Source organism: Ranitomeya variabilis, chromosome 1 (genome assembly GCF_051348905.1).
Source record: "Ranitomeya variabilis isolate aRanVar5 chromosome 1, aRanVar5.hap1, whole genome shotgun sequence".
NCBI classification, from domain to species: Eukaryota; Metazoa; Chordata; class Amphibia; order Anura; family Dendrobatidae; genus Ranitomeya; species Ranitomeya variabilis.
The window spans coordinates 588,545,213-588,689,391 of NC_135232.1; the positions used below are offsets into that span (position 1 = coordinate 588,545,213).

At 44.9% G+C, this 144,179-nt stretch overlaps 1 protein-coding gene and 1 pseudogene across 2 annotated transcripts; one reads left to right on the top strand and one right to left on the bottom strand.

Annotated features, from left to right (window-relative positions):
* Positions 1-6,701: 6,701 nt before the first annotated feature.
* LOC143769492 (uncharacterized) lies at positions 6,702-93,377 on the bottom strand. 2 transcript variants are annotated; one of them, XM_077258119.1, is made up of 8 exons: positions 93,258-93,377; positions 28,915-29,235; positions 28,503-28,823; positions 27,961-28,071; positions 20,947-21,036; positions 14,963-15,022; positions 9,088-9,110; positions 6,702-8,491 (listed from the first exon to the last, which is right to left on the bottom strand). In XM_077258119.1, the coding sequence occupies exons 1-8, from the start codon at positions 93,304-93,306 to the stop codon at positions 8,438-8,440; spliced, it is 1,029 nt and encodes a 342-aa protein (XP_077114234.1). In that variant the 5' UTR covers positions 93,307-93,377; the 3' UTR covers positions 6,702-8,437. The 2 variants fall into 2 exon arrangements, with proteins under 2 accessions (XP_077114234.1, XP_077114241.1); XM_077258126.1 differs by lacking the exons at positions 14,963-15,022; positions 20,947-21,036 and having other exon boundaries at positions 8,197-8,491.
* Positions 93,378-111,555: 18,178 nt separating this feature from the next.
* Positions 111,556-131,994, top strand: LOC143797773 (fibrinogen C domain-containing protein 1-like; annotated as a pseudogene).
* Positions 131,995-144,179: the final 12,185 nt, after the last annotated feature.

Here is a 144,179-nt window from a genome sequence, read left to right on the forward strand (position 1 = left end):
AGTACAACATGCAGGATTTGAACTTAGTGTACAGCAGACAGGACTTGCACTGGTATGCGACCTTACACAACATAGACTCAAACAGGAAGGTTGCTCAGGCACCTCCCCAGTGGGGAGGAAGTAATATATACATAGTGTTTAATAGCCATTGGCTGGGGAGGAAATAGTAAGTGCACGTGCTGGTCCTTTAAGAGGGCTGGAGCCCACGCATGCAAGACCTAACAACATGGCTAGAGGAACAGCTCGAAGCATTCCGAACATGGGAAAGGAAAGAACTGTCTGCAGCATGGGTGAGTGAAGAGACACGCCGCCGACCCTGCCTGTCAGAGCAGGAATCCTGCGTGGTGTTAACAAAGATAGATAAATAGATAGATAGATAGATAGATAGATAGATAGATAGATAGATAGATAGATAGATAGATAGATAGATGTAAAAAATGAAGGCAGCACTCCATGTAGTTCAAGGTGAAAAAAGTGGACTTTATTCATATCCACATAGCAAGGCGATGTTTCGGCTCACACTGAGCCTTTCTCAAGCCAGCTGAGTGTGAGCCGAAAAGTCGCCTTGCTATGTGGGTCTGAACAAAGTCCACTTTTTTCACATTGAACTACATGGAGTGCAGCCTTCATTTTTTACTCTTATCTAGATTTGGGCAAGTATGGGATTATTGCCTAGGAGCAGGGGCGTAACTACCGCGGTCGCAGGGGTCGCAATTGCGACGGGGCCTGCAGTGCTTAGGGGCCCACCCAGTCCAGCAGACTGGGCGGGCTCCTAAGAACTCTAAGCTACAAAATGGGCCGCCGGCCCTTTAAATAATTCTTCCTTACAGGCCCTGCTGCGCGTGCACTCGCGATCACGGGTGGGACTGCACTTGACCCGCAGCAGAGCCCCTCCACTGCAGAGAGCCGCACACCACTACTATAGCTGCCACTGCTCTGTGCGCACAGGACCTGTGATGAGGTCACAGGAGGGGAGGAGTTGGAGTCACATGATCAAGGGCTTCCGTGTAGTGCAGGACAGTAGTGCAGTGCTGTTTGTCATCATGCTGGAGGAGGGTAAGCTTTTGTGTGAGGTCAGGAGGGGTTTGGGTGGATGTAGCAGAGCAGTGTGTGTATGAGGTGTACGGAGCGGAGCCGGGTGTGTATGAGGTGTACGGAGCAGAGCTGGGTGTGCATGAGGTGTACGGAGCGGAGCCGGGTGTGTATGAGGTGTACGGAGCAGAGCTGGGTGTGCATGAGGTGTACGGAGCAGAGCCGGGTGTGTATGAGGTGTACGGAGCGGAGCCGGGTGTGTATGAGGTGTACGGAGCAGAGCCGGGTGTGCATGAGGTGTACGGAGCGGAGCCGGGTGTGTATGAGGTGTACGGAGCAGAGCCGGGTGTGTATGAGGTGTACGGAGCAGAGCCGGGTGTGCATGAGGTGTACGGAGCAGAGCCGGGTGTGTATGAGGTGTACGGAGCGGAGCCGGGTGTGTATGAGGTGTACGGAGCAGAGCCGGGTGTGTATGAGGTGTACGGAGCAGAGCCGGGTGTGCATGAGGTGTACGGAGCGGAGCCGGGTGTGCATGAGGTGTACGGAGCGGAGCCGGGTGTGTACGAGGTGTACGGAGCGGAGCCGTGTGTGTACGAGGTGTACGGAGCAGAGCCGTGTGTGTACGAGGTGTACGGAGCGGAGCCGTGTGTGTACGAGGTGTACGGAGCGGAGCCGGGGGTGTACGGAGCGGAGCCGGGTGTGTACGAGGTGTACGGAGCGGAGCCGTGTGTGTACGAGGTGTACGGAGCGGAGCCGTGTGTGTACGAGGTGTACGGAGCGGAGCCGTGTGTGTACGAGGTGTACGGAGCGGAGCCGTGTGTGTACGAGGTGTACGGAGCGGAGCCGTGTGTGTACGAGGTGTACGGAGCGGAGTCGGGGGTGTACGGAGCGGAGTCGGGTGTGTACGAGGTGTCGCATCTCTGCTTCAGGAAAATGGCCGCCGCATTCTCCATCTAGGCACGCGCGGCATCCTGCGGCCATTTTCCTGAAGCCGCGGCCAGCAGAGCGCCGCTTCTGCGCACGCGCGGCCAAAGGAAGATGGCCGCCCCCACCGATCACCAATGAAATGTCGCACATCACGCTATTTTCACTCCCCTGTGCAGTGGATTCGGGACCTTGGGCATGCGCACACCACTACGCCACCAACGGAAAACTAAGCAAGATCTGGGGGAAGACACCACGCCCATCTGACCAGACCAGCCTGATTGACAGGCGAAAACGACTACTTTGGTAACGTATTTCGGCAGCATAGGTGGGGAATCGGGGTCCACAAAATACACTATTGCAATGCACAGCTCAGGCCCTATTTAACAGTATTTTTATCTCATACGGAAAAAACGGGGTGACAGGTTCCCTTTAAGAGAAAGCCAAAATAACCCCGGGACAGAAGGCGAGAGCAGGGGGGAGGTGCGGGACAGAGCCGCTTTAGGCTAGTTTCACACTAGCGTTAACTGCAATACGCCGCAAATGCGTCATTTTGCCGAAAATACGCATCCAGCAAAAGTTCTTGCTGGATACGTTTTTTCGTCATAGACTAACATTAGCGACGCATTTGCGACGCATTGCCAAACGTCGCGTCCGTTTTGCGACGCTTGGGCGTGTGGTAGTGGACCGTCGGGAGAAAAAAACCTTACATGTAACGTTTTTTGCTCCCGACGGTCCACTTTTTCCGACCGCGCATGCGCGGCCGGAACTCCGCCCCCACCTCCCCGCACTTCCCCGCACCTCACAATGGGGCAGCGGATGCGTGGGAAAAATGCATCCGCTGCCCCCGTTGTGCGGCGGAGACCACACTAGCGTCGGGAACGTCGGCCCGACGCACAGTGACGGGTTGTTCCCGACGCTAGTGTGAAACTAGCCTTAGTCAGGAGAAGCTGAGGAGCTGCAGCCGGTTTACATCAGCCACCCCTGTACCAGAGAGGAGATTGTGAGTTGTGTATATGAGCTGGTATCTCTGGTGTGTGTGTGTGTGTGTGGTATCTGTAGTGTGTGTGTGATAACTGTAGTATGTGTGTGATATCTGTAGTATGATGTGTGTGTGTGTGTGATATCTGTAGTGTGTGTATGTGTGTGTGTGTGTGTGTGTGTGTGTGTGATATCTGTAGTGTGTGTATGTGTGTGTGTGTGTGTGTGTGTGTGATATCTGTAGTGTGTGTGTGTGTGTTATCTGTAGTGTGTGTGTGTGTGTGTGTGATATCTGTAGTATGATGTGTGTGTGTGTGATATCTGTAGTATGTCTGTGTGTGTGTGTGATATCTGTAGTGTGTGTGTGTGATAACTGTAGTATGTGTGTGATATCTGTAATATGATGTGTGTGTGATATCTGTAGTATGATGTGTGTGTGTGATATCTGTAGTGTGTGTGTGATATCTGTAGTATGTGTGTGTGTGAGGCAGCGGCGTAACTACTACGGTCACAGCTGCAAGCGGCTCTGGCAGGTCAGGGGGCCGTGAGTCCCCTTGAGCCTGTCTCCCTTATGCTTGTGTCCCCATGTGCCAGTCTCCCTTGCCCATTAGTCCCTGTGTGTCCCCATGTGCCTGTCTCCCTTGTCCCCTTATGCTTGTGTCCCTTGTCCCCGTGTGCCAGTCTCCCTTGCCCATTAGTCCCTGTGTGTCCCCTTGAGCCTGTCTCCCTTATGCTTGTGTCCCCGTGTGCCAGTCTCCCTTGCCCATTAGTCCCTGTGTGTCCCCATGTGCCTGTCTCCTATGTCCCCTTGTGCTTCTGTCAGTCTCCTTTGTCCCCTTGTGCTTGTGTCAGTCTCCTTTGCCCACTAGTCCCTGTGTGTCAGTCTCCCTTTCCCACTTGTCCCTGTGTGTCCCCTTGTGCTTGTATCCCTTGTCCCCTTGTCAGTCTCTTGCTCACTAGTCCCTATGTGTCCCCTTGTGCCTGTCTCCCTTGTCCCCTTGTGCTTGTCCCTTGTCCCCGTGTGTCAGTCTCCATTGCCCACTAGTCCCCTTGTATCAGTCTCCCTTGCCCACTATTCCCCGTGTGTCAGTCTCCCTTGCCCACTAGTCCGTGTCCCCGTGTGCCAGTCTCTCTTGTCCACTAGTCCCCGTGTGCCCTTTGTGTCAGTCTCCCTTGCCCACTTGTGTCAGTCTCCCTTGCCCACTAGACCCCTTGTATCCTTCTCCCCTGCCTCCTAGCCCCCATGTGTCCCCTAGTGCCTGTCTTCCTTGCCCCCTTGTTCCCTCTCCTCTGCCCCCTCGTCACCATTTGCTCGTGTCTTTGTCACTGCCCCTGTATGGAGGGGCTGCATTATACTATGAGGGGGGGGCTGCATTGTATTCTATGGGGCTTACATTGAATTTTATGGCGGGGGGGGCCCCATTTGGAAGTTCGCACCGGGGCCCATAACTTTGTAGTTACGCCACTGCCTAGGAGGCCTCGCACCCACCAGTAAGCATTGTGCTGTTCCATTTTTTTCTGAAAATAGATAGATCATAGATAGATAATAGATATATAGATAGATGATAGATAGATGATAGATATATAATAGATAGATATAGATAATAAATAGATTGGTAATAGATAGATAAAATATAGATAGATAATATATAGATAATAGATAGATAATAGAAAGATAAAAGATAGGTAGATAGATAATAGATATATACTGTATATAGATAGATAATACATAGATAATAGACAGATAATAGAAAATAGATAGATAGATAGATATATAGATAGATAATAGATAGGTGATACATACAGTAGACAGACTGACTAAGGATGTGCGTAGAGATTCTAAATGAGCCAAATTAATTTTGAATTTCCCAAAATTTACAGCAACCGTTTTGCTGAATTCATATGGACTGGGAAGGGAGTAAAAGCAATAAAATATCATATTCGCATAGCTGCAACAACTGCCCATTGGCTTCCTAAGACGTCTACTCCGCCACCAGTTTCCTCTTCATGTTACGCCTGTGCTGGATGGAACTCAGCACACATAATGACATAATGATGTCAGAATGTACTGTATGACGAGGCCTTGCCTTAGAAAAGTGAAGAGGAGATCGGCGGTAGAGTGAATGCCTTAGGAAACCACCGAAGTATTGGTGAGGAGCTGCAGTGGCAGAAACAGGTGAAAAGCTAGGTAAGTATGACATTTTATTGTTTTGAAGCCACTCATCTCCCGTCAGCTTATTATGCTTTGGCATTGGAAGCGTCACAGTATAATAAGTGGCGCATTCAGGATTCACTCGATTAGCATTGAATGAGACTTTGAATTTTGCCAGATTCACTCTTGTCTAGTAGACACATATAGGGTTATTTATCTCAAATGCATGCAGTTGGCTAATAATCATGTTTTCTGTTTAGTTTCACAAAAATTCCATGAATCTGTCAGTAATGCGTAATTGAGACGAACTTTGATGTGGTCATAAATCAGCAGAGAGTAACTCAGAAGCAGAAAGTTAAGAGTCTCAAACTCTGCAGTTTGATGAGCTCTGCAGCCTGCTATGTACATTGAAACACAAAGGCTTCAGAAGCCAAATGGAGCAACATTTTTTCCCAATTGATTTTTAGCCCAAAATACCATTTTTTTAAATAAAAAATGTCTCTAAACAGTGTGCAAGCCCAAACTGCAAAGTTCGGGGTTCGTATTGGACACCTAGTGTCCGGTGCTGAATTCCAAAAATAAAATTCTCCTGGAAATCTGTTTTACAGTATGGGAGAAGAGAGAGGAGAGAGAGAAAAATGGATAACAGCAGGCACGAGCTCTGATGAGTGAACTGTTTCACTTATCAAAGTTCGGCAGCTGCTGGTTGTGCACACGGAGGTGGCCTAAATAAAAGTGTGTAAAACAGCAGACATGAGCTCAGATGAGTGAACTGTTTCACTTATCACAATTCGGCGGCTGCTGGATGTGCACACGGGGGTGGCGCAAGGGGGGATGAGAAAGAAATCTGGATAACAGCAGGCACAAGCTCTGATGAGTGAACTGCGACACTTAAAGTTTGGCGGCTGCTGGATGTGCGCACTGGGGTGGCGCAAAGGGGGGTAAAAAGAGGTGGAAAGTGAAAGGGGAATGGGGGGATTGGGGTGGATGAAGAGAGATCGGGTAGGGATCAGGGATCAAAACACTTACAGTTGTAGTCTCTCTTCTTTCTTCTGTCTCGTCCTCTTTCTTCTTTTTTCAGCAGGGATTGTGGTGTCACAGGCTTCCAGCACAGCAGGGGATCCTGTATCGTGACCGCAGTGCAGGAATCCTTAACTAGTGTGAGGACGTTCTGTGCGGTCACAGAAAGGTGACAGACAGATTACAGAGCGGTCACACCGCTGCTGTGACCTGTCATTGGTGTGATCGATGATGACATCGATCACTCCAATCAGAGCTGGCCCTGGTGACACTGGTGTTTCTAGGCACTGGCCTAGGATCGGAGCTCACAGCTCCGATTTTAGGCAGGTCACCAGCCTAAGATCATTGATCGCGCCAATCTGAGCAGTTTTCGCCAATCGGTACTCGATCCTAGGCTGGGACATCACTTTTTCAGGCAATCTGATTGTCTGAAACAATGAGAGAGGCTGCAATTGGCTTTTCAGCCAATCACAGCGATCGTGAGTGCGGGTAGGCGGGGACACCACCCAGGATGCCGACACTATCTACCCACAGGTAAGATGGTGCCGGAATTTTGATGCGATCACCGCGACTTTGGTCGAAGTGTCACATTAAAGAAACAACATACTATTCCGTCCATGGTCAAATTGGCCCAGGTAACATAGACGGAATAGTACATCGGATGGCAGAAAGGGCTTAAACTACACTCAGCAAAAATGAAAGGGAATACTAAAATACCACATCCTACATATCACATGATTAAATATTCTAGTTACAAATCTTTATTTATTACACAGTGGAATGCGCTGAGAACAATAAACATAAAAATGATCAATGTAAATCAAAATGAATATCCCTTGGAGATCTGGATTTGTAATGATACTCGAAATCAAAGTGGAAAATCAGATTACAGGCTGATCCAACTTCAGTGGAAATGCCTCAAGACAAGGAAATGATGCTCAGTAGTGTGTGTGGCCTCCAAGTGCCTGTATGACCTCCTTACAATGGATAGGCATGCTTCTGATGAGGCAACGGATGTTCTACTGAGGGATTTCCTCCCAGACCTGGATTAAAGCATCTGTAAACTCCTGGACAGTCTGTGGTGCATCGTGGCATTGGTGGATGGAACGAGACATGATGTCCCAGATGTGCTCAATTGGATTCAGGTCTGGGGAACAGTCAGGTCACTCTATAGCATCAATTCCATCATCATGCAGGAACTGCTGACACAATTCAGCCACATGAGACCTAGCATTGTCATGCATCAATGCATCAGAAGGAACCCAGGGCCCACTGTATCTGCATATTTCCTTACAATCGGTCTGAGGGTCTTATCCTGGCACTTAATGTCAGTCAGGGTACCTCTGGTTAGCACATGGAGGACTGTGCAGCCCTTCAAAGAAATGCCTCCCCACACCATTATTGACCCACTGCCAAAAGGGGTCATGCTGGAGGATGTTATAGGCAGCAGAACGTTTGCCACAACATCTCAAGACTCTATCACGTCTGTCATATGTGCATTTTTTAATTAGCTGAAAAGTAAAAGTGTGTGTATATTTTCTAGTCGAATTGAATTCTTGAATAGTACAAAAACCAGTAATTGGCATAAGCGCCGACTTAGTGAAGAGGTGGGTGACTTGGCCACCATTTAACTGAATCGTAAAGGCCATCAAAAGGTTTGTAAATAAAAACTTATACTCAACACTCATCTATCTGGCCCCTCCGCCTCTCACCATCACCCATTAGGTTCTCAACACATTTTTTCTATCACTGCCGCTGTGCTTTGAATTCCCTAACCTTTTAACGCTAGGCGGTGACTTCTGGCTCTGATGAGACCTGTGACGTTTTCGTGCATGCATGCACAAGGCCACGGTGCATATCATGACATTGTGAAATCTTGTGTGCTTGTGCATAAACTTCCCAGGCTTCATCAGAGCTGGAACTTCCGGTAAGCGTCCAGAGGCTAGGGGAATCAGCATTCAGCAGGGGTTATTTTTATTGCATATTATGTTGATTATGCTCTAGAGCCTGAAGAGACCACAGATTATAATAAAGAGCATTAAATCGACAGAGAATTTATTCTCCGCTAATCAAATTTCCCAGGAAAATCAGTAAATGCAGGCAAATTTGAACTTTGCGAGATTCCCCAAGAATATTAAAATGTAACAACCAACAGGGGATGCCAAACTACCTAAAAAACGCTAAAGGGGTGACATCACAGTTGCGCATGGAGTCATGCACTTGGGGTCACCATAATAGCTTGACACGCAGCAGTGATGCAGAGATATAGTTTAATATCTTTTGTTATCAGAACCAGGTGGAAAATTTTAGTATTTTTTCTTCTTCCTTTCACACACTGGATGTCTTTGTCTTTAAGTAAGAATAGGTGACTGTTGTTTCTTCCTTTAAAATAAAATATCAAATAAGAGACAAATAGAGATCCAAAATGTACAATTATGGAATGAAGCAGCAGCGCACATGCTTGACCATCAATCCATTCATTTCTTGTGTTGCTTCCGAGTGCTGCACTCGGCTTTCTCTAGCAGCTCCACAGATATTAAATGGAGTGGCGTTTGAGTTTCTTGTATCTGAGAATTTTGGTAAATTCTACACATATTTAGTTTATGTAGAATCAATTTGCTCATCTCTAATAATTTGCATTGGGAACCCTACAGTCAAGAAATATAAAATTTTGCATCTGAATGATAAAATCTAATGCTTGCTTAAGATTCATCATTATAACTGATGCTGTTGACATAATATTTGGGCAAGTTTTTATTCCAACTGGCTTTTGAAAATATCAAAGATGCCACAGATGATCACCAAAAGATCCAAATAGTCTATAATATATGAATATCCTTTGTGCTCATATCCTATGTTCATTCACTAATAGGTCAGACTGTTGAAAGTATTACGGTATTATTGCGTAACTTTAAATAAATCTGTCAGCTATGAAGGATTGTCATGATACCACATACAAATGAGTCCACTATACTCACCACTACAATTCTTGCTGGAGGACCTAACGGAGAAAAAAATCATATCACACTTAGTAATATCTTATATTTTGTTTAGAATTTTAGTACAGTCACAAAACTGGAAACATTACCAAAGTAAGCCATGATGACTACTGTGATGTTGAGATTTGGTAGGCTTAAAGCATAGGCAGAGACTTACTGGAGAAATTAATCGACGTCAAATGACTGGTACAGTAGGTGGTCAATACCATATACAGGTCAGTAGAGTGAAGCTACATGAAAGCAGAACTTCTTTGTAATAGAATGTTATCAATTTTGCATGTGATCACATAAAGTTAAGAACAGGGATGTCATTACTAGAGTTGAGAGAGCTTTGCAAAATTTTAATTCCCTGAATTCAAGGGGAGACTGGACTTTCAGTAAATAAATTATTCATGAAAAGAAAGGGGTTAACAAATAATCTAATATTCACGTATCCTTGGCCTTTGCCATTTTTGTTCTGCTGTTGCTTCTCTTTCTTCTTCTGATCAGCTCTTCTTCCTTCTTCTCCCTCCAAACCTCCAGCAGGTGCCACCTATGACTAGACCCTAGGCAGTCACGTCTTAGACATTTGACACATGAGATGTGACCGCGTGGAGCTTAGTCAACGGTGGCACCCACCGGGACACCAAATACAGAAAAAGAAGGAAGAAGAGCTGATTTGAAGAAGGAAGAGGAGGTGATCAGAGGCTGAATTAATTGACAAAGAAGAGAAGCTTATCAGTAGAAGGAAGAGTAGCTGATTGTAAAAGGAAGAAGAGCTGATCACAAGGAGGAAAAGGATTGGCAACAGCAGGAAATTTATGAGGAGGGTGGATGAGAGTAAAATTTTTTAACCCCTTCATGGTCCTTAAAAATTCAGCAAAACAGGGACTGACTAGCTGCCCCTATTCCATGCTCTTGCAAATCAGATAGAATTTTTTTTTTTTTTTTTTTTTTTTGGGGGGGGGGCTCATGGCAAATTCATGGTGAAGTCATCATACATGATATGATAAAATATGAGACTTTCAAAATAAACCAGCTGAATGTCAGTGACCATGACAGTGAGGAAAATACGTATTTGATACACTGCCAATTTTACAAGTTTTCCCACCTACAAAGAATGGAGAGGTCTGCAATTTTTGTCGTAGGTACACTTCAACTGTGAGAGACAGAAACGTAAAAAAAATCCAGAAAATCACATTGTATGATTTTCTACATAATTCATTTGCATTTTATAACATGAAATAAGTATTTGATGCAATAGAAAAACATAACTTAATATTTGGTACAGAAACCTTTTGTCACGATAATGTAAAAATGCCATGTTCTGAGTAATTTTTATAAGGTACCATGGTGGCAGACACACGCTGTGGGCTCTCTGACCCCTCCTCTTCACACTGCCTAGAAAGCTCTTCTCCCTGGGCCTGCAGGCAACTCCCTTCCCCCTGCATGCAGCTGTAATGTGAAATCAGTGTGCTGTGAGCAGGCCTACTCACCTGCCTGCAAAAAGCACATGGCCGATGGGGCCTTCCTTTTGTTCTCTTAAGCTGGAATATAATCACGCAGCTTAGGTCTGGAAGCAGAACAAATATGTTTTTGGCCTCTACATCAGCTGGGTCATCACACAGTGCGTTTTCTAGGCACAGCGCCTAGCGGAAATGGAGAAACGAATTGCTACTTAACAAGAGCTCATAACCATGCCATGTTTGGGCTCAAATTAATGCCCAGCTCATGCCCGGAAGAATGGTAGTTCCGTGGTCACTATACAGGGTGTCATCCCTGAGCTAGGACAGCTAGGAGCTTTCGGTATGCTTCAGCCCCTCTGAGAAAAGAGGAGTGCATTTCATAACTCAGCCCACTCAGTGATGTCACAACCAAAGGGAATATCTTAACCCTGATGAGTTAGGAGTGAGTCTTTGCCCAGGAAGAGAGCTAACAGCAGCTCTGCAAGCTGCTCCGATGCATTTTGATGTTCGCCCCCTAGACACATGGTTTGCCACGATCTGAAATGATATGAGAGAACTGTAAGTGTTTTTTTCAACTTTAATCCCTTTTTATTTGTAATCATCTGTATATACGATACTTGTCTCATTTTATAATATCTTTTTACCATTCTGTAAACACTGCCTATCTTTTGGAGTAAAATATATAAAATTACTAGCTTTGTTTCTCCTTGCTCTATAATGTACTGTCACATCCTCTGAAGTGAATTACGCTACTAATTTGGGTTGGCTCCGGACCCGTTATTAATTAAGAAATCGGAGCTGGTGGCAGCGAATTTGTCCTGGTTCCTCCCTGAGTGGGAGTAGTTATATCACCCTCACTGCAGTGTGCCCATTAGCTTTGGGTTGGCTCCGGACCCGTTATTAATTAAGAAATTGGAGCTGGTGGCAGCAAATTTGTCCTGGTTCCCGCCTGAGTGGGAGTAGTTATATCACCCTCACTGCAGTGTGCCCATTAGCCAGTACAAAGTAAGGCAGCCTTTCTGGCGACTAATTATCCTACTTGCAGTACCCTGACTGACCTGAAGGTAAGGGGGCACCAGAGACCTGCAAGTTCCAGAACTGGGCAGTGGGATATAGATAAATCCCCTGCAGAAAAGAACTGGGGCAACCAAACAACCCCGGTTCATGACATATTGTTGTGAGTGGTGGGGATGATAAAGTTATCCTCCCTGTGATTCGTGACACCTTTGTTTGCAATTACAAAGGTCAGACGCTTCCTGTAGTTCTTGACCAGGTTTGCACACACTACAGCTGGGATTTTGGCCCACTCCTTCATGCAGATCTTCTCTGTTATGATCCTTAGTGGTTGAGGATCACAAATTACTCCAGCTAAGTAACAAACATAGGACAAGCTCTAGGGAGGTGGCAAACTGGACTGACCGCAGATCTGAACCTATCCAAACACACTAGAAGTAGCCGGTGAACGTGCCTAAAAATCCTAGACGTCTCGAGCCAGCCTGAGGAACTAACTACCCCTAGAGAGAAAGAAAGACCTCTCTTGCCTCCATAGAAATAATCCCCAAAGATATAGAAGCCCCCAACAGATAATAACGGTGAGGTAAGAGGAAGGCACATACACAGGGGTGAAAGCAGATTCAGCAAATGAGGCCCACTAATACTAGATAGCAGAAAATAGAAAAGGGAATCTATGCGGTCAGTAAAAAACCCTTACAAAATATCCACTCTGAGATTTCAAGAACCCCCACACCAACTAACGGTGTGGGGGGGAGAAACTCAGTCCCCTAGAGCAACCAGCAAGCGAGGAAATCACATTTTAGCGAGCTGGACTAAAAACATAATGAACACTGATAATCAAAAAATGATCAAACAAAAACTTAGCTTGTCTTGGAGAGACTGGGAGCAAGGTAGACATAAGGAATCTGAAGAGCACTGAATACATTGATAGCAGGCAAGGAACTGAGTCTCCAGGTGAGCTAAATAGGAAACCAACCAAGGATAACGAACCAGCTGATGCAGCCAACCTGCAGAAAGACAAAACTACACAGTACCGCTTGTGACCACTAGAGGGAGCCCAAAAATAGAATTCACAACACTTCTCCAGGTCTTTCAGGTTTTGGGGCTGTCGTTTCTGCTCCCTCCAAAGATTCTCTATTGGGTTTAGGTCTGGAGACTGGCTAGGCCACTCCAGGAACCTGAAATGCTTCTTATGGAGCCACTCCTTAGTTGCCCTGGCTATGTGTTTTTGGCCATTGTCATGATGGAAGACCCAGCCAGCCACCTTCAGTGCTCTTACTGAGGGAAGGAGGTTGTTGGCCAAAATCTCACGATACATGACCCCATCCATCCCCGTTTCAATATGGTGCAGCCGTCCTGTCCCTTTTGCAGAAAAGCACCCCCAAAATATGATGTTTCCCCACCGTGCTTCATGATTGGGAAGGTGTTCTTGGGGTTGTACTCATTCCTCTTCCTTCAAACGTGGCGAGTGGAGTTGATACAAAAAAGTTTTATTTTGATCTCATCTGACCACATGGCTTTCTCCCATGCCTCCTCTGAATGATCCAGATCTTCTTTGGCAAACTTAAAACGGGCCTGGACATGTGCTGGCATGAGCAGGGGGACCTTGTGTGCCCTGCAGAATTTTAATCCATGATGGTGTAGTGTGTTACTAACTGTAATGTTTGAGACTGTGGTTCCAGCTCTCTTCAGTTCTCTACATGTCCTCCCATGTAAGTTATCGGCTGATTCCTGATCTTTCTCAAAATCATCCTTACTCCATGAGGCGAGATCTTACATGGATCCCCAGACTGATTAAGATTGACAGTAATCTTGTGTTTCTTCTACTTTCTAATAATTGAACCAACAGTTGCTGCCTTCTCGCCAAGCTTCTTGCCTTTTGTCCTGTATTCCATCCCAGACTTGTGCAAGTCTACAATTTTGTACCTGGTGTCCTTAGACAGCTCTTTGGTTTTGGCCATGGTGGGGAGGTTGGAATGGGATGGGATTGATTGCGTGGACAGGTGTCTGTTATACAGGTAACATGTTCAAACAGGTGCAATTAATACAGGTAATGAGTGCAGAATAGGAGTGCTTCATAAAGAAAAACTAACAGGTCTGTGAGTATTAAAATAATTCAATATTTTATGGTTTTTATTTTTAGATTCTGTCTCTCACAGGTGAAGTGTACCTACGATAAAAATTACCTCTTCATTCTTTGTAGTTTGGAAAGCTTGCATAATCTCCACTGTACATGTGGGTACAAAAATGAAATAGACGTATGGTACATTTAGAAGAGATCAAACTATCTATTTTTGAAACTCCATATGGGTAAAATTATAGACCACATATACTTGTAAATACAGTAGGTACAAAAATAGAACTGAAAAGAACCTAACTTAATTTTCAAATTAAGAAGTTTGAGAAAAAGTGAAGCTAAATTCTCTGGTTCCTCAAATGAGAGAAGATTGTGGTAATACTAATAAGTGGATCCCTAATATTTCTGCATGAAGGGACCATGTTTGATATAGAAGAAAAATATTTGAAGTGTAAAGTGCAAAGATGAGTGAATCCTTTAAAATTTCAATTCACCAGGTTTGCTGAATTTTTATAGTATCAAAAGTACTTAAAACTGCTAATTGTCCTGAAAAGACACGAATGACACTCCTACTCCCTATGTCTATCAGTTGAATCTGTGTTATTCGCTTTCTCTCACACCCTAATGTTTTTCACTGGTGTGCTGTCAACACTATCTGTACAGTTTCTTCATCTCCCTAAGTCTATAGCTAAGCAATGAGCTGTTATATTCTCTCACTATCTAGAATTGCCAGAAAATGTCTGCTGCATGCCCTGCCTCAGCTTTTATGCAGGCTATGGATAGTTCTATCTGTTTGACTGTGCGCTACCCTTTCAATGATCTGGGAAAGCTTGCCCAGCCACACCCGAAGTCATGTGAGCCTTCTCTGGCCAATGCAATCTTCTGGAGTCTGTGAAATTTTAGTGGCCGTTTAAGGTAATTTGCACAAATTGAATAAAAAATAATTTGAAATCACTGGGTTCAGAAAATTCCTAAAAAATAGAACTTGGAGAATCTGTCCCATGTTTCTATTACTTATTGACTCGCCTTAACATGTTCCTATTAGAACGAGTCAATAAGTAATAGAAACATGGGACAGATTCTCCTATGAAGGCCTCGTTTCTTGGATTACACCTGATTAAATGAACCTGAAATAAAAAAAATAAAAAAATAAAAAAATAGAACTTGGATTAAATCAATTCATTCACCCCTAATTATGAATCGTTCTTCTCTAGAGAGATTTTTATTGCAGATTTCTTACAAAAACCAAAACTTTTACTCGTTATCTTTTCAGCTAATTAATTTGAATGTTTATCAGTCTTTGAAGACTATGACTAACCTCTTTGCAGGTGTTTCATGTCCAGGTTACAATACAATAGGTTCTCCTTACGACTAGGTACTAACAAAGAGAAGAATAAAAGAGAAGTAATTTAATTAGAAGTCAGAATAAAAAGTATTGTCTACATGAATTTGAAAAAAAAATATGGCTGACCAGATAGACCAGGTCATAAGAAGATCATAACTGACAATGAAGTATAAATAATCATGGCAGTGTAAGAACTAAATATGTTGGATTAGTTCCATACTGTAAGTTCTTGATGTAATACATACTGGAAAATTGGGTCATGTAGAGGTTTAATTCTAGGCAAACCCCACCTCCAGGATGGAGAGAACCAAGATGAGAAGGAATATATCAATTAGTGACCCCAAGTAGAAGTCCAAAAACTAAAAGGTGGCAGTTCTGGACAGTCAGGTGGTAGACTGGAAGAATGTCTTTGGCTGCCCTCAAATCATCGTATTAAAATGTTTCATTCCAAAAAAGACCATTTTCATTGATGTATCATCCCTATGTCTATTTTTGACATTCATATATCTTTTTTAGATATCAACGTTTAAAAGATTCTGAAGACAAAATGCAGTTTCCTATATTATTAATTACATTAAAAAACTGATGTAATATGGATGATCTGTAGGGAATCCATTTTTTTGGAACATTCATAAATATGAATGGGCCAGTTTCATTAAAAAAATGTGAAGATTTTTACACAGACTCTTAGTCAGCATGGAAAAAACTCACTGGAGCTCTGTTTAATAACATTGGTCTGTGTGTTGTCCATGTTGAATCCGATTTTAACATTGACAATCCACGTATATGTATATGTCTTACCCGAGCCTTTGGTTCTAATCTCGAGTGTAAGAAATCTTTAATTTTCCATAGACGCTTTCGCTTTGGTTTGCAACTGGTAGTCAACTAGCCAAATATCCAAGATCAAGACACGAAGTAGAGAATGAACTAGGAAGTCCGGTGAAACCAATCAGACAGTATCCGATCACTAATCAGAAGAAAATCCCAGACAAGACATGATAAGATAGGGGGATGGATGGAGATGACTCTTGCCACCTTAGAGCGGTACTTGTCTTTTGACTTAAGATTTCAGTGGTTGACCATGAGCTGGAAGTCCCACCAGTTTCTTTAAAAAAGACTCTTATAGTTGTGCTCATTCAGTTTTTACCATGAAGACCTTTAGATCTTTGTCAAGATGCTTTTTAGTGCGTTTGATTTTGGTAGGAGACATCTTATGGGTTAAAATGTTGAAGAGCCACAGTTGGACCATAGCAACTACAGATGAGTGAATCTGTCCAAATTCAAATGTGATTGAACCAAGAGCATAATAAACATATGTAAAGAAAAAGTTCTGCTCCTTTACCAACTAGGCCGTAACATTGCAACCTTACAACGTCTTGGCCGAGTCAACACAGGATATGTCAAAGGTGATTGATAGAAAATGGCTCAGTAAATACCACAGCAGTAACCAGAAAAAGAAGAACACACGTGAGGACTGAACGTGTATTCATTTTTTTAATTTTTTTACTCGTTTCTGGTCATATTGAATCCAGCAATATGGCATCTGGCTGGCCACTATTTTGATGGATTTACACAAATCAAGTAGCAAAATGATCCATTTTTTTTCATTTGCTATAACCTCTTAAATGTGCTATAGATTATTGGCAGTGAGGGTCCTTAGACTCCCACCGATCACTCAAATTGTGCAGAAATGCTTAGTTCAGAAGGCAGAAGTGTGTTATGATCCGGTGACTTTGGAGCCGCATTATACTTTCTCTGGAGTAGGTGGAAACTGTACTGACCGCAAACCCTGGACTAATACCGCAACTAGAAGTAGCCGTGGGGTGTGCCTAACAAACCCTAGACACCTCGACACAGCTGGAGAACTAAATACCCCTATAGATGGAAATAGGAATACTACCTTGCCTCAGAGTAGAACCCCAAAGGATAGGCAGCCCCCCACGAATATTGACTGTGAATAGGAGAGGAAAGACACACACAGGCAGAAAACAGAATTTAGCAAAAGAGGCCACTCTAGCTAAATAGGGAAAGATAGGACAGAATACTAAGCGGTCAGTATTAAAACCCTTCCAAAAATATCCACAGCAGATAATACAAAAAGTTCCACAATCTAACTAAAGACATGGAATGTATATCTGCAACTCCTGAGAATCCAACAAGACTGAGAAAATACTGACACAATCTAAGCTGGACAAAAAATGAATAGCACTGAATTATTGAGCGCACAGCATGTGTGCCACAGAAACAAAACCAGACACTTATCTTTGCTGATTTGGCAGCAAGGCAGAAGAAACCAAACAAGGACCAACACCTCCCAAAAACCATGGACAACTGGCAAGGACTAATGAATCCTGCACGCCTAAATACCCCAGTCAGAACTGCAATCAGCAGATACACCTGACCAGGACTGCAACCCAGGGACAACTGCATTACCACCTACAACCACCGGAGGGAGCCCAAAAGCAGAATTCACAACAGAAGTGTGCATGAGCGTGCACACAGTTGTGTACGGGCTCAGTAGAAAGTCCTTGGGTATGAAGACCCATGTACAGAAAAATTAGCATTTCTGCCCCTTGAACTAAGCACTTTAACCATTTCAGCAGAGGGGTCTCAGCTCCCTTATGCCACTGATCTACAGCAAATGTAAAGCAATTCTGTCTGCACTGACTAATCTGAGAGCAGCATAATGTAGGGTCAGAGAACCTGATTTCAGCAATGTTTCACTTATTAGATTATGAGCTGTAGTTTGAATTCAATGAGTATTATCATGGAAGGACTAGATGTCATGTGCCAGACAGTCCAGCTGATCGTTGTAACTCCACCCCCACCGTGGATTGGCAGCGTATTGACAGATTACACAGGAAACTGCCAATCAGTGATGGGGTGGGGTTATACACAGCTCAGCATTCTGACCACAGCTACATCTACAAGAGAGAAAATAGGGATTCAATCAAAACTGCACCAAGCAGCCCAGTAAGCGACACATCACTGGAATCAGGCTATATGCCCTGACATAACGCTGATCTCAGATTACATAACAAACATGTAAAACATGACAGCCCGTATTAAAATTTCCCTTTTTTTTTTTAGAGGAAACCTCCAAGTCACAAAACATGCCCTACTATTAAGCAAAGTGGCAGCTATGTCTTTCTGAGCCTTGTAATGCCATCACTTTCATCAATCTCCCCACAAACGCAGATGCAATTACTATTGATGAGTAATAAAAGTAACCACATAACCTTTTCTGTTCCTGTTTCAGTGATGCCTTTTACTTTGTTACTGTAATTTTGGACATTTTTGTACATTTCTCCTTTTTTTTCTCAATAGTTATATTAAAACACAGCATCATGACATTTTCATGACTTGTTTTAAACCATTTATTGCTTTATTTGTTCCCCCTAGTGAAAATAACAATTGTGCTACCTAGAAACCACCAGCAAGTAGGCTACTGGCTGCTTTCGGCTCTATTATATTACCCTCTTTTAGTAGGTTGTGGATCAAATGGGTTAATTTACACATATTAGTAGTTAATGTGAATAAAATAAACTTTGTAATATATTTTAAAAGAGAAATCTGCTACTTTCTCCACTTATTCATCTCCATCCTCCTAGCTCATCATCTGCTTTGGAGAAAACAGATAAGACGGACTGTCAGGATGGTGATGAGTCAGGTTACACAGACAATTATACATACTCTATGGAGAGGGAACGGTGAGTTAGTGTTACATATTAAATAACTTAAATACTGGTCCATTCCTGACATTACATGTGGTGAACTTCACGAGGGTGGGTGCTAATGCTATACAGTAAGTTTGAAATTCTATAAATGGACAACAGATGTAGAGTCTAGGTCATACTGTATATATTACCACATGACACTTGGGAGATAACTCTTCCCTCTTCTACCTCAGAGGTTCTACATTCTTGATTTGACATGAGCTCTGGTTCCCAGGGGCGGACATATCATTGGTGCAAAGTGCGGGCACACAGGGGCCAAAGGGGTAAAGGGGCCCATTTCAAACTCCAAAGCAGGTGCAATTTTACGAGCTCCTGGGCTTCAAAGGGCCCATATATTTTTCTGGCACAGGGGCCCTTTTCTGTCTGTGTTCGCCAGTGCTGGTTCCTATAGCATTTTGGGCCCACACACAGAGGCTGACACATGCTCTGGTTCCTATAGCATTTTGGGCCTACACACACAGAGGCTGACACATGCTCCGTTCCTATAGCTTTTTGGGCCTACACACACAGAGGCTGACACGTGCTGTGGTTCCTATAGCATTTTGGCCCTACATACACAGAGACTGACACGTGCTCCTCTTTATATAGTATTTTGGGCCTACACACACACAGGCTGACACGTGCTCCTGTTCTTATAGTATTTTGGGTCTACACACACAGAGGCTAATAAATGCTCCTGCTCCTATAGCATTTTGAGCCTACACACAGAGGATGACACGTGCTCTAGTTCCTATAGAATATTGGGCCTACACACACAGAGGCTGACACGTGCTCCGGTTCCTATAGCATTTTGAACCTACACACACAGAGGCTGACACGTGCTCCGGTTCCTATAGCATTTTGAGCCTACACACACACACAGAGGCTGACACGTGCCACTGTTCCTATAGCATTTTGGGCCTACACACAGAGGATGACAATGAGCTCTGGTTCCTATAGCATTTTGGGCCTACACACACACAGAGGCTGACACGTGCTCCGGTTCCTGTAGCATTTTGGGCCTACACACAGAGGCTGACATGTGCTCCTGTTTCTATAGAATTTTGGGCCTACGCAAAGAGGCTGACACGTGCTCCTGTTCTTGTAGCATTTTGGGCCTACACACAGAGATGGACACATGCTTCTGTTCCTATAGCATTTTGGGCCTACACAGAGGCTGACATGTACTCAGGGTCCTAAAGCATTTTGGGCAAACACACAGAGGCTGACACGTGCTGTTGTTGGTTCCAGAGCTTGGATATTCACACTTCCAGATAAAGACCTGACATGTGGTCCTATTCCTGCAGCATCTTAGACCATGACATTGACATGTACAGATGTAAACTTTCATTCAGGATCTATGGAAAGATGAGTGAACAAACTTCAACTAATCTTATGAATTAATCATGGACAAATACTTTGTAACTACTTTACATACTCTGTATTTTGCTACAATAATTCCTTTTGGTGGACAATCCAATCAACCACTAAATTTTTTTTTAAGAATTATCTTAACCATTTTTTTTGGCGTATCACAACTTGTAAGAAGTCCTGAATAAATAAATATACACGGAATATGTATATCTTACAGTTAGTAGCAGAGTGACTAAACAAAGTATTTTTCCTCATTCTACAGCTCGATTCACATATACACATTTCAATACTGCTGTGTAATGTTCTTCATGATGTTGCTGCTTGTCTCTGTGTGCTAACTAAGGAGTTCATATGTGTAACATTTTAATTAGTTATTTGCCCTTGTGTATTGAGGACATGAAGGGGGAAGAGAATGCACAAAATTAAAATGCATATAGAGAAGAATGTTGAATGGGAAGAAGAATAAGAAAGTGACTATATGACTCTAGTCAACCCAGTGCAATAATGGCTGACTATTGGTTAGAGGAACATCTCTGGTGTACAAACGTCAGAGTTGGAGGGACTCTGTGAGCACAGAATGACTGTTCAAACTTAAGTCCCGCTGATCAGTGCTCCATGGTGGGGCCACTCATTTAACTGTACCTTCCCACCTGCTTGTTTTCCTTCTATTTCAAACCTCTCCTCTACTTTGATTGACAGCACTTGCTTCATAGAGTCAGGGAATGGAGGGGATGGATGGAAAACAAGTAGGTGAGAATGTGTATATAAATGACTGGCCCGAGTGCCTGTGCTTGGTTTGAACAGTCATTATTTGCTGACAGAGTCCCATTAAGGGATAAGCTGAACAAAGAAGTTGGTTTCACATACCTGTTTGAAGTTTGGACACTACAATGGTAATAATGAATATCATCACCAGAGCAGCTGTGGTGGAGACACACAGGATTATTCTAATCCATGCTACAAGATGAAAGACAATATTATTGCATGGGCACCATCCCTGGGCAAAATATACACCCTTGGTCTCTGACTCAACACATTATATTAAAAAGGGAATCTGTCATCAAGTTTGAGAGCAGCAAGATGTAGAGCAGAGAGTCTGATTTCAGTGATGTATCACTTGCTCAGCAGCTGTCTGTAGTTTCAGTACAATCAGTGTTTTATCAGCAGGAAATTTATCACTACAGGACTAGGTGTCACGTGCCAGGTAGTCCAGCTAATCTGTGTAACCCCACCCCCACCACTGATTGGCAGTTCTTACAGTCCAGTAAGTGACACTTCACTAAAATTGAGGTTAATGCCCCTATATCAAGCTGCACTCAGACTACATTGCAAAAACGTCCTGACGGATTCCCTTTAAGTTCCATTTTTGGGCAAATTCTTTATATGTTTTCTAATATAAACATCAAAATAATGGGGATGCTTCAGCAAGACTGGAATTGGGCAGGTTGTTCTTTGTGAAGGACGAATGAATCAAGCCGCATACAAGGTTATCCTGGAAAAAACAGTTAATTCCTTCTGCTCAGGCAATGTTCCCCAACTCTGAGAACTGGTTTTTCCAGCAGGACAATGCACCATGCCACACAGCTAGGTCAATCAAGGTGTGGATGAAGGACCACCACATCAAATCCATGTCATGGCCAGCCCAATCTCCAGACCTGAACCCCATTGAAAACCACTGGAATGTAATCAAGAGGAAGATGGATTGTGAAGTACAAGCCATCAAACAAAGAAAAACTGCTTACATTTTTGTACCAGGAGTGGCGTAAGGTCACCCAAAGCAGTGTGAAAGACTGGTGGAGAGCATGCCAAGACACATGAAAGCTTTGATTAAAAATCATGGTTATTCCACAAAATATTGATTTCTGAACTCTTCCTGAGTTAAAACATTAGAATTGTTGTTTCTAAATTATTATGAACTTGTTTTTTTCATTATTTGAGGTCTGCAAGCAATGCATTTTTTGTTATTTTGACCATTTCTCATTTTCAGAAAATAAATACAAAATGTATTGCTTGGAACTTAGGAGACATGTTGTCAGTAGTGTATAGAATAAAAGAACAATTTACATTTTACTCAAAAATATACCTATAAAGAGAAAAATCAGGCAAACTGAAAACTTTGCAGTTATCTCTTAATTTTTGCCAGAGCTGTATAGTATAGAGTGTGTAGTGTCAGTGTACAGGTAGCACACTGACTCACCAGTGATGTCTCTTGGTAAAGTCCTTCATCTTCGCTTTTCATCTTCATCCAGCACAGACCACCATCACTTTTCCAGCCTGGGCTCGTCTCTGCAGGAAATAATGGTTATCTAGAGCATCGCTTGCAGAGCACATTACTTATTTTTTCCCCAACTTATACACTACACCAGATGAAGAAAAAAAGGTGACATAGTGTCACTCTGCACAGTAACAGGACCGCCCCCCCATTTAAAACAGTATCCTCAAAAAATAAAATAAATACATCACTGCAGTAATAATATACCTTAATTAACCCCTATGGTAATAATATCCCCCATACTGGCCCCCGTGTGTCTCATTCCTGGCCCCATCCTGCCCTCATGAGTATCCATTCTGCCCCCATGTGATGTCCTATCTTGCCCCATGACCCTGCCCCTTCTGCCCCATGATCCTGCCCCATCTGTCTCCATCATATCCATCCTGCCCCATGATCCTGCACCATGTGTCTCCATACTGGCCCATGATCCTGCACCATGTGTCTCCATCCTGTCCCATGATCATGCCCCATCTGTCTCTATTCTGCCCCATCTGTCTCCATCCTGCCCCATGTGTTTCCATCCTGCCCCATGTGTTTCCATCCTGCCCCATGTCATCATCCTGCACCATGTCACCATCCTGCATCATGTCACCATCCTGCACCATGTCTCCATCCTGCCCCGTGTCTCTATCCTGCCCCATTTGCCAACATCCTGCACCATGAGTCAACATCCTGCATCATCTCTATCCTGCACCATGTCTCCATCCTGCACCATGTCGCCATCCTGCACAATGTATCTCCATTAGGCACCAAGTGTCTCCATCCGGCACTAGGGTTGAGCGACTTTTATTTTTATAGGATCGGGTCGGGTTTCACGAAACCCGACTTTCTCAAAAGTCGGGTCGAGTGAAATCGGCCGATCCTATAAAAAAGTCGGGGTCGGGGTCGGCCGAAACACGAAACCCAATGCAGTGCAATGGGATACTATGGTTCCAAGGGTCTGAAGGAGAGGAAACTCTCCTTCAGGCCCTGGGATCCATATTTAAGTGTAAAATAAAGAATTAAAATAAAAAATATTGATATACTCACCCTCTGACGCGCCCTGGTAGTAATCGGCATCTTCCGTTCCTAAGAATGGCGCTTGAAAGACCTTTCGATGACGTCATGGCTTGTGATTGGTCACGGCCGCCCACGTGACCGCTCAGCGACCAATCACAAGCCGTGACGTAATTCTCAGGTCCTAAATTCCTCATTCTAGGAATTTAGGACATGAGAATTACGTCACGGCTTGTGATTGGTCGCTGAGCGGTCACGTGGGCCGCCGCGACCAATCACAAGCCGTGACGTCATCTAAGGCCCTGAACGCGCTCATTCTTAAGAAGGAAGGCTGCCGGAAAGAAGCCGAGGGTGAGTATATTCCTATTAGGTATATACTCACCCTCGGACGCGCCCTGCTTCTTTCCGGCAGCCTTCCTTCTTAAGAATGAGCGCGTTCAGGGCCTTAGATGACGTCATGGCTTGTGATTGGTCGCGGCCACCCACGTGACCGCTCAGCGACCAATCACAAGCCGTGATGTAATTCTCATGTCCTAAATTCCTAGAATGAGGAATTTAGGACCTGAGAATTACGTCACGGCTTGTGATTGGTCGCTGAGCGGTCACGTGGGCGGCCGCGACCAATCACAAGCCATGACATCATCGAAAGGTCTTTCAAGCGCCATTCTTAGGAACGGAAGATGCCGGTTACCAGCGGCGATGTCCAGGGGCCTCCGGAGAGGTGAGTATATCAATATTTTTTATTTTAATTCTTTATTTTACACTTAAATGTGGATTCCGATACCGATTTCCGATATCGCAAACATATCGGAACTCGGTATCAGAATTCCGATACCAGATTCAGAAGATCGCCGACCTCATGGCCGACCCCACACAGGGGTCGGGTCGGGTTTCATGAAACCCGACTTTGCCAAAAGTCGTCGACTTCTGAAAATGGCCGACCCGTTTCGCTCAACCCTATCCGGCACTATGTGTCTCCATCCTGCACCATGTCTTCATCCTGCCTCATGTGTCTAAATCCTGCCCCATGTCACATGGTGCAGCATCATGGGGCAGGATGGAGACTCACGGTCCAAGTGTCTCCATGCTGCTGACAAAACATATTGTGGCTTACCGCTTTCAATAAAAATAATAAAAAGAACAAACTTTCTCCTTACCTGGCCTTGCTCCAGCTACGATGTTCCCTCCTGGCATTTTAACCCCATAACCCCCATGGGTGGTTTACATGTAAATGACCGGGCCAATTTTTACAATTCTGACCACTGTCCCTTTATGAGGTTATAGCTCCGGAACGCTTGCATGGATCTCAGTGATTCTGACATTTTTTTCTTGTGACATATGGTACTTCATGATAGTGGTAAAATTTACTTAAAGCGAACCTGTCACCCCCAAAATCGATGGTGAGGTAAGCTCACCGGCATCAGGGGCTTATCTACAGCATTCTGTAATGCTGTAGATAAGCTGCCGATGTTACCTGAAAGAGGAGAAAAAGAGGTTATAATATACTCACCCAGGGGCGGTCCCGCTCCGATGGGCGTCTCAGGTCTGCTCCAGCGCCTCCTATCTTCATTCCATGACGTCCTCTTCTGGTCTCCGCGCCGCTGCTTCGGCGCAGGCGTACTTTGTCTGCCCTGTTGAGGGCAGAGCAAAGTACTGCAGTGCGCAGGCGCCGGTAAGGTCAGAGAGGCCCGGCGCCTGCACACTGCAGTACTTTGCTCTGCCCTCACCAGGGCAGACAAAGTACGCCTGCACCGAAGCCGCGGTGCTGAGACCAGAAGAGGATGTCATGGAATGAAGATGGGAGGCGCTGGAGCAGACCTGAGACACCCATTTGACCACGGACCACAGCGGGACGGCCCAGGTGAGTATATTATAACCTCTTTTTCTCCTCTTTCAGGTAAAATCGGGAGCTTATCTACAGCATTACAGAATGCTGTAGATAAGCCCCTGATGACGGTGAGCTTACCTCACCATCGATTTTGGGGGTGACAGGTTCCCTATTACTTGTGTTTATTTGTGAAAAAAATTGAAATTTGGCAAAAATTTTGAAAATTTCACAATTTTCCAGCTTTGAATTTTCATGCCCTTAAATCACAGAGATATGTCACACAAAATACTTAATAAGTAACATTTCCCACATGTCTACTTTACGTCAGCACATTTCTGGAAACAAAATTTTTGTTTTAGGAAGTTATAAGGGTTAAAAGTTGACCAGTGATTTCTCATTTTTAAAACACCATTTTTTTTTAGGGACCACATCACATTTGAAGTCACTTTGAGGGGTCTATTTGATCGAAAATACCAAAAAGTGACACCATTCTAAAAACTGCACCCCTCAAGGTGCTCAAAACCACATTCAAGAAGTTTATTAACCCTTCAGGTGCTTCAAAGGAATTTTTGGAATGTTTAAAAAAAAATGAACATTTAACTTTTTCACAAAAATTTTACTTCAGATCTAATTTGTTTTATTTTACCGAGGGTAACAGGAGAAATTGGACCCCAAAAGTTATTGTGCAATTTGTCCTGAGGATGCTGATTCCCCATATGTGGGGGGCGCATGGCAGAGCTCGGAAGGAGAGGAGCGGCGTTTGACTTTTCAATGCAAAATTGGCTGGAATTGAGAGAGGACGCCGTGTCGTGTTTGGAGAGCCCCTGATGTGCCTAAACAGTAGAAACCCCCAACAAGTGACCCCATGGTGGAAACTAGAACCCCCAAGGAACTTATCTGGATGTGTTGTGAGAACTTTGAACCCCAAAGTGTTTCACTAAAGTTTATAATGCAGAGCCATGAAAATAAAAAATATTTATTTTTCCCACAAAAATGATTTTTAGCCCCCAAATTTTTATTTTCCCAAGGGTAACAGGAGAAATTGGACTGCAAAAGTTGTTGTCCAATTTTTTTTTTACTTTTTACATTGTCCCAGGGTGGGACATAACTGTATAAAGTCAGATCACTGATCTGACACTTTGCAGAGCTCTGTGTCAGATCAGCGATCTGACAGGCAGTGTAGGAGGCTTGCCGGTGCCAGGCACTGACAAGCCACCTCCCTGCAGGAGGACCCCGTGGCCATCTTGGATCCAGGGGCCTGCAGGGAGGGAGGAGACCCTTGGGGGTCCCTGTGGGTCTCAGGGAAGCACGCAAGGAGCCCCCTCCCTGCACCATGCTTCTCTATGCCACCAGAACGCTGCGACCTTGTTTGATCGCAGTATTACGGGGGTTAAAGTGCCGAGAGAGGTCTGTGACCGCTCCTGGCACATAGTGCTGGGTGTAAGCTGTGATAATCAGCTGACACCCGGCCGTGATCAGCCGTGCTCCCCTCACTCCTCCATAAAGCTCTTCTCCAAATCTTTCAGGTTTCGGGGCTATTGCTGGGCAACATTGAGTTTCAACTCTCTCCAAAGATTGTCTATTGCGTTCAGGTCTGGATACTGGCTAGGCCACTCCAACACCTTGAAAAACTTCTTAAGGAGCCACTCCTTACTTGTACTGGCTGTGTGTTTCATGTCATAGTTATGCTGGAAGACCCAGCCATGACCCAACTTCATTGCTCTTGCTGAGGGAAGGAGGTTGTTAGCCAAAATCTCACGATACATGACCCCATCCATCCTCTCTTCAATACCGTGCAGTTCTGCCTTACCCCTTTGAAGAAACACCCCCCCAAAGTATGATGTTTCAATCACTATGCTTCATGGTTGGGATAGTGTTTTTGAGGTTGTACTCATCCTTCTTCTTCCTCCAAACATGAAGAGTGGAGTTGATACGAAAAAGTTCAATTTTGATCTCATCTGACCACAGGTCATGTGGTCATTGGTGAACTTCAAATGGGACTGGACACATGCTGTCGTGAGCAGGGGGACCTTGCTTGCCCTGCAGGATTTTAATCCATGATGGGGTAGTGTGTTACTAATGATAATGTCTGAGACTGTGGTCCCAGCTCTCATCAGGCCACTGACTAGGTCCTCTCAAGTAGATCATCCTACGTTTCTTCCATTTTCTAATAATTGTACCAACAGTTATTGCCTTCTCACCAAGCTGCTTGCCTATTGTCCTGTAGCCCACCCCAACCTTGTGCAGGTCAACAATTTTGTCCCTGGAATCCTTAGACAGCTCTTTGGTCTTGGCCATGGTGGAGAGGTTGGAGTGTAATTGATTGTGTGTATGGACAGGTGTCATTTATACAGGTAACAAGTTCAAACATGTGCAATTAATACAGGTAATGAGTGCAGAGTATGAGGACTTCTTACAGAAAAACTAACAGGTCTGTGAGAGCCAGAATTCTTGCTAGTTGGTCAAATACTTATTTCATGCAATAGAATGCAATTTAATCATGTAAAAATCATACAATGATATTTTCTGGATTTTATTTTTGGATTCTGTCTCTCACGGGTGATGTGTTCCTACCTATGATAAAAATTACAGACCTCTCCATTCTTTGTAGGTGGGAAAATGTGTAAAATTGGCAGTGTATCATATACTTATTTTCTACACTGTATAAGACTTTTAGAGATGGGAATACCCCTTTCCCCAATTGTGCACTGGGATAATCTGTCTTGTTTGTGAGAATTAGTGATCATGTCTTACTTTAGCAATCAATTCCCCTCTTAATTCTTACCGGTGGACTGTTGTCTCTCCTTGGCGGTCTTTGCTCCTGTGCTGCCTCCCACAGATGAAGTTGTGGGTGTGTTACTGAACATGGAGATTTCCTCTTCTAAATATTTGTTTTCTATAATAATATGAGTAATGAAGAAATATTAAGAAACAGTTCAATTAAATGGTTATTCATCAAAAATTAAGTTATTCCCTATTCATGGGATAGAGGACATCTTGCTGTTTGCTCTGGGTCTGACTGCTGGGACTTCAAATCATCTTGAGAATGGGGCTCAGGGTTGGGACTCCGCAGCCCCATCCTGAATGGAGAGGAGGTGCGCAAGTGCAGCCTCCATTCCATTAATTGTGTAAGGAATTGCCAAGCACAGCACTCAGTTGATTCTTCAGTCCCATACACAATGAATGGAGCGTGGGCGCCGTGTCCTGGTCTGCTGACAACTATTGATAAGAAATAACTTCATTTTTGGAGAATAATCCTTTAACAAAAATGTAGGCACCATTTTAAGCAAACTTCAGATTGGAGATTATTCACTTAATCTAACCTACCATATAACGTCAGATTGTAGAACTGAGCGCACTGCCCTGATGTTCTCCTCAGAACGCTGCCTTTATAGATTCCTCGATCTTCTCTGGTTAGTTTGGTTATAATTAATGACCCACTGGCTGTAACGTTAATTCGTCCATTATAGAGTTGACTTCTGATAGTAACAGGTTTCCCAGGTTTTGTCACGGCAAAGATATTTTTATCTGTATCGGTCATCCACGTGATGTCCTGGACCTCCATCTGTTTTATGAAGAACTTAACCTCACCTCCCACCTCACTGGATATATGTCTTGTCTCTCCGCAAATATTTTCATTGGTCAAGCCTGAAAGATGCGAATTTAAAAAAAATGCAAATGAAATAGGAAAAGATAAATACATTCTGAAGATGTCAGTTTCTCAGGAATGATAAACTACCATGTAATGTCAGATTGTAGAACTGAGCACACTGGCCTGATGTTCTCCTAAGAACGCTGCCTTTATAGGTTCCTTGGTCTTCTCTAGTTAGATTGGTTATAATTAATGAGCCATAGGCAGTAACTTTAATCCGTCCACTATAGAGCTGGCTTCTGATAGTAACAGGTTTCCCGGGTTCTGTCACCGCAAATATACTTTTATCTCTGTCGGTCATCCACGTGATGTCCTGGACATCCGTCTGTGTTATGGAGAACATCACCTCACCTCCCTCCTTACTGGACACATGTCTTGTTTCGTCACAGATTTGTTCATTGCTCAAACCTGGAACAAGAGAATTTTACAGATAGAAAATGAAAATTACTACAATTTTTCAATAAAATATAAAGCAGTGCTGAAATGAAGAGGTGATTGTATTTGGACAACGAAAACCCTGCCATGTGGGATGGCTAACCAACCATAAAAAATATAACATGTCCCACTAAAATAATAAAAATTCTACATCAGTCAAGTAGGGCATAACCATAGGGGTTGTTGAGATGGTGTTACGGAACTGCAACACAGAACTAGGATAGAAGGGGGAAAACTGACCCTGCACTGAGACTAGGCTGATACCCTATGATGGAGTGGGCGACCCATTCCTTGCGAATAAACCCACCGACGATCCTAGGTTAATCTCAAGCGAAGACTTATAGATGGGGGGAAGGAGGTCCCTAAAAGATCTAAGGACTGGGTGTACAAACAGGTCACCTCCTAATAGAAAATACAGAGAAGGCTGCAGAAACCAACAGAAACTAAGGATAGCAGAACTGGGGGTCCCAGAACTGCACAATATCAAACACAGAAAGCTATTATTATTATTATTATTATTATTATCATTATTATTTACTGTTATAGCGCCATTTATTCCATGGCGCTTTACAAGTGAGGAGGGGTATACATAATAAAAACAAGTACAATAATCTTGAACAATACAAGTCATAACTGGTACAGTAGGAGAGAGGACCCTGCCCGCGAAGGCTCACAATCTACAAGGGATGGGTGAGAATACAGTAGGTGAGGGTAGAGCTGGTCATGCAGCGGTTTGGTCGATCGGTGGTTACTGCAGGTTGTAGGCTTGTCGGAAGAGGTGGGTCTTCAGATTCTTTTTGAAGGTTTCGATGGTGGGCGAGAGTCTGATGTGTTGTGGTAGAGGGTTCCAGAGTAGGGGTGATACGCGAGAGAAATCTTGTATACGATTGTGGGAAGAGGAGATAAGAGGGGAGTAGAGAAGGCGATCTTGTGAGGATCGGAGGTTGCGTGTAGGAAAGTACCGGGAGATGAGGTCACAGATGTAAGGAGGAGACAGGTTGTGGATGGCTTTGTACGTCATGGTTAGGGTTTTGTACTGGAGTCTCTGGGCAATGGGGAGCCAGTGAAGGGATTGACAGAGGGGAGAGGCTGGAGAATAGCGGGGGGACAGGTGGATTAGTCGGGCAGCAGAGTTTAGAATAGATTGGAGGGGTGCGAGAGTGTTTGAGGGGAGGCCACAGAGCAGGAGGTTGCAGTAGTCAAGGCGAGAGATGATGAGGGCATGGACTAGGGTTTTTGCAGATTCTTGGTTGAGGAATGAACGGATTCGTGGAATATTTTTGAGTTGAAGTCGGCAGGAAGTGGAAAGGGCTTGGATATGTGGTTTGAAGGAGAGATCAGCGTCAAGGATAACCCCGAGGCAGCGAGCTTGTGGGACTGGGGAGAGTGGGCAGCCATTTACTGTAATGGATAGGTTCGTTGGGGGGGTCACGTGAGATGGGGGAAAGATGATGAATTCTGTTTTGTCCATGTTAAGTTTCAGAAATCTAGCGGAGAAGAAGGATGAAATAGTGGCCAGACATTGAGGGATTCTGGTTAGTAGGGAGGTGATATCTGGTCCAGAGATGTAGATCTGTGTGTCATCAGCATAGATGTGATACTGAAAGCCATGAGATTCTATGAGCTGTCCCAGGCCAAAGGTGTAAATGGAGAAGAGCAGGGGCCCAAGGACTGAACCTTGTGGGACTCCGACAGATAGGGGGCGAGGTGAGGAGGTGGTGTGTGAGTGGGAGACGCTGAATGTCCGGTCTGTTAGGTATGATGAGATCCAGGATAGGGCCAAGTCTGTGATGCCAAGGGATGAGAGGGTCTATAATAATAGGGAATGGTCCACTGTGTCAAAGGCAGCCGACAGGTCGAGGAGGAGGAGAACAGAGTAGTGTCGCTTGCTCTTGGCGGTTAAGAGGTCATTGGTGACCTTAGTTAGGGCAGTTTCAGTGGAATGGTGTGACCGGAAGCCAGATTGTAAGCGGTCAAAGAGGGAGCAAGAAGAGAGATGGGAGGACAGTTCAAGGTAGACGTGTTGTTCCAGTAGTTTTGAGGCATAGGGGAGAAGTGATATAGGGCGATAGCTAGATACAGAGGATGGGTCAAGAGAGGGCTTTTTGAGGATAGGTGTGATGGAGGCATGTTTAAAGCTTGAGGGGAAAACACCAGTTGTTAGTGATAGGTTGAAGAGATGGGTTAGGCTTGGGATGAAGATTGTGGTGAGGTTTGGGATGAGGTGGGATGGGAGCGGGTCAAGTGCACAGGTTGTGAGATGCGATCTTGAGAGTAGAGTGGCGAGTTGATCTTCTGTAATGGTGGAGTAGTTGGTTTTGGAGGTGGAGGGTAGGGAAGTTGGGAGGAAGGGCTCTGGGGCTTGTTGACCAAAACTGTCTCTGATGTTATCAATCTTCTGCTTGAAGAATGAGGCAAAGTCTTCAGCAGAGATAAGTGGGGAGGGAGGAGGTGCTGGGGGACGGAGGAGAGAATTGAAGGTGTTGAATAACTGTTTAGGGTTGTGAGACAGGGAGGATATGAGAGATGAGAAGTAGGTTTGTTTAGCTGTGGCGAGTGCGGCCTTGAAAGTAGTGAGGGACTGTTTGAATGCGATTAAGTGGTCGTTGGAGTGAGATCTTTTCCATCTGCGCTCAGCAGCCCTGGAAGCTCGCCTCAGTTCTTTGGTCAGGCTGGTGTGCCAGGGCTGTCTGTTGATTTTGCGAGCTTTGGTATGTGTAAGTGGGGCAGCAGATTCCAAAGCTACAGCTATTGTGGTGTTATATAGAGCGGCAGCGTCATCCGCATTGTGTATGGAACTTATGTCTGTGAGAGGGAGGAGGGATTCAGAGAATGAATGTAGGTCAAGATGTTTAAGATTTCTGCGAGGGTGTGAAAGTTTGTGGGGTGGGGACTCTAGACATGGAGTGGAGAGAGATGAGAATGTGAGAAGGTTGTGGTCAGAGAGAGGAAGAGGTGAGTTAGAGAGGTTAGATAGGGAGCAGAGGTGGGTGAAGATGAGGTCCAGTGTGTGACCATCTTTGTGAGTGGCTGCAGAAGACCATTGAGTGAGGCCGAAGGAGGAAGAGAGAGATAGAAGTTTAGTGGCCGCTGAGAGGGAAGTGTCAATGGGGATGTTGAAATCGCCCATGATGATAGTGGGGATATCTGCAGAAAGGAAATGAAGTAGCCAGGTGGTGAAGTGGTCAAAGAAGATGGTGGCTGGCCCTGGGGGGCGGTAAATGACAGCCAGTTGGAGGTTGGAGGGGGAGTAGATGCGCAAAGAGTGCACCTCAAAGGAAGGGAGGGTAACAGAGGGTGGCAGTGGGATTGGGGTGAAGGAGCAGTTATCTGACAGGAGAAAACCAACTCCTCCACCATGCTTGCTGCTGGGGCGGGGTGTGTGAGAAAAATGGAAGCCACCATGGATGGATGGATGGAAGCTAAGCTATCAAAGCACTTAGCCAGAACTCTAGCGGATTAACACTGTTTTCCAGCAAGGACTGGGAGGTAGGTGCTGGGTAATAAAGGGTGATACAATCACCTGACCTAAGACAACCCAGCACCAGGGGAAAAAGACCAGAAGCCAGAAACCACAACAAGATGGCAGATGGTCAACAACAAAACAGATTCTAACAGATGGCCTCTGTCAGGGTAACCCGACTTTTGTCTCTCAGTTCCAGTTAGGGACTTACAGCTCTCTGGCACCCTCTTACACTAAGGTCAGTCAGGGAACTGCACTTAAGGTAAGTAGTCACCAAAAAGACTGCCTTGCCACGTACTGGCTATCGGGCACTCTGTAGTGAGGGCGGTATGTGTATCACCAGTCCCAGGCCGAGAATAAACACATAAACCTCTGATCCGTCACTGCCTGGGTTCCCCAATAACACCAGGATGCTACGCTGCCAGTTCCTCGTTTGATACTAAAGGCTATATGGGATCAAGAACCAACCCACAGGTAGCGTGATTTGGTGCGGAGAACATGTCGATTGGGCTATAGAGCAAAGAGAACGAAACTAGTACATTTATAAGTTTACTCCAGAAAATATAGGCAGAGTTTACAAAAGTACAAAAGATATTACAAAAGGAAACAAAATACAGTATGTACAACAGTTAGAAATAACAGGGATTAAAATAGGAAACTTACTCTATCTCAGTCACAGGTATGACGTGTCAATAAAGGGAAGGAGAGAATCCCACAGAAAAGGTTCAGTCCACACCCTGTTGTCTGGCTGTCTCTCCAGGGTCTGAACACCTCCCCTAATGTGCTTTTCAGTTTTATGCTTTGCCCACAAACCTAGGGACTCCTCCCTCGCTAACCTCTCTGGTGGGCTGGGTTAAAGGATTTACGCCCCTTTTTAAAAATTATTAAAAACTCCTATCTTCCATATCTTTGACTGGGAAGCTCACAGGGCAATGGTAGAGGCATTATATTTTAACCTGTGAATTTACCTTTCTTTTTAAACAAAACACGACATGTCTGTGGGTTACTGGGTGGCAGAAACTATTTCCTAGTTTTCTGATGGCCATAGAGGCCGCAAGACACTGCCATGTGTATCCTCAATTCCCCTGATCCTGGAAATCTATGTTTTCTGTCTCTAGGATTATTAAATTTGACCTGGAATAGACAAAGGAAGTTTTGGAGGGAAAAAGAAAAAAGCACATTTAACTCTGCTAGGGTAATAAAAGAGACCATTTGCTTATGGGAGGGGGAATGGATAGAATTTCACAGAGGCAGACTGAGGGGGCTGCAGCCCTTTGCATGCTGGTGAAGCTTAGTCTTGCACAAAACAATAGGGCGAGGGCAACAGGCAGCTCTGTATATGTACCTAGGACAATAGAAAATACGGTAATTAATATTTTCCTGACAGCCCCTTTGCCACACTGAGATTTTTAATATTTTTTTTCAAGGAAATTTTCACCAAAAATCCTCCTCAAAAACTGCTTCAAAAACGCTCACGAAACTTATTGAATGTATTTCTTTTGGAAATTCTTTTTGCTGTTCATGTGAGTGTTTTTTTTTAAAACTTAAGATGAGTTTAAAAATGTCTGGTGGAAAAAAATAATGCTAGTCACTTTTGTGAAGATAACCTTGAAGGAAATATCTGTAAACTATGCATTGTCCAATAAAAAGCCTGCAAAGAATGCTTGAAGAACAAAATAAAGCTTACAAAATTGGTTCAGGAAAAAAAACTTTCCTCCAAGAACTCACTAAGGCTATGTGCACACAGCATTATTATTTGTCGGCACAGCTGCATTATTTTCACAGGCTAAATTGCTTAAGGTGGTCGTTTTTATTAGGTGGCTTCACCTATGGCTGCATCGTTGTTCATATGGATGCCCTGCTGGCTGTGGGTTTCACTTTATACTGTTAAGTATGCACAAACTCTAAGGCACTGTGCACTTGGAGATTTTGGAGCAGAAATTGAACGAAAACTCAAAGTTTCGGAGGCGTTTTGAAATTTGGAGGTGGAATTGGAGAGTTTCTGCTCCAAACAGTCCTCGAAAAGCTCAGTCTTCACATAGCTTAAGAGTATGTGCACACGGCATCTTTCCACCCAGAATCAGTTTGAAAAAAGAACCACAAAACCATTTAATGAAATGAATATAGTGTACACCAATGTCAAAACGACATTGCAGTGCAAATGTTCCAATTGATGGAACAATGTCCAAGCCACTAGCAAAGCCGCTTCAGGAAAATGACCACTGAAAAAACTTGGTGGGTACATTGCTGCTGCTGTAAAGTCGATATACCCTAAGAGAGATTCGGAGTATCACACCAGAATATAGTAAAATACAAAAGTTTATTATAGGTAACATAAAATGACTGTTACATACAAAATATAAGGTTTAAAGCAAAAAGCACATGGTGTCAGAAAAACACATCCATACACATAATAGTAGCAGGTATGGAAATAAGACAAGTCCAAAAAAAGTCCAAAAAATGGTGTTTCCCTATATATAATAGATGTACAAAAACAGGTAATATACCTCATTAATTTCCACTTAGAGGGAAAACACCAAAGGTAAATGAAAACATCTATATGATCAATTTGTACATACATGTCATGACTTAAGCAGGGAAATGACAACAGCCACAAAGTACAGACATAAATAAAGTAATAAGGTCTGTGGGGGCATAACCCTAGAAAGACATGACATAAATAATCAAAAAAGGAGACATCTCACCCATGGTAGCCTGTGTGTTTGATGTGCAGATAGCGGCAGCCCCAATGCGCATTTCGCGTGGGCTTCTTTTTGGGGCTGTGAATCTCTGTGTGTAAGGGTGGCTTTATATAGAGACTAGATGCCCGTAAATGAGGTGGATCAGCTGTGTCAGGGGTGGGTAACACATGGGCAATGATCGCCGGTGTCCTTAGTAACCTTATACCCATAAATAATTATGCATACTATGAAGCGGCTGTATCCAGGGCGGGTAATGATTTGGCGAATGCGCGGTAATAGCTGGCTCCCTCAATGACGCTGCCTTGGACGCTTGCAGCGGCATATTGGATTTGGGGGAAATGCCCCGTGACCTCAGAAGATCCACATGTTAGTAGCACTGCTCCTACTCACCCTCATCGCTCCGCCCCGGGTCCCAGCACGCTCGTCCTGCTTCTTCGGCGGCTGCTCCTTCTGCTCGCTCCTGCCGCTCGGCTCCTGGGTCCTGACGCACTGTTCCCTGTGCTTCTGCGGCGGGGCCTGCTCACCCTCATCGCTCCTCCCCCGGGTCCCGGTGCTCATCCTGCTTCATCGGTGGTTGCTCCTCCTCTGCTTCCTGCCTCTGGGATCCGTCTTCTGCGCAGGTGTCCTGGGCCCTCTAGAGGACGCACGCGCTGCAATCTCTCTGCTACTGGTTACCAAGATCTGGTGATCCCCAGCAACCAATCCGGGTGAGGTATCTGGTATATCAGGCTGTCTCCCCTGCATGGAGGCGCCTGATCATCATTTGCTTTTTGCTTGTGTCTCTGGCCTCATAGCTCTCAGTGTCTGGCATCTTGTGCTTTTCACTTTGCGCAGTACTATCCTGTGTCTGTGCTCTCTTCTGACTCATTGTAGCGTTTCCCATTGTCCATTCCCCTAATTCCTCTCTCTCTCTTTCTCTCTCTCTGCAGATCCGCCTTCGTCTCTGCTCCTCTGTAGTCCAGTACCTTTGTTCGTGTTCCTCCCGTATCTGGTGGTCCGGTCGTTCTGTTCCAGTATTTCCATCCCTTGTATGTTCTTGGTTTTTGCCTCGTTCCCTTCTCTCCTTCCTCCTTCTGAGCCATCCCTCTCGGTATTAGATACTGTGGACTGGTGACCTCTGGGCATGCTCCTGATGGTCCCTGTATAGGGGTCGGTCTCACTAGGTCAGCTCGCCCAGGGGTAGGTCTTTTCCACTCTCCAGAGGGTCCACTCTGGCTCCACCTCTTGGTAGTGTCACAGTACGATCAGGCCATGGACCCCACTGGTACCTCATTTTCTGCCCAGAAGGAATTGGTGCACTTGCGTGATAACCAACAGCGCATTATGTCCTTTATGAAGACATGGAGTCTCGTCTGACTTTGTTACAGGCAGCCGACCCAGTTAATGCTACTCAACTAGCAGGTCTTCAGCAAGAGCTCTCCCAGCAGTGTGATACACAGGCTCGCATGCTGATCTATATGGCTTCTATTGATGACCGCCTATTTAACTTGCAGTCTGTCTCAGCGGTCTCCGCTCAGGTAGTCTCACAAGACTCCAACTCTGCTTCTTTGCCCCATCCACCACCTTGCCTTGGCATACCTCCTAGGTTTAGCGGGGATCTCAAACTCTGTAGGGGGTTCCTGAACCAGTGCCGTCTCCACTTTGAGCTTCTTCCCCAACAATACCCTACCAATCAGGCTAAAGTGGCTTTTATAGTTTCCCATTTAGAGGGGAGGCTTTGGCTTGGATCAATCCCCTGTGGGAGCGGGATGATCCCATAGTCTCTCAATTGGCGTTTTTTCTGGAGACTTTTCACAAGGTTTTTGATGAGCCCGGACGCTTGGTCTCCATGACGGAATCTCTCTTCAACCTTCAGCAGGGTTCTCTAACTGTTGGCCAATATGCCATCAGCTTTGGAACCTTAGCCTCTGAGTTAGGGTGGAACAATGAGGCTTTGGTTGGTGCCTTCTGGCGAGGTCTGTCTAGTCGGATAAAGGATTAGCTGGCTGGACGGGATACCCCAACCTCTCTAGAGGATCTTATATCTCTATCTACGTGCATTGACCTACATTTCCAGGAGCGATCTCGTGAGTCCGCTAGAGAGAGGAGGCCTATTCGTTCCACACCATCCGTCCACAGGTCTGGGAGTCCGCGGTCTTCGGTGTCTCCTACTGCATCCATTCCCGAGCCCATGCAAGTTGATCGAATTAAGATGGCGAAGCAACATCGTAGGGAGAGATGTTCCCAAGGACTCTACTCTACTAAGTTTCTACTGCGGTAACGCTTCTCAATTGCTGCGGTCTTGCCCTGAGAGACCGGAAAACTCCTCAGCCTAGGACAGGTAAGAGAGGCCTCCCTAGGTGTACCTGATTCCTCTCAACCCTTGTTCCTGTCTGTCTTACTTGTTCTTAATATGAAGCGTTTTTCTGAGGTCGCGTATGTGGATTCGGGCGCGGCAGGCAATTTTATCAGTCTTGAGGCGGTTCGGAGGCTTTGCGTTCCAGTTCTCACTTTGGACACTCCACGTTTGATTACCTCCGTAGATGGGAGACTTTGCAAGACGCTATCACCATGGTAATGGAAGAAGTAGAACTGCGGATCGGGGCTCTACATCGTGAAAAGATCACTTTTTATGTCCTGCCTAACCTCGCCCATGCTCTGTTACTTGGGTTACCGTGGCTCTGATCTCATGAACCTACTCTTGACTGGCGTTCGGGAGATGTGCTTCGTTGGGGATCCACTTGTCAAAAACATTGCTTACAGTCCGTTTGTCCTGTTGTACCTCCACTGGCGGTTTCTGTCCCCTCCAGATTACCTTCTCCATACTGGTCCTTCATTGATGTCTTTGATAAGAAAAAGGCTGAGAGCCTTCCTCTGCATCGTTCCTATGATTGCCCAATCAAGCTTCTTCCCAGTTCCACTCCACCTAGAGGAAGAATTTATCCACTTTCTCCTGCTGAGACTCTGGCTATGTCCAAATACATCCAAGAAAATGTAACTAAAGGGTTCATTCGGAGGTCTTCTTCACCCGCAGGTGCGGGATTTTTCTTCGTCAAGAAGAAGGACGGTTCGCTTCGTCCTTGCATATGCAGCGCCCCAGAGTCCTGGTCGTTGCAGTACTGTGGCTCCGCCGCTAAGGGGGGCTATGGTACGTCCGATGGCACTGAAGGAGTTCATCTGACCAGGTATCACAGACACCAATACATTTCACAGCCGGGCCTCCAGGGGGAGCTAAGGGTTCTATTCATTAGGCCACTCCTCACATACTGGTAAAACTGGGGGTCAGGCAGGAAGTTAGGAAGAAAGCTGACTGGGTTGGAACCAGGCAACACCTTGTGGCAGAGGGTGTTGTGGGGGAAGATTCGGTAGGGCCCCTGTCAGGGGTGGGATCCTGACAGAGGCCTGGTAACTTGAGAGAACGTCACGAGACCGTGCCTGCTCAGCATAGCGGCGGTGCCCAAGGAAGGATTAGAAGCGAGATAGATTGTGCTGAGTGAGAAACGAGATCAAAGCAACAAGGAGAACACCAGTAGGAGTCGTGCTGTGAGACCGAGGCAACATTCTACTGAGGCGCACAACCGGCGGCCGGAACGCCGAGGAAGTATTTATAAATCTAGCTTCAAGCAATACTTCAAACCAACGGCAGGACAGTCAGTCATAGGCGGGCTGTCTCACCTAAATCACCTACGAAGACATAGGGGGCAACTTGTGGAGAGGGGCGACTCTAGGGTCCCGGAAGAGCTCCGAGCCTACCCGTCATACGGGTGCCGTCCTAACCGTAACATCAGGGAGGGATGGAAGATTAGCAGAACATCATCTAATCGAGTTGTGAGGGAACTTAAGAAACGGACACAACAGTTGTGGGGACTTTCCGTAAGCACAGCAGGGAAGGACCACAACACATAGCGCTAGCAGGAAGGCACCGATTTCCACCTGTAAAGAGAACTCTGGAGGTGCCATTGGACCAGCCGGACTTGCGCAGCCTGGTTAACCGTATTCCGGATTGAGGACCTGATCTTGTTTGGAGGGTGGAGACCATGGAGACGGGGCCGCCCATGAAAGAGACCGCGGGAAGACGCTGGGGAGGAGATAAAGATGGCGACGCCGGGAGCACCGCGTGGGGATGACCCGACTCGGCATGGAGCCGCATCACCAGACACAGCCTCGGAGACGCCATCGTTGCGGGGACTGGCCCTCACGGAACCACCGATGGGTCGACCCAACTGGCAAATGTCCGAGGAGTGTGTGGCCGCAGCCGAGGCCCGACAGATAGCACGCCGCTTGGAGGCTGATGCCCGCGTGCTTGCTCGGCTGGGCCAGCCCACGGAGGTCCGCCTGTCTCCGGTGTCCCCTGTTCCTCCCAACCCGGCCGCGGCTGAAGGTACGCTGCAGACACAGGGCATGAGGATCTTGCCGGAGGCCGAACACCTGCGGCGCTTGATGACGGCGTGGCGGAGCCGGCCCCAGCCTGCAGCCCAGATTGACTTGACCAGCGTAGAAGAAAGCCCACCGTCACACTGGGGTGTAGTGGTGTACTTTAACTCCCGACGCGGAAGGGGAGTTATACAGGAGATTGGGGAGCCGCTACAGGTCCGTGTGGACCGGGAGGAAGTGGAGCCCTGCAGAGGAAGGTTCGCTCGCGACCTGGAGCCAGGTGACGCTGTGACCTACACCAGGTGGAGGAGGGAAACAGGTGAAGCTGGCTGGATAGCTCGGGGCGTCCAGCGGTGCGTCGCACTCCAGGCCGCTGCCGAAACATCAGAAGACGAACCTCCTGCTGAAAAGGCAACGGAACCTGTCCCTGCGGAGCAGCGGGGAACCCGGACCCACCACGTACCTTGGGGGCGTGCCGGCCCATCAGTGAGAAGAGCATCACGGCGAGGGATCCTGTCATTGTTGGGGCAGGAACTGCTCCTTGGATCGGCAGCGCAGCCCGTTGGTCTGGTGAGGCCCGGAAGGAAACCACCTTCTGCACCACAAGAGTAAGATATTAATGCACTGCAAATGTAAATAGTTACTGTTCTACTGTTTTGCTGCTAAACCCGTTTAGGGTTAACTCTTAAAGGGATCCCTTTGTTGACCCGGGATCCCTACTGCTTTTTGGTTATTTTCTATTTTCTTCTTTGTTATCAAGAACTGCCGCAATCATGAACAGTGCATGATACAAACTGCTTGTAAATAGTTTGCACCTTCTTAAAGGTGCTCCCTACTGGTTTTACTTAAAGAAGGACTCTTTGTGAAGATACCGCACCGGAGCCTTTGCTGAGTACGGACTGGTAGCTTGAGAAGATGTGCTACCTCATAAAGACTTGGTCCCCTCTTAAAGGGGATGTTCACTTGTTGCACTTAAAGAATGATATTGCTTTAAGACAGATAGATAGCAATAATGTCTTGACAAAAAAAAAAAAAGAAAGTGATAATGATGCTTACATGTAAAAGTTATATGTATCCAACTAGTTGATTGTAAGAAATGTTTGATAACGTTGATAGAAAATGAGGACAGAAAGTGAACCCGTACGGGTTAGTCAGTGAGTCCTCTTAGGAGCCATGTAGGGATGGCTCGGTAATTTCAAACTGAAAGTAAATGTTATGTTCTATACTGTGTATAGTAGTTGAAAAGGCAGTAGGCCCGGGCTGAAAGGGGCGGTCCTGTAAAGAAAGGAGAGGCAGCAGGCCTGGAGCAGTTAGGACAGGTGGTCCTGCAGATTCAACGAAGGAGAATGAAAGAGAAAGAGTTAATTAATATTATAATGTTCAGAATAATTCTTTAGTGGGTTTAGTCTGTACGCCCTTGAAGAAGAAGTCAGTTTCATAATGTTTTATAAGTAAAGTCTTTAGTGGATAGGAAGTGTACGTCCTTAAGGACAATGCTAACTTATTATTCAAAAGTTTGCACTGAGTAGAATACCCGGTTGGGTAACAGGAGTTGTTTATAGCCTGTAATTTATAATGTTTAACCATGTTTGTAACGTTCAAGTGTCCTCACCTCCCATAAAGGGAAGCTCTGTTCAAGCTTACTTATTGTTATTGCATTTTCAAAATTGTATGTCTTTTTGCTAACCTGTATTGTTGTTTTCTTCCCAGTCCAGGAGTACTGGATTTAACCGGGGGGGAGTGCAGCGCCCCAGAGTCCTGGTCGTTGCAGTACTGTGGCTCCGCCACTAAGGGGGGCTATGGTACGTCCGATGGCACTGAAGGAGTTCATCTGACCAGGTATCACAGACACCAATACATTTCACAGCGGGGCCTCCAGGGGGAGCTAAGGGTTCTATTCATTAGGCCACTCCTCACATACTGGTAAAACTGGGGGTCAGGCAGGAAGTTAGGAAGAAAGCTGACTGGGTTGGAACCAGGCAACACCTTGTGGCAGAGGGTGTTGTGGGGGAAGATTCGGTAGGGCCCCTGTCAGGGGTGGGATCCTGACAGAGGCCTGGCAACTTGAGAGAACGTCACGGGACCGTGCCTGCTCAGCATAGCGGCGGTGCCCAAGGAAGGATTAGAAGCGAGATAGATTGTGCTGAGTGAGAAACGAGATCAAAGCAACAAGGAGAACACCAGTAGGAGTCTGTCATGTTCCCAATGGCAGGGAATTAAACACATAACACGGGCAAAAACAGGACGAGCTCTAGGGTGATGGAACCTGAGCTGACCGCGATCCTGAACCTCAACACTCAACTAACAGCAGCCGGGGAACGTTCCTGGGGGGACTCTAGACGTCTCGCGCCAGCCGGAGATCTAGCTACCCCTATCAGAAGAATCACAGACCTATCTTGCCTCCAGAGAAATATTCCCACAGAAATAGCAGCCCCCCACATATAATGACGGTGAAATAAGAGGAAGGCACAAACGTAGTTATGAAAACAGATTCAGCAAAATGAGGCCCGCTTAAGCTAGATAGCAGAGGATACAAAAGGTGAACTGCGCGGTCAGCTTAAAACCCTTCAAAATACCATCCTGAAATTACTTGAACTCATGTGCCAACTCATGGTACATGAGTGGTAATTTCAGCCCACTAGAGCAACCAGCAGCAGAGAATTACATATCTGCAAGCTGGACTAAAAACATGAAAGCAAACATGAAACAGGGAAATCCAGACTTAGCTTGTCTTGAAGGCCTAGGAGCAGGTAGCAAAGGTAACAGAGACACACTGATACATTGATAGCCGGCAAGGGAATGACAGGAAAGCCAGGTTAAATAGGAAACACCCAGCCTCTGATGGACAGGTGGAAACCAGAGACCGCAACCCACCAAAGTCACCCAGTACCAGCTGTAACCACCAGAGGGAGCCCAAAAACAGAATCCACAACAGTACCCCCCCCTTGAGGAGGGGTCACCGAACCCTCACGAGAACCCCCAGGGCGATCAGGATGAGCTCTATGGAAGGCGCGGACCAAATCAGTCGCATGAACATCAGAGGTGACCACCCAGGAATTATCCTCCTGACCATAACCCTTCCACTTAACCAAATACTGGAGTTTACATCTGGAAACACGAGAATCCAAGATCTTCTCAACAACATACTCCAATTCTCCCTCCACCAGCACCGGAGCAGGAGGCTCAACTGAAGGAACAACGGGCACCTCATACCTCCGCAATAACGACCGATGGAACACATTATGAATAACAAACGATGCTGGGAGATCCAAACGAAAAGATACAGGGTTAAGAATCTCCAAGATCTTATAAGGACCGATGAACCGAGGCTTGAACTTAGGAGAAGAGACCTTCATAGGGACAAAACGAGAAGACAACCACACCAAGTCCCCAACAAGAAGTCGGGGACCCACGCGGCGACGGCGATTAGCAAACTGCTGAGTCTTCTCCTGAGACAACTTCAAATTGTCCACCACCTGATTCCAAATCTGATGTAGCCTGTCCACCACCACGTCCACTCCAGGACAATCCGAAGGCTCCACCTGACCAGAGGAAAAACGAGGATGAAACCCCGAATTACAAAAGAAAGGAGAAACCAAAGTAGCAGAACTAGCCCGATTATTAAGGGCAAATTCGGCCAGTGGCAAAAAGGCAACCCAGTCATCTTGATCAGCAGAAACAAAACACCTTAAATAAGTTTCCAAGGTCTGATTAGTTCGCTCCGTCTGGCCATTCATCTGAGGATGGAATGCAGACGAGAAAGACAAATCAATGCCCATCTTAGCACAAAACGTCCGCCAAAATCTAGACACAAACTGGGATCCCCTGTCAGAAACGATATTCTCCGGAATCCCATGCAAACGAACCACGTTCTGAAAAAATAAAGGGACCAACTCAGAGGAGGAAGGCAACTTAGGCAAGGGTACCAAATGAACCATCTTAGAAAAGCGGTCACACACAACCCAGATAACGGACATTTTCTGTGAGACAGGGAGATCTGAAATAAAATCCATGGAAATGTGCGTCCAAGGCCTCTTCGGGATAGGCAAGGATAACAACCACCCACTGGCCCGAGAACAGCAAGGCTTAGCCCGAGCACACACTTCACAAGACTGCACAAAGGTGCGCACATCCCTTGACAAGGAAGGCCACCAAAAAGACCTGGCCACCAAGTCTCTAGTACCAAATATTCCAGGATGACCAGCCAACACAGAAGAATGGACCTTGGAGATGACTCTACTGGTCCAATCATCCGGAACAAACAGTCTTTCTGGTGGACAACGATCAGGTTTATCCGCCTGAAACTCCTGCAATGCACGTCGCAAGTCTGGGGAGACGGCGGACAATATTACCCCATCCCTAAGGATACCAGTAGGCCCAGAGTCTCCAGGAGAGTCAGGCACAAAACTCCTGGAAAGAGCATCTGCCTTCACATTCTTTGAACCTGGCAGGTATGAAACCACAAAATTGAAACGAGAAAAAAACAACGACCAACGAGCCTGTCTAGGATTCAGACGCCTGGCAGACTCAAGGTAAATCAGATTTTTGTGATCAGTCAAGACCACCACACGATGTCTAGCACCGTCAAGCCAATGACGCCACTCCTCAAATGCCCACTTCATGGCCAAAAGCTCCCGATTACCCACATCATAATTACGCTCGGCGGGCGAGAATTTTCTAGAAAAGAACGCACATGGCTTCATCACCGAGCCATCGGAACTTCTCTGTGACAAAACCGCCCCCGCTCCAATCTCGGAAGCATCAACCTCAACCTGAAAAGGAAGTGAAACATCTGGTTGACATAACACAGGAGCAGAAGAAAACCGGCGCTTAAGTTCCTGAAAGGCCTCCACAGCCGTAGGAGACCAATTAGCAACATCAGCACCCTTTTTAGTCAAATCAGTCAAAGGTTTAACAACACTGGAAAAATTAGTAATGAACCGACGATAAAAATTAGCAAAACCCAAGAACTTCTGAAGACTCTTAACAGATGTAGGTTGTGTCCAGTCACAAATCGCCTGAACCTTGATGGGATCCATCTCAATAGTAGAAGGAGAAAAAATGTACCCCAAAAAAGAAATCTTCTGGACTCCGAAGAGACATTTTGAGCCCTTCACAAACAGAGAATTGACCCACAGGACTTGAAACACCTTCCTGACCTGTAGAACATGAGACTCCCAGTCATCAGAAAACACCAAAATATCATCCAAATACACAATCATAAACTTATCCAGATATTCACGGAAAATATTGTGCATAAAGGACTGAAAGACTGAAGGAGCATTAGAAAGTCCAAAAGGCATTACCAAATACTCAAAATGGCCCTCAGGCGTATTAAATGCGGTTTTCCACTCATCACCCTGCTTTATCTGCACAAGATTATACGCACCGCGAAGATCTATCTTAGTGAACCACCTAGCCCCCTTAATGCGAGCAAACAAATCAGTCAATAATGGCAATGGATACTGATATTTGACTGTAATCTTATTCAGAAGGCGATAATCTATACAAGGCCTCAGGGAACCATCTTTTTTTGCCACGAAAAAAAGACCTGCTCCCAGAGGGGACGAAGATGGACGAATATGTCCCTTTTCCAAGGACTCCTTAATATAATTCCGCATAGCAGTATGCTCTGGCACTGACAGATTAAATAAACGACCCTTAGGGAACTTACTGCCAGGAGTTAATTCTTTAGCACAGTCACAATCCCTATGAGGAGGGAGCGAATTGAGCTTAGGCTCCTCAAAAACATCCCGATAGTCAGACAAAAACGCAGGGACCTCAGAAGGAGTAGATGAAGCGATTGAAATCAGAGGTGCATCATCATGAACCCCCTGACATCCCCAGCTTAACACAGACATTGTTTTCCAATCCAGGACTGGATTATGAGTTTGTAACCATGGCAGACCAAGCACTAGTACATCATGTAAATTATACAGTACAAGGAAGCGAATCACCTCCTGATGAACGGGAGTCATGCGCATGGTCACTTGTGTCCAGTACTGCGGTTTATTCATAGCCAATGGTGTAGAGTCAATTCCCTTCAAAGGAATAGGAATTTCCAGAGGCTCCAGACTAAAACCGCAGCGTTTGGCAAATGACCAATCCATAAGACTCAGGGCAGCGCCCGAATCCACATAGGCATCGACGGAAATGGATGACAGTGAACAAATCAGAGTTACAGACAAAATGAACTTAGACTGCAGAGTACTAATGGCAAAAGATTTATCAACCTTTTTTGTGCGTTTAGAGCATGCTGATATAACATGAGCTGAATCACCACAATAAAAACACAATCCATTTTTCCGCCTATAATTTTGCCGTTCACTTCTGGACTGAATTCTATCACATTGCATAGTCTCAGGTGCCTGTTCAGAAGACACCGCCAACTGGTGCACAGGTTTGCGCTCCCGTAAACGCCGATCAATCTGAATGGCCATAGCCATAGACTCATTCAGACCTGTAGGCGCAGGGAACCCCACCATAATATCCTTAATGGCCTCAGAAAGACCATCTCTGAAGTTTGCAGCCAGGGTGCACTCATTCCACTGAGTAAGCACCGACCACTTCCGAAATTTTTGACAATATACTTCCGCTTCATCATGCCCCTGAGAGAGGGCTAATAAAGCCTTTTCAGCCTGAATCTCCAGGTTAGGTTCCTCATAGAGCAATCCCAGTGCCAGAAAAAACGCATCCACACTGAGCAATGCAGGATCCCCTGGTGCCAATGCAAATGCCCAATTCTGAGGGTCGCCCCGCAGGAAAGATATTACAATCTTGACCTGCTGAGCATGGTCTCCAGAGGAGCGAGATTCCAAAGAAAGAAACAATTTGCAATTGTTCCTGAAATTCAGGAAGGTAGATCTATCTCCAGAAAAAAACTCTGGAATAGGAATTCTAGGTTTAGACATAGGAGTGTGAACAACAAAATCCTGTATGTTTTGAACTTTTGCAGCAAGATTATTCAGGCTGGAAGCCAAACTCTGGACATCCATGTTAAACAGCTAAGGTCAGAGCCGTTCAAGGGTTAAGAGGAGGTAAGAAGCAGCTAGACAGCAATTAAGGGCTAGGCAGCAAAACTCTGAGGGAAAAAAAAAAAGCAGGTAGCAAAGGTAACAGAGACACACTGATACATTGATAGCCGGCAAGGGAATAACAGGAAAGCCAGGTTAAATAGGAAACACCCAGCCTCTGATGGACAGGTGGAAACCAGAGACCGCAACCCACCAAAGTCACCCAGTACCAGCTGTAACCACCAGAGGGAGCCCAAAAACAGAATCCACAACAGGAGTCGTGCTGTGAGACTGAGGCAACATTCTACTGAGGCGCACAACCGGCGGCCGGAACGCCGAGGAAGTATTTATAAATCTAGCTTCAAGCAATACTTCAAACCAACGGCAGGACAGTCAGTCATAGGCGGGCTGTCTCACCTAAATCACCTACGAAGACATAGGGGAGAGGGGCGACTCTAGGGTCCCGGAAGAGCTCCGAGCCTACCCGTCATACGGGTGCCGTCCTAACCGTAACATCAGGGAGGGACGGAAGATTAGCAGAACATCATCTAATCGAGTTGTGAGGGAACTTAAGAAACGGACACAACAGTTGTGGGGACTTTCCGTAAGCACAGCAGGGAAGGACCACAACACATAGCGCTAGCAGGAAGGCACCGATTTCCACCTGTAAAGAGAACTCTGGAGGTGCCATTGGACCGGCCGGCCTTGCGCAGCCTGGTTAACCGTATTCCGGATTGAGGACCCAGAGATCTTCAGTAAAGAGGTAAAGAGACTGCAACCTGGTATCCTCGTTATTTACTGCGACCGGCATATCACAACTACACCATCATCATCCACACTTTCACCGGACATCCCCCTGACAGGCAGGGCCACGGACCGGGCCTAGCCACCGTGACAACCCCTCCCCCTGAACAGAGACTCGGAGGCCCGGTACTGGGTACCCCTCGGCCCTGCGGCAGTGGGGGCGCTCCACATAGACTACAGAGGTCTGAATAACATCAGTCAATAACAAGTACCCTCTACCTCTCATTCCGGAGCTCTTTGATCGGCTTAGAGGGGCACGAATCTTCAGTAAGCTAGATCTACGGGGTGCTTACAATCTTGTCCGTATTCGCGCTGGAGATGAATGGAAGACCGCCTTTAACATCCGGGACAGTCATTATGAATACTTGGTCATGCAGTTCGGCCTTTGCAATGCTCCCACAGTCTTCCAGGAATTCGTCAATGACATTTTCCGAGACCTTCTCTACTCCAATGTTGTGGTGTATCTAGATGACATCTTAGTTTATTCGGCGGATTTACCGACCCACAGAAGAAGTGTTCGTACGTTTCTGCAACGTTTGAGAGAAAATCGTCTTTATGCTAAGTATGAGAAATGTCTCTTCGAGCAAACTTCTCTGCCCTTTCTAGGATACATCATCTCGGATTCTGGACTTAAGATGGATCCTGAGAAAGTGAATGCCATTCTCAATTGGCCGCGACCCTATGGAGTAAAAGCCATCCAGCGGTTTCTTGGATTCGCTAATTACTACAGGCAGTTCATATCTCATTTCTCCTCTGTGATTCAGCCTCTTTCATCCCTCACTCATAAAGGTGCCAACCCGAGGATTTGGACCCCGGAGGCCGAGAATGCCTTTGCACTCCTGGAACAGTCTTTTTTCTCCTCTCCTGTATTGCACCATCCTGAGATTAACAAGCCATTTGTTCTCGAGGTTGATACCTCTTCCACGGGTGCCGGAGCGGTGCTCTCCCAAAGGTCCTCTGTGGGTCGGATGGTTCCTTGTGGATTCTTTTCTAAAGTGTTTTCTGCATAAGAACGCAATTATACCATCGGAGATCGAGAACTCTTGGCCATAAAACTGGCACTAGAAGAATGGACTTATCTACTGGAGGGAGCCGTGCATCCATTTGTAATTTTCCCTGACCATACAAATTGGGCCCGATGGTCCTTGTTTTTTGCCCGTTTCGACTTCGAGCTTCGTTTCCGGCCAGGCGCCAAGAATGTTAAAGCAGACGCACTGTCTAGGCTCTCCCAGCCGGAGGATATCGGCGAAGAACCAGCACATATCTTGGATCCATCCAAGATCGTCACTGTGGCCCCTTTAAGGTTGATCCGTCTGCCTCTGGGCAAAACCTTTGTGGCAGAGGGTGACAGAGAGAGGGTGCTTCGCTGGGGACATTCTTCGAAATTGGCAGGCCATGCAGGGATTAAGAAGACTTTCCTTCTCATCACCCGCTACTATTGGTGGTCAACGTTACGTCAAGATGTCGAAGAGTTTGTCGCTTCTTGTCCTTCCCGTGCCAAGAACAAAGTGCCAAGACAGTTACCTCGTGGAGTCCTACTTCCTCTTCCTGTGCCTTCTGCCCCATGGCAGCATATCGCCATGGACTTTACTACCGATCTACCGAGTTCCTCAGGCTGTACAGTCATCCTTACAGTAGTAGACCGGTTCTCTAAAATGGCTCATTTTGTCTCTCTGCCTGGTCTACCCTCAAACTCCACGGTTTTCCTCAACACATTGTGTCTGACAGAGGAGTACAATTTACGTCACGCTTTTGGAGGGCGTTATGCAAACTCTTGAAGGTGTCTCTAGATTTTTCGTCTGCCTACCATCCTCAAACCAATGGTCAAGCTGAGCGAACGAATCAAATCGTGGCTACCTATATTCGACACCACTAATGCCCACCAAAATGATTTGGTCAGTCTTCTGCCTTGGGCTGAGTTTGCTTACAACAATCATTCCAGTGAATACTCAGTCTCCTTTCTTCATCATGTTTGGACAGCATCCGAATATGCCTCTTCCGATTTCCTCAACTTCTGGAGTACCGGCAGCAGATTCTTTGACTTTGGAGTTTTCTACAATATGGGGTGAGGTTAAAGAAGCTCTCAATAAGGCATCTGGAAGGATGAAAAAAAATGTCGACAAGACCCGGCGACAAGATCTGACTCTCCTCACGATACATTAGACTCAAGATACCATCTTATAAACTTGGTCCTCGTTGCATCGGTCCATTTGAGATTCTGAGTTGAGTCAACGATGCCGCCTACAAGCTGAAGTTGTCTGCCTCGCTCTGTATTCCCAATACCTTTCATGTGTCTCTGCTCAAACCCGTTGTCCTTACCTGCTTCCATCCTTCTTCCTGTACCTCTCCTCAATCTGTTTGTGCCGATAACATTTTTGAGGTGAGGGATATTTTAGCCATGAAAAAGGTTCGAGGGAGAGATTTTTTCTTGATTGATTGGAAGGGTTTCGGTCCCGAAGAGAGGTCTTGGGAACCGTTAGAGAATATCAATGCACCTCATCTTCTAAACAAATTTTTCTCCAGTTTAGGAGGGGGAGGTCATAAGGAGGGGGGTACTGTTAGTAGCACTGCTCCTACTCACCCTTGTTGCTCCGCCCCCGGGTCCTGGCACGCTTGTCCTGCTTCTTCGGCGGCTGCTCCTTCTGCTCGCTCCTGCCGCTCGGCTCCTGGGTCCCGGCGCGCTGTTCCCTGTGCTTCTGCGGTGGTGCCTGCTCACCCTCGTCGCTCCACCCCTGGGTCCCGGCGTGCTCATCCTGCTTCATCGGTGGTTGCTCCTCCTCTGCTTCCTGCCTCTGGGATCCGTCTTTGGAGCAGGCGTCCTGGGCCCTCTAGAGGACACACGCGCTGCAATCTCTCTGCTACTTGTTACCAAGATCCGGTGATCCCCAGCAACCAATCCGGGTGAGGTATCTGGTATATCAGGCCATCTCCCCTGCATGGAGGCGCCTGATCGTCATTTGCTTTTTGCTTGTGTCTCTGGCCTCACAGCTCTCAGTGTCTGGCATCTTGTGCTTTTCACTTTGTGCAGTACTATCCTGTGTCTGTGCTCTCTTTTGACTCAGTGTAGTGTTTCCCATCGTCCATTCCCCTAATTCCGCTCTCTCTCTTTCTCTCTCTCTGCACATCTGCCTTCGTCTCTGCTCCTCTGTAGTCCAGTACCTTTGTTCGTGTTCCTCCCGTATCTGGCGCTCCGGTCATTCTGTTCCAGTATTTCCATCCCTTGTATGTTCCTGGTTTTTAGAAAAAACAGCAACAAAAGGCAGAGATTCTTACCTGCCTTGGCCTCCAAACAAATGTGGAAACTTTTTTCAAAGCACATATCCTCTTGTTCCTTTCTGCACAGCTATCTTTTTTGTTTGTCCACACTTTTTATTTAATTTGTGCATCAGTCCACTCCTATTGCTGCCTGCCATACCTGGCTTAGATTACTGCAGGGAGATAGTAATTGTAGGACAGTCCCTGTTTTTTTTTTTTTTTGTGGGAGATTAAGATTGGCATTTCTGCTACAGTGCCATCCCTGTGTGTGCCATCTCTCACTGAGTGGGCCATAGAAAGCCTATTTATTTTTTCCGTGATTTGTGTTCTAAATTCTACCTCAACACAAAAACACTACATCAATCAGTGGTAGAAAAATATTGGCCTCAGTCAGGGCTTGTGTGCCACTGCTGTGTGTGCTATCTCTCATTCAGTGGGCTATAGAAAGCCTATTTATTTATTTATTTTTTTTTCTTATTATTTGGTTTCTAAAGTCTCCCTGAAAAAAAAAAAAAAAAAACAGTGGGAGAGTAATATTGCCCTTTCAGCTTGTGTGCCAGTCTTGACTCCTGGGTGTGCCACCTCTCTCTCATTCAGTGGGCCATAGAAAGGCTATTTATTTTTTTGGTTTTTTTAATATTATTTGGTTTCTAAAGTCTCCCTGAAAATAAAAGAAAAAAAACTTAAAAAAACAGTGGGAGAGTAATATTGCCCTTTCAGCTTGTGCGCCAGTCTTGACTCCTGGGTGTGCCACCTCTCTCTCTCTAATTGTGGGCCATAGAAAGCCTTTTTTTTTTTGTTTTTTTTTAATATTATTTGGTTTCTAAAGTCTCCCTTAAAAAACAAAAAATACATAAAAAAACAGTGGGAGAGTAATAGTGCCCTTTCAGCTTGTGTGCCAGTCTTGACTCCTGGGTGTGCCACCTCTCTCATTCAGTGGGCCATAGAAAGCATTTTTTTTTTTTTCCTTGATTTGTGTTCTAAAATCTACCTCAACACAAAAACACTACATCAATCAGTGGGAGAAAAATATTGGCCTCAGTCAGGGCTTGTGTGCCACTGCTGTGTGTGCTATCTCTCATTCAGTGGGCTATAGAAAGCCTATTTATTTATTTATTTTTTTTCTTATTATTTGGTTTCTAAAGTCTCCCTGAAAAAAAAAAAAACATAAAAAAACAGTGGGAGAGTAATATTGCCCTTTCAGCTTGTGTGCCAGTCTTGACTCCTGGGTGTGCCACCTCTCTCTCTCATTCAGTGGGCCATAGAAAGCCTATTTATTTTTTTGGTTTTTTTAATATTATTTGGTTTCTAAAGTCTCCCTGAAAAAAAAAAAACATAAAAAAACAGTGGGAGAGTAATATTGCCCTTTCAGCTTGTGTGCCAGTCTTGACTCCTGGGTGTGCCACCTCTCTCATTCAGTGGGCCATAGAAAGCCTATTTATTTTATTTTTTTTAAATATTATTGGGTTTCTAAAGTCTCCCTTAAAAAACAAAAAATACATAAAAAAACAGTGGGAGAGTAATATTGCCCTTTCAGCTTGTGTGCCAGTCTTGACTCCTGGGTGTGCCACCTCTCTCTCTCATTCAGTGGGCCATAGAAAGGCTATTTATTTTTTTGGTTTTTTTAATATTATTTGGTTTCTAAAGTCTCCCTGAAAAAAAAAAAACATAAAAAAACAGTGGGAGAGTAATATTGCCCTTTCAGCTTGTGTGCCAGTCTTGACTCCTGGGTGTGCCACCTCTCTCATTCAGTGGGCCATAGAAAGCCTATTTATTTATTTTTAAAAATATTATTGGGTTTCTAAAGTCTCCCTTAAAAAACAAAAAATACATAAAAAAACAGTGGGAGAGTAATATTGCCCTTTCAGCTTGTGTGCCAGTCTTGACTCCTGGGTGTGCCACCTCTCTCTCTCATTCAGTGGGCCATAGAAAGGCTATTTATTTTTTTGGTTTTTTTAATATTATTTGGTTTCTAAAGTCTCCCTTAAAAAACAAAAAATACATAAAAAAACAGTGGGAGAGTAATATTGCCCTTTCAGCTTGTGTGCCAGTCTTGACTCCTGGGTGTGCCACCTCTCTCTCTCATTCAGTGGGCCATAGAAAGCCTATTTATTTTTTTGGTTTTTTTAATATTATTTGGTTTCTAAAGTCTCCCTGAAAAAAAAAGAAAACATAAAAAAACAGTGGGAGAGTAATATTGCCCTTTCAGCTTGTGTGCCAGTCTTGACTCCTGGGTGTGCCACCTCTCTCTCTCATTCAGTGGGCCATAGAAAGGCTATTTATTTTTTTGGTTTTTTTAATATTATTTGGTTTCTAAAGTCTCCTTTAAAAAACAAAAAATACATAAAAAAACAGTGGGAGAGTAATATTGCCCTTTCATCTTGTGTGCCAGTCTTGACTCCTGGGTGTGCCACCTCTCTCTCTCATTCAGTGGGCCATAGAAAGCCTATTTATTTTTTTGGTTTTTTTAATATTATTTGGTTTCTAAAGTCTCCCTGAAAAAAAAAAAAACATAAAAAAACAGTGGGAGAGTAATATTGCCCTTTCAGCTTGTGTGCCAGTCTTGACTCCTGGGTGTGCCACCTCTCTCATTCAGTGGGCCATAGAAAGCCTATTTATTTTTTTAAAAAAATATTATTGGGTTTCTAAAGTCTCCCTTAAAAAACAAAAAATACATAAAAAAACAGTGGGAGAGTAATATTGCCCTTTCAGCTTGTGTGCCAGTCTTGACTCCTGGGTGTGCCACCTCTCTCTCTCATTCAGTGGGCCATAGAAAGGCTATTTATTTTTTTGTTTTTTTAATATTATTTGGTTTCTAAAGTCTCCCTTAAAAAACAAAAAATACATAAAAAAACAGTGGGAGAGTAATATTGCCCTTTCAGCTTGTGTGCCAGTCTTGACTCCTGGGTGTGCCACCTCTCTCTCTCATTCAGTGGGCCATAGAAAGCCTATTTATTTTTTTGGTTTTTTTAATATTATTTGGTTTCTAAAGTCTCCCTGAAAAAAAAAAAAACATAAAAAAACAGTGGGAGAGTAATATTGCCCTTTCAGCTTGTGTGCCAGTCTTGACTCCTGGGTGTGCCACCTCTCTCCCTCTCATTCAGTGGGCCATAGAAAGCCTATTTATTTTTTTTTTTAAATATTATTGGGTTTCTAAAGTCTCCCTTAAAAAACAAAAAATACATAAAAAAACAGTGGGAGAGTAATATTGCCCTTTCAGCTTGTGTGCCAGTCTTGACTCCTGGGTGTGCCACCTCTCTCATTCAGTGGGCCATAGAAAGCATTTTTTTTTTTTCCTTGATTTGTGTTCTAAAATCTACCTCAACACAAAAACACTACATCAATCAGTGGGAGAAAAATATTGGCCTCAGTCAGGGCTTGTGTGCCACTGCTGTGTGTGCTATCTCTCATTCAGTGGGCTATAGAAAGCCTATTTATTTATTTATTTTTTTTCTTATTATTTGGTTTCTAAAGTCTCCCTGAAAAAAAAAAAAACATAAAAAAACAGTGGGAGAGTAATATTGCCCTTTCAGCTTGTGTGCCAGTCTTGACTCCTGGGTGTGCCACCTCTCTCTCATTCAGTGGGCCATAGAAAGGCTATTTATTTTTTTGGTTTTTTTAATAATATTTGGTTTCTAAAGTCTCCCTGAAAATAAAAGAAAAAAAACTTAAAAAAACAGTGGGAGAGTAATATTGCCCTTTCAGCTTGTGCGCCAGTCTTGACTCCTGGGTGTGCCACCTCTCTCTCATTCAGTGGGCCATAGAAAGGCTATTTATTTTTTTGGTTTTTTTAATATTATTTGGTTTCTAAAGTCTCCCTTAAAAAACAAAAAATACATAAAAAAACAGTGGGAGAGTAATATTGCCCTTTCAGCTTGTGTGCCAGTCTTGACTCCTGGGTGTGCCACCTCTCTCTCTCATTCAGTGGGCCATAGAAAGCCTATTTATTTTTTTGGTTTTTTTTAATATTATTTGGTTTCTAAAGTCTCCCTGAAAATAAAAGAAAAAAAACTTAAAAAAACAGTGGGAGAGTAATATTGCCCTTTCAGCTTGTGCGCCAGTCTTGACTCCTGGGTGTGCCACCTCTCTCTCTCTAATTGTGGGCCATAGAAAGCCTTTTTTTTTTTCTTTTTTTTTTTATATTATTTGGTTTCTAAAGTCTCCCTGAGAAAAAAAAAAAAAAAAATTAGGTGGGAGATTAATATTGACATTAGTGCTTGAGTGACAGTCCTGCGTGTGTGTCATCTCTGTGATTTTGTGCCACAGAAAACAGAGTGTGTAACATTGTGCCTGATTTTCCTTGTGGTCTCACCAACCTGTTAAGGGATATTGAAATCATACTGAAGTTATAGCTCACCGTGTAAGTTGTTTGACAGCAACAAATAAAGTTACTTTGGTTAAGATTTTAAAACAATGAGGAAGTCTGGTGCAAGAGGTCGTCGTGGGCGTTCATTGTCAGCTGGTAATGATGGTAGTGGTAGTGGAGCATCAGGTGGTCGTGGGGATAAAAATATTCCACCTAAGTCTGGAGCTGTGGAGCCAGTTTCGTCGTCAGGCTACACAAGGCCTCGAACGCTCTCTTTTCTGGGAGTAGGAAAACCGCTTTTAAAGGCGGAGCAGCAACAGCAAGTTTTGGCTTACATTGCAGACTCAGCCTCTAGCTCTTTTGCCTCCTCTTCCGAAACTGGTAAATGTAAAAGCAGCGCGTCGCTTGTGGATGTTCACGGTCAGGGACAAGTCGCTTCCTTGTCCTCCTCAGCAAAAACTACAACAAGAGAGAAGGATGCAGCAGGCGACACAACGGGTCACTCCATGGAGCTCTTTACACATACTGTCCCTGGCTTAGAAAGTGAAACATTTAACAGGCCATGCCCATTACAAGTAGATTCTGACATGGAGTGCACTGATGCACAGCCACAGCCAGAGTACTATGCTGCTCCTTTGACTCAGACCACCACATTGCCCTCTCAGGGTACAGATCCACAATCAGACCCTGATGAGACTATGTTGCCCCGCCACGAACGCTATACCACCGACCGACACAGTGACACAGACGAAGTTGCACACGAGCTCGAAGAGGAGGTAATAGATGACCCAGTTATTGACCCCGATTGGCAGCCATTGGGGGAACAGGGTGCAGGCGGCAGTAGTTCAGAAGCGGAGGTGGAGGAGGGGCCGCAGCAGGCATCAACATCGCAACAGGTTCCATCTGCCGGGCCCGTATCTGGCCCAAAACGCGTGTCAAAGCCAAAACCTGTTGGAGGACAGCGTGGCCATCCGGTTAAAGCTCAGTCTGCAATCCCTGAAAAGGGATCCGAGTCTAGGAAGAGTGCAGTCTGGCATTTTTTTAAACAACATCCAACTGATCAGCGCAAAGTCATCTGTCAAAAATGTTCAACTAGCTTAAGCAGAGGTCAGAATCTGAAAAGTCTAAATACTAGTTGCATGCATAGACACTTAACCACCATGCATTTTCAAGCCTGGACTAACTACCAAACGTCCCTTAAGGTTGTAGCACCCTCGGCCAATGAAGCTAGTCAGCAACGCAACATCCCTTCCGTCACTGTAAGGCCACCATTTTCCGCACCACCGGCAGTATCTGTGCAGGTTTCTTTGCCAGCCAAAAGCAGTCAGGGTCAGGGAACCACCAGTTTTGTAGGAGGAAATATTGCATCTAGGGCACCGGCAGAAACAATACCGTCTCCAACCGTCTCTCAGTCTGCCATGTACACCGGCACACCCGAAAGTTCCACGATCTCCAGCTCTCCAGTCCAGCTCACCCTACATGAGACTCTGGTTAGAAAAAGGAAGTACTTATCCTCGCATCCGCGTACACAGGGTTTTAACGCCCACATAGCTAGACTAATCTCGTTAGAGATGATGCCCTACCGGTTAGTTGAAAGCGAAGCTTTCAAAGCCCTGATGGAGTACGCTGAACCACGATACGAGCTACCCAGTCGACACTTTTTTTCCAGAAAAGCCATCCCAGCCCTGCACCAGCATGTTAAACAGCGCATCGTCCATGCACTCAGGCAATCTGTGAGTACAAAGGTGCACCTGACTACAGATGCATGGACCAGTAGACATGGCCAGGGACGTTATGTGTCCATCACGGCACACTGGGTGAATGTGGTGGATGCAGGGTCCACAGGCGACATCAATTTAGGGACAGTTGTGCCTAGCCCACGGTCTAGGAAACAGTTGGCTTTAGGCGTTCGCACCCCCTCCTCCTCCTCCTCCTCGTCCTCCTGCAGAAGCTACAGCTCTTCCACAGAACGCAGTCTGCCAACCACTCCATCGGCAGATGACACTGTTGCACACCAGTTGTCCCATTATGGGCCAGCTACTGCCAAGCGTCAGCAGGCTGTATTGGCTATGAAGTGTTTGGGCGACAACAGACACACCGCGGAAGTTCTATCCGAGTTCTTGCAACAAGAAACGCAGTCGTGGCTGGGCACAGTAGATCTTGAGGCAGGCAAGGTAGTGAGTGATAACGGAAGGAATTTCATGGCTGCCATCTCCCTTTCCCAACTGAAATACATTCCTTGCCTGGCTCACACCTTAAACCTGGTGGTGCAGTGCTTATTGAAAACTTATCCTGGGTTCTCCGACCTGCTCCTCAAAGTGCGTGCACTTTGCTCACATATCCGACGTTCGCCTGTACACGCCAGCCGTATGCAGACCTATCAGCGGTCTTTGAACCTTCCCCAGCATCGCCTAATCATAGACGTTGCAACAAGGTGGAACTCAACACTGCACATGCTTCAGAGACTGTGCGAACAGAGGCGTGCTGTTATTTATTTGTGGGAGGATACACGGGCAGGCAGTAGGATGGCAGACATGGAGTTGTCAGGTGTGCAGTGGTCTAAGATACAAGACATGTGTCAAGTCCTTCAGTGTTTTGAGGAATGCACACGGCTGGTTAGTGCAGACAATGCCGTAATAAGCATAAGCATCCCCCTAATGCGTCTGCTGATGCAAAGTTTGACGCACATAAAGGAGCAGGCGTCTGCACCAGAGGAAGAGGAAAGCCTTGATGACAGTCAGCCATTGTCTGGTCAGGGCAGTGTACAGGATGAGGTAGCGGGCGAAGAGGAGGTGGAGGACGAGGAGGATGATGGGGATGAGTATATTTTTAATGCCGAACCTTTCCCGGGGGCACAGGAAATTGGTTGCGTGTCACGGCCAGGTTCTGGTTTTTTGAGGGACACAAGTGACGTAGATTTGCCTGCAACTGCCCCTCAACCAATCACAACCGGAGATTTGACAACTGGAACTTTGGCCCACATGGCGGATTATGCCTTACGTATCCTAAAAAGGGACACACGCATTACGAAAATGATGAACGATGACGATTACTGGTTGGCCTGCCTCCTTGATCCACGCTATAAAGGCAAATTGCAAAATATTATGCCACATGAGAACTTGGAACTAATATTAGCAACCAAACAATCAACTCTTGTTGACCGTTTGCTTCAGGCATTCCCAGCACACAGCGCACGTGATCGTTCTCACACGAGCTCCAGGGGGCAGCAGACTAGGAGTGTTAGGGGTGCACACATCAGAAGTGGCGTTGGACAGAGGGGTTTTCTGACCAGGTTGTGGAGTGATTTTGCTATGACCGCAGACAGGACAGGTACTGCTGCATCAATTGAAAGTGACAGGAGACAACATTTGTCCAGTATGGTTACTAACTATTTTTCATCCCTTATCGATGTTCTCCCTCAACCGTCATTCCCATTTGATTACTGGGCCTCCAAATTAGACACCTGGCCAGAATTGGCAGAATATGCATTGCAGGAGCTTGCTTGCCCGGCAGCAAGTGTCCTATCAGAAAGAGTATTCAGTGCTGCAGGTTCAATATTAACCGAAAAAAGGACTCGTCTGGCTACCCAAAATGTTGACGATCTAACATTCATTAAAATGAACCACAACTGGATTTCGAAATCTTTTGCCCCACCTTGCCCGGCCGACACCTAGCTTTCCTATGAAAAGCTCTTGCCTGTGAATTACTTTTCTAATGTCTAATTTGCTGCAGCTGATTGTACAGCATACGACATGTTTACACCTCCCTAAATGGCAAAACTCCCCACACGGGGCCGTGGTATCGCGACTTGGCGCAAGCACCCGTGAGACTGCTGTTTGTCTGAAGAGGTGGGTGTGCTCGCTTTTGGTTGACGGCATTGCTACTGGGTCCCTCATAGTACAATGTAGTGTCTCTGGCGGTGGTGGTGCGCACCCAACGTCAGACACACCGTTGTAACATGAGGGGCCCTGGGGCGGTCCCGCCGGCCTCAAGAGAGTTCCCCCCTACCCCAGCTCAAAATGTGCTCTACCACGTGCAAAATTATGTCGCACAGCTCCACCAATCTTTAGTCTATTCGCTGACATCATTCAATGTCTGGCACTGACAATACAAATTTGTAGACATCTATGATGCAACTTAAAGTAGTCTGTGTCTGTGTCCTATATTGGCACCATTAAATAGTTACTGCCAAATTACTATGTCAGAAACTCAGTAGATGAGCCCACCCCTGTACCTAAGTATGCCACCTTTTTTTTTGTTTTGGTTGTTTTGCGAGACATTAACATCTATTTATATTTTGGGAGTACTGGGACAGACACTCCTTGCACTACTCCTCCACTCACCACCAAGCTGCCTGTGTATCCATGTAACCGCTGTAAAGCTGCCATGAGCCTATTGTTTGTTATTTTAGGCCTTTGATAGCCTGTCTGCGGTCCCTACTTTAAATACTCCTCCACTCACCACCAAGCTGCCTGTGTATCCATGTAACCGCTGTAAAGCTGCCATGAGCCTATTGTTTGTTATTTTAGGCCTTTGATAGCCTGTCTGCGGTCCCTACTTTAAATACTCCTCCACTCATCACCAGCTGCCTGCCCATGTATCCATGTAACCGCTGTAAAGCTGCCATGAGCCTATTGTTTGTTATTTTAGGCCTTTGATAGCCTGTCTGCGGTCCCTACTTTAAATACTCCTCCACTCACCACCAAGCTGCCTGTGTATCCATGTAACCGCTGTAAAGCTGCCATGAGCCTATTGTTTGTTATTTTAGGCCTTTGATAGCCTGTCTGCGGTCCCTACTTTAAATACTCCTCCACTCATCACCAGCTGCCTGCCCGTGTATCCATGTAACCGCTGTAAAACTGCCATGAGCCTATTGTTTGTTATTTTAGGCCTTTGATAGCCTGTCTGCGGTCCCTACTTTAAATACTCCTCCACTCATCACCAGCTGCCTGCCCGTGTATCCATGTAACCGCTGTAAAACTGCCATGAGCCTATTGTTTGTTATTTTAGGCCTTTGATAGCCTGTCTGCGGTCCCTACTTTAAATACTCCTCCACTCATCACCAGCTGCCTGCCCGTGTATCCATGTAACCGCTGTAAAACTGCCATGAGCCTATTGTTTGTTATTTTAGGCCTTTGATAGCCTGTCTGCGGTCCCTACTTTAAATACTCCTCCACTCACCACCAAGCTGCCTGCCCGTGTATCCATGTAACCGCTGTAAAACTGCCATGAGCCTATTGTTTGTTATTTTAGGCCTTTGATAGCCTGTCTGCGGTCCCTACTTTAAATACTCCTCCACTCACCACCAAGCTGCCTGTGTATCCATGTAACCGCTGTAAAGCTGCCATGAGCCTATTGTTTGTTATTTTAGGCCTTTGATAGCCTGTCTGCGGTCCCTACTTTAAATACTCCTCCACTCATCACCAGCTGCCTGCCCGTGTATCCATGTAACCGCTGTAAAACTGCCATGAGCCTATTGTTTGTTATTTTAGGCCTTTGATAGCCTGTCTGCGGTCCCTACTTTAAATACTCCTCCACTCACCACCAAGCTGCCTGTGTATCCATGTAACCGCTGTAAAGCTGCCATGAGCCTATTGTTTGTTATTTTAGGCCTTTGATAGCCTGTCTGCGGTCCCTACTTTAAATACTCCTCCACTCATCACCAGCTGCCTGCCCGTGTATCCATGTAACCGCTGTAAAACTGCCATGAGCCTATTGTTTGTTATTTTAGGCCTTTGATAGCCTGTCTGCGGTCCCTACTTTAAATACTCCTCCACTCACCACCAAGCTGCCTGTGTATCCATGTAACCGCTGTAAAACTGCCATGAGCCTATTGTTTGTTATTTTAGGCCTTTGATAGCCTGTCTGCGGTCCCTACTTTAAATACTCCTCCACTCACCACCAAGCTGCCTGTGTATCCATGTAACCGCTGTAAAGCTGCCATGAGCCTATTGTTTGTTATTTTAGGCCTTTGATAGCCTGTCTGCGGTCCCTACTTTAAATACTCCTCCACTCACCACCAAGCTGCCTGTGTATCCATGTAACCGCTGTAAAGCTGCCATGAGCCTATTGTTTGTTATTTTAGGCCTTTGATAGCCTGTCTGCGGTCCCTACTTTAAATACTCCTCCACTCACCACCAAGCTGCCTGTGTATCCATGTAACCGATGTAAAACTGCAGTATTTTGCTTATAAAAAAGAAAATACTGGAGAGATATCAAATGCAGACATTTTAACATTAAAAACAAAAACACATACAACAAAAAACTGGTACAGTACAAAAATTGGCCACCAGCTACAAAAACTTTCTCCTGCAAGTAGTTAACTGAAAGGTTTTTTTCCATTGAAAACACAGATATGGCATCCACCGAGTGTTGTCCTGTCGCGTCTTCTTTATATTATTGCCAAGAAGCTGCAACTGAATAAAGCTGAGCTTCTACCTTCTGCCTCTTATTAACTGCTTTTTTTAAAAAAAATTGTCCACCAGCTACAAAAACTTTCTCCTGCAAGTAGTTAACTGAAAGGTTTTTTTCCATTGAAAACACAGATATGGCATCCACCGAGTGTTGTCCTGTCGCGTCTTCTTTATATTATTGCCAAGAAGCTGCAACTGAATAAAGCTGAGCTTCTACCTTCTGCCTCTTATTAACTGCTTTTTTTTAAAAAAATTGTCCACCAGCTACAAAAACTTGCTCCTGCAAGTAGTTAACTGAAAGGTTTTTTTCCATTGAAAACACAGATATGGCATCCACCGAGTGTTGTCCTGTCGCGTCTTCTTTATATTATTGCCAAGAAGCTGCAACTGAATAAAGCTGAGCTTCTACCTTCTGCCTCTTATTAACTGCTTTTTTTAAAAAAAATTGTCCACCAGCTACAAAAACTTGCTCCTGCAAGTAGTTAACTGAAAGGTTTTTTTCCATTGAAAACACAGATATGGCATCCACCGAGTGTTGTCCTGTCGCGTCTTCTTTATATTATTGCCAAGAAGCTGCAACTGAATAAAGCTGAGCTTCTACCTTCTGCCTCTTATTAACTGCTTTTTTTAAAAAAAATTGTCCACCAGCTGCAAAAACTTGCTCCTGCAAGTAGTTAACTGAAAGGTTTTTTTCCATTGAAAACACAGATATGGCATCCACCGAGTGTTGTCCTGTCGCGTCTTCTTTATATTATTGCCAAGAAGCTGCAACTGAATAAAGCTGAGCTTCTACCTTCTGCCTCTTATTAACTGCTTTTTTTAAAAAAAATTGTCCACCAGCTACAAAAACTTGCTCCTGCAAGTAGTTAACTGAAAGGTTTTTTTCCATTGAAAACACAGATATGGCATCCACCGAGTGTTGTCCTGTCGCGTCTTCTTTATATTATTGCCAAGAAGCTGCAACTGAATAAAGCTGAGCTTCTACCTTCTGCCTCTTATTAACTGCTTTTTTTTTTATAAAATTGGCTGTTCCGGCCTACTAAAGGTGTCTGTCTGCCCCTGCCTGGTGTTGTCCTCAACTGAATAAAGCTGAGCTTCAACCTTCAGTTCCAAATTACCATTTTTAAAAATGCAATTGGCTGTTCCGGCCTACTAAAGGTGTCTGTCTGCCCCTGCCTGGTGTTGTCCTCAACTGAATAAAGCTGAGCTTCAACCTTCAGTTCCAAATTACCATTTTTAAAAATGCAATTGGCTGTTCCGGCCTACTAAAGGTGTCTGTCTGCCCCTGCCTGGTGTTGTCCTCAACTGAATAAAGCTGAGCTTCAACCTTCAGTTCCAAATTACCATTTTTAAAAATGCAATTGGCTGTTCCGGCCTACTAAAGGTGTCTGTCTGCCCCTGCCTGGTGTTGTCCTCAACTGAATAAAGCTGAGCTTCTACCTTCTGCCTCTTACTAACTGCTGTTTTTTTAAAAAATTGGCTGTTCCGGCCTACTAAAGGTGAATGTCTGCCCCTGCCTGGTGTTGTCCTCAACTGAATAAAGCTGAGCTTCAACCTTCAGTTCCAAATTACCATTTTTAAAAATGCAATTGGCTGTTCCGGCCTACTAAAGGTGTCTGTCTGCCCCTGCCTGGTGTTGTCCTCAACTGAATAAAGCTGAGCTTCAACCTTCAGTTCCAAATTACCATTTTTAAAAATGCAATTGGCTGTTCCGGCCTACTAAAGGTGTCTGTCTGCCCCTGCCTGGTGTTGTCCTCAACTGAATAAAGCTGAGCTTCTACCTTCTGCCTCTTATTAACTGCTTTTTTTTTATAAAATTGGCTGTTCCGGCCTACTAAAGGTGAATGTCTGCCCCTGCCTGGTGTTGTCCTCAACTGAATAAAGCTGAGCTTCTACCTTCTGTTCCAAATTACCATTTTTAAAAATGCCATTGGCTGTTCCGGCCTACTAAAGGTGTCTGTCTGCCCCTGCCTGGTGTTGTCCTCAACTGAATAAAGCTGAGCTTCAACCTTCAGTTCCAAATTACCATTTTTAAAAATGCAATTGGCTGTTCCGGCCTACTAAAGGTGAATGTCTGCCCCTGCCTGGTGTTGTCCTCAACTGAATAAAGCTGAGCTTCTACCTTCTGTTCCAAATTACCATTTTTAAAAATGCAATTGGCTGTTCCGGCCTACTAAAGGTGAATGTCTGCCCCTGCCTGGTGTTGTCCTCAACTGAATAAAGCTGAGCTTCTACCTTCCGTTCCAAATTACCATTTTTAAAAATGCCATTGGCTGTTCCGGCCTACTAAAGGTGTCTGTCTGCCCCTGCCTGGTGTTGTCCTCAACTGAATAAAGCTGAGCTTCAACCTTCAGTTCCAAATTACCATTTTTAAAAATGCAATTGGCTGTTCCGGCCTACTAAAGGTGAATGTCTGCCCCTGCCTGGTGTTGTCCTCAACTGAATAAAGCTGAGCTTCTACCTTCTGTTCCAAATTACCATTTTTAAAAATGCAATTGGCTGTTCCGGCCTACTAAAGGTGTCTGTCTGCCCCTGCCTGGTGTTGTCCTCAACTGAATAAAGCTGAGCTTCAACCTTCAGTTCCAAATTACCATTTTTAAAAATGCAATTGGCTGTTCCGGCCTACTAAAGGTGAATGTCTGCCCCTGCCTGGTGTTGTCCTCAACTGAATAAAGCTGAGCTTCTACCTTCTGTTCCAAATCACCATTTTTAAAAATGCAATTGGCTGTTCCGGCCTACTAAAGGTGAATGTCTGCCCCTGCCTGGTGTTGTCCTCAACTGAATAAAGCTGAGCTTCTACCTTCTGTTCCAAATTACCATTTTTAAAAATGCCATTGGCTGTTCCGGCCTACTAAAGGTGTCTGTCTGCCCCTGCCTGGTGTTGTCCTCAACTGAATAAAGCTGAGCTTCTAACTTCTGCCTCTTACTAACTGCTGTTTTTTTAAAAAATTGGCTGTTCCGGCCTACTAAAGGTGTCTGTCTGCCCCTGCCAGGTGTTGTCCTCAACTGAATAAAGCTGAGCTTCAACCTTCAGTTCCAAATTACCATTTTTAAAAATGCCATTGGCTGTTCCGGCCTACTAAAGGTGTCTGTCTGCCCCTGCCTGGTGTTGTCCTCAACTGAATAAAGCTGAGCTTCAACCTTCAGTTCCAAATTACCATTTTTAAAAATGCAATTGGCTGTTCCGGCCTACTAAAGGTGTCTGTCTGCCCCTGCCTGGTGTTGTCCTCAACTGAATAAAGCTGAGCTTCTACCTTCTGTTCCAAATTACCATTTTTAAAAATGCCATTGGCTGTTCCGGCCTACTAAAGGTGTCTGTCTGCCCCTGCCTGGTGTTGTCCTCAACTGAATAAAGCTGAGCTTCAACCTTCAGTTCCAAATTACCATTTTTAAAAATGCAATTGGCTGTTCCGGCCTACTAAAGGTGTCTGTCTGCCCCTGCCTGGTGTTGTCCTCAACTGAATAAAGCTGAGCTTCTACCTTCTGCCTCTTACTAACTGCTGTTTTTTTTAAAAATTGGCTGTTCCGGCCTACTAAAGGTGAATGTTTGCCCCTGCCTGGTGTTGTCCTCAACTGAATAAAGCTGAGCTTCTACCTTCTGTTCCAAATTACCATTTTTAAAAATGCCATTGGCTGTTCCGGCCTACTAAAGGTGTCTGTCTGCCCCTGCCTGGTGTTGTCCTCAACTGAATAAAGCTGAGCTTCAACCTTCAGTTCCAAATTACCATTTTTAAAAATGCAATTGGCTGTTCCGGCCTACTAAAGGTGAATGTCTGCCCCTGCCTGGTGTTGTCCTCAACTGAATAAAGCTGAGCTTCTACCTTCTGTTCCAAATTACCATTTTTAAAAATGCAATTGGCTGTTCCGGCCTACTAAAGGTGTCTGTCTGCCCCTGCCTGGTGTTGTCCTCAACTGAATAAAGCTGAGCTTCTACCTTCTGCCTCTTACTAACTGCTGTTTTTTTTAAAAATTGGCTGTTCCGGCCTACTAAAGGTGAATGTCTGCCCCTGCCTGGTGTTGTCCTCAACTGAATAAAGCTGAGCTTCAACCTTCAGTTCCAAATTACCATTTTTAAAAATGCAATTGGCTGTTCCGGCCTACTAAAGGTGTCTGTCTGCCCCTGCCTGGTGTTGTCCTCAACTGAATAAAGCTGAGCTTCAACCTTCAGTTCCAAATTACCATTTTTAAAAATGCAATTGGCTGTTCCGGCCTACTAAAGGTGTCTGTCTGCCCCTGCCTGGTGTTGTCCTCAACTGAATAAAGCTGAGCTTCTACCTTCTGCCTCTTATTAACTGCTTTTTTTTTTATAAAATTGGCTGTTCCGGCCTACTAAAGGTGAATGTCTGCCCCTGCCTGGTGTTGTCCTCAACTGAATAAAGCTGAGCTTCTACCTTCTGTTCCAAATTACCATTTTTAAAAATGCCATTGGCTGTTCCGGCCTACTAAAGGTGTCTGTCTGCCCCTGCCTGGTGTTGTCCTCAACTGAATAAAGCTGAGCTTCAACCTTCAGTTCCAAATTACCATTTTTAAAAATGCAATTGGCTGTTCCGGCCTACTAAAGGTGAATGTCTGCCCCTGCCTGGTGTTGTCCTCAACTGAATAAAGCTGAGCTTCTACCTTCTGTTCCAAATTACCATTTTTAAAAATGCCATTGGCTGTTCCGGCCTACTAAAGGTGTCTGTCTGCCCCTGCCTGGTGTTGTCCTCAACTGAATAAAGCTGAGCTTCAACCTTCAGTTCCAAATTACCATTTTTAAAAATGCAATTGGCTGTTCCGGCCTACTAAAGGTGAATGTCTGCCCCTGCCTGGTGTTGTCCTCAACTGAATAAAGCTGAGCTTCTACCTTCTGTTCCAAATCACCATTTTTAAAAATGCAATTGGCTGTTCCGGCCTACTAAAGGTGAATGCCTGCCCCTGCCTGGTGTTGTCCTCAACTGAATAAAGCTGAGCTTCTACCTTCTGTTCCAAATTACCATTTTTAAAAATGCCATTGGCTGTTCCGGCCTACTAAAGGTGTCTGTCTGCCCCTGCCTGGTGTTGTCCTCAACTGAATAAAGCTGAGCTTCAACCTTCAGTTCCAAATTACCATTTTTAAAAATGCAATTGGCTGTTCCGGCCTACTAAAGGTGTCTGTCTGCCCCTGCCTGGTGTTGTCCTCAACTGAATAAAGCTGAGCTTCTACCTTCTGCCTCTTACTAACTGCTGTTTTTTTTAAAAATTGGCTGTTCCGGCCTACTAAAGGTGTCTGTCTGCCCTGCCAGGTGTTGTCCTCAACTGAATAAAGCTGAGCTTCAACCTTCAGTTCCAAATTACCATTTTTAAAAATGCCATTGGCTGTTCCGGCCCACTAAAGGTGTCTGTCTGCCCCTGCCTGGTGTTGTCCTCAACTGAATAAAGCTGAGCTTCAACCTTCAGTTCCAAATTACCATTTTTAAAAATGCAATTGGCTGTTCCGGCCTACTAAAGGTGTCTGTCTGCCCCTGCCTGGTGTTGTCCTCAACTGAATAAAGCTGAGCTTCTACCTTCTGTTCCAAATTACCATTTTTAAAAATGCCATTGGCTGTTCCGGCCTACTAAAGGTGTCTGTCTGCCCCTGCCTGGTGTTGTCCTCAACTGAATAAAGCTGAGCTTCAACCTTCAGTTCCAAATTACCATTTTTAAAAATGCAATTGGCTGTTCCGGCCTACTAAAGGTGTCTGTCTGCCCCTGCCTGGTGTTGTCCTCAACTGAATAAAGCTGAGCTTCTACCTTCTGCCTCTTACTAACTGCTGTTTTTTTAAAAAATTGGCTGTTCCGGCCTACTAAAGGTGAATGTTTGCCCCTGCCTGGTGTTGTCCTCAACTGAATAAAGCTGAGCTTCTACCTTCTGTTCCAAATTACCATTTTTAAAAATGCCATTGGCTGTTCCGGCCTACTAAAGGTGTCTGTCTGCCCCTGCCTGGTGTTGTCCTCAACTGAATAAAGCTGAGCTTCAACCTTCAGTTCCAAATTACCATTTTTAAAAATGCAATTGGCTGTTCCGGCCTACTAAAGGTGAATGTCTGCCCCTGCCTGGTGTTGTCCTCAACTGAATAAAGCTGAGCTTCTACCTTCTGTTCCAAATTACCATTTTTAAAAATGCAATTGGCTGTTCCGGCCTACTAAAGGTGTCTGTCTGCCCCTGCCTGGTGTTGTCCTCAACTGAATAAAGCTGAGCTTCTACCTTCTGCCTCTTACTAACTGCTGTTTTTTTAAAAAATTGGCTGTTCCGGCCTACTAAAGGTGAATGTCTGCCCCTGCCTGGTGTTGTCCTCAACTGAATAAAGCTGAGCTTCAACCTTCAGTTCCAAATTACCATTTTTAAAAATGCAATTGGCTGTTCCGGCCTACTAAAGGTGTCTGTCTGCCCCTGCCTGGTGTTGTCCTCAACTGAATAAAGCTGAGCTTCAACCTTCAGTTCCAAATTACCATTTTTAAAAATGCAATTGGCTGTTCCGGCCTACTAAAGGTGTCTGTCTGCCCCTGCCTGGTGTTGTCCTCAACTGAATAAAGCTGAGCTTCTACCTTCTGCCTCTTATTAACTGCTTTTTTTTTTATAAAATTGGCTGTTCCGGCCTACTAAAGGTGAATGTCTGCCCCTGCCTGGTGTTGTCCTCAACTGAATAAAGCTGAGCTTCTACCTTCTGTTCCAAATTACCATTTTTAAAAATGCCATTGGCTGTTCCGGCCTACTAAAGGTGTCTGTCTGCCCCTGCCTGGTGTTGTCCTCAACTGAATAAAGCTGAGCTTCAACCTTCAGTTCCAAATTACCATTTTTAAAAATGCAATTGGCTGTTCCGGCCTACTAAAGGTGAATGTCTGCCCCTGCCTGGTGTTGTCCTCAACTGAATAAAGCTGAGCTTCTACCTTCTGTTCCAAATTACCATTTTTAAAAATGCCATTGGCTGTTCCGGCCTACTAAAGGTGTCTGTCTGCCCCTGCCTGGTGTTGTCCTCAACTGAATAAAGCTGAGCTTCAACCTTCAGTTCCAAATTACCATTTTTAAAAATGCAATTGGCTGTTCCGGCCTACTAAAGGTGAATGTCTGCCCCTGCCTGGTGTTGTCCTCAACTGAATAAAGCTGAGCTTCTACCTTCTGTTCCAAATCACCATTTTTAAAAATGCAATTGGCTGTTCCGGCCTACTAAAGGTGAATGCCTGCCCCTGCCTGGTGTTGTCCTCAACTGAATAAAGCTGAGCTTCTACCTTCTGTTCCAAATTACCATTTTTAAAAATGCCATTGGCTGTTCCGGCCTACTAAAGGTGTCTGTCTGCCCCTGCCTGGTGTTGTCCTCAACTGAATAAAGCTGAGCTTCAACCTTCAGTTCCAAATTACCATTTTTAAAAATGCAATTGGCTGTTCCGGCCTACTAAAGGTGTCTGTCTGCCCCTGCCTGGTGTTGTCCTCAACTGAATAAAGCTGAGCTTCTACCTTCTGCCTCTTACTAACTGCTGTTTTTTTTAAAAATTGGCTGTTCCGGCCTACTAAAGGTGTCTGTCTGCCCTGCCAGGTGTTGTCCTCAACTGAATAAAGCTGAGCTTCAACCTTCAGTTCCAAATTACCATTTTTAAAAATGCCATTGGCTGTTCCGGCCCACTAAAGGTGTCTGTCTGCCCCTGCCTGGTGTTGTCCTCAACTGAATAAAGCTGAGCTTCAACCTTCAGTTCCAAATTACCATTTTTAAAAATGCAATTGGCTGTTCCGGCCTACTAAAGGTGTCTGTCTGCCCCTGCCTGGTGTTGTCCTCAACTGAATAAAGCTGAGCTTCTACCTTCTGTTCCAAATTACCATTTTTAAAAATGCCATTGGCTGTTCCGGCCTACTAAAGGTGTCTGTCTGCCCCTGCCTGGTGTTGTCCTCAACTGAATAAAGCTGAGCTTCAACCTTCAGTTCCAAATTACCATTTTTAAAAATGCAATTGGCTGTTCCGGCCTACTAAAGGTGTCTGTCTGCCCCTGCCTGGTGTTGTCCTCAACTGAATAAAGCTGAGCTTCTACCTTCTGCCTCTTACTAACTGCTGTTTTTTTAAAAAATTGGCTGTTCCGGCCTACTAAAGGTGAATGTCTGCCCCTGCCTGGTGTTGTCCTCAACTGAATAAAGCTGAGCTTCTACCTTCTGTTCCAAATTACCATTTTTAAAAATGCCATTGGCTGTTCCGGCCTACTAAAGGTGTCTGTCTGCCCCTGCCTGGTGTTGTCCTCAACTGAATAAAGCTGAGCTTCAACCTTCAGTTCCAAATTACCATTTTTAAAAATGCAATTGGCTGTTCCGGCCTACTAAAGGTGAATGTCTGCCCCTGCCTGGTGTTGTCCTCAACTGAATAAAGCTGAGCTTCTACCTTCTGTTCCAAATTACCATTTTTAAAAATGCAATTGGCTGTTCCGGCCTACTAAAGGTGTCTGTCTGCCCCTGCCTGGTGTTGTCCTCAACTGAATAAAGCTGAGCTTCAACCTTCAGTTCCAAATTACCATTTTTAAAAATGCAATTGGCTGTTCCAGCCTACTAAAGGTGAATGTCTGCCCCTGCCTGGTGTTGTCCTCAACTGAATAAAGCTGAGCTTCTACCTTCTGTTCCAAATTACCATTTTTAAAAATGCAATTGGCTGTTCCGGCCTACTAAAGGTGAATGTCTGCCCCTGCCTGGTGTTGTCCTCAACTGAATAAAGCTGAGCTTCTACCTTCTGTTCCAAATTACCATTTTTAAAAATGCCATTGGCTGTTCCGGCCTACTAAAGGTGTCTGTCTGCCCCTGCCTGGTGTTGTCCTCAACTGAATAAAGCTGAGCTTCAACCTTCAGTTCCAAATTACCATTTTTAAAAATGCAATTGGCTGTTCCGGCCTACTAAAGGTGTCTGTCTGCCCCTGCCTGGTGTTGTCCTCAACTGAATAAAGCTGAGCTTCAACCTTCAGTTCCAAATTACCATTTTTAAAAATGCAATTGGCTGTTCCGGCCTACTAAAGGTGTCTGTCTGCCCCTGCCTGGTGTTGTCCTCAACTGAATAAAGCTGAGCTTCTACCTTCTGCCTCTTACTAACTGCTGTTTTTTTAAAAAATTGGCTGTTCCGGCCTACTAAAGGTGTCTGTCTGCCCCTGCCTGGTGTTGTCCTCAACTGAATAAAGCTGAGCTTCTACCTTCTGCCTCTTACTAACTGCTGTTTTTTTAAAAAATTGGCTGTTCCGGCCTACTAAAGGTGTCTGTCTGCCCCTGCCTGGTGTTGTCCTCAACTGAATAAAGCTGAGCTTCAACCTTCAGTTCCAAATTACCATTTTTAAAAATGCAATTGGCTGTTCCGGCCTACTAAAGGTGTCTGTCTGCCCCTGCCTGGTGTTGTCCTCAACTGAATAAAGCTGAGCTTCTACCTTCTGCCTCTTACTAACTGCTGTTTTTTTAAAAAATTGGCTGTTCCGGCCTACTAAAGGTGAATGTCTGCCCCTGCCTGGTGTTGTCCTCAACTGAATAAAGCTGAGCTTCTACCTTCTGTTCCAAATTACCATTTTTAAAAATGCCATTGGCTGTTCCGGCCTACTAAAGGTGTCTGTCTGCCCCTGCCTGGTGTTGTCCTCAACTGAATAAAGCTGAGCTTCAACCTTCAGTTCCAAATTACCATTTTTAAAAATGCAATTGGCTGTTCCGGCCTACTAAAGGTGTCTGTCTGCCCCTGCCTGGTGTTGTCCTCAACTGAATAAAGCTGAGCTTCAACCTTCAGTTCCAAATTACCATTTTTAAAAATGCAATTGGCTGTTCCGGCCTACTAAAGGTGAATGTCTGCCCCTGCCTGGTGTTGTCCTCAACTGAATAAAGCTGAGCTTCTACCTTCTGTTCCAAATTACCATTTTTAAAAATGCAATTGGCTGTTCCGGCCTACTAAAGGTGTCTGTCTGCCCCTGCCTGGTGTTGTCCTCAACTGAATAAAGCTGAGCTTCAACCTTCAGTTCCAAATTACCATTTTTAAAAATGCAATTGGCTGTTCCGGCCTACTAAAGGTGAATGTCTGCCCCTGCCTGGTGTTGTCCTCAACTGAATAAAGCTGAGCTTCTACCTTCTGTTCCAAATTACCATTTTTAAAAATGCAATTGGCTGTTCCGGCCTACTAAAGGTGAATGTCTGCCCCTGCCTGGTGTTGTCCTCAACTGAATAAAGCTGAGCTTCTACCTTCTGTTCCAAATTACCATTTTTAAAAATGCAATTGGCTGTTCCGGCCTACTAAAGGTGTCTGTCTGCCCCTGCCTGGTGTTGTCCTCAACTGAATAAAGCTGAGCTTCAACCTTCAGTTCCAAATTACCATTTTTAAAAATGCAATTGGCTGTTCCGGCCTACTAAAGGTGTCTGTCTGCCCCTGCCTGGTGTTGTCCTCAACTGAATAAAGCTGAGCTTCTACCTTCTGCCTCTTACTAACTGCTGTTTTTTTAAAAAATTGGCTGTTCCGGCCTACTAAAGGTGTCTGTCTGCCCCTGCCAGGTGTTGTCCTCAACTGAATAAAGCTGAGCTTCAACCTTCAGTTCCAAATTACCATTTTTAAAAATGCCATTGGCTGTTCCGGCCTACTAAAGGTGTCTGTCTGCCCCTGCCTGGTGTTGTCCTCAACTGAATAAAGCTGAGCTTCAACCTTCAGTTCCAAATTACCATTTTTAAAAATGCAATTGGCTGTTCCGGCCTACTAAAGGTGTCTGTCTGCCCCTGCCTGGTGTTGTCCTCAACTGAATAAAGCTGAGCTTCTACCTTCTGCCTCTTACTAACTGCTGTTTTTTAAAAAAATTGGCTGTTCCGGCCTACTAAAGGTGAATGTCTGCCCCTGCCTGGTGTTGTCCTCAACTGAATAAAGCTGAGCTTCTACCTTCTGTTCCAAATTACCATTTTTAAAAATGCCATTGGCTGTTCCGGCCTACTAAAGGTGTCTGTCTGCCCCTGCCTGGTGTTGTCCTCAACTGAATAAAGCTGAGCTTCAACCTTCAGTTCCAAATTACCATTTTTAAAAATGCAATTGGCTGTTCCGGCCTACTAAAGGTGAATGTCTGCCCCTGCCTGGTGTTGTCCTCAACTGAATAAAGCTGAGCTTCTACCTTCTGTTCCAAATTACCATTTTTAAAAATGCAATTGGCTGTTCCGGCCTACTAAAGGTGAATGTCTGCCCCTGCCTGGTGTTGTCCTCAACTGAATAAAGCTGAGCTTCTACCTTCTGTTCCAAATTACCATTTTTAAAAATGCAATTGGCTGTTCCGGCCTACTAAAGGTGTCTGTCTGCCCCTGCCTGGTGTTGTCCTCAACTGAATAAAGCTGAGCTTCAACCTTCAGTTCCAAATTACCATTTTTAAAAATGCAATTGGCTGTTCCGGCCTACTAAAGGTGTCTGTCTGCCCCTGCCTGGTGTTGTCCTCAACTGAATAAAGCTGAGCTTCTACCTTCTGCCTCTTACTAACTGCTGTTTTTTTTAAAAATTGGCTGTTCCGGCCTACTAAAGGTGTCTGTCTGCCCCTGCCAGGTGTTGTCCTCAACTGAATAAAGCTGAGCTTCAACCTTCAGTTCCAAATTACCATTTTTAAAAATGCCATTGGCTGTTCCGGCCTACTAAAGGTGTCTGTCTGCCCCTGCCTGGTGTTGTCCTCAACTGAATAAAGCTGAGCTTCAACCTTCAGTTCCAAATTACCATTTTTAAAAATGCAATTGGCTGTTCCGGCCTACTAAAGGTGTCTGTCTGCCCCTGCCTGGTGTTGTCCTCAACTGAATAAAGCTGAGCTTCTACCTTCTGCCTCTTACTAACTGCTGTTTTTTTTAAAAATTGGCTGTTCCGGCCTACTAAAGGTGTCTGTCTGCCCCTGCCTGGTGTTGTCCTCAACTGAATAAAGCTGAGCTTCAACCTTCAGTTCCAAATTACCATTTTTAAAAATGCAATTGGCTGTTCCGGCCTACTAAAGGTGAATGTCTGCCCCTGCCTGGTGTTGTCCTCAACTGAATAAAGCTGAGCTTCTACCTTCTGCCTCTTACTAACTGCTGTTTTTTAAAAAAATTGGCTGTTCCGGCCTACTAAAGGTGAATGTCTGCCCCTGCCTGGTGTTGTCCTCAACTGAATAAAGCTGAGCTTCTACCTTCTGTTCCAAATTACCATTTTTAAAAATGCAATTGGCTGTTCCGGCCTACTAAAGGTGAATGTCTGCCCCTGCCTGGTGTTGTCCTCAACTGAATAAAGCTGAGCTTCTACCTTCTGCCTCTTACTAACTGCTGTTTTTTAAAAAAATTGGCTGTTCCGGCCTACTAAAGGTGAATGTCTGCCCCTGCCTGGTGTTGTCCTCAACTGAATAAAGCTGAGCTTCTACCTTCTGTTCCAAATTACCATTTTTAAAAATGCCATTGGCTGTTCCGGCCTACTAAAGGTGTCTGTCTGCCCCTGCCTGGTGTTGTCCTCAACTGAATAAAGCTGAGCTTCAACCTTCAGTTCCAAATTACCATTTTTAAAAATGCAATTGGCTGTTCTGGCCTACTAAAGGTGAATGTCTGCCCCTGCCTGGTGTTGTCCTCAACTGAATAAAGCTGAGCTTCTACCTTCTGTTCCAAATTACCATTTTTAAAAATGCAATTGGCTGTTCCGGCCTACTAAAGGTGTCTGTCTGCCCCTGCCTGGTGTTGTCCTCAACTGAATAAAGCTGAGCTTCAACCTTCAGTTCCAAATTACCATTTTTAAAAATGCAATTGGCTGTTCCGGCCTACTAAAGGTGAATGTCTGCCCCTGCCTGGTGTTGTCCTCAACTGAATAAAGCTGAGCTTCTACCTTCTGTTCCAAATTACCATTTTTAAAAATGCAATTGGCTGTTCCGGCCTACTAAAGGTGAATGTCTGCCCCTGCCTGGTGTTGTCCTCAACTGAATAAAGCTGAGCTTCTACCTTCTGTTCCAAATTACCATTTTTAAAAATGCAATTGGCTGTTCCGGCCTACTAAAGGTGTCTGTCTGCCCCTGCCTGGTGTTGTCCTCAACTGAATAAAGCTGAGCTTCAACCTTCAGTTCCAAATTACCATTTTTAAAAATGCAATTGGCTGTTCCGGCCTACTAAAGGTGTCTGTCTGCCCCTGCCTGGTGTTGTCCTCAACTGAATAAAGCTGAGCTTCTACCTTCTGCCTCTTACTAACTGCTGTTTTTTTAAAAAATTGGCTGTTCCGGCCTACTAAAGGTGTCTGTCTGCCCCTGCCAGGTGTTGTCCTCAACTGAATAAAGCTGAGCTTCAACCTTCAGTTCCAAATTACCATTTTTAAAAATGCCATTGGCTGTTACGGCCTACTAAAGGTGTCTGTCTGCCCCTGCCTGGTGTTGTCCTCAACTGAATAAAGCTGAGCTTCAACCTTTAGTTCCAAATTACCATTTTTAAAAATGCAATTGGCTGTTCCGGCCTACTAAAGGTGTCTGTCTGCCCCTGCCTGGTGTTGTCCTCAACTGAATAAAGCTGAGCTTCTACCTTCTGCCTCTTACTAACTGCTGTTTTTTTTAAAAATTGGCTGTTCCGGCCTACTAAAGGTGTCTGTCTGCCCCTGCCTGGTGTTGTCCTCAACTGAATAAAGCTGAGCTTCAACCTTCAGTTCCAAATTACCATTTTTAAAAATGCAATTGGCTGTTCCGGCCTACTAAAGGTGTCTGTCTGCCCCTGCCTGGTGTTGTCCTCAACTGAATAAAGCTGAGCTTCTACCTTCTGCCTCTTACTAACTGCTGTTTTTTTAAAAAATTGGCTGTTCCGGCCTACTAAAGGTGAATGTCTGCCCCTGCCTGGTGTTGTCCTCAACTGAATAAAGCTGAGCTTCTACCTTCTGTTCCAAATTACCATTTTTAAAAATGCCATTGGCTGTTCCGGCCTACTAAAGGTGTCTGTCTGCCCCTGCCTGGTGTTGTCCTCAACTGAATAAAGCTGAGCTTCAACCTTCAGTTCCAAATTACCATTTTTAAAAATGCAATTGGCTGTTCCGGCCTACTAAAGGTGAATGTCTGCCCCTGCCTGGTGTTGTCCTCAACTGAATAAAGCTGAGCTTCTACCTTCTGTTCCAAATTACCATTTTTAAAAATGCAATTGGCTGTTCCGGCCTACTAAAGGTGAATGTCTGCCCCTGCCTGGTGTTGTCCTCAACTGAATAAAGCTGAGCTTCTACCTTCTGTTCCAAATTACCATTTTTAAAAATGCCATTGGCTGTTCCGGCCTACTAAAGGTGTCTGTCTGCCCCTGCCTGGTGTTGTCCTCAACTGAATAAAGCTGAGCTTCAACCTTCAGTTCCAAATTACCATTTTTAAAAATGCAATTGGCTGTTCCGGCCTACTAAAGGTGTCTGTCTGCCCCTGCCTGGTGTTGTCCTCAACTGAATAAAGCTGAGCTTCTACCTTCTGCCTCTTACTAACTGCTGTTTTTTTTAAAAATTGGCTGTTCCGGCCTACTAAAGGTGTCTGTCTGCCCCTGCCTGGTGTTGTCCTCAACTGAACAAAGCTGAGCTTCCACATTCTGGCTTTCGCCCTATACTATCAGATATTAAACTGCATTTGGCCTACTAGTGTGGTTAGGCCCTTGAAACAGTGTCTGCTGCTCTTGGGTTTGCTACTCCACTGAACAAAGCAATGCCGCCTGTTTAGTCCTGTTACCAATTTTGAACTGCATTTAGCCTACTTTATTCTTTGGCCCTATATCTGTTTCCTCCTCATCCTGCCCATTGCCCAGCCACTGCTAGATGAGTCTGCTGGTACATTGACCTAGACCACTACATTCCCCTTATACTCTACACAGCCAGAATCTGACCCTGCTGAAAGTAAGGTTCCCCTTCCCGCATGTTATACCACCTTACACAGGGACAGAGAGGAAGGTGCAGATGAAAGTGCAGGTTCCTTCATCAGGTGGGGGGGCATACTCGTTGGCGACGTCACTGGCACAGGGCCCCTCAGAGTACGCAAAAGTGTCGCTGCTGGTGGGAGGCGCCCCCGCCATGCAAACACACATCGCTGTACTTTGAGGGGCCCTGTGCCAGTGCCAATGCGAACGAGTGGGCCCCCCCTGCTTGCTCAGGATCACAGCACTTGCAACGTTGAAATACTTACCTTTCCCTGCAACACCGCCGTGACGTAGTCCGCATTTCCTGGGCCCACGAAAAACTTGAGCCGGCCCTACTCCCCCCACAACTTTTGCCAAATGACCCCCAATTCCCTATGCCCAACTATTATTATAAAGTTAATTAAGATTGACAAGCTTCAGAAACAAGAATGGATGTTTTTGGCATTAAAATGGGCACTGTAGGTGTTTTCCTGGCCTCCACTCACTGCCGACTATGCTTCCCCATTGACTTGCATTGGGTTTCGTGTTTCGGTCGATCCCCGACTTTTAGCGATAATCGGCCGACTGCACTCGACTCGACTCTGGACAAAATCGGGTTTCACAAAACCCGACTCGATCTTAAAAAAATGAAAGTCGCTCAACTCTAGTGACAAGTGCTAAAATATTAGAATGACTAAGGGAAGGGAAAGTGACAAGTGCATGAAAGTGACAGCTGCCAATGAAAATACCAATTTTCAAGTAAAGATATGTGTATATATATGTATATCAATATTGTTCTGTCCCCACATGAGGCGAATGGAGGTGTGGTTGATTAATAAGGGTTGTGAGAGAGATAACCGTACCTTTGTATTTCCTCGCTGTAAGGCAGACAGGACCAATGCTGCTCAGCGTCCGAAGAGATGATGCACACCAGTGATTGTGCAATCCAGACTTGTTTATTTGTAAATCCGAACATACAGCGTATAACTGGTAATACAGTACTTTCTCCAGAAATGCAGGTGTAGACAAGGTACAGTAAGATGTAGCACCAAGTATGACTGCAAGTGTGAGCAGCAAGAGAGAGTGTGTGGTCGAAAGACTGATGCCTTCCTAAGCCTGGTTAAAACATGTCCTCTCACAACAACATGAAACTGAAACTGAAATGGCTGCCAGAGGAAGAGAAGACTTGAACCCTGAACTGGAAGTGAAAGACATGCCCACAAGAATAAATGAATAACAAGCTGCCATACAGAAAAGGACCACTGGGTGGCAGCAGAGAAAACATAACAACATACATAGCATGAAGAACATACTGTCACGGGGACACTAGGTGGGCGAGAGCTAATAACCCGGGCCCCTGCAATTTCCCTCAGACTAGGGAAATATTGACTGACCCTCTACCTGGAGTTTACACTGATGGTGTGCATGTCCAGGCCTCGACCCTCGCCCTGACTCCTATTTCAACCCTAGGCTGAAACCAACCGCCCATCACCCAGTGAAGAGGTAATATTCCAATACCCACAGTTAGAACAGACAAGGATAACGGAAAATATACACCACGCCACAGTCACTCAGGAATACACTATAAATGTGCAGGGCAAAGTAAATACAAATATAGGAAGGAGTAAATAAGACAAAGGGAAATACACCACCAGCAACGATACTCCAACTACTTGCTCACCACTCCAGACCGAGATAACAAATGCACGAGACAGAAGCTATAATCGGCGACGCCCAATGTTCAGGAGAACTATTTAAAGGCAGTGGGCATGGCCCAGCTTCCAATCCGATCACCAGGTAAATTAACCCCGGACCAGCTGGATAAAATCTAGCGGACGCCAATGAGCGCATAGTGGACAAAAGCGGAATTACCGCTGTCTGTCGGACGACCTGGTCTGAACAGCGTCCGACATGACAGTACCCCGCCTTCTACGAGGGACCCCAGGGCCCTCACGGCTTATAGGACCCGGCTTGTCCGGATGGCGGCGGTGAAACAATCTGACCAGCCGATCCGCATGAACGTCCGAGGCTGGTACCCAGGACCTCTCCTCAGGCACATAACCACGCCAGTGTACCAAGTACTGTAAAGTGTGGTGCACTACATGAGAGTCAACCACCTTGGAGACTTCAAACTCCAAATTACCATCCACCAAGACTGGAGGTGGCATTGGCGCCGTGTCCACAGAACCCACCACCTTCTTTAGAAGAGACCTGTGGAACACGTTGTGTATCTTATACATATGAAGCGCCCCCACACCGCCGCAGGGCCAAGGGGTACCCGGAGCCGGGCCTCTAGGTCTCAGTCCTGGGGTTGTCACGGTGGCTAGACCCGGTCCATGGCCCTGTCTGTCAGTGGGGGACGTCCGGTGCAATAAGTCGTGTTGTAACGGTGCAGTTGTGGGGTGCAGGTCGCGGTAAATAACGAGGACACCAGGTTGCAGTCTCTTTACCTCTTTACTGGAGATCTCTGAGTCCTCAGTCCAGAATACGGTTCACCAGGCTGCGCAAGTCCGGCCGGTCCAATGGCACCTCCAGAGTTCACTTCACAGGTGGAAATCGGTGCCTTCCTTCTTAGCGCTATGTGTTGTAGTCCTTCCCTGCTGTGCTTACGGAAAGTACCCCACAACCGTTGTGTCTGTTTCTTAAGTTCCCTCACAACTCGATTAAATGATGTTCTTCTAATCTTCCGTCCCTTCCTGATGTTACAGTTGGAACGGCACCCGTTTGTCGGATAGGCCTGGAGTTCTTCCGGGACCCTAGAGACGCCCCTCTCCCGCAATTGCCTCCCAAGACTTCATAGGTGATGTGTGTTAGACAGCCCGCCTTAAACTGACTGTCCTGCCGCTGTTTAGAGTATTGCTTGAAGCTGAATGTTATAATACTCCCTCGGCGTTCCGGCCACCGGTAATGCGCCTCAGTAGGGTGTTGCTCCGGTCTTACAGCACGACCCCTACTGGAATTCTCCTATTGCTTGATCTCGTTTCTCACTCAGCACAATCTATCTCGCTTCTAGTCCTTTCTTAGGGCACCGCCGCTATTCTGAGCAGGCACGGTCCCGTTACGTTCTTTCCAATGCCAAGCCTCTGCCAGGATCCCACCCCTGGCAGAGACCCTACTGTCTCTTCCTCCACAACACCCTCTGCCACAAGGTGTTGCTTCGTTCAATCCAGTCAGCCTTCTCCTCTAACTTCCTGCCTGACCCCCAGTTTACCCACTATGGTGGGGAGTGGCCTAATGAATAGAACCCTTAGCTCCCCCCGGAGGCCCTGCTGTGAAACATATTGGTGTCTGTGATACCTGATCAGATGAACTCCTTCAGTGCCATCGGACGCACCATGGCTCCCCATAGTGGCGGAGCCACAGTACTGCAACGACCAGGACTCTGGGGCGCTGCACTCCCCCCTGGTTAAACACAGTACTCCGGGACTGGGAAGAAAACAACAATACAGGTTAGCAAAAAGACATACAATTTTGTTGAGTGCAAAACAATAAGTATACTTGAACAGGCTTCCCTTTATGGGAGGTGAGGACACTTTAACGTTACAAATATAATTAAATATCATAGCAACAGGCTACAATTAACTCTCATTACCCAACCGGGTATTCTACTAAGTGCAATTAAATGAAAAATAATTTAACATTGCCTTCAAGGAACATACACTCCTAGCTCGCTAAAGGCCTTCCCATAATCACATTACAGGGCAAGTTAACTTTTCATTCTCCTACTTTGAACCTGCAGGACCGCCTGTCCCTATGGCACCAGACCTACTGCCTCTCCTGTCTTTTACAGGACCGCCCCGTTCAGCCAGGGCCTACTGCCTTTCTCTACTATACATGGTATAGACATAACATTCCTTTCAATTAGAGAACATGGAGCCGGCTCTACTTGGCTCCTATTAGGACTCACTCACTAACCCCTACGGGTTCACTTTCTGTCCTTAGTAACACATTATTAACTTTCTATGGGGACTCAGGGTTTACCTTCTATCCACACCTTCATTATTACTTTCTTACTTTCACTTAAGCAGAACTCTAAATCTGCCCCTACGGGCTTTCCGCATCTTTCTTTTTCAAAGAACATTATCTAGGTTTCACATTTTAAACAAATTGAACACACATAACTTTCCTATATGCAAAACAGTTACATTTCTTCCAGAGCATCATCATCAGTATTTCTTTACATTTAACTAGTTAAAACACATACAACTTTTCTCATTCCAACATTACCATGGCATTACTGTTCTTAAAACAGTATCTCTCGTAAGTACGCTGTTGGACATCCCCTTTAAAAGAGGATCAAGTCTTTCTGAGGTAGCTCGTCTTCTCAGCCTACCAGTCTTTGTTCAGCAAAGGTTCCAGAACGGTATCTTCGCAAAGAGTCTTTAAATAAAACCAGTAGGAAGCGCCTTTAATAAGGTGCAAACTATTTGCAAGAAAGTTTGGATCATGCACTGTTCATGATTTCTCAGTTTGTAAAACTCGTGCAAAACTGTAGAAAAACAAACAATAAGGATCCCAGGTCAACTAAGGGATCCATAAATTGTTAACCCTGGACGGGTTTAGCAGCAAACAGTTCACAAACAGTTAACGGGAAAACTATTTACATTTTCATAAAAGAGCAGTGATACTTTACTGTTGTGAAGCGGGAGGTGGTCTCCTGTCCGGTCTCACCAGGCCAACAGATCGCACTGGTGAGCCAGGACGCCGTTCCGGTCCCAACAGTGATAAAATCCCTCGCCGGGAGATCCTTCTTGTCGGCAGGTGTACACGTCCCTCCGGGGCACGGCGAGGTTGGGCTTCTTGCGGTTCCGCGGGGCCGGGCTCCGCTGTCTTCCCCTTGGGGTCACCTCTTTCCGGTGCTTCAGCAGCAGCCTGGAAGGCAGTGCACCGCTGCGCGCCTCGTGCCATCCAGCCAGCTTCCCCCATAGCCCTCCTCCATCGGGTATACGTCACCGCATCGCCTGGTTCTAGGTCGCGATCGAACCTCCCGCGGCAAGGTTCTACCTCCTCCCGGTCCACGTGGACTTGCACCGGTTCCCCGATCTCTTGGATCACTCCTCTTCCACACTGAGGGTTAAAGGCCACTACTACACCCCAGTGTGAGGGCGGGATTTCCGGAGCGCTAATCGAACCAATCTGTTCCGCAGGCTGGGGTCGGCTCCTCCATGCGGCCATCAACCGCCGCAGATGTTCAGCATCGGGTAGAATCTTTAAGTCCGGCGTCTGTGACGTACCTCCAGCCACGGTCGGGTGGGTAGCGACAGGGGACACTGGGGCCAGATGGATCTCCGTGGGCTGGCCTAGCCGTGAAAGTACGCGGGCATCGGCCCTCAGCCGGCGGGCTAGCTGTCGAGCCTCGGCTGCAGCCGCACATTCCGCAGACAGCGGCAAAGGGGCCCGACCCATCGGTGGCCCTGCGAGGGTCAGACCCTGCAGCGTTGGCGTTTCTGAGGCTGTCCCGGGTTGTGCAGCCTCAGGCCGGGCCGGGTCAGCTCCGCGTGGTACTTCTGGTGTCGCCATCTTTATTTGTCCTCCAATGTCCTCTTTTCGCGGTCTCTTTCGTGGGCGTCCCCATGATCTCCACCCTCCAACCAAGATCAGGAGGCGGACCTCGGCTGTTGACGGGCACGTCCTCAGGACACAGAAATACTTAGACTGGGCGGCCATTGCTGTTCGCGCTCTCCAGCTTGCCTACGCCCCCTTCACGCCCCTCTTCTCTTCCTGCGCTCTCCTCAGCGCTACAATGGCGGCGGATTTTGGCGGCAAATGGCACAACACACAGTCCTCTTAATAAAGTACAGTCCAAGCACAACAAATCACAGTCTCTAGGCACACATGACCTGATTCTTCAGGCTTAAGTAGATCCTGTTCGTGACGCCAAGTTTGAAGCGCCCCCACACCGCCGCAGGGCCAAGGGGTACCCGGAGCCGGGCCTCTAGGTCTCAGTCCTGGGGTTGTCACGGTGGCTAGACCCGGTCCGTGGCCCTGTCTGTCAGTGGGGGACGTCCGGTGCAATAAGTCATGTTGTAACGGTGCAGTTGTGGGGTGCAGGTCGCGGTAAATAACGAGGACACCAGGTTGCAGTCTCTTTACCTCTTTACTGGAGATCTCTGAGTCCTCAGTCCAGAATACGGTTCACCAGGCTGCGCAAGTCCGGCCGGTCCAATGGCACCTCCAGAGTTCACTTCACAGGTGGAAATCGGTGCCTTCCTTCTTAGCGCTATGTGTTGTAGTCCTTCCCTGCTGTGCTTACGGAAAGTACCCCACAACCGTTGTGTCTGTTTCTTAAGTTCCCTCACAACTCGATTAAATGATGTTCTTCTAATCTTCCGTCCCTTCCTGATGTTACAGTTGGAACGGCACCCGTTTGTCGGATAGGCCTGGAGTTCTTCCGGGACCCTAGAGACGCCCCTCTCCCGCAATTGCCTCCCAAGACTTCATAGGTGATGTGTGTTAGACAGCCCGCCTTAAACTGACTGTCCTGCCGCTGTTTAGAGTATTGCTTGAAGCTGAATGTTATAATACTCCCTCGGCGTTCCGGCCACCGGTAATGCGCCTCAGTAGGGTGTTGCTCCGGTCTTACAGCACGACCCCTACTGGAATTCTCCTATTGCTTGATCTCGTTTCTCACTCAGCACAATCTATCTCGCTTCTAGTCCTTTCTTAGGGCACCGCCGCTATTCTGAGCAGGCACGGTCCCGTTACGTTCTTTCCAATGCCAAGCCTCTGCCAGGATCCCACCCCTGGCAGAGACCCTACTGTCTCTTCCTCCACAACACCCTCTGCCACAAGGTGTTGCTTCGTTCAATCCAGTCAGCCTTCTCCTCTAACTTCCTGCCTGACCCCCAGTTTACCCACTATGGTGGGGAGTGGCCTAATTAATAGAACCCTTAGCTCCCCCCGGAGGCCCTGCTGTGAAACATATTGGTGTCTGTGATACCTGATCAGATGAACTCCTTCAGTGCCATCGGACGCACCATGGCTCCCCATAGTGGCGGAGCCACAGTACTGCAACGACCAGGACTCTGGGGCGCTGCACATACGTAGGGAGCTCCAATCGGTATGCTACTGGGTTAATGACGGCGGTGACCCTAAATGGACCAATAAACCTTGGACCCAATTTAAGGGACGGTATTTTGAGTCTTATCTTTTTTGTGGATAACCACACCCAGTCATCCACACTGAGGTCCGGACCTGGCACACGCCTACTGTCAGCCACACGTTTGTACCTAGCACCCACACTCAACAGGCGCTGTTTAACTCTCCTCCAGACTGATGACAATTGTGCTCCTAACTGATCCTCCTCCGGAACGCCGGAAGAGCCCCTCTGACTCCAGGTACAAAATTGAGGATGTAGCCCGTAAACACAAAAAAAACGGAGACTCCCCAGACGACTCCTGGCGGTGATTATTGATGGCAAACTCAGCCAAAGGAAGAAAGGTAGACCACTCCTCCTGGTTATCAGAGACAAAGCAGCGTAGGTACTGTTCCAAATTTTGGTTCATACGCTCAGTCTGACCATTTGACTGAGGATGGAACGCCGAAGAATGAGACAACTTGATCCCCAGCCATGAGCAAAATGCTTTCCAAAATTTTGCCACAAACTGAGACCCCCTATCAGACACGATGTCAGACAGAACCCCATGAAGTCTGACCACCTCCTGCACAAATACCTGAGCCAGAGTCTTAGCGTTAGGCAACGAAGGCAAAGACACAAAGTGCGACATTTTAGAAAACTGATCAACAATCACCAAGATGACCGTGTTCCCAGCTGATGAGGGCAAATCAGTAATGAAATCCATGGAGATTTCTAACCATGGCTTACTAGGTACTTCAAGAGGAAGTAGTGTGCCAACAGGACGGGAGCGGGGCGTCTTAGCCCTAGCGCACGTGGTACAAGCTGACACATATGAGACCACATCCTGTCGGATCTTGGGCCACCAAAACCGACGTGACACCAACTCCAAGGTAACTCTAACCCCTGGATGACCAGCCAGGACAGCATCATGATGCTCCGCCAAAACCTTTAAGCGAAGATGAAGCGGTACAAAAGATTTGTTGATGGGAAGTTCAGATGGTACCTCCTCCTGAGCCCCGGCAATTTCAGCCTCAACCTCGGTAGTGAGAGCCGAAACCACCATGGAGGATATACATAAGCTCAGATTGGACCCCTCCACACCCTCTGAGTTTAGACGTTTTTCCGCCGTTGCGTTTTTCTTAGACAGCAGAGGACAGATATTACTAAAATGACCAGTTTTACCGCAGGAAAAACAGGCTCCCTGCTTCCTGAGAACAGGGACTCGATGCTTAACATGTGACACCCCTGCGATTTGCATAGGTTCCGTGGGCTCACCTGCAGCAACCTCACGTGAACCTAAACCTCCTCCCACAGGCGGCGTCTCATGCTCCCCCTGATGCAAACGGCGATCAATGCGGACAACAAGACTCATAGCGGAATCTAGTGAAGTAGGTGTCTTGTACATCAGGAGGGCTTTTTTAACCCTATCAGAAACTCCATGAATAAAGTGACTCCGCAGCGGGGAATCATTCCACTGAGTGTCGACCGCCCAGCGGCGAAATTCAGAACAGTAATCCTCTGCAACTCGCTCACCCTGGCAAATAGTGCGTGCAGTGCCCCAGAGTCCTGGTCGTTGCAGTACTGTGGCTCCGCCACTATGGGGAGCCATGGTGCGTCCGATGGCACTGAAGGAGTTCATCTGATCAGGTATCACAGACACCAATACATTTCACAGCCGGGCCTCCGGGGGGAGCTAAGGGTTCTATTCATTAGGCCACTCCCCACCATAGTGGGTAAACTGGGGGTCAGGCAGGAAGTTAGATCAGAAAGCTGACTGGATTGGACGAAGCAACACCTAGTGGCAGAGGGTGTTGTGGAGGAAGAGACAGTAGGGTCTCTGTCAGGGGTGGGATCCTGACAGAGGCTTGGCATTGAAAAGAACGTAACGGGTCCGCGCCAGCTCCGGGAAGCGGCGGGACCCAAGAAAGGACTAGAAGCGAGATAGATTGTGCTGAGTGAGAAACGAGATCAAGCAATAGGAGAATTCCAGTAGGGGTCGTGCTGTAAGACCGGAGCAACACCCTACTGAGGCGCACTACCGGTGGCCGGAACGCCGAGGGAGTATTATAACATTCAGCTTCAAGCAATACTCTAAACAGCGGCAGGACAGTCAGTTTAAGGCGGGCTGTCTAACACATATCACCTATGAAGTCTTGGGAGGCAATTGCGGGAGAGGGGCGTCTTTAGGGTCCCGGAAGAACTCCAGGCCTATCCGACAAACGGGTGCCGTTCTAACTGTAACATCAGGAAGGGACGGAAGATTAGAAGAACATCATTTAATCGAGTTGTGAGGGAACTTAAGAAACAGACACAACGGTTGTGGGGTACTTTCCGTAAGCACAGCAGGGAAGGACTACAACACATAGCGCTAAGAAGGAAGGCACCGATTTCCACCTGTGAAGTGAACTCTGGAGGTGCCATTGGACCGGCCGGACTTGCGCAGCCTGGTGAACCGTATTCTGGACTGAGGACTCAGAGATCTCCAGTAAAGAGGTAAAGAGACTGCAACCTGGTGTCCTCGTTATTTACCGCGACCTGCACCCCACAACTGCACCACCAACATCCACACCTATTATTCACTGTGCGCCCCACGGCAGGGTCACGGACCGGGGCCTAGCCGCCGTGACAACCCCCAGAAGCAGAGACTCGTAGGCCCGGTACCGGGTACCCCTCGGCCCTGCGGCGGTGTGGGGGCGCTACAACTTGGCGTCACGAACAGGATCTACTTAAGCCTAAAGAATCAGGTCATGTGTGCCTTGGAACTGTGATTTACTGTGCTTGGACTGTGCTTTATTGCAAAGACTGTGGATTGTCACTTGCCGCCAAAAGTTCGCGCCAAAACCGCCGCCATTACAGCGCTAAGGAGAGCGCAGGAGAAGAAGAAGGGCGTGGAAGTGGGCGTGAACAAGCTGAAGAGCGCGAAAGACAATGGCCGCCCAGTCTAAATATCTCGGCCCCTTGAGGACGTGTCCGTCAGCAGCCGAGATCCGCCTCCTGATCCTCAATGGTGGGCAGAGACAGAGAAAACGAAACCGCCCACGAAGGAGAGAGCGGGAAAAGGACCAGGAAGAAGAAGTCAGAGACATGGAGGATGCCATGGCAAGCCACCCGGAGCCGGAGCGTGGGGTCGGAGCCGAGGACTCCCCCAGCTACCCGGAGGGGCACCGCAACCAGGCCTCCACCGCTGATGCTGAATTCCTGCAGGCCGGAGTGGACGAGCTCGGCGACCGACCCCGGCGGACGCAGCTGAGCACCGAGGCCGGGTGGAAGAAGGCCATCATCAGGAGCCTCACCGGACATCTGTCGGCAGCCTCATCTGGTCCGGAGCAGGAAAGAAGTCCCAGCGCTCCGAAGCTGGAAAGCAAGGCGCTGCCGGGAAGGGGTATGCTGCGAGCAGAGATGACAACGCCGCAGCACAAGGTCCCGCAACCAGCGTTCCAGACCCCAGCGGAGACGGAGCAGACCGGCACCGGAGGGACCGCATCTGAAGCAGGTATGAAGGACGACCCTGCCCTGATGACTGACACCACTCCCGTGACTGCTGGTGCCACAGCTGCTGACCCCGTTCCAGTGACTGATCTTGCAGCAGCCTCTACCTCTGCTGCAACAAATGCCCCTACTCAAGCTGCGCAGACCTCCATCGCTGAGCATGATTTAACCATACATGAAAGACGGATTAACGGCATTTGTCCAGCACTGGGTGTAACCCTGGACCTCACTTTTCCCAGGCCGAGAAGGGTTAAGTGCCAGGTGCAGCCCTGGAAGCCGTCCAACTAAGCCTCGGAAAACTGAAACTGTAAATAGTTAACTGTTTATTTCCTTGCTGTTTTGCTGCTAAAACCCGTCCTGGGTTAACTCTTAAAGGGATCCCTTTGTTTACCCAGGATCCCTATTGCTTTTTATTTTTGCTTTCACTTTCATTTTTGCTTTTTGTTCCACAATGTTATAAAAACTGCTGAATCATGAACAGTGCATGATACAAACTGCTTGTAAATAGTTTGCACCTTCTTAAAGGAGCTCCCTGCTGGTAATACTTAAAGAAGGACTCTTTGCGAAGATACCGCACTGGAACCTTTGCTGAGCATGGACTGGTAGTCTGAAAAGACGAACTACCTCAGAAAGACTTGGTCCTCTCTTAAAGGGGATGTTCATTTGTCACGCTTCGATAGTAATATTGCTTAAGATGAGTAGCAATAATGTCTTGACCAAAGGAAATGGTGATAATGTTTATATGAGAAAAGTTATATGTGTTTAATTGGTTAAATGTGAAGAAATATTGATAATGTGCTCTGAGAAGAAAAAGGTGAAAGATAGAAGAAGGATGCAGTGGACCCGTAGAGATAGACGTGGTGTCCAGCATGCATAGTAGACAGAAAGATAATGAGAAGGCTAATGTTCGATAGAAAATGTTTTTTGATAATGCTGATGGATAGTTAATGGGGATAGAAGGTAAACCCTGAGTCCTTATAGGAGCCAAGTAGAGCCGGCTCAGTGTTCTCAAACTGAAAGAAAAGTTATGTTCTATACTGTGTATAGTAGTTGAAAAGGCAGTAGGCCCTGGCTGAACGGGGCGGTCCTGTAACAGAAAGGAGAGGCAGTAGGTCTGGTGCCGATAGGACAGGCGGTCCTGCAGATCCAAAGTAGGAGAATGAAAAAGTTAAAGTGCCTTATAATGTGATTATAGGAAGGTCTTTAGTGGATTTAGAGTGTGAGTCCTTAAAGGCAATGTTAAATTATTGTTCAACAATTTTGCACTTAAGTAGAATGCCCGGTTGGGTAACAGAAGTAAATTATAGCATGTTGCTATGATATTTTTTGCCATGTTTGTAACGTTCAAGTGTCCTTACCTCCCATAAAGGGAAGCCTGTTCAAGTATACTTATTGTCATTGCACTCAACAAAATTGTATGTCTTTTTGCTAACTTGTATTGTTGTTTTCTTCCCAGTCCCGGAGTACTGTGTTTAACCAGGGGGGAGTGCAGCGCCCCAGAGTCCTGGTCATTGCAGTACTGTGGCTCCGCCACTATGGGGAGCCATGGTGCGTCCGATGGCACTGAAGGAGTTCATCTGATCAGGTATCACAGACACCAATACATTTCACAGCCGGGCCTCCGGGGGGAGCTAAGGGTTCTATTCATTAGGCCACTCCCCACCATAGTGGGTAAACTGGGGGTCAGGCAGGAAGTTAGATCAGAAAGCTGACTGGATTGGACGAAGCAACACCTAGTGGCAGAGGGTGTTGTGGAGGAAGAGACAGTAGGGTCTCTGTCAGGGGTGGGATCCTGACAGAGGCTTGGCATTGAAAAGAACGTAACGGGTCCGCGCCAGCTCCGGGAAGCGGCGGGACCCAAGAAAGGACTAGAAGCGAGATAGATTGTGCTGAGTGAGAAACGAGATCAAGCAATAGGAGAATTCCAGTAGGGGTCGTGCTGTAAGACCGGAGCAACACCCTACTGAGGCGCACTACCGGTGGCCGGAACGCCGAGGGAGTATTATAACATTCAGCTTCAAGCAATACTCTAAACAGCGGCAGGACAGTCAGTTTAAGGCGGGCTGTCTAACACATATCACCTATGAAGTCTTGGGAGGCAATTGCGGGAGAGGGGCGTCTCTAGGGTCCCGGAAGAACTCCAGGCCTATCCGACAAACGGGTGTCGTTCTAACTGTAACATCAGGAAGGGACGGAAGATTAGAAGAACATCATTTAATCGAGTTGTGAGGGAACTTAAGAAACAGACACAACGGTTGTGGGGTACTTTCCGTAAGCACAGCAGGGAAGGACTACAACACATAGCGCTAAGAAAGAAGGCACCGATTTCCACCTGTGAAGTGAACTCTGGAGGTGCCATTGGACCGGCCGGACTTGCGCAGCCTGGTGAACCGTATTCTGGACTGAGGACTCAGAGATCTCCAGTAAAGAGGTAAAGAGACTGCAACCTGGTGTCCTCGTTATTTACCGCGACCTGCACCCCACAACTGCACCACCAACATCCACACCTATTATTCACTGTGCGCCCCACGGCAGGGTCACGGACCGGGGCCTAGCCGCCGTGACAACCCCCAGAAGCAGAGACTCGTAGGCCCGGTACCGGGTACCCCTCGGCCCTGCGGCGGTGTGGGGGCGCTACATGCGTATCTTAGATTCTGCTAGAGCCATTCTGTCAGGTTCATCGTAAATATTTCCAAGAGAGGAAAATAAACTCTCCACTGAGTCAAATGCAGCTGAATCAGATGGCAAAGAAAACGCCCATGCTTGGGGATCCCCGCTTAATAATGACAACACCAGGCCCACACGCTGAGCCTCATTACCAGAGGAGATCGGACGCATCCGAAAATACAGTTTGCAAGCTTCACGAAAAGTAACAAATTTACTGCGTTCCCCAGTAAATTTTTCAGGCAAAGGAAACTTCGGCTCAGCAACTTTATCTGTAACTCCGGCTTGCACATTAGACACTGCTAGTCCCTGTTGCTGCACTGCCCCCCTCAACTCAGTGACCTGTAGGAACAGCGCCCTCAACTGGCGGTTTATGGAAATCATGGGATCCATGACAAAACACACAAAAAAAAGAAACCCCTTTTTTTTGTTGTTGTTGGGACGATTATAATGTCACGGGGAGACTAGGTGGGCGAGAGCTAATAACCCGGGCCCCTGCAATTTCCCTCAGACTAGGGAAATACTGACTGACCCTCTACCTGGAGTTTACACTGATGGTGTGCATGTCCAGGCCTCGACCCTCGCCCTGACTTCTATTTCAACCCTAGGCTGAAACCAACCGCCCACCACCCAGTGAAGAGGTAATATTCCAATACTCACAGTTAGAACAGACAAGGATAACGTAAAATATACACCACGCCGCAGTCACTCAGGAATACACTATAAATGTGCAGGGCAAAGTAAATACAAATATAGGAAGGAGTAAATAAGACAAAGGGAAATACACCACCAGCAACGATACTCCAACTACTTGCTCACCACTCCAGACCGAGATAACAAATGCACGAGACAGAAGCTATAATCGGCGACGCCCAATGTTCAGGAGAACTATTTAAAGGCAGTGGGCATGGCCCAGCTTCCAATCCGATCACCAGGTAAGTTAACCCCGGACCAGCTGGATAAAATCTAGCGGACGCCAATGAGCGCATAGTGGACAAAAGCGGAATTACCGCTGTCTGTCGGACGACCTTGTCTGAACAGCGTCCGACATGACACATACATGAAACAGCACAAATATCAATTAATATAAAAGAAAAACATAATGTGCACTATATAAATGTATATTAGTCATATACACATAAGAAAAATATTGTACTCCCTAACATGAATAATGTGAACAAAATAATCATGTGAACCATATCATATATAAAACATAACCATTAATAACAAACAAAATCCACAATCCCATGTCTCATTCTAATAGGGTATAGGATAAAAGGAATAATTTAAACAATAGAAGTATTTAGCATATAGGTAATAATCCATAGAATATCCGTTTCATAAATTCTTGAAAGAAGAGTCTCCATAAAATATGCAGTCCCAATGTACTGGGATAATAAAAAGACTGGGATGATTCCACAAAGATTTTACTTCTCCTGGATGTCATAATGAGGGGTTAAAGATAGACATTTGTTGAGTGTTGGTTCAGTCATTAGGATCGTCCAATGCCTGGTGATGATTTTACGCATCGTCTACCACTGATGATTATTAGCAGATATGAAGCATATAGCTGGATCGTCCTTTTTCTTGATTTTTGGATGAATAAGCATGTCATTACAGTTACTACTTTTAGACTGCAAATATCCTCGTTCAACAGATCTCCTGCTGTAACCCCTAGCCAAGAATCTCTCCCCAAGGTCTGTGGCCTGCACCTCAAACATCTGGTCAGAAGAGCATTTCTCCTGGCACGTAGGAATTGTCCTACCGATATAGTCTTAATAGTGGACATGGGATGGGCAGAAGAAGCATGTAGTAAAGAATTGAAGGACATCTCTTTCCAAAAGAGATCAGCATGAATTATGGGAATTAAGGGAATTAAGCATACCCCTCCTCACATGTAAAGCGCCATGGAATAAATGGCGCTATAACAATAAATAATAATAACAATAAATAATAATAATAATAATGAATAAATCCATCATTTTGGACTTTGATTTTAATGTCCAGGAAAGAAATCTCCTGATGATATGTGTATGTAAGTCTGATGTTGGACTCATTGCGGTTCAGTGAAGACCTAAACGTATGTAAATCCAGAACTGTATGTTGCCAAAATAAATAAAATATCGTCTATGTACTGGTCCCATCCAATGATTTTGGGAGCGGAATGTGCGCCCCCCTGAAAAATGCCCCTCTCCCAAAATCCCATGAAGAGATTGGCATGCGAGGGTGCACATGCCGCTCCCATTGCGGTACCTCGAAGTTGTAAATAAAACCGATCTTTAAAAGTAAAAAAAATCAAAAAGTCAACACGAACCGCAACATTTTGAGCATCAGGCCACATACATCAGTTTGGATGTTGCTAGACTGGATAAAAAACTTTGTAGCCTCAAGCCCACCTTCATGATGAACAGATGTATATAGAGAGTCCACATCTGCCGTGACCAGGTACATATCATGTTCAAGATGCAGGCCATCCAGACGTCTCAGGAAGTCCGTAGTGTAGCAGTTGTTTAAAGGCCACTCCTTCATAATTCTCCACCGGCCAAATGACCACATTCCCTTCCTTGTTTGCAGGCTTTATGACTATATCCCCAAGAGATCTAAGCTCATGTATTGCTTTCCTTTGACAATGTGTTAGATTATCCTTCTTGTTCTTATTACTAATAGATCGGAAATCTTCTGAAATTAGTTTAGTAAAAATCGCTATTGGGGGCACAAAGACAAAGGGGGGAACGTGGTGTAAAGTCAAACCTACACTGCTGTGCACATATTCTGACTTATACAACTTATTTTAATCACTTTAAAGCGGTTAAAAGAAGTGACATGCACATTGTCATGGAGGATTCAGCTAGGTAGCCACCCACCCTCTGTATTTAACAGTATAGACTGAGAGCCACCCGCACTAGAGCTGCTGCAAGAGCGTTGGCAAAGCCAACGGCGATTTCATGAAGCAGCTTCACCTGGGTAAACTCGGTAGTTGCAATGCTGCAGAATCCGCCTGAAAAAGACACTGTGTGCGTAGAGTCTAATTAAGTTTTGAACAGTTTTTGATACATTTTGAAAGAGGTTTATTGCTGATGCCTTTTTTGCAACCTTTTGATTACACAGTGCCTAATTTGGAGAAGGTTACATCAGGAGCCACATCAAAGAATTCATTCAAGTCATTTTTCAAATCATGAAATGGAAAAAAAATGGCTCAAAAAGCAGAATAAATGAACAGCAAAGTGGCTTTGAAGTTGAAAAGAATACGAAAAATCTGTGTTTTAAGCATTTCTTACAGATTTTTCAGGCTCTAAAAACGCTGAGAAATTCTGTGTGGACATACAATAATATAATAAGAAGAATGTTTTTTTTTTCCATATAGAGTGTTTATTATGTAAGCCATTGTTTTCCATATAGTGGCTTAAGAACAACATATTGTATTGTAGTAGCACCAGAGAGGTCATGGCATTACTTAAATATTCCTATTCCAGTTATTATTGGGGTATAAAACTACTAAGCAATAACCATGGACCTTAAAGCTGGAGGAGGACATTATGAACAAAAGCAAAGGACCTTACCTTCTTCTCCATGTCAATGTTCCATCCAATGGTAAAGCAGAGTTTGTCAACATAGTGAAGCCACATTTGAAGCTAGTCTTAAGATGAAACAATTTCTTACTACTTACTTGCTCTAAGGCAAAGAAAGATCACGGAAAATAATAATAGATGTTCCATGTTGTCCTACGTTAAATTACAGATAAGTGCCGCATATTTCACTTCCTAGAAGAGACTGCACACAATGTTACATTCTGCTTTTTTCACGCTCCATCCTCCACAACCACAGAAAAAAAAACAGACCAACATCTCGAGAAAGGAGAAACAGGTGGAGTTTCGACATTAGTCTAACACAGTCCCATCATGGAGATGTTTACCATATGATCTGGGAGAAGCATTGAAAAGTTGTGAAATGATAGGGGATTGCTTTCCCAAGAATTAGGCAGTGTTCGGTTAGTTATGACGTCTTCTTTTGACCTCTAACGTTCTAAAATGTTAGAGGTCAAAAGAATGTTCTAAAATGTTTGGTAGATCTGGGAAAATCAGAATCTATTTATCATGATCTAGGCCAGGGTTTGTTTCTTGCTGTTCTCTCCCCAGTCTAGTTTTGCGGGGGTTAACTTTCTTTGCCTCGTTTTGGGATCAGTTTTTTGCTATTTCAGTCCACGGCTGCCAGCAGGCAGCGTCAGCTATAGTTCTTGCCCCCGGCTTGAGCGACTGACCCTGATACACCCTGATTTGTCCTCTGCCCGTTAACGCTGTTCCCCTACCTTCCCATTCCTCTTTCCCCGCTTGTTCTGCTGTGTGCTCCCTGTGCTGTGACCTTGGTATCTGACTCAGCTTGTCCTCTGACCTGTTTCTCTGTCTTACGTCTCTGGCATCTCTGCTCCTGACTGGCTCTGACTTCTTTGGCTTGTATCTTACCACGTGTATTGTTGTTTCCCCTGCTACTGTGTTTCCCGTCCGTTCCTGACCTGGCTTCTCTGACTTCTCTCTCACCACCTAGTGACTCCTGAGCTGCCGCATTAAAGTTTACAACGTAATTGTTACCTATCTTCCCTCTCTAGCACCCCCTGGGATAGGATGCATGATACTGCGCTGCGGGAGCATTGCACTATTTTTTTTAATTACAAATTGGAAACTTGATTGTAATTTATGAAAGAAGCAAGAAGTGCCAAAAATTATGGACTCAGAGGGGCTTAGCTACACCCTGTATTAGGCATAAAGGAGGCCTCGTACACATTCAATACAAATTATCATGTAGTGGTATTCCTAGACTCATAAAGGCTACCAAAGACTGCCAAAAATTACAATCATGGTAATCATGCACCCTTCAAGGCACCTACTATACCTCATTCAAATATTGTAAACAATGTTGTTATTGTGGTACTTCTACACTCATAAAAGCTCTGTACACAGTGCAAAGCCAGGAAAGAATTAAATAAGAAGGGTCATCCATATACCCTTGAAGGCACCAACTGGAGTACCTCATAAAAAAATTAAGAGAGTGTAGTTGTGGTGCTTCCACTCTCATAAAGGCTTTGCACACAATGCAAATCCAGGAAAAAATTATAAGCAGGGTCATCCCGTTATCCATAGACCCTTGAAAGCAACAACTGGTGGGCCTCATTAATTAAAATATTTTTAAAGTGTGGTTCATGTACTCCTACACTCACTATAACTTTGTACAAAGAGCAAAGTCAGGAAAAAATTATAAGGCGGCTCATCCAGTTATCCATAGACCCTAGAACGCAACAACTGGCAAGCTTCATTCAAATATTGAATATTGAAAAGTAAAAACACTTTATGTATATCATGACTCCCGGGTAATACTTGCTGTGGGGAACACTGCACACAGCAGCAAGGGAGCTGAGAAAAGTGCTGGGTTACTAACCTGGTTATAAACAGGACCTGAAACGTGACAGAGTGGGAGGTGGTCAGAGGCGGAGCCAGATGCCGGGGTGCAGAGAAAGGACAAACACAAGAGAGTTGTCAAACAATCAAAGAACAGAGCCAAGAGATCACGAAGTACCAAAGGGGAGAGACAGAGGATTGTCAGAAATGAAGCCAGAGGTCAGTAATCCAGAATAACAAACAGAGTAATGCACAGAGAGCAAGGGAAACACTATGCAAACTGAGCACACACTCCAGGGGTCAGGCGCACAGGCTAAAACAGAAAGTATAGCTGAAAGCGAAACCTAGTTTGGAGTGAGTATAAATACCCCTCCCAGATTGAAAAAGAGGCCAACAACATTAACCCTGAGAGAACGGAACATTAACCATGTCCTAGCCATGACAGTACCCCCCTCTTAATGGAAGGCCACTGGACCCCCTGGCTTCTCAGGGTATCTGACATGAAAAGCCCGCACCAGTCGATCAGCATGCACAGAAGTGGCCGGAACCCATGACCGAGCCTCAATAGAATATCCCTTCCAATGTATTAAGTACTAAAGCCTTCAACGCACCCACCGTGAATCAATTATGCGCCCTACCTCATACTCCAGCTGACCCTCTACCAACACTGGAAGAACATTGGATGAGGAATCTTCTCTAACGTCCCCACAGGTTTTAATAGGGACCTGTGGAAGACATTAGATATTTTGAAGGAGGTGGGCAGCTGTAATCTATAGGCCACAGTGTTGATCACCTCTATAATCTTGTATAGACCTATAAACCCCACTTCAGAGAGGGTATTTTAAGTTTGATGTTACAGGTAGACAACCACACCTTCTCCCCCACAGTCAATGTAGGAGCTGACCCCTTCCTCCTGTCTGCAAAATGTTTGTACCTCTTCTGGGCTTTGAAGATGTTCCTCTGAACCTCCCTCCAAAGGGTTCTTAACCGCTGCACCAAACCCTCGGCACCAGGGCAACCAGAATCCATGAAGGAAAATTCCCCAAGCTGCGGAACAAACCCATAATTGACCTGAAAGAGAGATTTGCCAGGAGACTGATTAATACGATAATTGAATGCAAATTCTGCCATGGGTAATACCTCAAACCAGTCCTCCTGTCTGGAAGAAGCCTATCATTTCAAAATTTGTTCCAACGATTGGTTGGTGCATTCAGTCTGTCCGTTAGATTCTGGGTGATAAGCCGAGTAACCCCCAACTTTTTACAAAATGCCCTCCAAAACCTGCCCACAAATTGCACACCCCTGTCAGACACCACATTCACAGGTACCCCATGCAACAAAACTTTGTGCTGTATAAACAAGAGAGCCAAGGTTTCAGCAGAAGGTAACGCAGGTAACGGCACAAAATGGGCTTGCTTCGAAAACCTATCGACCACTACCCATACTACTGAGTTACCCTTGGAAGATGGAAGATTGGTGATAAAGTCTATGGACATGTGTCCAAGGTTTATCCAGAATTGGCAAAGGTACCAATTCCCAGACCGGAAGAGAGCTCTAAGAGCGAGCACAAACCCCACAAGTATTTACAAACTTTTTGATATCAGTACCCATAGAGGGCCACCAAAAAATCTGAGCTACTGCCCCCGGGTAGCTGCAATCCCAGGGTGTGCACTCAACACAGAATCATTACATTTTTTCAAGAGTATGTGACAGAAATGATCGAGTACAAACTATTTACCTGGGGGTTTATTTGTGAGAGCTTGTGCTTCCAAAATCCCTCTCTGTAACTCAGATGAGACTTCTGCCACAACCACTCCTGGTTGAAGAATGGAGGAAGGAGGTTCTGGAGGGGACACAGAATCAAGACTTTGGGATAAGGAATCCGCCTTTACATTTTTAGTCCCTGGTCGGAACGTAATGGTAAAATGAAACCGAGAAAAAAAAAGTGCCCACCGAGCCTGTCTGGGGGTCAGTCTCTTAGCGGACTTGATATAGGTCAAATTTTTATGATCAGTGATGACTGTAACGGGATGAACAGCCCCCTCCAGAAAATGCCTCCATTCTTCGAAGGCCAATTTAACCACCAGCAATTCCCTATTGCCGACATCATAATTTCTCTTGGCCGAAGAGAATTTTTTAGAGAAAAATGCACAGGGTTTAAGGTTATTAAGGGTTGGTGGACCCTGAGACAGCACTGCTCCCTCCCCCACCTCTGTAGCGTCGACCTCCACGATAAAAGTTCTTGACTACTGTTGAGCGATACCTTCCGATATCTAAAAGTATCGGTATCGGATTGGATCGGCCGATATTCAAAAAGTATCGGATATCGCCGATACCGATACCTGATACCAATGCAAGTAAATGGGACCAAAATTTTGGAATTAAAATAAACCCTTTCTTTCCTTGTAGGTTCATTCTACATGAAGGAAAACAACAAAGAATAATGTAGGATGTATTGGGGGAGGTGGAGGAGACTTTAAAGGTATAGAGGTTTAGCCCAATCAAATGAAATAGCAGGAATTAATTTTTTTTTTTAAAGACGTTCGGAGTTACAAAGATATTGACTATGTTAAGATTTATTATATTTTGTCAGATATTGATGTTTCACTAATTCCATGCTCTTCACCTTCTTTTTTACTTCTCCGACACTTTCTTGTTCATCATCCTCAGCATCAGCATCTTTTACATCAACTTCTTCTTCACCTTCTTCATCTTCTTCATCTTCTACCTATTATTCTTTTTTGTTACATTCTTCATATTCTTTTTATTAAACTATTATTCTTCCTCATATTCTACTTCTTCATCATATTCTTATTTGTGACATGCATTCCTGTAGTTGTTATCTATAAAAGTTTGAAGATTACATCTTCCTTTCTGCCTGTCACAAAAGAGTTACAACAGGAAACCAGCAGGCTTTTTCCAGGGGCACCACGAGGAGGAACGGACTCACCCCCATACACTGCTTAGTCTTCTTCTGCTTATAATTTGGATAATATCTTTTGCTCTGATGTTTAGTCTTATGCTTAATGTTCTTCTGCTCTTTGTTCTGCAGCTTCTTGTTCTTCTGCTTCTCAGTCTTCAGGGTCGTCGTCTCCAGGGTCGTCATCTCCAGGGTCGTCGTCTCTGTGGTCATCGTCATCTTCGGGGTGGTCTTCAGGATAATCGTCTCCAGGGTCTTCATCTCAGGGGTCATCGTCTCTGTGGTCGTCGTCATCTTAGGAGTGGTCTTCAGGGTTGCCGTCTTTAGGGTCTTGAACTTGGAATTGTAGCAGAAGGTACAAGAAGGCTGAGGTAATGCCAAGAACCAGGTGACGGTACTGGAACCCGGATGGCTACCCGAAGGTCCAAGAGCCAATGGAACTACCAAGGACCAGCTGACGGTACTGGAACCCGGTTACAAAGCAGGAGGTACCCATGCCAGAAAGCACTAACAAGGACCACCTGACGTTGGTGGAACTAGGATACCCAGTAGGAGGCACCAAAGCCAAAGGCTCTGCCCGGAACCAGCTGGCGGTACTGGAACCAGGATGGGTAGCTGTTATGATCTGGTGACCTTGGAGCCGCATGAAACTTTCTCTGGATTCGGTGGAACCTGTACTGACCGCAAATCCTGAACTTAACACCGCAACTAGAAGTAGCAGTGGGGTGTGCCTAACAAACCCTAGACACCTCGACACAGCCGGAGGACTAAATACCCCTATAGATGGAAATAGGAATGCTACCTTGCCTCAGAGCAGACCCCCAAAGAATAGGCAGCCCCCCACGAATAATGACTGTGAGTAGGAGAAGAATAGACACACGCAGGTAGAAAACAGGATTTAGCAAAAGAGGCCACTCTAGCTAAATAGGAAAGGATAGGACAGATTACTAGGCGGTCAGTATTAAAACCCTTCCAAAAATATCCACAGCAGATAATACAAAAAGTTCCACAATCTAACTAAAGACATGGAATGTATATCTGCCACTCCAGAGAATCCAACAAGACTGAGAAAATACTGACACAATCTAAGCTGGACAAGAAAACACAAAGCATAGCACTGAATTGTGAAGCACACAGCATGTGTGCCACAGGAAAAAAAAAACAGACACTTATCTTTGCTGAATTGGCAGAAAGGCAGGAGGAACCAGGCAGAGGTCCAACACGTCCCAACAACAATTGGCAACTGGCAAGGACTAATGAATCCTGCACACCTAAATACCCCAGTCAGAACTGCAATCAGCAGACACACCTGACCAGGACTGCAACCCAGGGACAACTGCATTACCACCTACTACCACCGGAGGGAACCCAAAAGCAGAATTCACAACAGTACCCTCCCCTTGAGGAGGGGTCACCGAACCCTCACCAGCGCCCCAGGCCGATCAGGACAAGCCAGATGAAAGGCACGGACCAAATCAGCAGCATGGACATCAGAAGCAAAAACCCAAGAATTATCCTCCTGGCCATAACCCTTCCATTTGACAAGGTACTGAAACCTCCGCCTCGAAAAACGAGAATCCAAAATCTTCTCAACCACATACTCCAACTCCCCATCAACCAACACAGGGGCCGGAGGATCAACAGAGGGAACAACGGGCACCACATATTTCCGCAATAAAGATCTATGGAAGACATTATGGATAGCAAAAGAGGCCGGAAGCGCCAATCGAAAAGACACCGGATTAATAATCTCAGAAATCCTATAAGGACCAATAAACCGAGGCTTAAACTTAGGGGAAGAGACCTTCATAGGAACATGACGGGAAGACAACCAAACCAAATCCTCAACCCGAAGCCGAGAACCAACACACCGACGACGGTTAGCAAAACGTTGAGTGTTGTGAATTCTGCTCTTGGGTTCCCTCCGGTGGTTGTAAGTGGTAGCGCTGCTGTCTCTGAATCGCAGCATTTATCAGGTGTGTTCACTTTTTGGAAATCTGACTGGGCTATTTAGTCTTGCTTCACCCTTTAGTCAGTGCCAGTTGTCCATTGTTCCTGGAGGATTCACATCTCTGCCTGGTCTCTCCTGCTTTGCAGTTCTTTTCAACAAAGATAAGTTCTGGCCTTGAGTTTTTGCTGTCCACATGCTGTGGCCTTATTGTTCAGTTCTTTTCCATGTTTTTGTCTTGTCCAGCTTGGTCTGTATAAGGATTTGTTTAGCCAAGCTGGTATCTCTGGAGATGCAGATATACCCTCCATATCTTTAGTTAGCTGTGGAGTTTTTGTATTTTCTGTGGTGGATATTTTCTAGTGTTTTAATAATGACCGCATAGTACTCTGTCCTATCCTTTCTATTTAGCTAGAAGTGGCCTCCTTTGCTAAACTCTGATTTCAGTCTGTGTATGTTTTTTCCCTCTCCTCTCACAGTCAATATTTGTGGGGGGGGCTATCTATACTTTAAGAATTTTCTCTGAGGCAAGATAGTTTTCCCTTTTCTATCTCTAGGGGTAATTAGTCCTCCGGCTGTGTCGAGATGTCCAGGGAGTGCTAGGTACATTCCACGGCTACTTCTAGTTGCGGTGTTAAGTTCAGGGTCTGCGGTCAGTACAGGTACCACCTTCTCCAGAGAAAGTCTCATGCTGCTCTTAGGCCACCAGATCATAACAGTACAACTGGCCAACAATGAGTTAACCGCATCTCAGAAGAAGGGAAGGAAAGTGCAGAGCCATTTTTTTTCTGTAGTCTGTTGTGTTTTTTTTTTTTCTTCCCTCTTTACCTCTGGGTGGCTCAGGAGTTCGGCGCTGGTATGGATGTTCAGGAATTGGCTTCTCATGTGGATCAACTTGCTGCTAGAGTACAGGGTATTTCCGATTATATCGTTCAGACTCCGGTTTTAGAGCCTAGAATTCCAACTCCTGATTTGTTTTTTGGGGATAGGTCCAAATTTCTGAGCTTTAAAAATAACTGTAAACTGTTTTTTGCTCTGAAACCCCGTTCCTCTGGTGATCCCATCCAGCAGGTTAAAATTGTTATATCTTTGCTGCGTGGTGACCCCCAGGATTGGGCATTTGCCCTGGAACCTGGGAATCCGGCGTTGCTTAATGTAGACACCTTTTTTCAGGCGCTTGGGTTATTGTATGACGAACCTAATTCAGTGGATCATGCTGAGAAGACCTTGTTGGCCCTGTCTCAGGGTCAAGAAGCGGCAGAATCATATTGCCAGAAGTTTAGAAAATGGTCTGTACTGACTAAATGGAATGAGGATGCCTTGGCGGCAATCTTCAGAAAGGGTCTTTCTGAATCCGTTAAAGATGTTATGGTGGGGTTCCCCACGCCTGCTGGTCTGAGTGATTCTATGTCTCTGGCCATTCAGATTGATCGGCGCTTGCGCGAGCGCAGAGTTGTGCACACTATGGCATTGTCTTACGAGCGGAGTCCTGAGCCTATGCAGTGTGATAGGATTCTGTCTAGAGCTGAACGACAAGGATTCAGACGTCAGAATAGGTTGTGTTTTTACTGCGGCGATTCTGCTCATGTTATTTCTGATTGCCCTAAGTGTACCAAGAGAATCGCTAGTTCTGTTACCATCAGTACTGTACAACCTAAATTTCTGTTATCTGTGACCCTGATCTGCTCTTTATCGTCATTTTCTGTCATGGCATTTGTGGATTCAGGTGCCGCTCTAAACTTAATGGACTTAGAATTTGCCAGACGTTGTGGTTTCCCCTTGCAGCCTTTGCAGAGTCCTATTCCTTTGAGGGGCATTGATGCTACACCGTTGGCTAAAAATAAACCTCAGTTTTGGACACAGCTGACCATGTGCATGGCGCCAGCCCATCAGGAAGATTGTCGTTTTCTGGTGTTGCATAATTTGCATGATGCTATTGTGCTGGGTTTCCCATGGTTACAGGTGCATAATCCGGTATTAGATTGGAAATCTATGTCTGTGACTAGTTGGGGTTGTCAGGGGGTTCATGGTGACGTTCCTTTGATGTCAATTGCCTCCTCCCCCTCTTCTGAAATTCCTGAGTTTTTGTCAGATTTCCAGGATGTATTCAATGAGCCAAAGTCCAGTTCCCTTCCACCGCATAGGGACTGTGATTGTGCTATTGACTTGATTCCAGGCTGTAAGTTCCCTAAGGGCCATCTTTTCAACCTGTCTGTGCCAGAACATACCGCCATGCGGAGCTATGTTAAGGAGTCCTTGGAGAAGGGGCATATTCGGCCATCTTCTTCACCATTGGGAGCAGGGTTTTTTTTGTTGCCAAAAAGGATGGCTCCTTGAGACCCTGTATTGATTATTGCCTCTTGAATAAGATCACGGTCAAATTCCAATACCCTTTGCCTTTGCTTTCTGATCTGTTTGCTAGGATTAAGGGGGCTAGTTGGTTTACTAAGATTAACCTTCGAGGGGCATATAATCTTGTTCGTATTAAGCAGGGTGACGAATGGAAGACCGCGTTTAATACGCCCGAAGGCCATTTTGAATACCTTGTGATGCCATTCGGACTCTCTAATGCTCCATCTGTGTTTCAGTCCTTCATGCATGATATATTTCGGAATTATCTTGATAAATTCATGATTGTATATTTGGATGATATTTTGATTTTTTCAGATGATTGGGAGTCTCATGTGAAACAAGTCAGGATGGTATTTCAGATCCTTCGTGATAATGCCTTGTTTGTGAAGGGGTCTAAGTGCCTCTTTGGAGTACAGAAGATTTCTTTTTTGGGCTTCATTTTTTCTCCCTCATCTATAGAAATGGATCCGGTTAAGGTTCAGGCCATTCATGATTGGATCCAGCCCACATCCGTGAAGAGCCTTCAGAAATTTTTGGGCTTTGCTAATTTTTATCGCCGTTTCATTGCCAACTTCTTCAGTGTGGTTAAACCCCTAACCGATTTGACGAAGAAAGGCGCTGATGTGACGAATTGGTCCTCTGCGGCTGTTTCTGCCTTTCAGGAGCTTAAACGCTGATTTACTTCTGCCCCTGTGTTGCGTCAGCCGGATGTTTCTCTTCGTTTTCAGGTTGAGGGTGACGCTTCTGAGATTGGGGCAGGGGCCGTTTTGTCTCAGAGGAATTCTGATGGTTCCTTGATGAAACCGTGTGCCTTCTTTTCTCGAAAGTTTTCGCCTGCGGAACGCAATTATGATGTCGGCAATCGTGAGTTGTTGGCTATGAAGTGGGCATTTGAGGAGTGGCAACATTGGCTTGAGGGGGCCAAGCACCGTATTGTGGTCTTGACCGATCATAAGAATCTGATTTATCTCGAGTCTGCCAAACGGCTGAATCCTAGACAGGCTCGATGGTCCCTGTTTTTCTCCCGTTTTGATTTTGTGGTCTCGTATCTTCCGGGTTCTAAGAATGTTAAGGCTGATGCCCTCTCTAGGATCTTTTTGCCTGATTCTCCTGGGGTCCTTGAGCCGGTCGGTATTCTGAAGGAAGGGGTGATTCTTTCTGCCATCTCCCCTGATTTACGACGGGTTCTTCAGGAATTTCAGGCTGATAAACCTGACCACTGTCCAGTGGGGAAATTGTTTGTTCCTGACAGATGGACTAGTAAAGTGATTTCGGAGGTTCATTGTTCTGTGTTAGCTGGTCATCCGGGGATTTTTGGTACCAGAGATTTGGTTGGTAGGTCCTTTTGGTGGCCTTCTTTGTCACGGGATGTGCGTTCTTTTGTGCAGTCCTGTGGGACTTGTGCGCGGGCCAAGCCTTGCTGTTCCCGCGCTAGTGGGTTGCTTTTGCCTTTGCCGGTCCCTGAGAGCCCTTGGACGCATATTTCTATGGATTTTATTTCGGATCTTCCGGTTTCCCAGAGGATGTCAGTTATCTGGGTGGTATGTGACCGGTTTTCTAAGATGGTTCATTTGGTACCTTTGCCTAAGTTGCCTTCCTCTTCTGATTTGGTTCCGTTGTTTTTTCAGCATGTGGTTCGTTTGCATGGCATTCCGGAGAATATTGTGTCCGATAGAGGTTCCCAGTTTGTTTCTAGGTTTTGGCGGGCCTTTTGTGCTAGGCTGAGCATTGATTTGTCTTTTTCTTCCGCATTTCATCCTCAGACAAATGGCCAAACCGAGCGAACTAATCAGACTTTGGAAACTTATTTGAGATGCTTTGTGTCTGCTGATCAGGATGATTGGGTGGCTTTCTAGCCATTGGCCGAGTTTGCCCTTAATAATTGGGCTAGTTCTGCTGCCTTGGTTTCACCCTTCTTTTGTAACTCTGGTTTTCATCCTCGTTTTTCTTCGGAGCAGGTTGAGCCTTCTGATTGTCCTGGGGTGCACTCTGTGGTTGACAGGTTGCAGCAAATTTGGGCTCATGTTGTTGACAATTTGGTGTTGTCTCAGGAGGGGGCTCAGCATTTTGCTAACCGTCGTTGTTGTGTTGGTTCCCGGCTTCGGGTTGGGGATTTGGTCTGGTTGTCTTCCCGTCATGTCCCTATGAAGGTTTCTTCCCCTAAGTTTAAGCCTCGGTTTGTTGGTCCTTATAGGATTTCTGAGATTATCAATCCAGTGTTTTTTTTAGTTTGGCCCTTCCAGCCTCTTTTTCCATCCATAATGTTTTTTATAGATCTTTGTTGCAGAAATATGTGGTGCCCGTTGTTCCCTCTGTTGATCCTCCTGCCCCGGTGTTGAGTGATGGGGAGTTGGAGTATGTGGTTGAGAAGATTTTGCATTCTCGTTTTTCGAGGCGGAAGCTTCAGTATCTTGTCAAATGGAAGGGTTATGGCCAGGAGGATAATTCTTGGGTTGTTGCCTCCGATGTTCATGCTGATGATTTGGTTCGTGCCTTTCATTTGGCTCGTCTGGATCAGCCTGGGGGCTCTGGTGAGGGTTCGGTGACCCCCTCCTCAAGGGGGGGTAATGTTGTGAATTCTGCTCTTGGGTTCCCTCCGGTGGTTGTAAGTGGTAGCGCTGCTGTCTCTGAATCGCAGCATTTATCAGGTGTGTTCACTTTTTGGAAATCTGACTGGGCTATTTAGTCTTGCTTCACCCTTTAGTCAGTGCCAGTTGTCCATTGTTCCTGGAGGATTCACATCTCTGCCTGGTCTCTCCTGCTTTGCAGTTCTTTTCAACAAAGATAAGTTCTGGCCTTGAGTTTTTGCTGTCCACATGCTGTGGCCTTATTGTTCAGTTCTTTTCCATGTTTTTGTCTTGTCCAGCTTGGTCTGTATAAGGATTTGTTTAGCCAAGCTGGTATCTCTGGAGATGCAGATATACCCTCCATATCTTTAGTTAGCTGTGGAGTTTTTGTATTTTCTGTGGTGGATATTTTCTAGTGTTTTAATAATGACCGCATAGTACTCTGTCCTATCCTTTCTATTTAGCTAGAAGTGGCCTCCTTTGCTAAACTCTGATTTCAGTCTGTGTATGTTTTTCCCTCTCCTCTCACAGTCAATATTTGTGGGGGGGCTATCTATACTTTAAGAATTTTCTCTGAGGCAAGATAGTTTTCCCTTTTCTATCTCTAGGGGTAATTAGTCCTCCGGCTGTGTCGAGATGTCCAGGGAGTGCTAGGTACATTCCACGGCTACTTCTAGTTGCGGTGTTAAGTTCAGGGTCTGCGGTCAGTACAGGTACCACCTTCTCCAGAGAAAGTCTCATGCTGCTCTTAGGCCACCAGATCATAACAGTACAACTGGCCAACAATGAGTTAACCGCATCTCAGAAGAAGGGAAGGAAAGTGCAGAGCCATTTTTTTTCTGTAGTCTGTTGTGTTTTTTTTTTTTCTTCCCTCTTTACCTCTGGGTGGCTCAGGAGTTCGGCGCTGGTATGGATGTTCAGGAATTGGCTTCTCATGTGGATCAACTTGCTGCTAGAGTACAGGGTATTTCCGATTATATCGTTCAGACTCCGGTTTTAGAGCCTAGAATTCCAACTCCTGATTTGTTTTTTGGGGATAGGTCCAAATTTCTGAGCTTTAAAAATAACTGTAAACTGTTTTTTGCTCTGAAACCCCGTTCCTCTGGTGATCCCATCCAGCAGGTTAAAATTGTTATATCTTTGCTGCGTGGTGACCCCCAGGATTGGGCATTTGCCCTGGAACCTGGGAATCCGGCGTTGCTTAATGTAGACACCTTTTTTCAGGCGCTTGGGTTATTGTATGACGAACCTAATTCAGTGGATCATGCTGAGAAGACCTTGTTGGCCCTGTCTCAGGGTCAAGAAGCGGCAGAATCATATTGCCAGAAGTTTAGAAAATGGTCTGTACTGACTAAATGGAATGAGGATGCCTTGGCGGCAATCTTCAGAAAGGGTCTTTCTGAATCCGTTAAAGATGTTATGGTGGGGTTCCCCACGCCTGCTGGTCTGAGTGATTCTATGTCTCTGGCCATTCAGATTGATCGGCGCTTGCGCGAGCGCAGAGTTGTGCACACTATGGCATTGTCTTACGAGCGGAGTCCTGAGCCTATGCAGTGTGATAGGATTCTGTCTAGAGCTGAACGACAAGGATTCAGACGTCAGAATAGGTTGTGTTTTTACTGCGGCGATTCTGCTCATGTTATTTCTGATTGCCCTAAGTGTACCAAGAGAATCGCTAGTTCTGTTACCATCAGTACTGTACAACCTAAATTTCTGTTATCTGTGACCCTGATCTGCTCTTTATCGTCATTTTCTGTCATGGCATTTGTGGATTCAGGTGCCGCTCTAAACTTAATGGACTTAGAATTTGCCAGACGTTGTGGTTTCCCCTTGCAGCCTTTGCAGAGTCCTATTCCTTTGAGGGGCATTGATGCTACACCGTTGGCTAAAAATAAACCTCAGTTTTGGACACAGCTGACCATGTGCATGGCGCCAGCCCATCAGGAAGATTGTCGTTTTCTGGTGTTGCATAATTTGCATGATGCTATTGTGCTGGGTTTCCCATGGTTACAGGTGCATAATCCGGTATTAGATTGGAAATCTATGTCTGTGACTAGTTGGGGTTGTCAGGGGGTTCATGGTGACGTTCCTTTGATGTCAATTGCCTCCTCCCCCTCTTCTGAAATTCCTGAGTTTTTGTCAGATTTCCAGGATGTATTCAATGAGCCAAAGTCCAGTTCCCTTCCACCGCATAGGGACTGTGATTGTGCTATTGACTTGATTCCAGGCTGTAAGTTCCCTAAGGGCCATCTTTTCAACCTGTCTGTGCCAGAACATACCGCCATGCGGAGCTATGTTAAGGAGTCCTTGGAGAAGGGGCATATTCGGCCATCTTCTTCACCATTGGGAGCAGGTTTTTTTTTGTTGCCAAAAAGGATGGCTCCTTGAGACCCTGTATTGATTATTGCCTCTTGAATAAGATCACGGTCAAATTCCAATACCCTTTGCCTTTGCTTTCTGATCTGTTTGCTAGGATTAAGGGGGCTAGTTGGTTTACTAAGATTAACCTTCGAGGGGCATATAATCTTGTTCGTATTAAGCAGGGTGACGAATGGAAGACCGCGTTTAATACGCCCGAAGGCCATTTTGAATACCTTGTGATGCCATTCGGACTCTCTAATGCTCCATCTGTGTTTCAGTCCTTCATGCATGATATATTTCGGAATTATCTTGATAAATTCATGATTGTATATTTGGATGATATTTTGATTTTTTCAGATGATTGGGAGTCTCATGTGAAACAAGTCAGGATGGTATTTCAGATCCTTCGTGATAATGCCTTGTTTGTGAAGGGGTCTAAGTGCCTCTTTGGAGTACAGAAGATTTCTTTTTTGGGCTTCATTTTTTCTCCCTCATCTATAGAAATGGATCCGGTTAAGGTTCAGGCCATTCATGATTGGATCCAGCCCACATCCGTGAAGAGCCTTCAGAAATTTTTGGGCTTTGCTAATTTTTATCGCCGTTTCATTGCCAACTTCTCCAGTGTGGTTAAACCCCTAACCGATTTGACGAAGAAAGGCGCTGATGTGACGAATTGGTCCTCTGCGGCTGTTTCTGCCTTTCAGGAGCTTAAACGCTGATTTACTTCTGCCCCTGTGTTGCGTCAGCCGGATGTTTCTCTTCGTTTTCAGGTTGAGGGTGACGCTTCTGAGATTGGGGCAGGGGCCGTTTTGTCTCAGAGGAATTCTGATGGTTCCTTGATGAAACCGTGTGCCTTCTTTTCTCGAAAGTTTTCGCCTGCGGAACGCAATTATGATGTCGGCAATCGTGAGTTGTTGGCTATGAAGTGGGCATTTGAGGAGTGGCAACATTGGCTTGAGGGGGCCAAGCACCGTATTGTGGTCTTGACCGATCATAAGAATCTGATTTATCTCGAGTCTGCCAAACGGCTGAATCCTAGACAGGCCCGATGGTCCCTGTTTTTCTCCCGTTTTGATTTCGTGGTCTCGTATCTTCCGGGTTCTAAGAATGTTAAGGCTGATGCCCTCTCTAGGATCTTTTTGCCTGATTCTCCTGGGGTCCTTGAGCCGGTCGGTATTCTGAAGGAAGGGGTGATTCTTTCTGCCATCTCCCCTGATTTACGACGGGTTCTTCAGGAATTTCAGGCTGATAAACCTGACCGCTGTTCAGTGGGGAAATTGTTTGTTCCTGACAGATGGACTAGTAAAGTGATTTCGGAGGTTCATTGTTCTGTGTTAGCTGGTCATCCGGGGATTTTTGGTACCAGAGATTTGGTTGGTAGGTCCTTTTGGTGGCCTTCTTTGTCACGGGATGTGCGTTCTTTTGTGCAGTCCTGTGGGACTTGTGCGCGGGCCAAGCCTTGCTGTTCCCGCGCTAGTGGGTTGCTTTTGCCTTTGCCGGTCCCTGAGAGGCCTTGGACGCATATTTCTATGGATTTTATTTCGGATCTTCCGGTTTCCCAGAGGATGTCAGTTATCTGGGTGGTATGTGACCGGTTTTCTAAGATGGTTCATTTGGTACCTTTGCCTAAGTTGCCTTCCTCTTCTGATTTGGTTCCGTTGTTTTTTCAGCATGTGGTTCGTTTGCATGGCATTCCGGAGAATATTGTGTCCGATAGAGGTTCCCAGTTTGTTTCTAGGTTTTGGCGGGCCTTTTGTGCTAGGCTGAGCATTGATTTGTCTTTTTCTTCCGCATTTCATCCTCAGACAAATGGCCAAACCGAGCGAACTAATCAGACTTTGGAAACTTATTTGAGATGCTTTGTGTCTGCTGATCAGGATGATTGGGTGGCTTTCTAGCCATTGGCCGAGTTTGCCCTTAATAATTGGGCTAGTTCTGCTACCTTGGTTTCACCCTTCTTTTGTAACTCTGGTTTTCATCCTCGTTTTTCTTCGGAGCAGGTTGAGCCTTCTGATTGTCCTGGGGTGCACTCTGTGGTTGACAGGTTGCAGCAAATTTGGGCTCATGTTGTTGACAATTTGGTGTTGTCTCAGGAGGGGGCTCAGCATTTTGCTAACCGTCGTCGTTGTGTTGGTTCCCGGCTTCGGGTTGGGGATTTGGTCTGGTTGTCTTCCCGTCATGTCCCTATGAAGGTTTCTTCCCCTAAGTTTAAGCCTCGGTTTGTTGGTCCTTATAGGATTTCTGAGATTATCAATCCAGTGTTTTTTTTAGTTTGGCCCTTCCAGCCTCTTTTTCCATGCATAATGTTTTTTATAGATCTTTGTTGCAGAAATATGTGGTGCCCGTTGTTCCCTCTGTTGATCCTCCTGCCCCGGTGTTGATTGATGGGGAGTTGGAGTATGTGGTTGAGAAGATTTTGGATTCTCGTTTTTCGAGGCGGAAGCTTCAGTATCTTGTCAAATGGAAGGGTTATGGCCAGGAGGATAATTCTTGGGTTGTTGCTTCCGATGTTCATGCTGATGATTTGGTTCGTGCCTTTCATTTGGCTCGTCTGGATCAGCCTGGGGGCTCTGGTGAGGGTTCGGTGACCCCCTCCTCAAGGGGGGGTACTGTTGTGAATTCTGCTCTTGGGTTACCTCCGGTGGTTGTAAGTGGTAGCGATGCTGTCTCTGAATCGCAGCATTTATCAGGTCTGTTCACTTTTTGGAAATCTGACTGGGCTATTTAGTCTTGCTTCACCCTTTAGTCAGTGCCAGTTGTCCATTGTTCCTGGAGGATTCACATCTCTGCCTGGTCTCTCCTGCTTTGCAGTTCTTTTCAACAAAGATAAGTTCTGGCCTTGAGTTTTTGCTGTCCACATGCTGTGGCCTTATTGTTCAGTTCTTTTCCATGTTTTTGTCTTGTCCAGCTTGGTCTGTATAAGGATTTGTTTAGCCAAGCTGGTATCTCTGGAGATGCAGATATACCCTCCATATCTTTAGTTGGATGTGGAGATTTTGTATTTTCTGTGGTGGATATTTTCTAGTGTTTTAATACTGACTGCATAGTACTCTGTCCTATCCTTTCTATTTAGCTAGAAGTGGCCTCCTTTGCTAAATTCTGATTTCAGTCTGTGTATGTTTTTTCCCTCTCCTCTCACAGTCAATATTTGTGGGGGGCTGTCTATCCTTTGGGGATTTTCTCTGAGGCAAGATAGTTTTCCCTTTTCTATCTCTAGGGGTAATTAGTCCTCCGGCTGTGTCGAGATGTCTAGGGAGTGATAGGTACATTCCACGGCTACTTCTAGTTGCGGTGTTAAGTTCAGGGTCTGCGGTCAGTACAGGTACCACCTTCTCCAGAGTACGTCTCATGCTGTTCTTAGGCCACCAGATCATAACAGATCCCCTACCTCAGTCTGTCCAGGATGCCGGAAGCACCACACGGCAGGGGAACTGCTGGTGTCGGTGTCAGCAGCGAGGGGCAGCTTTTATCTAAATGCTTGCCTCTTAAGTGATCCATCACCGTCAGGTGCCAGGTGAGTATATGGGGTCTTCTACCGTGGCTACGCCCGGGGGTCCTCCCGGGGTCTGTCCATAGCCTGGTGGTGATGTGCGAGTCGGCCAGGTGGCGCTGGCTTCCTCGACCGCACGTCGGATCACTCACCGCAGTCGCGACCGGAAGGGGCATGTCCGATTGATGCAGCTGGCGGCACAGCCTGATGACGTGGCGGGGCATGCGCAGTGGGACCGCGCCGGCCGATGGCGTCGCTGCCGCGTCCTTGCCTGATCCCAGCGTTTATGCTGTGTGGGTTTGCGGATGGGCTTTCGGGGGGGGCGGAGGTCTGTTTACGGTCGGTCCGGGGCGCGGCCCTGGGGGAGACACTCAAACATTTGATCATGGTACCAGGCAGATCACCTGGAGCCTGCTGACCCCCCATCAGGGAGCGGTACCTTGGCGGTATTTAATGAAGAGTCTGACGACTGCTGAGTGCTTCTGACTCATTGTTAGGTTGGAGTCGCTGGAGCAGGAAGCACCACTGCCTGACAAGCAGCAGCTTCACATTCAGCCCAGTGAGGAGCCTCGAATTATATCCCAGCAGCGATCTAGTGGCAGTAGTCACGCTGGTGGAGGCAAGGATACCCAAAAATCGAGGCAGACCAAGTCCTCAAGCCATAAAACATCGCCGGCTAGGCAGGACCCCCCACTGATTACTGTACCAATCACTGCACGTTTGGGTAAGTGATCTACGTGAAAGTTCACTTAGTGATTTCCTGTTCCTCCTTATATTCCCTCTCTCCTTGTTAGGGGAGAAAATGTTCCGCCAAAGCCAAACATGCGCCGAGTGTGGGGAACCAGTCCCAGATGGCCATGACAGAAACCTATGTAAACCCTGCATACAACACTTAATTGAGGAAGAAGCCCCTGACCTTACTTCCACTCTAAGGAATATGGTTAGACACGAAGTTAAAGGTTCTATTAAATCAATGTCCCAGAAAACGGATGTCAGGAGAAGCAAACATATTAGGTCCCCAATTTTGGATTTAGGGTCGGACTCGGGTGAATTGAGCTCTGATTCCTTTCCGACATCCTCTTTATCTATAGAGACCGTGTCTGGTCACTCCTGCTTGCCGCTAGACAGAGTAAACCATCTTGCTAAAGCGGTAAACAACACAATGGGGATTGAGGAGACCCAGACAGAATGCTCCATGCAGGACATTATGTTTAAAGGCCTAGATCGTAAATCCCGAAGGTCTTTTCCGGTGGTGGATAAGATAAATACATTGATTACAAAGGAGTGAAAAAAAACCCGAAAGGAAAGGTTCACTTCCACCGGCATTTAAGAGGAGATATCCATTCAAGGAGGAAGCTTCATCCTCATGGGACAAGGCGTGTAAAAGAACCTCCCTTCCGTTTGAAGATCTAGGAAATCTAAAAGATCCACTTGATAGTAAGGCTGACGTTTTCCTGAAAGGGGCTTGGGAAACATCAGCAGGATCCCTAAGACCAGCGATTGCAGCCACTTGCACAGCACGGTCACTGATGGTGTGGCTTGACCGCTTAGAGGATCAGCTCAAAAATAAGGCTCCCAGGAATGAGATCCTATCGTCCTTACCTATAATTCAGGAGGTGGCAGCTTTTCTGTCAGACGCGTCGGCTGATTCTGTTAAATTCGCCGCCAGATCTTCAGCCCTTTCTAACGCAACCTGTAGAGCAGGGGTGTCCAACTGCATTCCTTGAGGGCCTCAAACCATGCGTGTTTTCAAGATTTCCTTCTCATTGCACAAGGTGCTGGAATCATTCTGTGCAGGTGATTAAATGATCACAAGGAAATCCTGAAAACATGACCTGTTTGCAGCCCTTGAGGAATGCAGTTTGACACCCCTGCTGTAGAGCTCTATGGATTAAATGTTGGCCAGGAGATTTGCAAGCCAAATCAAAACTGTGTAGCATTCCATGTGAAGGGGCACATTTATTTAGACCGGTTCTTGATGAACTATTAGAGAAGGTGGGTGATAATAAGAAACGGTTCCCTTACCTAGGAAGACCCTCTTATAGACTGAATTATAATAAAGGATGATTTAGCTACAGAAGGTTGAATAGAGAAAGACCCAGATATAATAGTAATAGAAGGAAAGGTAGAGGATATATGTTTAATACCTCTCGGGACTATAAAAAACCTCAATGACTGCCAGAACTGAGAGGGGGTAGGCTTTCAGCCTTCTTTGCTGCCTGGTTACAAATTTCCAACAGTCCATGGATTCTCAGCGTTATTAAAACTGGCCTAAAGTTTGAGTTCCAACGGATTCCTCATGATAAATTTACTTTAACACCCATCCGTTCTTCTTCTGCAGAACAATTGGCACTAGAGTCGGAAGTTCAGGAACTTCAGAAAAAAGGGGTTCTGATTAATGTGCCCACGGTACAAAGTGGTAAAGGGTTCTACTCCCCTCTCTTTCTGGTCAAAAAACTTGACAAATCCTTTCATACCATTATTAATTTGAAAGGCTTGAATACATTTTTGCTGGACCCATCTTTTAAAATGGAATCTGGAAAGACGGCAAAAAAACTTCTCTTTAACAATTGCTTCATGGTTGTCCTAGATCTGAAAGACACCTATTATCACGTCACGATACACATAGATCACCAACAGTTCCTTAGGGTGGCGGTTTCAGTAAACGGCTCAGTACAGCACTTACAATATCGTGCACTACCCTTCGGAGTCTCGGTTGCACCCCGGGTTTTTACTAAAGTCATGGTAGAAGTTATGGCACACCTTCACGAACAGGACATATTAATAGTTCCCTACCTAGATGACTTATTGATTGTGGGACATTCAGAGTCACATTGCAAAAATCAATTGGAAAAAGTGTCATCAGTGTTGCACAAATTGGGGTGGATTATTAATTTGAAAAAATCTTGTTTACAACCTTTAAAAGTTCAGGAGTTTCTGGGTCTTACCATAGTCGGCAGGAGTGTCGTCTGCCGGATTCAAAAGTAGATAGTATCCAGCGACTAGCGACCTGAATGATTAATAATCCATCAATCTCTGTGAGAGGGGCGATGTCACTATTGGGTTCACTCACATCGTGTATTCCGGCGGTTCTCTTGGCTCAATATCATACCAGAGCACTACAGTGGGACGTTTTACAGAATTCCCGTCGCCTGAAAGCTCACCTCGACAGTAAATTTTCATTGTCCGTTGATTCTATTCAATCACTACATTGGTGGACACACGTACCAAATTTACGTAGGGGGGTTCCCTGGACAAATCATATAACTCGGATAATAACTACAGATGCTAGCCCCAGGGGATGGGGAGCACACTTGGAAAGTAGTTGGGTCCAGGGACTATGGTCTCAGTCCGATCAGAGTTTGCATCCAATCTAAAGGAGTTATTAGCAGTAGAACGCGCTTTAAGTAGTTTTCTTATACCCCTACAGGGTCGGCACGTCAGACTTTTCTCCGATAACCAAGTAACCGTAGCCTACATTAACCATCAAGGAGGTACTCAGTCTGGTTCATTAATGGAGGTCATGGATCATATTTTTCAGATGGCCGAAAATCATCTACTATCACTCACAGCTCTTTACATAAAAGGAAAGTGCAATATCTTGGCCGACTATCTAAGCCGCAACCAACTCAGACAGGGAGATTGGACACTAAACTCATCCATCTTCAACCAGATCATACAGTTGTGAGGATGTCCAGACATAGATCTGTTTGCCAACCGACAAAACAGAAAACTACATCAATTCTGCTCCCTAAATCCCAGAGACAATCCGTATGCGGTAAACACTCTTCTAATCCCATGGCACTTCAATCTCGCCTATACGTTTCCCCCTCTGAACTTAATCCCAATAGTTCTGAGGAAAATATGAGAAGACGAGACCCGAATAATCCTGATAGCCCCGTTCTGGCCCAGAAGATCATGGTTTCCTTGGCTGAGGAAGATGTCTATTTCCCAGCCATGGATTCTTCCAAAAATACCAAATCTCCTCTCCCAGGGCCCAATCCTCCATCCACAAGTGGCCAATTTACATCTAGCAGCGTGGAATTTGAAAGGCCGTTACTAAGGGGGAGGGGTTTTTAGCGGGACCAGGTAAATACATTACTTAAAAGTAGAAAAATCTCTACAACAAACATTTACATCAGGATATGGAGAAAATTCTTATCGGTTACAGGGACACGGATTGATCAGGAGCCCTGTATTAACTAAAATTTTAGAATTCTTGCAAAAAGGGTTAGATATGGGCCTAGCAACAAGTACACTTAGGGTTCAAGCATGGGCTCTAGTGGCGCTATACAATAGAAGTTTGGCCAGCAATCATTGGATACTCAGGTTCTTCAAGGCAGTTACAAGATCTAGACCAATCATTAAACAAAGAATAGTTCTATGGGACCTAAATCTTGTGCTCTCAGACTTACCGCAAGCTCCATTTCAGCCTATTGATGATGCCCCGATTAAAATCCTATCCTTGAAAACAGCTCTCTTAGTTGCGCTTACATCCGCGAGAAGGATTAGTGATATACACGCTTTGTCCATACAGCCTCCGCATATACAGTTTAGGGAAGATAGAGTTGTTATGAGACCTGATCCTCTTTATCTTCCTATATAAGGTAGCTTCAAAATTTCATAGGTTACAAGAGGTTGTTCTTCCCTCATTTTGTCCTAATCCCACTTTTCTTTTGGGTTGATTGAGAACATAGTTGTTGATCAATAATAAAAATAAGCCTCTAAAATACAACTTGCCTAATAATTCTGCACAGTGTATTACGATTTTTGGGAGACAGAATGAGTAAAAACCAGCAATTCATGAATTTCTTTGGGGGGGGGGGCATTTACACTGTGGTAAAATTTAAAAGGCAGTTTTATTCTTCGGGTCAGTACGATTACAGCGATACCTCATAATTATTTTTTTATGTTTTAGTGCTTTTATATAATAAAACCTATTTTATAGAAAAAGTAATTGTTTTTGCATCACTTTATTCTGACAGCTAAAGCTTTTTTATTTTTTCGCTGATGACGCGGTACGGCAGCTCGTTTTTTGCGGGACAAGATGACATTTTCAGAGGTATCATGTTTATTTATATCCGTCTTTTTGATCGTGTGTTATTCCACTTTTTGTTCGGTGGTATGATGATAAAGCATTGTTTTTTGCCTTGTGCTTTTTTTTATGGTGTTCACTAAAGGGGTTAACTAGTGGGACAGTTTTATAGGTTGAGTCATTTTGGACGTGGCGATACCAAATATGTGTACTTTTATTGTTTACATTTTCTTTAATTCAAATATTGATTTTATGATAGAATAAATCTTTTTTTTAATTTTTTTTTATATTTTTACAATTATATAAAAAAAATGTTTTATTTCATTCTTACTTTTACACTTTGTCCCACTATGGGACACTCATTCTTTGCAGGCTGATCGCTTCTATAGCATGCAGATGAAGCAGCATCTGCATGCTACAGAAGCTGTCAACGCTGCACTCTGTGCACACTGACCTGAGAGACTTCCTGACGTGCACTGTGTATGACAGGAAGTTTCTCAGCTCTGGTAACCCGGATGTTGTCATGACGACATCGGGTTACTATTAAAGGGATTTGGACCCCACGTCATGCTCGCGGGGTCTCCGATCCAAAGGCCGAGGGGCTGTCAGCCCTCAGCCTGCTCCCGGAATGCTGTGATCGTGTTCGATCGCAGTATTCCGGGGGGATTAAAGTGCCGAGAGTGGTCGTGACCGCTCCTGGAACTTAGTGCCGGTTGTCAGCTGTGATTATTGGCTGACACCCGGCTGCGATCAGCCGCACACCCCCGTGTGTGCGGCCAATCGCTAATGACATACTATTCCATCCATGGAAATTAAGTCCCAGGTCACATGGACGGAATAGTACATCTGAGTTCAGAGAGGGGTTAAAGAAACGCGTCTCCTGTCTTCCTCCTGCCGCACCTGAGTGAGTATGATCTCCACACTGTACATTTCTAAATAATATTTTTTATAAGTGATGTTCCTTAAACTTTCTAAATAGTCATATTGTATTTTTTTTTGTGATTTCAGGCTCAGTCTCTCAAGATAAGATAACCAAAATCCACAAATTTAGAAATGTATTTTTCAAGTGTAGAGACTGTGCAATTTTATGTTTTTTGTATATAAAATGTAATAAATTGACATCAGTTATTACATTTGTAATAATTATAGGGGATAACTCAGGAGACTCTTTGTGTGAAACAAGATAACTACAGGACAGTTTTATAAGTGGTAAAGTCTATATTATCACACGGTGATTCAAACAGGTGCAGAGAGAAACTCAAGTCCACAACACTTGGTGCAAATAATAAACGCAGCTTAGCAGTCTATAGGAAACTTCAGAGGAAAATGCAATCAAGCAGAAAGTCTATGAAGCACAGTTATTCTTGAGGATGCTTGGCACGAATAAATCCTTGTCTTAGTCCAGGCACAGATAGATATGCTTATTAGGCAGTTCAAATCATATCTTAGCTCAACCAGGGAGGTCTGGTTAATAGTCTCAGGTTATTGCAAAGCAGAAACAGCTTACATGTCCAGCAAATGCAGATGGAAGTAAACACGAACAGCAGATGAAGGAGGATTACTGGAAACTTGTGTATGCAGCAGGAACTCAGAGCTGAGTAGCAGGATAACCACACAGGTTCACAGGAGCAGGTGTATAGCCAGGGAGTAATCAGAGGTCAGGAGCTGGATGCAAGGCAGAATACTCTAGCTCAGACTGAAGGCAGGGGTGGAGCTTTATAGCAGGAAGACACAGCACACATGAGACCAAAGACGCCATCTTGGAAAAGGGCAGTAATGCACAAAAGGTAAAAAATGTTCAGAGTCCTGACATTACTCCCTCCTTAGAAGCGGCCTCAGGACGATCCTGGACCTGGTTTCTCAGGGAATCTCTGATGAAAATGAGAAATCTTCTGTTGGGCATTGATGTTTTCCACAGGTTCCCAAGAGTCTTCCTCGGTGGGATATCTGTCATGGTTCTCAATGGCAAGAGAACATAGTAAAGCATACAAAAAGGACTAGCTCTTGGAAGATGGGAACTCGAGCTGACTGTGAGCTAAACCTACTGCACAACTAACAGTGGCCGGGTAGCGTGCCTACGTTTTATCCCTAGACACCCAGCGCCAGCCGGAGAACTGACTGACCCTAGCAGAGGAAAATACAGACCTGGCTTACCTCTAGAGAAATTTTCCCCAAAAGGCAGACAGTAGCCCCCACATATATTGTCGGTGATTTCAGAGGAAATTGACATACGAAGTATGAAGATAGGTTTAGCAAATTGAGGTCCGCTTACTAGATAGTAGGAAGACAGAAAAGGGAACTTCACAGTCAGCTGAACACCCTTTCAAAACACCATCCTGAAATTACTTTAAGACTCTAATATCAACTCATGACACCAGAGTGGCAATTTCAGCTCACAAGAGCTTCCAGCCTCAGAAATAATCAATCACAGAGAACTGGAACAAAAATGCAAAACAAACTTAGGACTACAAGTCCAACTTAGCTGATAGTAGTCTAGGAGCAGGAACATGCAACAGAAAGGCTTCTGGTAACATTGTTGGCCGGCATAGAAATGACTGAGGAGCAAGGTTAAATAGAAAACTCCCACATCCTGATGGAAACAGGTGAACAGAGGAGATGAAGCACACAAGTGCAGTACCACCAGAAACCACTGGGGGAGCCCAGAAACCAAATTCACAACAGTACCCCCCCCCTCAAGGAGGGGGCACCGAACCCTCACCAGAACCACCAGGGCGATCAGGATGAGCCCTATGAAAGGCACGGACCAAATCGGAGGCATGAACATCAGAGGCTGTCACCCAAGAGTTATCCTCCTGACCGTAGCCCTTCCACTTGACCAGATACTGAAGTCTCCGTCTGGAAACACGGGAGTCCAAGATCTTCTCGACAACGTACTCCAACTCACCCTCAACCAACACCGGAGCAGGAGGCTCAACGGAAGGCACAACCGGTACCTCATACCTGCGCAACAATGACCGATGGAAGACATTATGAATAGAAAAAGATGCAGGGAGGTCCAAACGAAAGGACACAGGGTTAAGAATCTCCAATATCTTGTACGGGCCGATGAACCGAGGCTTAAACTTAGGAGAAGAAACCTTCATAGGGACAAAACGAGAAGATAACCACACCAAGTCCCCAACACAAAGACGAGGACCAACACGACGACGGCGGTTGGCAAAATGCTGAGTCTTCTCCTGGGACAACTTCAAATTGTCCACCACATGCCCCCAAATCTGATGCAACCTCTCCACCACAGCATCCACTCCAGGACAATCCGAAGACTCCACCTGACCGGAAGAGAAACGAGGATGAAACCCCGAATTACAGAAGAAAGGAGAAACCAAGGTGGCAGAACTAGCCCGATTATTGAGGGCAAACTCCGCCAAGGGCAAAAAGGCAACCCAATCATCCTGATCCGCAGACACAAAACACCTCAAATAAGTCTCCAAGGTCTGATTAGTTCGCTCGGTCTGGCCATTAGTCTGAGGGTGGAAAGCAGACGAAAAAGACAAATCAATGCCCATCCTAGCACAGAACGCTCGCCAAAATCTAGACACGAATTGGGTTCCCCTGTCAGAAACGATATTCTCCGGAATACCATGCAAGCGCACCACATTTTGAAAAAACAGAGGAACCAGCTCGGATGAAGAAGGCAATTTAGGCAAGGGAACCAAATGGACCATCTTAGAGAAACAGTCACACACCACCCAGATGACAGACATCTTCTGAGAAACAGGGAGATCAGAAATAAAATCCATGGAGATGTGAGTCCAAGGCCTCTTCGGAATAGGCAAGGATAACAACAATCCACTAGCCCGAGAACAACAAGGCTTGGCCCGAGCACAAACATCACAAGACTGCACAAAACCTCGCACATCTCGCGACAGGGAAGGCCACCAGAAGGACCTAGCCACCAAATCCCTGGTACCAAAGATTCCAGGATGACCTGCTAACGCAGAAGAATGGACCTCCGAGATGACTCTACTGGTCCAATCATCAGGAACAAACAATCTACCAGGCGGGCAACGATCAGGTCTATCCGCCTGAACCTCCTGCAAGACCCGTCGCAAATCTGGGGAAACAGCAGATAATATCACTCCATCCTTAAGGATACCTGTAGGTTCAGAATTACCAGGGGAATCAGGCTCAAAACTCCTAGAAAGGGCATCCGCCTTCACATTTTTAGAACCCGGTAGGTAAGAAACCACAAAATTAAACAGAGAGAAAAATAACGACCAGCGCGCCTGTCTAGGATTCAGGCGCCTGGCGGACTCAAGATAAATCAAATTCTTGTGGTCGGTCAATACCACCACCTGATGTCTAGCCCCCTCAAGCCAATGACGCCACTCCTCAAAAGCCCACTTCATAGCCAAGAGCTCCCAATTACCAATATCATAATTTCGCTCAGCGGGCGAAAACTTACGAGAAAAGAACGCACAAGGTCTCATCACGGAGCAGTCGGAACTTTTCTGCGACAAAACCGCCCCAGCTCCGATTTCTGAAGCGTCGACCTCAACCTGAAAAGGAAGAGTAACATCAGGCTGACGCAATACAGGGGCGGAAGAAAAGCGGCGCTTAAGCTCCCGAAAGGCCTCCACAGCAGCAGGGGACCACTCAGCAACATCAGCACCCTTCTTAGTCAAATCAGTCAACGGTTTAGCGACATCAGAAAAACCAGTTATAAATCGACGATAAAAATTAGCAAAGCCCAAAAACTTCTGAAGGCTCTTAAGAGAAGAGGGTTGCGTCCAATCACAAATAGCCTGAACCTTGACAGGGTCCATCTCAATGGAAGAGGGGGAAAAAATGTACCCCAAAAACGAAATCTTTTGAACCCCAAAAACGCACTTAGAACCCTTTACACACAAGGAATTAGAGCGCAAAACCTGAAAAACCCTCCTGACCTGTTGGACATGAGAGTCCCAGTCATCCGAAAAAAATCAAAATATCATCCAGATACACAATCAAAAATTTATCCAAATATTCACGGAAAATGTCATGCATAAAGGACTGAAAGACTGAAGGGGCATTTGAAAGACCAAAAGGCATTACTAAATACTCAAAATGGCCCTCAGGCGTATTAAATGCGGTTTTCCACTCATCCCCCTGCTTAATTCGCACTAAATTATACGCCCCACGAAGATCAATCTTAGAGAACCACTTGGCCCCCTTTATTCGAGCAAACAAATCAGTAAGCAGTGGCAAAGGATACTGATATTTAACCGTGATTTTATTCAAAAGCCGATAATCAATACACGGCCTCAAAGAGCCATCTTTTTTAGATACAAAGAAAAAACCGGCTCCTAAGGGAGATGACGAAGGACGAATATGTCCCTTTTCCAAGGACTCCTTAATATATTCCCGCATAGCAGCATGTTCAGGCACAGATAGATTAAATAAACGACCCTTTGGAAACTTACTGCCCGGAATCAGATCTATAGTACAATCGCACTCTCTGTGCGGAGGTAGTGAACCAATTTTAGGCTCCTCAAAAACGTCACGATAATCAGATAAAAATTCCGGAATCTCAGAGGGAATAGATGACGAAATGGAAACCAAAGGTACGTCCCCATGAGTCCCCTGACATCCCCAGCTTAACACAGACATTGCTTTCCAGTCGAGGACTGGGTTATGAGATTGCAGCCATGGCAATCCAAGCACCAACACATCATGTAGATTATACAACACAAGGAAGCGAATAATCTCCTGGTGATCCGGATTAATACGCATATTTACTTGTGTCCAGTATTGTGGTTTATTACTAGCCAATGGCGTGGAGTCAATACCCTTCAGAGGTATAGGAACTTCCAGAGGCTCTAAATCAAACCCACAGCGTTTGGCAAAGGACCAATCCATAAGACTCAAAGCGGCGCCAGAGTCGACATAGGCGTCCGCGGTAATAGACGATAAAGAGCAAATCAGGGTCACAGATAGAATAAACTTAGACTGTAAAGTGCCAATTGAAACAGACTTATCAACCTTCTTAGTACGTTTAGAGCATGCTGATATAACATGAGTTGAATCACCACAATAGAAGCATAACCCATTTTTTCGCCTAAAATTCTGTCGTTCGCTTCTGGACAGAATTCTATCACATTGCATAATCTCTGGCGCCTTCTCAGTAGACACCGCCAAATGGTGCACAGGTTTGCGCTCCCGCAAACGCCGATCAATCTGAATAGCCATTGTCATGGACTCATTCAGACCTGTAGGCACAGGGAACCCCACCATAACATCCTTAATGGCATCAGAGAGACCCTCTCTGAAATTCGCCGCCAGGGCGCACTCATTCCACTGAGTAAGCACAGACCACTTACGAAATTTTTGGCAGTATATTTCAGCCTCATCTTGCCCTTGAGACAGGGCCATTAAGGCTTTTTCAGCCTGAATCTCTAAATGAGGTTTCTCATAAAGCAACCCCAAAGCCAGGAAAAACGCATCCACATTGAGCAACGCAGGATCCCCTGGTGCCAAAGCAAATGCCCAGTCCTGAGGGTCGCCCCGGAGCAAGGAAATTACAATCCTGACCTGCTGTGCAGGATCTCCAGCGGAGCGAGATCTCAGAGACAAAAATAATTTACAATTATGTTTGAAATTCTGGAAGCGAGATCTATCCCCGGAGAAAAATTCAGGTAAAGGAATTCTAGGTTCAGATATAGGAGCATGAATAACAAAATCCTGTAAACTTTGAACCTTCACAGCGAGATTATCCAAACCTGTAGCTAAACTCTGAGGATCCATATTAATCAGGTGAAATCAGAACCATTCAAGGATTAGAAGGAGAGAGAGACGAAGGCTGCAGTAAGCAGAGATGCAAGTGAATCAACTAATGAGCAAACTCAGGAAAAAAAAAAAAAATTCTCTGCAGAGTTCTTTTCTCTCCTTTCTTCTGCCAATTATTTTAACCCTTGGCCGGCCAAACTGTCATGGTTCTCAATGGCAAGAGAACATAGTAAAGCATACAAAAAGGACTAGCTCTTGGAAGATGGGAACTCGAGCTGACTGTGAGCTAAACCTACCGCACAACTAACAGTGGCCGGGTAGCGTGCCTACGTTTTATCCCTAGACGCCCAGCGCCAGCCGGAGAACTGACTGACCCTAGCAGAGGAAAATACAGACCTGGCTTACCTCTAGAGAAATTTTCCCCAAAAGGCAGACAGTAGCCCCCACATATATTGTCGGTGATTTCAGAGGAAATTGACATACGAAGTATGAAGATAGGTTTAGCAAATTGAGGTCCGCTTACTAGATAGTAGGAAGACAGAAAAGGGAACTTCACAGTCAGCTGAACACCCTTTCAAAACACCATCCTGAAATTACTTTAAGACTCTAATATCAACTCATGACACCAGAGTGGCAATTTCAGCTCACAAGAGCTTCCAGCCTCAGAAATAATCAATCACAGAGAACTGGAACAAAAATGCAAAACAAACTTAGGACTACAAGTCCAACTTAGCTGATAGTAGTCTAGGAGCAGGAACATGCAACAGAAAGGCTTCTGGTAACATTGTTGGCCGGCATAGAAATGACTGAGGAGCAAGGTTAAATAGAAAACTCCCACATCCTGATGGAAACAGGTGAACAGAGGAGATGAAGCACACAAGTGCAGTACCACCAGAAACCACCGGGGGAGCCCAGAAACCAAATTCACAACAGATATCCCTGCCATCTTATCAGATATTGGAGCCGATTCCTGCGAATCCTGGTATCAGTAATTTCCTCCACCACGAATTGTTCTTGCCCATCAATCACCACAGGCTGCGGATGTGGCACAACACATCCCTGGAAGGTATTAGGAGATACAGGCTTTAGTAAAGATACATGAAAAACTGGGTGTACCTTCATTGTCCTAGGCAGCTTCAGCCGGCAGGCCACAGAGCTCACAATACCGTTGATCTTGAAAGGGCCAATGAATTTCTGTCCAAGTTTTTGTGAAGGAACGTTTAACTTCAGATTCTTAGTTGCTAACCACACGGAATCTCCTACCTTGAACATGGGTGCAGGTTTACGGAATATATCAGCCGATCTCTTATAACGTTCTTGAGCTGTGGTCAGGGATTCCTTCAGAACCTCCAGATTCTGTCTCATCGCAGTCAGCCTTTCCTCCACTGCCGGAACCGGAGAATTAATTGGAGACATAGGTAAAATACACGAATGATAACCCAGATTGGCAAAGAAAGGTGTAAATTTAGTGGAGGCGCTCTGAGAATTATTATATGAAAATTCGGCTAACGGCAACAACTCCAACCAATCATCCTGGAGATGGCTGACATAACATCTTAGATATTGTTCCAGCGTCTGGTTGGTACACTCAGTCTGACCATTTGTCTGGGGATGGTAAGCGGAAGAGAGACAGACATGAATATTGAGTGCAGAGCAAAACCCCTTCCAGAATCTTGAAGTGAACTGTACTCCACAGTCAGAGATGATCTCATCCGGAACCCCGTGCAACCGAAAGACATTCTGTATAACCAAGTTCACTGTATCTTTAGCTGAGGGGAGGCCGGTGCACGGAACAAAATGAGCAGCTTTAGTCAGGCGATCAACTACCACCATGATTGTATTCATGCCCCCCGATGTAGGCAGCTCCACAATAAAGTCCATTGATATAGACCCCCAAGGGCGGGACGGAACAGGTAATGGTTGTAGAAGGCCCGTAGGTGCCACATGAGGAGTCTTGTAGCGGGCACATACCTCGCAAGAGAGAACATAGTCCTTGGTATCCTTCAGGCAAGTTGGCCACCAGAAGAATTGGCTCAGGAACTCTTGTGTCTTCTGTACCCACCTGTGACCAGCCAACTTGGAGTCATGTACCAACTTGAGGATCTGCAGATGGACTACCTCCGGGAAGTAGATACGTTGATCTCTGAACCACATGCCACCCTTAAAGACAAGATTAATATCCACAGGTGGGTTGGCCAGAAATACATCACCTTCATAGGCCTCCCTGCACTCCTTCCACAAGTCCTGATCGTGGATAACTCCGATGAAATTGGCATCAGATAGAATGGTCTTGGACGGAGTTCCAGGTATGGAATCCGCAGCATGGATTCGGGATAAAGCATCAGCTTTCCCATTATGAGAACCTGGGCGGTACGAGATAGCAAAGTTAAATTGATTTAAAAATAAGTTCCAATGAGCCTGATGAGGAGAAAGACATCTAGCGGATCTAAGGAACTCTAGATTGCGATGGTCAGTTAGCACTATGATCTGTTGTGCAGCTCCTTGCAGATGATGCCTCCATTCTTTGAAAGCCGCAATAATAGCCAGCAATTCCTTGTCTCCCACGTCATAATTCTTCTCTGCTGAGGTTAGTCTATGGGAAAAGAAAGCACAAGGATGTAGCAGGCCCTTCTCTCCAGTTCTTTGGGAGAGAATAGCCCCCAAAGCATTATCAGAAGCATCCACCTCAACAATGAAAGGAAGTGTTGGATCTGGGTGTATCAACAGCAGTGCTGATGTGAAACAGATCTTAAGCCGATCAAAAGCTTCTTGAGCCTGTGATGACCACTTAATGGGCTTTTCCTTCTTTGTCAAGGAAGTAATGGGACGGCCAATATCAGAAAAATTTTGAATGAAGCGTCTGTAGAAATTTGCAAAACCAATAAAACGTTGGACCTCCTTAACGTTCTTGGGTACCGGCCAGTCAAGGATAGCCTGAATCTTACCAGATTCCATGTTCAGCCCCTGGGGAGAGATGATATAACCTAAGCACTGTATCTCAGAACGATGGAACTCGCATTTCTCTGGCTTAATATACAGATGGTTCTCTTTCAGACGTCTTAAAACAGTTTTGACATGTTCTTCATGTTCCTGCAGAGAGTCAGAAAAGATTAGTATATCGTCCAAATAGATCACTACAAACTGGTCCAACAAGTCTCTGAAAATGTCATTAGCAAGGTGTTGAAATGTTGCAGGGGCGTTACAAAGCCCGAAGGGCATCACAAGAGATTCAAAGTGTCCATACCGGCATCTGAATGCTGTCTTCCACTCATCCCCTGGACGAATACGCACCAAATTATAAGCCCCACGAAGATCCAGTTTAGAGAACACCTTAGCATGGCGAACTCTTTCCAGTAATTCGGGAATCAGAGGCAAAGGGTAACGGTTTCGTACGGTTACCTTTTTGAGTTCTCGATAGTCAACACAGGGTCTCAAGGTCCCATCCTTCTTCTTTACAAAAAAGATAGGCGCCCCTGCTGGTGTGGAAGAAGGACGTATGAAGCCCTTGGCCAGATTTTCCTCAATATACTCTTTTAAAGCTTGAAGCTCAGGTGCCGCCAAAGGGTATACATTACCAAAAGTAATGGCTGCCCCGGGAAGCAGCTCAATGGGACAGTCATAATGCCTGTGTGGAGGAAGCTGATCTGCATTCTTCTTGTCACAGATGTCAGAGAACTCTTTATAAGCTGGAGGTAAAGAAAATACCTGTACATGTGGTTCCGTAGCCGTGGACTCAGGGACAGCTTCTGTTAACGCTGAGTTGCTCCTTCTTGGGAAGATAATCTCCTTGGTCTCCCAGTTGATAATTGGGTTCTGAGAACGCAACCAAGGAATGCCTAAAATCACAGGAAAATGAGAAGAAATTAGCAAGAAAGAAAGTTGCTCCTGATGATTAGGCTCCAACAAAATTTCCAGGGGTAAGGTCTCCTGATCCACAGGCCCAGAGATTAAAGGTGACCCATCCACTGTTTCCATGGTAATTGGAGAGGCTCTTTGCTGAATTTTAATACCATGTTCCTTGGCAAATGCGATATCCATGAAATTGCCACCTGCACCAGAGTCAATCATAGCTGAACTGGAAATCCACTGTCCTGAATACAGGATCTTAATAGGGAGAGAACAGTGAGAGTTCTTTTCCTTCAGCTCCTTGGGGGGTGAAGTCACAGAAGGTGAATGGAATACAGCATTTAAAGGCAGGCTACATTCAGAGATGTCAGGTTCATCATCACAGTTGTCATACTCCCCTATTGCTGCTAGCACCTTGTTAGGCCGTCTAGGACACTTAGGACAATTGATCAAGAAGTGGTCAGACTGGCCGCAGTAGAAACATAGACTTTCACGAAGGCGATGCTCCCGGCGCTCATTGATCTCGCGCCTCTGAACGGAATCAATTTGCATGGGCACCTGCTCCACCTCCCGAGAGGTTTTACCTGCAGGCTCTTTGGAAAGAAGGGAAAAGTTAGAAACACGGTTATGTGCAGCAAATTTCTCCTGCCCTACGCTCAGTAAGGCGAATGTCTATGCGCACACAATGCTGTATAAATGTCTCTAGCACTTGTGGTGACTCAGAGCGGGCTAGTTCATCTTTTACAATACTAGACAGACCCCTTTTAAAAATAGGCAATTGTGCATAACTGTCCCAATTGGTATCTACCGCCAATCTCCTGAATTCAGTGGCATACTCAATAACAGAACGTTTAGCCTGGCGTAAAGACAACAAAGCAGATTCAGCGGTTGCACGGCGATTAGGGTCATCAAACATTAATGCCATAGTGGCCAAGAAATCATCCAAGTCATTTAACCGTGGGTCACGAGACTCAATCATCGGATTCGCCCAGGCGAGCGCTCTTGAGGTCAGTAGCATTTTTACACACAATACTTTGGATCTATCAGTAGGAAAACGGTCAGCGTGCGCATCTAAATATAGCATACATTGATTCACAAAGCCACGAAGTTTGTCGTGATCACCATTAAATCTGAATGGGGGCAACTTAGGTGGGCCAGCTGGTAGCGGTTGCCCAGAGGGTAAAGTCACTTGTGCAGCTATTTGCGTGCTTATGTCCTGAAAAGCCCATCCATACTGGGACTCTATGCCAGCAAGTTTGTTTTCCTGGGCTGCCATGCGGTTGCTCAAGTCCTGCAAAGTTTGTCCAAACACTTGTTGATTGTGTTCAAAGCTTCCAAACTTCTTTTGCAGACCTTCCACATCTTTCTGCAGTGATCTAATTATGGAAAACACCTGCTCTAATTTGCTTTCTGCAGTCATTGTTCCAGCAGTCTCCTTTTTCTTTTTTTTTTAGGCTAGAGTATCCTGTAATAAATATAGGGGATAACTCAGGAGACTCTTTGCGTGGAACAAGACAACTACTGGACACAGTTTTATAAGTGGTAAAGTCTATATTATCACACTGTGATTCAAACAGGTGCAGAGAGAAACTCAAGTCCACAACACTTGGTGCAAATAATAAACGCAGCTTAGCAGTCTATAGGAAACTTGAGAGGAAAATGCAATCAAGCAGAAAGTCTATGAAGCACAATTATTCTTGAGGATACTTGACCCGAATAAGTCCTTGTCTTAGTCCAGGCACAGATAGATATGCTTATTAGGCAGTTCAAATCATATCTTAGCTCAACCAGGGAGGCCTGGTTAATAGTCTCAGGTTATTGCAAAGCAGAAACAGTTTACATGTCTAGCAAATGCAGATGGAAGTAAACACGAACAGCAGATGAAGGAGGATTACTGGAAACTTGTGTATGCAGCAGGAACTCAGAGCTGAGTAGCAGGATAACCACACAGGTTCACAGGAGCAGGTGTATAGCCAGGGAGTAATCAGAGGTCAGGAGCTGGATGCAAGGCAGAATACTCTAGCACAGACTGAAGGCTGGGGTGGAGTTTTATAGCAGGAAGACACAGTGCACATGAGACCAAGGACGCCATCTTGGAAATGGGCAGTAATGCACAAAAGGTAAAAAATGTTCAGAGTCCTTACAATATTTTTATAAGTTGATAATTTGTCTTTTTTTTTTACCACATCATATTTAATCTCTCACTTCTGATAGGATACAACTGCTCAAATATGTGGGAAAGAAATACTACGGAGAAATGCTAAATTTGGTTTTCAGGTGAGACAGTAAAAGTAATGCTGGTTGTATCTTTAAGGTTAACATTTTACGGACTTTTACCCTCAAAATGTCAGCGTCTGTATCCAATGCTATTTTTCTATTCATTATTATTTTATTTTTTTTAAAATAAATAATGTCTTTAAAGGGAGAGCCCAAAATGCATTTTTTTTCCTTTTAAAATCTATTACTTAGACACTTGGGAACAGACCTTTGAATACTGTCTCCATTGCTAAGAGCAAAGGTGTCTAAAATTCCTATTTTGGTCTGGACCACAGGAGTGGATTACATAGGCCCTTAACATAGAGATGACATAGAGCATTTTTAAGAGCATCGGTCAACATGTCAAAAGTAGCCTGCTAATGTTCTTCTGCTCTTATTTTAATCCCTCTGCCCCATTAGTATTCTATTTTTTATGTTTGATCCAACACATGGTTCTAGAGATAAGGGTAATTTTCTTTAGTGCTAATTTGTATGGTCTTTACCAAGGGGACATGAATCCTCTGGGGTGTGTATTTATGCATCTTTGCCCCTTGGTAAAGACCATAAAAATTACCACTAAATAAAAAGGACCATATCTCTGAATATTTTTGGCAGATTTTTAAAACAAGAAAAAGTTGAGTACTCAGGAGAATTATTGGAAAAAAATAGGAGGAAAGTATGGCCCCTTTTGACCTGGTGACAAATCTTTAAGAAAGCTTCTTGTACTCATTCAGCATAATGGCCTGGTTTTCTGTAGAGTGGAGTGCATGCTCCTCCGGCTCTTCAGCTAAGAACAGGTTTGGGACACAGATTTGGAAAGTTTCCATCCTAGAGTAAAGGTACCTTCACACGAAATGACTTTGTAACGATATCGCTAGCGATCCATGACGTTGCAGCGTCCTCGCTAGCGATATCGTTTAGTTTGACACGCAGCAGCGATCAGGATCCTGCTGTGATGTCGCTGGTAACTGAATAAAGTCCAGAACTTTATTTGGTCGTCCGATCGCCGTGTATCGTTGTGTTTGAAAGCAAAAGCAACGATACCAGCGATGTTTTACACTGGTAACCAGGGTAAACATCGGGTTACTAAGCGCAGGGCCGCGCTTAGTAACCCGATGTTTACCCTGGTTACCAGCGTAAAAGTAAAAAAAACAAACAGTACATACTCACCTGCGCGTCCCCCAGCGTCTGCTTCCTGACACTTACTGAGCGCCGGCCCTAAAGTGAAAGTGAAAGCACAGCGGTGACGTCACCGCTCTGCTGTTAGGGCCGGAGCTCAGTCAGTGTCAGGAAGCGGACGCCGGGGGATGCGCAGGTGAGCATGTACTGTTTGTTTTTTTTACTTTTACACTGGTAACCAGGGTAAACATCGGGTTACTAAGCGCGGCCCTGCGCTTAGCAACCCGATGTTTACCCTGGTTACCCGGGGACCTCGGCATCGTTGGTCGCTGGAGAGCGGTCTGTGTGACAGCTCCCCAGCGATCAAACAGCGACGCTGCAGCGATCGGCATCGTTGTCGCTATCGCTGCAGCGTCGCTTCGTGTGAAGGTACCTTTAGACCCCACTTTGGAGTATGGTAAAATGGTGGTTGTCAGTGGATCCCAAACTAAAGGCCCCGTCACACACAGCGACGCTGCAGCGATACAGACAACGATGCTGATCGCTGCAGCGTCGCTGTTTTGTCGCTGTATGGTCCCTGGGGAGCTGTCACACAGACAGCTCTCTCCAGCGACCAACGATCAGGGGAACGACTTCGGCATCGTTGAAACTGTCTTCAACGATGCCGAAGTCCCCCTGCAGCACCCGGGTAACCAGGGTAAACATCGGGTTACTAAGCGCAGGGCCGCGCTTAGTTACCCGATGTTTACCCTGGTTACCAAAAAAAACAAACAGTACATACTCACCATCTGATGTCCGTCAGGTCCCTTGCCGTCTGCTTCCTGCTCTGACTGAGTGCCGCCGTACAGTGAGAGCAGAGCGCAGCAGTGACGTCACCGCTGTGCTGTACTTTCACTTTCACTTTGCGGCGCTCAGTCAGTGTGGGAAGCAGACGGCAAGGGACCTGACGGACATCAGATGGTGAGTATGTACTGTTTGTTTTTTTTTACATTTACGCTGGTAACCAGGGTAAACATCGGGTTACTAAGCGCGGCCCTGCGCTTAGTAACCCGATGTTTACCCTGGTTACCAGTGAAGACATCGCTGGATCGGTGTCACACACACCGATTCAGCGATGTCAGCGGGACCTCAACGATCAAAAAACGGCCCAGGCCGTTCCGACACGACCAGCGATCTCGCAGCAGGGGCCTGATCGCTGGTACGTGTCACACATAGCGAGATCGCTACTGAGGTCGCTGTTGCGTCACAAAACTTGTGACTCAGCAGCCATCTCGCTAGCGATCTCGCTATGTGAGACGGGGCCTTAAGACATTTCTAGCAAACGTACAATGTTCTATTTCTAAAGTTAAGGTAAGAAGAATTTGAAAAGTCATTTTTGATTCATCATTCAAATATTTACAGTTATGATCTTTATTCTCCGCACTTACAGTAGGTTTACTGTGAGATGTCAGGAAATGGTGGCTGGACTCTTATCCAAAACCACAATGGAGAAGATCATTTAGACTTTTATGCAACATGAATAGAGTATGAAAACGGATTCAGAAGACTTAAAGGTAAATTGGACATCGGAATGGAGGAAAACTATATGGGAACACTTAAAGGGTTTTCATGTAGAGACAGAAGTGTAAATTTTGTATTAAGGATTATTTATAGGCATAAAATAAACTCTTTTTTTTTACACGTGAGAAAAGTTGATAATTTACTAGAAACACCCCTTTAGTGGAGATTTTCCGTTCTCCCTTTTCACTGTTGCCAATTGCATCATTATTTTTGCAATTTCTTTCCTCTATATAATTGACTTTGTTCTTCTTAAAGGTGAACATTGGCTTGGATTCAAGAACATTTATGCTATGACCCACCAGACAGACAGACCCTGTAAACTGCACATCAGCCTGGGGGACTTTGATGGGAATAAATCCTATGCAGAATACAGATCCTTTAGCATAGGAGAGGCTAACAAATTCTACAAATTGTCGGCAGCAAATTATTCTGGTACAGCAGGTGAGCAGATTCAGAAAAAAATCCATCAAAATTGTCAAAATCATTAAAAAAAATTGTCGAAGAAAGAGGTAGAACATTTTCTATATTTTAAATTCTATGAGATGCTTTTCTTGGAATTCCAAACATTCCCGTAAGCAACCAGCATGGTAGCTATTTCAGCATTTGGGATAATAACCACGACAAGTGTCACCAAGGATGTGGTACTTCTGACATAGCTGCAGTGACCAATACGATGCGGGCAAGTGGTTTAACGCCTGCAGATTGGCAAATCTGAATGGAGTTTGGCACACAGCACCGAATCATCATCACTGAAGCACTTCTGTGTCGTGGCCATCTTGGAGATTTGCAGAGTCCTTGAAATCCAGTAAAATGTTTCTTATTCAGAGCTATTAGAGGAGTTCTAATAATTTAGCTGAATATAATAATTTACTTACTTCCTGAAATGTCCTCCAAAGCTTCCTAAAAATGTGGTTGTCTGGGCATTTGACTGACCTGAGTGATCAAGGCATTAGGTGAAAAAAAATTGATTGATTGTTTTTTATCAATTCCGTACAATATAGTAAGTAAACATTTTGGTGTAGCACTCATTGGAAAATCTGATCATACAAAGCTTACATTGGTAGAAACACTACAAGTTAGATAAGAACATGCTGAACATGCAGTAGTCTATGAGTGACCTTTAGTAGAATGCGGATACGCAAGTGGAAGATTTGAAAAATTTCTTTAGATCATTGGCTGTGGAAAAATTGGCGTTTAGGGAACAATATTATTTTTCATGGTGGTTTGAATAACAAACATCCATGTAAAATAATAGTCAAACATCAATGCAATAACCAAGTTCAATACAAGCAGAAGTTTGGCCAGGGGGGCAGCATCAAATCCGGAATAAAAATGTAGTCCATCGACAAGACATGATAAGATAGTGGAGCAGAAGTTGCTACTTTGAGTGATGCTGTCTGCTGACTCTAAAATATCAGGTGACTAAAAGGGGACTTTTGCTATGAGGACACATGACTTCCATGTATGACCCTGCTATGAAGAGTAAGCATTCTATTCAATCCATTCCCTTCTGTATATCTCTGCTCAGTTAACAGATGTGTGCTCTTTTTTTCTTGTCCTACACAATGTTTGAAGATCTATTGTGCGATTAGTGGGGTATTTAGATCTGGACTTCCAACAATCTGCATGAAATCAAATATAAATACACAAGCAGGCTACTCAGACTACTCCCTGTGTCCTTGGCCTTATGCCTTCTTGCACTTATTGTAACTTGTGACTTCATGACATTGCGGCATGATGTAATGAGGTGCGCAGCTCAGCAAATAGAAGTGCACAGCTTCTATTTTAGTTGGAACACAGAGTGGGGTGCAGAATAAATAGGAAGCATAGGCTCTAGTCTGTGTCTCCTCCGATAGGAGCTTTGTTCTCCTGTTTGATGAGCTTCACACTTCTTGGGTGTGTTGTGCACAATTGGGGTGTGGTGTTCTCGGGACTCAGATGCCAATAAATCTGCAGGTACATAGTTACATAGTTATTAAGGTTGAAGGAAGACTGTAAGTCCATCTAGTTCAACCCATAGCCTAACCTAACATGCCCTAACATGTTGATCCAGGGGAAGGCAAAAAAACCCCATGTGGCAAAGGGTAACTCCACCATGGGGAAAAAAATTCCTTCCCGACTCCACATACGGCAATCAGACTAGTTCCCTGGATCAACGCCTTATCAAGGAATCTAGTGTATATACCCTGTAACATTATACTTTTCCAGAAAGGTATCCAGTCCCCTCTTAAATTTAATTAATGAATCACTCATTACAACATCATACGGCAGAGAGTTCCATAGTCTCACTGCTCTTACAGTAAAGAATCCACGTCTGTTATTATGCTTAAACCTTCTTTCCTCCAGACGTAGAGGATGCCCCCTTGTCCCTGTCTCAGGTCTATGATTAAAAAGATCATCAGAAAGGTCTTTGTACTGTCCCCTCATATATTTATACATTAACATAAGATCACCCCTTAGTCTTCGTTTTTCCAAACTAAACAGCCCCAAGTGTAATAACCTATCTTGGTATTGCAGACCCCTCAGTCCTCTAATAACCTTGGTCGCTCTTCTCTGCACCCGCTCCAGTTCAGCTATGTCTTTCTTATACACCGGAGACCAGAACTGTGCACAGTATTCTAAGTGTGGTCGAACTAGTGACTTGTATAGAGGTAAAATTATGTTCTCCTCATGAGCATCTATGCCTCTTTTAATACATCCCATTATTTTATTTGCCTTTGTAGCAGCTGCCTGACACTGGCCACTGAATATGAGTTTGTCATCCACCCATACACCCAGGTCTTTTTCATTGACGGTTTTGCCCAGAGTTTTAGAATTAAGCACATAGTTATACATCTTATTACTTCTACCCAAGTGCATGACCTTACATTTATCCCCATTAAAGCTCATTTGCCATTTATCAGCCCAAGCTTCTAGTTTACATAAATCATCCTGTAATATAAAATTGTCCTCCCCTGTATTGATTACCCTGCAGAGTTTAGTGTCATCTGCAAATATTGAAATTCTACTCTGAATGCCCCCTACAAGGTCATTAATAAATATGTTAAAAAGAAGAGGGCCCAATACTGACCCCTGTGGTACCCCACTGCTAACCGTGACCCAGTCCGAGTGTGCTCCATTAATAACCACCCTTTGTTTCCTATCCCTGAGCCAGCTCTCAACCCACTTACACATATTTTCCCCTATCCCCATTACTCTCATTTTATGTAACAACCTTTTGTGTGGCACCGTATCAAAAGCTTTGGAAAAGTCCATATATACTACGTCCACTGGGTTCCCTTGGTCCAGTCCGGAACTTACCTCTTCATAGAAGCTGATCAAATTAGTCTGACATGAACGGTCCCTAGTAAACCCGTGCTGATACTGGGTCATGAGGTTATTCCTCTTCAGATACTCCAGCATAGCATCCCTTAGAATGCCCTCCAGGATTTTACCCACAGTAGAGGTTAAGCTTACTGGCCTATAATTACCGGGTTCAGTTTTTGTCCCCTTTTTGAATATTGGCACCACATTTGCTATACGCCAGTCCTGTGGTACAGACCCTGTTATTATGGAGTCTTTAAAGATTAAAAATAATGGTCTATCAATGACTGTACTTAGTTCCTGCAGTACTCGGGGGTGTATCCCATCCGGGCCCGGAGATTTGTCAATTTTAGTTATTTTTAGACGCCGCTGTACTTCCTGCTGGGTTAAGCAGGTGACATTTAATGGGGAATTATTATCACTAGTCATATTGGCTGCCATGGGATTTTCTTTTGTAAATACTGATGAAAAAAAGTCATTTAGCATATTGGCCTTTTCCTCATCCTCATCCACCATTTCACCCAGACCATTTTTAAGGGGGCCAACACTGTCATTTTTTAGTTTCTTACTATTTATATAGTTAAAGAATATTTTGGGATTATTTTTACTCTCTCTGGCAATGAGTCTCTCTGTCTCAATCTTTGCTGCCTTGATTTGCTTTTTACAGAATGTATTTAATTTTCTGTATTTATTTAATGCCTCCTCACTACCTACTTCCTTTAATTCTCTAAATGCTTTCTTTTTGTCCCTTATTGCGCCCCTTACAGCTCTATTTAGCCATATTGGTTTCCTCCTATTTCTAGTATGTTTATTCCCATACGGTATATACTGTGCACAGGTCCTATCCAGGATGCTAATAAATGTCTCCCATTTTCTTTGTGTATTTTTGTGTCTCAGGATATCGTCCCAGTTAATTGCACCAAGATCCTCTCTCATCCGTTGGATAGGTAGTTGAAATGCCTACTAGATATGAAAAATTGTTAGAAAGTATGGTTATTTATTGTCATTTTATTCTGTAAATGTTCTTATATTATTATATTTCCTTTTTACTTTTAATGTGCCTGACGTGATGTAATAAATCGAGCCACAGTTCATTATGGCAATGTGTGTCTTTGTGCATGTGTGAAAGCTGTGGGACTTGGTAATGGCTGATAAAATACCTCATGCTAAATTAACAAATTTCTCAAGTAAGATTTTATAGTTAAAAGGAAAAGGAACATGTGCACTCTTTCACAAAGTCGCTTTTCCGGTCTGCATTTTGTATTGTACTGGTTTTAGTTTTTTATCACTTTGAGATAGTTTGTGTTGTTGCTTTATGTGATGCCAGAACTGATGACATGAGCTAGACAAGACGGCACATTACAATGTACAACAAAAACTTTCCAATTTTTTTGATTGGGTATCAGGACAAAGATCTCATGCCAGTAAAGATTCTCCAGGTAACAGGAAGGTGACAATGTGAACTGTTCCACAGAGTTGTTTATCCAGTCTCCATTGTACATTGAATTAGTTTTATCTCTTTACTTTTATATTCCTTTTATTTTTTGCTTTTTGTGATGCCAGACACAAGACTAGATGAGACAGGAAGTCATGATGAGCAAGAGAAACTATCCAATTGTTTTGTTGTTGGGGTAGTTTCAAGCAAAAGACATTGAAGAAAATGAATTCTGGAAAAATAGTGACATAACCTTAATTAAAATTCCCATGCAAATGTAACAGGAAGAGCAGTGCCAGAGCCCTGCAAAATGAACTTCATTAGGCCACTAACATCCATGTGTCTGCTTAAACTGTCAGAAACACTTAATGAGGGTGGTACGAGGGCCCGACATCTACAAGTGCGTGTTGTGCTTCTAGCCCAACATTGTGAAAAGCGATTGGTATTTGCCAGTGAACATCAAGATTGGCAGATTCGACATTGATGCCCAGTGCTCTTCACAGATGAAAGCAAGTTCACACTGAACACATGTGACAGATGTGACAGAGTCTGGAGACACCGTGGAGAATGTTCTTCTGCCTGCAACATCCTCCAGCAAGATGGATTTGGCAGTGAATCAGTAGTGGTGTGGGGAAGCATTTCTTTGGAGGGCCGCACAGCCATCCATGTGCTAGTCAGAGGTACCCTGACTGCCAATAGGTACTGGGATGAGATCCTCAGACCCCTTGTGAAACCATGTGCAGTGGACCCTCGGTTCCTTCTGATACATGACAATGCTAGGCCTCATGTGGCAGAAGTGTGTCAGCAGTTCCTGCAAGATGAAGGCATAGATGCTATGGACTGGCCTGCCCATTCCTCAGACCTGAAACCAATCGAGCACATCTGGAATTTCATGACTCATTCCATCCACCAATGCCACATTGCACCACAGAATGCCCAGGAGTTGACTGATGCGTTAATCCAGGTCTGGGTGGCGATCCCTCAGGAGAACATCCACAGCCTCATCAGGAGCATGCCCAGGTGTTGTAGAGAGGTCATACAAGCACGTGTAGGCCACACACACTACTGAGCATAATTTCCTTGTCTTAAGCATTTCCGCTGAAGTTGGATCATCCTGTAATTTGATTTTCCTCTTTGATTTTGAGTATCATTCCAAATCCAGACCTCCACTTGATATTAATTTTGATTTACATTGATAATTTTTTCAGTTTTATTGTTCTCAGCGCATTCCACTATGTAAGGAATAAAGATGTGTAGCTGGAATATTTAATTAAGTGATATCTAGGATGTGGGATTTTAGTGTTCCCTTAATTTTTTTGAGCAGTGTATATATAAATATTTATATATATGTGTACATGAATCAAGTAAAAATGAAGTCTAGGCAGCCTCCATTTCACTGGATTGTTTTGAAACCTGAGGGGTTAAAATGATAAAAAAATAAAACATAAATTACTAAGCTGTCCAAGGTCCTACCTGTGTCCTTACGCCTTCTCTGCGATTTTTCGTCGCCTGGCTTCCCCACACAGCTCTTTGATGCTTCTGCACTAAGGCCTACAGCACCACGTACCGGGCACTGCATATCATTACTATCATTGAACCCCACAAGACTACTTGCACCTCAGCACCAGAAAAACTGTTGGACCTAGGAACTGAATGGTGATGTAGGCAGCTTATGTAGTCAGGTTAAGACCTAGGACCAGGGAGTATAATATTTTATGTGTTTCAGTATTTTCCCCCTTGGGTGAACTTTTTGATTTGACTAGAATTTTATTTAGATCAAATCAAATCTGATGAAAAATGCAAATGAATCTGAACAAACATACGAGAAGATGTGTTCATCTCTAAATATTCTAAAGCACTTAACTTAGTGTTATCACATTATTTTATTTTTGCAAAACATTTGATATTTTCAATAATTTTTTTGTAGTAAAAATTGATTTCCTAAATGTCTTAATAGCTTCAAGAATAGAGATTTAAATATTTCCCTTCCTTGTCCAAATTCAAAATGTAATTTTTTAAAACCTATATTAATATGCTGTGATTCACAAAACAAATCATATTCAATTTTAAGCTGTTTTAAACCTTTCAACCAGGGGCGATTTTTCCAATTTCCTCTCCTTATATCAAGTGCCACAAGTTTTTTAAATTTTTCTGTCAATATGGCCATACAAGGATAGGATGAGTTGTACTTTTGCGTGACACCAGTCATTTTACCATGTGATACACTGGTAAGTGGGAAAAAATTGCAAGTGCAGTAAACTTGAAAAAAAAAGTGCAATTCCACAATTGGTTTTTGTTTTTTTTATTTACCATTTCACTATATGGTGAAATTGACCTAGCAAAATGATGCTCCAGGTTAGCACGAGCACGCAGACACCAAACACATATAGTTTTTTTTTATTTAAGTGGTAAAAAAAAATTCAGAAATTTTTAAGAAAAAAAAGCTCTGGGATCTGGGTCTGGATGAGGGCTTATTTTTTGTGCCGAGCTGACATTTTTATTGATAACATTTTGGGGTAGATATAATGTTTTGATGGCCTCTTATTGCATTTTGTTGTGCCAAAAAATTCTGGTGTTTTTTTTTTTTTTCTTTTTTTCTTTTTTACTCCATTTACCAATCAGATTAATTTATTTGACAGTTTAATGAATCAAACTTTTATGAATGCAGCGCTACTAACTATATGTATTTTTTTTAATTGTTTTATTTTTAGTTGGGCAAAGGGGGGTGATTTGAAGTTGTGTTTTTTTTATTTTTTTCATTTTTTTTAAACTTTTTTCACTTATTACTGTATTTAATAACCTTCTAGAGGTCTTGAAGCTGCGATCGTCTGATCATTTATGATACACTGAGCAGGGCTACAGCACTGCTATGTATAGAAGAAATCATGATCTCTTATGAACACAAAGGGCTTTCACGGGATCGTAATGACAGACACTGGGGTTATTAGCAGACCCCCAACTATCCTGACAACCAATCAGCACCCCATGATCGCATCATGAGCGTGCCAAAAGGAGCATGGAAAGACGTGCTCTCCTTGCTGGTTGATAGTAGCATTTACGAAGTTAACATCTGGGGATGAATCTCTGTTCTACCCACATACATGTACGTCAAAAGTCGTAAATTGGTTAATACAATTTTACTTCAGATTTATTTCATATACTTCTAAATTAATTTCTGCCCCTGCTTTACTTTTGGATTGCTACAAATACACAGTGTATGTATGTACAAAAGCAGCATTAGACTTTAAATTTTTGTATTCTAAAGGCAACATTTTTTTTTTAATTTTCCTTCTCAGGATTAACTAATTTTGGCATTGAAAAGCAAAACAATTATTTTTTTTTAATTTTAAAATTTCAAAACAAGTAAAACATAAGCTAGATATATAGTTTTTAGATGCAACGTAAAGACTAATAAAAGATAATAAAAAGACAGAATAAATATTGAAATTTAGTTAAGACATTTAAGTCTACAGAAAGAACAGACAAACCGATACTGATCCAATTAATGAGTAATTGTGTGATAAACTAGACTGATACTCAAACATTGGTCATTTGCTGTGTTTTTTACCCAACCCCCTGCTGGGGGCTATAAAAGCAGATGACAATGACAAGAAGTTTTTTGTACTCCTCTCTTTTGTGAGTGATCTGAACATTGTATTTATTGAGTAAGTACTGCGAGAAAATTGTCTTTACTATTACATGTTGGATTGTAATTTATGAATATATTGATTTAATTTTTACCTTCTTACAAAATGTATACCATAATTTAAAGAAAAAAATCTGATTTACTCCATAAATAGCAATGGAATCTTTACTTTGTATTTTCAATCTATATGTTTCTTCCAATTCTTGGGAAATCAGCAATAAATTGTAAAGTATACATTCTTAATTTTCTTTAAAACATGAATTCTTAATCCCCATTTTTTTTTTTTTTTTTTAGTAATAAAATCATGGAATCCACAAACTTATTCACATGTCTCTTACTAGTGATTCTTTATTGCCACCAAAGTACAACACAGGTATTTTTTTTTTAACCTCTCTAATAAAATATTGAAAGCAATTTGATTTATAATTCGATCTGAATTGTTGAAAGATTTCATAAACTCTGTGAAAATATAATTTGAACACATTTTCAGAAAAAAAAGCCTATAAATATACTAATTACATAGTTTTATTGTATTAAGTTAAACAAATTGCATAGAAAGGCTATGATCAAGAAAATATAAAAAGTAGAAAACTTGATCTTACTGGAAACAGGCAATAAGGTAAAAAAAGAGAGGTTATTTCTCGAATACTGAGTGTTACAAAATTCCTTACTAATCCTATTTTTTTGTTGTTTTTTCAGGCTCAATCTTATGTGGTTACAGGTAAGATATTTACATTTCCAAATTTCATTTCAAATTTATTTTTCAAGTGCATTAATTTTAAAAGATTTTCTTCTGACATAAATAAAAAAAATGTGCATATGTATTTTTTTCTTATTTTTTAATTATGTGTTGGTTAATTGTCATTTTAATACATTCTTTCATTTCTTACTTTTGGTAGGATACGACTGCTCAAATATATGGGAAAGAAATAATACTGCTACGAGTGGAATATACATGATCAAACCGAGAAATGCTCCATTCTCCTTTCAGGTAAATGAATCCTGCTTATAATTTAGGAGTAAATTATTACAGAGGTTAGCTCTTTTTAATGGGAAGGTGCTATAATTTTTATTTTTTGTATTGATAACTATTGATTGTATAATCATTTATTTTTAATACAAAATTAAAGGCATTGTTTTAATATATTTATTATATCTTTCTGCTGGGGGCTGCTATTTCCATTTGATGGTGTGTAAGTGTCTGACACCTACAGTGGGTACGGAAAGTTTTCAGACTCTTAAATTTTTCACTCTTTGTTTTATTGCAGCCATTTGGTAAATTTAAAAAAGTTCATTTTTTTAATTAATGTACACTCTGTACCCCATTTTGACTGAAAAAAACAGAAATGTAGAAATTTTTGCATATTTATTACACAAGAAAAACTGAAATATCACATGGTCATAAGTATTCAGACCCTTTGCTCAGACACTCAAACTTAAGTCACATGCTGTCCATTTCCTTGTGATCCTCCTTGAGATGGTTCTGCTCTTTCATTGGAGAAAAGCTGTGTGTAATTAAACTGATAGGACTTGATTTGGAAAGGCACACACCTGTCTGTATAAGACCTCACAGCTCACAGTGCATGTCAGACCAAATGAGAATCATAAGGTTAAAGGAACTGGCCAAGGAGCTCAGAGACAGAATTGTGGCAAGGCACAGATCTGGCTAAGGCTACAAAAGAATTTCTGCAGTATCCAAGTTTCCTAAGATCAGAGTGGCCTCCATGATCCTTAAGTGGAAGAAGCTTGAAACCACCAGAAGTCTTCCTAAACCTGGCCGTTCAGCCAAACTGAGCAATCATGGGAGAAGTGCCTTGGTGAGAGAGGTAAAGAAGATCCCCAAGATCAATATGGCTGAGCTCCAGAGATGCAGTAGGGAGATGGGAGAAAGTTCCACAAAGTCAACTATCACTGCAGTCCTCCACCAGTCGAGCCTTTATGGCAGAGTGACCCGAAGAAAGCCGCTCCTCAATGCAAGACATATGAAAGGCCGCTTAGAGTTTGCTAAAAACACATGAAGGACTCCCAGACCATGAGAAATAAAATTCTCTGGTCTGATGAGATGAAGATAGACCTTTTTGGTGATAATTCTAAGCGGTATGTGTGGAGAAAACCAGGCACTGCTCATCACCTGCCCATACAATCCCAACAGTGACACATGGTGGTGGCAGCATCATGCTATGGGGGTGTATTTCAGTTGCAGGGACAGGATGACTGGTTGCCATTGAAGAAAACATGAATGCGGCCAAGTACAGAGATATCCTGGATGAAAACCTCTTCCAGAGTGCTCTGGACATCAGACTTGGCCAAAGGTTCTCCTTCCAACAAGACAATGACCCTAAGCACAGAACTAAAATAACAAAGGAGTGGCTTCAGAACTCTGTGACCATTCTTGACTGGCCCAGCCAGAGCCCTGACCTAAACCCAATTGAGCATCTCTGGAGAAACCTGAAAATGGCTGTCCACCAATGTTCACCATCCAACCTGACAGAACTGGAGAGGATTTGCAAGGAAGAATGGCAGAGGATCCCCAAATCCAGGTGTGAAAAACATTTCCAAGAAGACTCATGGCTGTACTATCTCAAAAGGGTGCTTCTACTCAATACTGAGCAAAGGGTCTGAACACTTATGACCATGTGGTATTTCAGTTTTTCATTTTTAATACATTTGCAAAATTCTACATTACTGTTTTTTTTTCAGTCAAAATGGGATGCAGAGAGTACATTAATTAGAAAAAAAGAACCATTTTGAATTTACCAAATGGCTGCAATGAAACAAAGAGTGAAAAATTTAAAGGGGTCTGAATACTTTCTGTACCCTCTGTACATGCTGAAAATACAAGAACATACATAACAAAAGGCGTATTTTGAACAAAAAAATTAAATATTTTGTTATTACATTAAAATAATGACAGACATACCTTGAAAAAGTGCCATTAGTGCATGTGAATAATACAAATTATGATCGCAGACATATGATAATTATGCAGTGTCAACAAAAAATATAATATATTATGCCACTCATAGATTAGCTAAAACATATTAGACGATAATGGTGAATCTCTGAATCTATACTAAGCACCAAGTGTAGTGCTAGCCTAACAGATATCATATATTTCTAGCATTGCCCTGCAATAATATAGAGTGAACATAAAAAGACCTACCAAAATCCACATGATGTTGCCACTTCCCCCTACGCGCGTTTCGGTGGCATGCCTTTGTCAGGGGGAGTCACTACACTCGGTGCTTAGTATAGATTCAGAGATTCACCATTTTTACAGATTTATAATACTCCTGCCTGCCACCACATGGTGCCACTTATTTTCTTTTGGGCTCATCAACATGCACTAATAGCACTTTTTCAATGCATGTCTGTCATTATTTTAATGTAATAAGAAAATATTGCATTTTTATTGTTCAAAATACGCCTTTTGTTATGTATATTCTTTCATTCTTTGTGTAGAACAGTTCTTTAGAGTAGTCCTGCTTTTGATGCTATTTATATGGCATTATTATTTATTTGGAGTATGGATTAGCAGCTAACATACCGAGGGATATCTAATAATTGCTTTATGCTGAAAATACAGCAGAACTGTGGATAGGAAACTCTTGCATTGTGGCTACCTCAATTTAGAGATAAGCATTAGTGATAAGCGAATATACTCGTTACTCGAGATTTCCCGAGCACACTCGGGTGTCCTCCGAGTATTTTTTTAGTGCTCGGAGTTTTAGTTTTTAGCGCCGCAGCTGAATGATTTACATCTGTTAGCCAGCATAAGTACATGTGGGGGTTGCCTGGTTGCTAGTACATGTGGGGGTTGCGCTAAAAACTAAAACTCCGAGGACTAAAAAATACTCAGAGGACACCCGAGTGTGTTTGGGAAATCTTGAGTAACGAGTATATTCGCTCATCACGAATAGGGGGGGCAGGTGCCATTTTTTTGTAGCTCGCAGCTGAACTGAAAGTTTTCAATTTTCCCCTGTAACTGCTCACAGTTTTCAGCATGAGCGATGACAGGAGGTTTCTAAATGCAACGAGTGGAGTGTGCCAGTATGTCATGAGCGATGAGCATCAGGGCAGTGATCGGTGGTCGGCATCCTGTCATTGTACTACTGTCAGGCTACTGTGCTGTTTTCATCTCTGGAGAAGTGACCGGTAGTGTTGAGCGATACCTTCCGATATGCAAAGGTATCGGTATCGGATTGGATCGGCCGATATCCAAAAAATATCGGATATCGACGATACCGATACCCGATACCAATACAAGTCAATGGGACACAAATATCGGAAGGTATCCTGGATGGTTCCCAGGGTCTGAAGGAGAAGAAACTCTCCTTCAGGCCCTGGGATCCATATTCATGTATAAAATAAAGAATAAAAATAAAAAATATTGATATACTCACCCCTCTGACGGCCCCGGCTCTCACCGGTCCAAGCGTCTGCCTCCGTTCCTAAGAATGCAGAGTGAAGGACCTTCGATGACGTCGCGGCTTGTGATTGGTCGCGTGACATGCTCATGTGACCGCTCACGCGACCAATCACAAGCCGCGATGTCATCGAAGGTCATTCACTCCCTGCATTCTTAGGAACGGAGGCACCACTAAGAGCCAGGGCCTGCCGGAGGGGTGAGTATAT

What these genes read in the sequence shown, in the direction of transcription:
- LOC143769492 (XM_077258119.1), bottom strand. Translation starts at nt 93,306, where the DNA reads ATGGAACATCTATTATTATTTTCCGTGATCTTTCTTTGCCTTAGAGCA. An exon ending in GGAGAGACAACAGTCCACCG is followed by an intron (nt 21,037 to 27,960) that starts GTAAGAATTAAG and finishes TTCATCTTGTAG; the next exon opens with CATGGATTAGAATAATCCTG. An exon ending in AGTGTCCAAACTTCAAACAG is followed by an intron (nt 15,023 to 20,946) that starts GTATGTGAAACC and finishes TCTCTTTGTTAG; the next exon opens with TACCTAGTCGTAAGGAGAAC.